Genomic DNA, 122,790 nt, shown 5'->3' with positions numbered 1-122,790 from the left:
AGTATGCTACAAGTACATGGTCCATAGTATACTTGCTATACTAATACTTGTACTCAGGCATACTTAATAAACTTAACTTGAAGTATCTTACTTTTTGCTAAAGGCACTGTTGAAACATCAGACAAAACCGAATATTTCAGCTAGTGTGCAGCATTAGCTTTAGCAGCATAAGCTTTAGCAGCATTAGCTTTAGCAGCATAAGCTTTAGCAGCATTAGCTTTAGCGGCTAACTCAGTCTTTCTGCCTTGGAGACTGATGCCACGTTTCCGCAAAAAATCTTTTAAGGAATCAACGCTGTAGCGGCAAAAAATAATCAAAATTTCTGTCAGACTCGCTTCCTGCACCGTCAGCCATGGCGAGTTTATCCCTCTTGACCTTTGACCTATGGAGGAATTTGGAGAAAAGTAGGATTTGAAACAGGATGGAGAGAGTAGCGTGTGGTGGGAGGGGAATAAATAAAACGAATCCAGCTCAAAGTCGGCCACAAAAGCAGCCATGTGCGCGGGTGCAGCCGTGAAATCAGCCTGATCCAATAGATTCTGTTTACCTGGCATGACTACAAGTGAAAGCAATTGGAAATCTGGGGGAGATTTGAAGAAGGCTGTGGATTCAGAGAGAGAGAGGAATAAAAAAAAAAAAAAAAAAAAAAAGTAGTAATACCGTCGGCTCTGAGTTTGGCAAAGGAAGCGTATTTTAATTTCAGCTTTTAACAAGGTTAATTGTGATTATTTATTTTTTTTACAGTACCAGTCTCACGCTTGCTTGCTTTTCTATCATTTTCAAACATCCTGTCCTTGACTTTCGTCATCTGTTCTTTTGACTGCTCTACCTGTTCTGCATCTTGTTTTGTTTTTTTTCCTTCCCTTTGCCAGACTTCATCATCGTCCACAAACCCCAAAATGCAGCTGTTACAAATTAACTCAAATCAGGGGGAAAAAAAACAACTAAAAAGCACTTTTTGTTTCTTTTGGAGCATCTGCACATCAGTTCTCACATGAAGCATCCAGCACGTACAAAACAAAAATCACAGCACGTCCAAATATCAGTTCAACATTTTTAATAAAATCTTGCAATAATTTTTTTTTTTTTTTTTTTTTTTTTTTTTGCAAACACAAGTATGGCATTATCTGCATTGTGATATGGAGAAGTAACTGCCTTAAAAAAAAAAAAAGTTTTATTTTTTTATGGGGAAAAAAGTTTACCGTATGTACCGATTGCTTAGAAATATTTTACAGAGAGTAAAAAGTCAGTTTTTTGGATACGGGGGAAAGGGTTTATCAATAATAAATGTGCTGCCTTGGCTTTAGAGATATGGCTTTCCTTCTACACTCCTTTTCTTTCCTGTTAAAAAGTAAATAATGTGACTCGACACAGTGACATAAAAGTGTACTGTGGAACAGGAGTAGGACAAATTCTGAGTCATTGGAGCCCAAAAGGGGAAGCTAACACAGAGGCATACAGCTTTGAAAGATAACGCTGCTCCCTTGTGTGAGGGATGATTTTTTTTTTTTTTTTTTTTTGGGGGGGGGGGGGGGGGGGGGGGTTTGGAGCTGCTGATTCAAAACTCTTAATCAAACACTGAACAGTGTGTTTGACATACGAGGAAAGCTGAAACATGGCTGGAAAGTGACATATTTGTCCCTCTGACATCAGCTCATGTCCTAATGCTGGGGTCACTGCATGGTTTTAATGCAATAATGATAATCATATTAAATGGAAATAGCACCTTATTTCTAAGCAGCAAATAAAAGCACTTTAGAGAAAAAAACAAATGCATATTAATTCACACAAGATAAGTTATTGTACATGCTTCTTTGCATCAGTAGGACTTTGAATGATTACCGGTATTGTTATTATTTTTTTGGTTGGTGTGCTAACAGAAGAGCTCTTCCTCTCTTTTCAAATTTGGCCTTGTCTTATATCTGGAAAAGTTTCCCATTTTCAGGAACCGAAACATAATAATCCAAGAGCATGTGTCAAACCCGAGGCTCGGGGGACAAATCTGGCCCTTGAGAGCATCCAATTTGGCCTGCAGGAGAAAGTAAAGATGATGTAGAAAGCAAAAGTCCATGTTTAAATGACCAAATAATTAGATTTAATTTAATGAAATTACATTTTTTCTGCAGTTAATTTTTCACCAACAATCCAACAAATGTTCCCTAAATTAAACTCAAGGAGTTTTCAGTCCTGTAGGGACTGATATCTGTCATCTATTACTTGGATATTGTTGGTTATTGTGCTTTACGTAACTAGGAAACAAACAGTTTTGGAAAAATCTGCGTCCCACTTGAACTTAAACTGGTCCGTATTTGGCCCCTGAGTTTGGCAGCCTCGCCCCAGAGGTTTTTCCTTTGAAAAGAGCTGCAGAAAGCTGTCCTGACTTTGTCTCGCTTGTTTTGTGTTTTGGATGTTCAATCTTGTTTTGTTCAGCCCTCACCAACGCCGCCTCTAGTGAACTGAGTTTCTCTGGGAGAGAATGGAAGTTTACTTGCATGCAAAACGTTACAGCAAGTTTAAAGGATGTAATGAGGTCTTATAATTCTTTGCGATAACTGTCAGATTTTTGCTTTTGGATATGTTGGGGTCCAATTTCTGTTTTTGTCTTTGCATTTCATTACATGCAAAATATGCGATTATTGACCGCTAAGGTGAGCATCGAGGATCCACTACGTCATATGTCTTGTCAGAAAACCTGAAATAGTATTTTTCATTGAGCCATGTGATAAACAGTGATGCTTAAGTACAAACAAAAAAGAAAAAAAAAAAGCAAGATTGAAAAAATCACAATGTTTTACTTCGAAGAAGATAATAAATGTACTCTCTCTAACATTCAGGTATAACTCCATAAATCTCTCACAATGTATTATACATTTAATTCTTTATTTGGCCCTTATGGTGCCAATACTTACTGTAAAGTCTTCTCTGTGAGCCAACACACAAAACATGGTGAGTGGGAAACATGTTGTTCTCTAACAAATGGTCAAAAGTAGAAATGTTTTTGTTTTTTTTATATTATCGCCAACATAAGGACTCGCTGTAATATTTACAATATATACTGTGAAACCGTAAATCAGGTGAGATAAAAAAAGGCACAAGTTTCCCTTTTTTAAATACAATGTAAACATCTGTTCAAAAAGCATGCAATAACATTTCATTTTACAAAAAGGGTCTTGTTTTTTAGACAAAGTACTTAAATATTGTTTTCCAGCAAAATATAATTCTCTCAAAAATACTTTCCCATTCATCCTGTGAACCAGTAGACAGTCTGTTTTTACATGTTCTTTTAAAAAGGACAGAAAAGGGGGGAAAAAAGAGGAAGAAGATCGTAAAATGAGGTCTTTCTGATTAAAGACAGTGCAATAATATTTAGCTCTGAATAGCTGACTATTGATTGCGGGATCTAACAAAAATAATGAAAAAAAAAATTAGAAGCTGCCAAAAAAAGCTTTATTTATCCCACCACCAATGTAATAAATAAACGCAGGCTCTCTATTTACTAGTTCCTTTGATCCTCAAACAGGCACGTATTGATCAAATTGGACATCTAAAGGATATATAAACCATGTGGTGTGATCAGATACCTCATGTAATTTTGTATTCATGCAACTCTTAAAAAAAAAAGCTGGTAAATCTGTTTCCAGTAAGAAATAATAATATTTGCAGAAAATAATCAAAGCTTTTTGAGTCCAAGTCCTTTAAAGCAGTGGTGGGCAAACTTCGGGTCACAGACCAAATCCAGCCTGTTGAATTTTCTAACTGGACCCATCATCTGTGCTAACCAGTTAACCAGTGCAAGGCCAATAATGGGACTGAACGGGTCTTCCTCTGACATTGGCTGTGATACATCTTGTATTCTGGGTGATAGACGGTAAATTAAAACCTGTCTACTGAGTATATTAACATGCTGTCAGAGTCATGAGTCAGCGCTAAAAGCTGCCGGGATTTGCCTTCTGATTCACAACTGAGTTCACCTGGTTTTCATTTCCTTTGAACGGCTTACTTTTCATAACACGGCCTGCACTGACTACTTTTTATAGCTTTAAATAAAACGTGTTTTCTTCATCGATTTATTGTTTAGTACGTCTAATATTAATAGCTTATTATAATTCAACTTTGAATGAAACCAGACACTCTTCTCTGTCCAGCAGATTTTGTGAGTGTCACGTACAAAGCTGCGCTAAAGGACGTTACCTCGTCCTTTCATTAGATCCCCAACAACTAAACGGAATAATGAAATCTTCAAAGGAAGCGTCTGTTAACTCTCGATAAAGGTACATTTTATGACTTTTATTGAACTTTTTGGGTGCTATGGAACAATCATAGCACCCAGGCTGGTAAACTGATGACAATTTGAAATCTTCCCTAAAAAAAAAAAAAAAAGGGCCTGATTTTGGACATCTGACGAATTAAAGAATCAAAGAAGAACTGTTTTCAACAAATTTAAAAAATATGTCAAAACTTTATCTACAATGCATGATTTTGTTCCCTTTTCATCTACTGATGGTCCACCATTCAAGTTTAAAAACCACATGTCATTGAGGAGCGAAAAGTTTGCCCACTCCCACTTACAGTAAGTGTATTTCTACTTTGAAGTGAGATTCATTGACAAGTTTGGTTAATATAATCAAACTGGATCTTTGATTTGAAGCTGCTCAAGGTGCTAATTTAATAATAACAGATAAAACATAGTGTAGGCCTCATAGATCATTACAATGAAGATAATATACTCATAAACCAATGAAGATTGTTGAAATTCCTCCTTGAAAGTCTGCTTTGATCTCCACTGTAAACACTCGGGTCATTGACACGTCGGAAAAGTGTTGCGCATTGCATTGTGGGATGTGGAGTCCCATAAACAAATCCATAGAAGTGTGTTTACTGCATTCTTACAGTTATTTAAAGCTGATATCCAGAGTTTCTGAGAGGACGTCTTGATGTCCCGCCCTCAACAGCTCCACTTCCTCCCCCTGCTTCTGCAATCTACCAGAAGCCACGCCTCTACTTTTCTGCATGTGCATCGCGGAACATAACAAGTCGAAGCCTCGACGATCGTTCCCATTTGTATAGGGGTCTATAGGATGAAAGACGGACTTATATACATTAATGTATATGAATGACCACCGGCAGTAGACCATAGTAAAAGAATAGTTAGGTATTTTTTCACATTTCCAAAGAATGATACATAAACATAGATTTCTCAGAAACTCCGGATATCAGTTTTAATGTTTCCGTCCCCAAAAAACTCTAAGTTATTTCTGGTGTTGTCATCAACTGGAAGTTGTGGCAAAACAATGGAGGATATTTATTTTGCGGTTTGTGAACGAAAAGATCCAACTCTGGCAAAAACTGAATGTCTCGCTGATTGAGAAACAAGAGAAATCATGGTAAGAATGAAGTAAAAACACTTCTATGCATCCGTCTACGGAACTCCACATCCCACAATGCAATGTCAATAACTCATGTTTACAGTGGAGATCAAAGCAGACTTTTGAGCAGAAATGTCAACCTTCTACATTTGTTTGAGCAAAATATGTTTGACATTTTGATCGATGAGGCCTGTAATGTATTATATGTTAAAAAAAAAACTATCATCTCCAGCAGCTCTAACTTGATTGGCGTGAGGAAACTACTTCAGTATAAAGACTCTTGTCTTCTTTAAACAGTTAAAACAACAGGGAGATGTGATGCTGATGTCCAGCACAAAGAAAAGGTCCCAAATTCAGCCCTCTATCCTCATGATGTCACACTCTCTCACTTTTGGCTGGATGACCATTCAGAAAGTCTTACCTCACATCACCATGGGTGCTTATTGAAACAGACAATTCTTGCTTAGCTGCACTAATGCCTCATTTCACATTGTATCTCCTCTGTGCAAATCTAAATGTGGAAATAGGATATGGTTAATCCTATAACAGAAATGCAAAATGCACATGCTGAAAGAGCAGATCAACCGTGCACATGCTTGACGGGGGAAAGAAACAACACGCACTCGCACAAACATAATCCCAAACTCACTTCACACACCCATGTAAATACACACTCAGGGCACAAAAGCACACTGCAAAAACAAACAAACTTAGGTTTTCTTTCCCTCCGTTTTTCAGTAGCATTTGTAAGAAACCAGTGGGGTAGGAGAGACGTTACTGGGTTAGATGGACCGATTGGATCTGTCGTCGTTAAAGCAATACAAGTTTGAACCCTTGATTTTTCACAATTGGGAGCGTAATCGTACCAAAATAAAAATCTGTTCTTAATCAAACAACATTCATCCACATGTACCTCAAAACATGTTCTATACAAGAGCTGAATAAAATGTGTTTAACAAGTTGTTAATACCTGTACATGTTTGCTTGGTTTTGATACATTAGCTGTTAACTGTAACTATCGTAGAGTAATGACCTGTTTTACAGAGGAACCTGTGTTTAAGCTTAGCGTCCACCTTGTGTACTATGTGGACTGTGAATGATCAACTGTACATGTGATGATTTGCCCCTTTTTGAAAAAAAAAACCTACCGTAAGCACCTTAATGTAAAACGGCTGGCTTGCAACACACTTGTAGTAAATGCTTATTATTGTTTGGAGGAAGAGGAGTTAAACGTATTTGACAAAGGGTTGGCTTCGCTTCATTGTGACTGAAAACAGACATTTGGACGGCTGCTTTGGAGATAACACAAATGGCCGCAATTACTATGGCTGCACCTCAGTCAAATCCATTACCCTCAGACCCGACTGAAATTGGTTTTTGTACTGCATTATGTTTTCCAACCTGCAGCACTCCTGTCTTTTTCTGCTCAAAGGGAAAAGAGGGAAATCTCTGATCAGTGCAGTTCTAAATCCACGATGCCTCTAAGGTTTTCTTGGCGAGGTTTCCTTCCTTAAAACACAAACAGCCTCAACTTTGGACATTTGCATAACATTTTTACATTTTTCTGCTTTTAGTTTTATAAAACTCAGTATGTAAATATACTAAATGGCTCTTACGATACCCAAAAAGGTTTCAAACCTAAAGGAACATGTTAGATTGAATGTAAATATTGAGTTTATGATGACGCCTGTATAGCCCTTTAAATATTCAAATTGTCTTTTCTGCATACTGTCTACATGTTCTGTCTTCTCGTGCTGTCCTGTATTGTTGTAGCTATGCTGCAAAGCAAACCTAAGTAATTGGCATTTGTTTCCTATTAGCACTATTACTGGTAACCGACTGCATAAGCTGGAGTAAATATTTGACTGTTTCTATAAATTGGTACGGGTGTGCGTTGAAGTGCATCTTTGTGAAGGCCTGTCGAAAGCAAGTGTTTGATTTTTTTTCCTTTGTGAGTGCAAGGTGAATATGCTCCTATCCTAATAAATGCATATGGCTTCATCTCCATAGAAAATACTGGTCTTCTTGTCTTTGGGCGAGGGAGGGTGCATGAGGGTGCGCTGTCACTTTAGTAGCTAGTCCTTTTCTCCGCGCCACACTTGGTTTACTGAACTATTCACAGCTCAGAAAGCTCTTGTGCCAACAGCAGGTCCAATCCTTCCTGCTCCATTTCTGGTTTTGCCTGTCACACCGTGTCACATAAACGTCCGATCTGAGCCGCTGGACGACAGGGTGCAGGCCGACACGTTGTTGGGCCTCGATTTGCACTTTTCTCCTTGTCCTCTTCCAGTTTTCTTGACTCTGCCTCTGTCACAGATGTGTTGCGAGTCACTTCTTGTGGAAGTAGATTGTGTGAGTAAGGCCTGACTCCACTTTTGGTATCTGGTCGCTGATGATCTCCACCAACATTTCGGGGAACTCCACCTTCAGCGCCTGAGACTCGCGAAAGGTGTAGAAACAGAAGTCCAACAAGTTCCCCACCAGCTAGAAAGATGGAAAAAAACATTTCATATAAGTGGCTCTGATGAAAAACTTCGGAAAAATCATATGGACTTACTGAAAAAAAACCAAGCGTGCTGGCATTTCCTGTGTCATGCCAAAATGTATCAACCCTGTTTCATTTCCAATCCCCACAATCATGAAATTCCTGGAAAAGCTATAGAATTTGAAAAAACAATTTTCCAGTCTTGAAAAGTCGTGGAAAAACTGTTTTGGAAATATAACCTATTTTATTTTAATGTTTAAAATATATTAAACCGCAAAGATGTTAATCATCATTGAGCGGGAATCACGAGATCTCACAAGTTTTTGCAAATTCACTCTTCAGATAAGTTAGTTGGCACGCTGCTGAGACGATCCTGGGAGCGTCAGGGGTCGGAATGTATATCAATATTTAAGAAATGCACGGAAAATGTGCATTCAATGCAACGTGGCTGGCAAATGTGAAATACCAACAATGACTGAAGAGACCCCTAGCCGTGCTGGATGTAATCTAGTACACTGGAAAGTCCCACTCATTTTTGTGCTCTAGTGGTTAGCGTTTCAGAACTAAGTCATGGAAATTTGGTAAATTATTTTTGAAAAATCATTGTGAAAAAAGTGTGGGAACCCTGAAATCAGCCCACCACTTGGGGGCAGCACTGTTTTTTTTTTCTCAAGCCGCACCTCCTTTAATGTGAAGCCATTGTTTAGGTCTAATCTCATTACCCTGGTAATTGGGGTCACTGCAGTCTGCCCATTGGTCTCTTAATATCTGATGGACATCACTTTTGAGGCTTGTCCAACACTATTGTTCTGCCGTGCACTCGTTGCCCCAGGTGCTCAGAAAATGAGTGCGATTGTGTGAGTTTTCCATGATGATCACCATGTATTCTGATCCAATGAACTGCAAGCTGCTATTGATCTCCATCTGTTCCATTTAACAATACAGCTCTGTAACCGCCTCTTCCAAAATAACCTTCGCCTGAGGGATGCAATAACCCCTTATTCAGAGCCCCAGCACCACTAAAGCGCTAAGTAAATGTGTTACCCTAGGTTGTCGTTTTTTCACCATACACTTCCTGTAATATTGAGCCCTCGAGAGGCACCAAACGTCTCGTTTTGAGTGTGAGTGTGAGTGCATAGCATGCCCAGACAAGCCTGTCCTCCACCGTCCACACATGGCAGGCAGAAAGGTGGGTACTTACATCGTGCATGGCATCCAGCAGCTTGGTGAGCTGGAAGAAGCGCTGCCAGGTTTGGCCGGAGTTGTTGGTTGCTTTTCCCACTGAGCGGCGGAGCTCCTTAATGTAATTAACCCTCATCTCCTCGAACGCCGGCTGGTTCTTCAGACCCTCTTTGGGAACTGGGAAATACAAACGCTTTGGTTATGAGGCAGATCCGATGAGCAGCCGATACCAAAAAAAAGGCTCTGAGCTGGTGATAATTGAGGTCATGCAGGACAGATTTATGCCCTCAACCTTGTTTCACCTTCTGACAGATTTACTAAGTACAGCTTGATTAAAGGACTCACACATATTGATCGGTCTGCAATAGCCATAAACTACCGAGGCATCTGATAGCGTCACCATCCTCTGGGAAAAACATCTATAACAACATTTGTTGGTCTCTAAATCTATTTTTTTTCCCATTCAAATGCAACTAGTTTTGACTTATGTCTGAAACTGCAGTGCCATCATTTGAAATGCTTAAATAGTCCCCCATCACAGATGAAAACACAACTTTGCAGCACACACAACAAACAGCAAAGTGAAAAACGCTGAGAAAATTAAATGTACGTAGGATATGGTTCTCCAACAGTTCATATTCACTTTATAATAAAATATTTTTTATAATAATCATTGTGACTGTGATTTAGTCTTGAAAGATTGTGTATATAATTTAATTTTGATTTATCGTTCTATTCCAAATAGATTACAGTGCATTTCATCGCAATTTTAGTAAGAAAATGGGTGTGCCCATACATTTATACCTCCTATCATTATTAATGGGGATATAAAATGTCTTCCAAGCCTTTAAAGTGTGAATGATTCTGGTACGATGAACAGGATTACTGATCCATATAACTGCCAATATCTGACAAAAAGGAGAATTGGCACTTGTTGGAGGTTTGCAGTGCCCTTGTTACATTTTTATTTAGGTACTTAACTTTTTTTTTATTCATCATAGAAAGGTAATATTTTTAAAATCAAGGAAAATGGAACAAATTGTCATTGAAATGAATAATAACTCCTTCACCCCACAGTCCACACAATTCTTAGGTCATTTGAAGTTTGTGACTTTAGCCTTGGTTTAATGCTGTAATTGGAAAACGGACATGATTTATATAGCGCAAGGACACTCCGACACATCGACGGGTAGAGAGTGGGATCGAACCCCCAACCTCTTGATCAGAAGATGACCCCCCCTCTACCGCCTGACCCATGGTCGCCCCAATTGTCTTCCCTGTGATGGACTGGTGTTTTGTTAGGGTGTCTAATATCAGATGTTGTGGGCTAATGAAAAAGACGCTATTTTACTCTTGTTGTTTCTTTCACGTTTCTGCTTCATCTAGAAAATGTGGTCCTGTATGACAAACATATTACAGTAAATTAAGGTTCTCTGAAAACACAGAAAGGGAGATTTATTTATTTATTTAAAAAAAAAAAAAGAGCTTAGTGCAAATTACAAAATCACATTTCCATCCCACAGGTCTCCAATTTGAATTTCCTGCCCTGCTAATCTCTTTGATGTCTTTTTGAAAATAGCTGGCAAATGCACAATAAACATGTTTGCCTTTTAATAGGTCAAGTCTTGCACAGCCATCAGTATGTTCCCCTAGCACACGGATGTGAAACTGTTGAAAGTGTAATTCGATGTGCTTAGTGAATTATCCTCCCACTCCTACACAGCAGTCTTTTTTTGGATATTTTTCCAGTGTTAATGGTCTAAGCCTATTTAGCAATTCATTAAAGGCACTTACAACATTTCAAGTGTAGCCAGTGATTCATTAAAAATGACGGTTATTCTGCAAAGCAACTGATTAAGAGCTATCTCAACGACGGCGTTAAAGGACGTGGAATACTTGAAATGAAAGGTTTATTATTAATTTGGTCATCCAAAGCTCGTTCATCATGTATGTTCATAAATTGGCCTTTTAACAGCTGCAGCATTCCCTTCCATTAAAAGTTAGTCTGTGGTTAAAAAATAAACATTTAGTGAAGATTAAAATACAGTTTTTACATGTTGCACAGTTCACCTATGAAAGCACTGCGATAAGAGTGAGAAATAAACGTGGATTCAAGTCAATCCACTTCTTTTTCAAGGTAATCCAGAATTCCAAACATTAATTAGTACTATTTACTGTAAAGAACAACATATTAGCTTTCAAAAACTTAGATTTTTCAAATTGAGTTGGAATTACCGTCAGGTACTGTTGAAAAAACAAATATTTGTATCAATTTGTAAAATCTCCCCCCCCCCCCCCCGAGCAGGATGTGAAAAGTGGACATGTCCAGTTAAAACCGGTCGTATGGTCACCCTACCTTATGCAATGGAAGATTCCATTACATTTTGGAGGTGATACCAATCAATATACTGATTCTGGTTTAGTTTAAAAAAATAAAAAAATCCCTATCCTAACTACAACATCACATTGTATTCTCACCTTAAAACATTCGACTATTCCCCACCCCTTCCATTTTCTTACCCTGACTCCCTCTTCCCTGTTCCCTTCCCCCTCACCAAGGAGTAATGCTGCGTTCACACCGGATGCGTCACGAAATGTTCGTGCGTCCAGATTACATACAAAGACAATGGATAGACATTGGATAGGCCCAGAGGCTAAATCTTTCCTGTGTGGCGGTGCGGTCCGCTCCCCATTTTTCGTTATTCGCACATTTGCAAGAGTTGAAAATGTTGAACTCCTGCGACTGTTTCGCATGACGAAAGCCAATCAGAGTCTTTACTGACTATGACTTCAGGCCGTCAACACAGACACCGGTCTGTTCACCCATTCAACCATGGAGTAGAAGCTGTGTGTGTCCACCTGGAGCTGTATGACTGCCTTTATAACTGGGACCAGACTAGGAAGGATTAGGCGTGGAGGTGGTAGTAGCAGGTAAAAGTTATCTCTGTAGTTTTCATCTTTGAAAGTCAGCACTGAGCTAGGATAGCATTAGCCGCTAATCAAACAGGCTTTTTTCACTGGTGGTTTATATTTATGAGAGGAGAAAAAGGAGCGTAGCTCCTCGCTTCAGCAGGCATTGAAACTCACCGAGTTGGATGTGTCGCTGGTGGGCGGTGCTTCGCTTCAAACGCGCATGGGGACATTTTTTGATCCTGCAAAACCCTTCGGAACATTTTGTGCGGCAGACGCGTCCAGTGCTGCAGAAGTATGGAATCAGAACAGTATCATAATGAATGAACTCTTGCAGGGTTTTTCACGAATGCACATGCTTTGTTTCACAGTTGTATTTCAGATTCACAAATGCGCAAGATCTGTTTTGCAAATATATATTTTATGCAAACTTGTAATATACATTTTGAAATGCACACGCTCTACTTCACAAATATAATTTTGAGGCCCACGTAATATAAATCCACAGATAATGCAAATTGCTGAATGTGCATTTACAAACTGCTTCTGTGCTGTGAAACCTCTGTGTATTTGTGAGAGAAATGTGTGCGGTGAATTTTGAGACTGCACTGACGTTGCTGGTCAACGGACGTCACCATTGGCTGATAAAAGTGATTGACAGATTCATCAGCCAATCAGACTTCGCCACACTCTTGTTTGAACACTGCGTATGTGCACATATCAGTAGCTCTGCAATTGGTTTAACAGTGCGGCGAAAATGTAAGAAGCCATATAATTGGCTGAAAGCAAACACACCTGATTGGCTGATGAATCTGTCAATGACTTTTATCAGCCAATGGTGACGTTCGTTGACCCGCGACGTCAGTGTGCCTCAAAATAATATTTGTGCAGTAGAGCGTGTGCATTTCAGAATTTATATTACAAGTTTGCATAAAATAAGTATTTGTGAAACAGATCTTGTGCATCTGTGAATGTGAAATACAACTGCGAGACAAAGCATGTGCATTCGTGAAAAACCCTGCAAGAGTTCATTCATTATGATACTGTTCTGATTCCATACAGAAGACGCATTTGGTGTGAACGCAGCATTACACTGCCCTCTCTTTAATGAAGTGGTTTTTACCCTTTCTTAGGGAGGGCTGGTAATGGTCACGCAATAAAATAAATTCATTTATTTAATTTCCATAACAAAACATGCATTGGTGTCATGAAAAGATTGCACTACATGTAGCGTTTGACCTTCGACAGCATGTGCAGACAAGGTGAAAAAAAATACCAATCTCTCATTATTGGCGAAAACATTCCTCTCGTTTCATAATTAATCGATCTTTATGAAACGTGACTCAGTAATGTCTGGTTGGTTCCACAGTAAACCTACTGAGTTTCATCCGGATCAGATCTGGATTGCGCAATTCACCACAATTTCCTGAAAAAATGGGGGTGTCCATACATTTGGACCTACTGTATTGTTATTAATATGGATAGAAAATTCTTCCAAGTCTTTAAAGTGTGAATGATCATGTATCAGGGTCAGGATCACTGTTCCAGATAACTGTGAATATCTGACAAAGTGGAGCTTGGTGGAGGTTTGCGTGAATACTACACTGTAAATACCATCCTTACCATAATTGCAAAAGAACAAACAGTCAACAGGATTGATGATAGTATAGTCAATGTGGTCACTGCACCTGGATAACTGTGACTGTACCATATCCATATGACTCACTTGGATCACCCTGACTAATATTTCTTGAGATGCCATGATGCAAAATGATCAAAGCATGTAAGAGGTTACTGGTCTATTACAGGACAACCTGTAGATTACCTGAACCAAGCTCACATTATAAGATTATTCGTATCTAACGTGAATAAAAGCTTTGGATTCTTAGTCCAGTGGTTCTAGCAGGAAGTTGCTGGGTTTAACTCACAGGATGAACCTGTAAACCTGTTGTCTAGTCCAGTTACCCCAACCACCAACTACAAAAACATTTTTGGCAAGAACATTAGTCAAGGATGACTAATAAGTGATTAAAAATATTTTGTCAGGACAAGAATACAAAAGTCTGCCACTTGATGTGGTCAGTAACACCTTTGAAACATAGCTGTTGATAATTTATTATATAAAAAAACAAAGAAACTAACTCTAAATTATCAAAGCCACACTCAGAATAGATAGACTAAATTTTTTTTTACATTGACAGAAAATGTAAATTTTCCTTGTAGATTGACGTGTTGGATGATCTTCTAATAGTAAAAAAATATATATTCCTATTTTCTATGTATTTGTGTTTATCAAACGCTTCAGATAGCATTAAGTCATTTGCAGGAATATGAGTAAATAATGACTGGTGGGACCTGTTTGAATGCTGCAGGCAAGCCAACTTCTTGTCACTTATGATCCAAGGTTTTCAAGAACTAATTATAGCAAGGCAACAACTTTGAGTGTAGTGTTTGGCTACAATCCCTCTAATGCGCTCTGTTTCTCTGAAATCTGCAATTCTTATCAGCGCGTGATGCACAAACACCTTCAGGCTGGACATATAGGACTCAGAGGAAAGCAGATCTGCAAACAGATTGTACCCGTGTGCAGAGGCTGGGATTTCTGAGCTAGATTTCATGGCTGACATGATGAGAATGTGCTAAAACCCAAGGCAGCGTTTGGACCTTTTGTTTTTCTCCCACTGACCCACATACACCATGATTAGAAAGTGACCTGGCATTCAGGGGCATTACCATGACCAGCCCACAAATAGAGCATTATACCACCAGAATTGGTGTCAAATTGATTTTCACTGCATGGTGCAGGTTTTGTGAAGTAGGCCATGTTCAGGATTGGTCTTTTTTTTAACAATGTATGTATAAAAATACATGTTTTGTACTGCCAGTAGAAGATGGCAACTTTATATTGTTGAAAAGCATGTCCCATCTTGCTTGCTGTAGCTCCTAAATACTTGAATGACAGGATGGACTGCGCGTTTGATTTAGTAACCAATAATTACTATTTCTAAGTTTACAATGTTACTAAAATAATATCCTACTGAGCTGTTAACATGTTATCACAAGTTATCACAATATTTGAAGCAAAAAATCTCGCAGCCCATCTGAGAGTGAAGGATTTTTTTATGGCAGTGTTTCTCAAATGGGGGTATGTGTATCCTTAGGGTTACGCGATGGCACTACAGGGGGTACTTGAGCGAGAGAGAAAGTGAGAAATTAACAAATAAAGTGTCAGTCTTGGTCCCACCCCAGGCGTGAGATGACGGGAAATGATAAAAACTATAGAAATAAATCTATTCAGGAGACACTAAATCAGTGTTTTTCAACCTTGTGGTCAGGACCCCATTTAAACTCAATTTTTGGAATATTTGAAATATTTTTAATTCTTATTCTTTTTTTTTTTTTTTAAGAAAATTTAAAGCAACACACAATCTTTATCAACTGTATAAAATCTTAGCCCAAACATGATCAAAAACTGATCCTAGAAAAAAAACTAATTGGGGTCACCAGTGATGGGGTCACGATCCAAAAAAGGTTGGGAACCACTGAACTAAATATTGTTTCTTTCCACTTATTTACAAAATGAGATTCTTTCAAATGTGTGTTATCACCAGTGTTGGGAACGTGACTTTAAAAAAGTAATTAGTTGTAGTTACTCTAGTAACTGAGTTAGTAACTGAATTACTCTATAATAAAAGTAACTCATTACAAAGGAAAGTAACTATTTGCGTTACTGTTAATAAAAAAAAAAGAAAAAAGTTGCTATATCTCAAATAATTCAGATATTTTAGATGCGTGTGTCGTTGTGAGGTGCTTCATTAAATTTGATTTTTTTTTTTTTTTCATTAAATTTGAGTTGCTTACAACGGATGTCGACAAAGTCTTCACTCCTGGATATAATGAACACTTCACATGTACGTTCTTGTCTTTGACCACAATTCATTTAAAGTAGTGTTTGTATCGTCACCTTAAAAATGACAACTTTTCATCAGACTGCTCCAAGTTCCATCTCTGCTGCTTCATCCAATCTGTAGTGGTTGCGTGTGTGTGTGTGTGTGTGTGTGTGTGTGTGTGTGTGTGTGTGTGTGTGTGTGTGTGTGTGTGTGTGTGTGTGTGTGTGTGTGTGTGTGTGTGTGTGTGTGTGTGTGTGTGTGTGTGTGTGTGTGTGTGCTGGCACATGTGTAAAAACACTGTCTCTGATTGGCTACCATGAAACATGGCGCCGCCTTAGCCAATCATAATCGCTCACCTTGTTTTGAACCCACCTCCTCACTACAGCTGCGTGTGAAGCCTGGGATGCATTCAATCAATACATGTAACGCACACTGCATTTAACGTTCAGTAACGTTAACGGTGTTGTAACGGCGTAAAAAGTAACTAGTTAGATTACCCCGTAAGTGAAAAAAAAAAAAACGCCGTTACCTCCAAACACTGGTTATCACGAGTTAATTCCATCATTATGATCTATAGTTGTTTTTAAATTGTTTTCTAAGCAAAATGTTGTAGTCGGTCAAAGGTGGTACAGAAATAAGAGAAAGGGGGTACTCGAGCCTAAAAAGTTTGAGAACCACTGCTTTATGGGATAAGTTGACGAAAGCAACAAATGAATGAAATCATTCTGCATATTGTCAACCAGAGCTGTTGTTGTGGGTGTAAATAGTTTGCGAGGGCTAATGTTATTACAAACTAGGTCAGGAGACAATGTGGGCTTCAGTGAAACCCAAGCCAAGGTCAGAGAGGAACAGCAGCCCTTGTCTCTTTTCTCTCCACCTTCCTTACTCTATTCTCTTTCTCTTGTTCTTTCTTCATGTAGTGCTCGCTTTTTCTTATTTTTTTTCTCTTCAAACCTGCCTGAAGGTACACACACACACACACACACACACACACACACACACACACACACACACACACACACACACACACACTGTGACTTGCTAACAAGTTCTGACACTGCCTCTGTAAACATTCCCACTGTAACCCTTTCCACAAATCAGCAGCATTATATGTGAATGACTTGGCATCTTTTTGAACTATAGCCATATGAGACACGGAGCAGTGGCTTAGTGCACTCGTACACTTATCCGTCATCGTTTACAAATGTAATCTCCACAGCAGATAGAAGGAAATTAAACTGGCTCCTTTGATTCTGCCACCTTGCTTCCTTTTATCCACACGCTTGCTTCCAAAATTCCAGCCCAGGCTTTGAGGAAGTGGAAGGAAAAATAGCTGGTTTTGGACCCCTGCCCAGTGCTTTACTGGCCTTTATTAAGTACAGCAGGGCTTTCTGGAAGAACTCCAGAGGACCAGTGAGGAGGGAAGAGGGACGCCACGGCAACAGAAGGAACACTCCACCACCCCAACGCTCCTTTTGTTTGCACCTTCTTTCTTCCTATAGCTGTGCACCTGTCTCCTCCTCACTATCACTAGCTCACGCTGTCAACTTTGGGCTCCATTTCACTCTTTAACTTTTCCTGCTTGGATTCTCACTGCCTCTCTGTGTGTTCTTGTTTTTCTCTACCGACATCCAACAGCTGAAGTCCAGCAGGAGCTCACCTGCTTTTAGAGTTTATAGCAGGGAGATATTCACATGTCGCTGCTCCATGGAGGCAAAAAACAATCCACCAGTGCTCAAACAAACAATGTGAGTTTCACAAACCTACCGACTTTCACACTTTTCTGACTTTTCTTTTGTATAATTTATTTTCCATCTCCCCGACAATCGAGGAATAAAATAGGAAAACAATAAGGCCTGGTTGAACCATGCACATTCAGTGGCAAAGAAGGCATTGGCTATTTTAGTAGCAGCGCCATGCACGCATGTCGTTAAAATCACCTGGCTACCATGTGGTGATGGCTTTGTAATGTAGTGTGATCAGGCGTATTTGTTTGGAAAGTGCTAGATTACAATCTGCTCAGATTTGATTTATTGCACGGAATCAAAGCAAACCAATAAGAGCGGTCCAGCTGCTGTTTAAACAACAAAATTTTTGTTTTCTTGTTCCTTAGTTTACCACATCAATTTTTCACAAACGTCAGATCAAATGAGAATTTGATGACTCTTATTGACATTTTGTCAGTAAACGATTACACTTGTAGAGCTCATAGGGGGCAGCTGATTAGCTGTAATAGTCAGTCAGTGGCTGTTTGGTGTCACTCTGTTATTTAACACGTTTTATTCTTCTTCTCATTTCTGCCTGTTTGGGGACCTGTGTCTGCTCTGTCATTAGATACATGTCTTAATTAAGCAGCGTTTTTCCATAGAACCTGTTGGATATAGACAGTGGGACTGCAACGGGGAATCGCACACAAAAGGGAATGAATATACAAACAATGGAAATGGAATACCAGTCATTCTAATTTACAAGTTTCCATCCGTTTACAGAGAACAAACATCAAAAAGATGGACAAAAACAAAAAAACTAAATGCATTTACAGTTGTTTTGATTCTAACGGATACAGTTTTGTAAAGAGTTTGAAGCCTGGCAAATATGCAGACCTAAAATGAAAAATGTGATAATAGTTACTTTGTTATTATTTTCTGTTTAGGTATTAAAATCACTGTTTTCTTTTTTTTTGCTAATAATTTCATGCTTTCTAATAACAGCTAGAAAATATCTATCGTACAGTTCGGTCCAAATATACAGCGGTGTGAAAAAGTGTTCCTGATTTCTTACTTTTTTTTTTTTGCATGTTTTCCACACTTAAATGTTTCAGATCATCAAACAAATTTAAACATTAGTCAAAGATAACCAGGCTTGGGGATCACAAGTAACGGCGTTACGTAATCTGGATACTAAAAAAAATGCAACTGTAATCCGTTACAGTATATTATAAAACATGTAATCAGTAGATTATAGGTATTTAGGAAAAGAAAAAAACAAGGATTACTTAGATGGATGGAATATACATCCATCCAACACACAGTGCGCGTGCACACATTGCGACACTTCATAACAAATGAACAAGTGAGACCAGCCTGCCTGGCTGTGTGTGAGTGTGTGTGTGTGTGTGTGTGTGAGTGTGTATCAGCGTGAACCCGGAGTTTTCGCTGCATGGAAACTCCAACGTCATTTTTCATTTAAATCCGAAAAGGAAACAATATCACAGTACGATGTGAATGATGGCTGCCTGCTGTTAAAATGTTGCCGTCATCCAGAGAGTTGACATCCAATCTGAAGAAACCTCTACAGGTAAAATTAGCCGAAACACACAGAAATACAGTCAGAGAAAGTGAAGCTGTGTTAGCGTGCTAACCCATCAGTACTTCCACTTACTATTAAAACAATATGATGTAACTAGTATCGGGGGGATTGGACTGTAGGTGCTGAAGTTAGTCCTCAAAAAAGTTAAATCACCCTGTTTATATCGTAACATCTGTACGGTCGGGCATTGTAAAGAAACTGGGCCGACTCGTAAAAACAAGGGCGCCGTTATTATCTGGTCACTGTCGACCGTGACCACGCCAAATAAAACAACGGTGAGTTACGAGGATGAATCCTAACTTCTGTGCTCAGACAAACCCTCAACACTAACCACCTCCTCTTGGTCCCCTGCACCCTCGTGCTGCCTTCACTGACTACCAAAGCTGTAGGAATTAGGAACATCTACAAAAAACGCATCCAACAAACAGAAAAGCTCTTACAATATACACTTATTATGGTAACAGCTAACTTACATCATAGTGTGAAGTAACAAAACAGCTGTATATGTGTTTGTTGTGTCTCATACTCTATTATTTTATCTGCAATGTGTTGTAAGTTAGCGAGTCAGAAGATAGATAGATAGATAGATAGATAGATGGATGGATGTGTTGTAAGTTAGCGAGTCAGAAGATAGATAGATAGATAGATAGATAGATAGATAGATAGATAGATAGATGGATAGATAGATGGATGGATGTGTTGTAAGTTAGCGAGTCAGAAGATAGATAGATGGATGGATGGATGGATGTGTTGTAAGTTATAACCATCCAGTCTTTTAAAAGCTCTTCTCAGCGAGGTTTAAAATAAAAACAAATCATGTTTTAGTGAAATATAAATGTTTCTGCCAGAAGGCTGCTTACATGACACATGAAAGACAGGCTGACACCAGTGGAGGAGAATGACTTATAATTTACTCTGGAGCATGTTAATACCTCAAACATCTAATGACAATTATTACTATGTTGTGTCTGTAACCTTTGTAGCTAAAACTATAGAACTTGTTCCAGTTTTTCTCAGTCGCTTTGGGGCTTTTATCACATCACTATTGGGGTTTTCGAACATGAACCGCCTTTTTAAGGTCATGCCACAGAATCTCAACAGGATTGAGGTCAGGACTTAGACTAGGCCACTCCAAAGTCTTCATTTAGTTTTTCTTCAGCCATTCAGAGGTGGACTTCCTGGTGTGCTTTTAATCATTGTCCTGCAGTAGAACCAAGTTTGCTTCAGGTTGAGGTCACGAACAGCTGGCCGGACATTCTCCTTCAGGATTTTTTGATAGACAGCAGATTTCATGCTTCCAATTATCACAGCAAGTCTTCCAGGTGCTGAAGCAGCAAAACAGCCTCAGACCATCACACTGTCACCACCATATTTTACTGTTGGTATGATGTTCATTTTCTGAAATGTTACTTTTAGGCCAGATGTAGTGGGACATAGACCTTCAAAAAAACTTCAACTTTTGTCTCGTTAGTTCATTAAAAATTTTCCCAAAAGCCTTGGGGATCATCAAGATGTTTTCTGGAAAGAATGAGATGAGCCTTAATGGTCTTTTTGCTTAGCAGTGGTTTTGGTCTTGGAACTCTGCCATGCAGGCCATTTTTGCCCAGTTTCTTTCTTATGGTGGAGTCATGAACACTGACCTTAACTGAGGCAAGTGATGCCTGTAGCTCTTTAGATGTTGTTGTGGGGTCTTTTCTCACCTCTTGGATGAGTCGTCACTGCACTCTTGGGGTAATTTTGGTCGGCCGGCCACTCCTGGGAAAGTTCCCCACTGTTCCGTGTTTTTGCCTTTTGTGGATAATGGCTCCCATTGTGGTTCGCTGGAGTCCCAAAGCTTCAGAAATGGCTTTATAACCTTTTGCAGACTAATAGATTTCAATTACTTTTTTGCTCAATTGTTCCTGAATGTCTTTGGATCTCGGAATGATGTCTATAGCTTTTGAGGATCTTTTGGTCTCCTTCACTTTGTCAGGTAGGTCCTATTTAAGTGAAGACTTGGGCCTGCGTGGCTGCTAGAGGCACTGGGTCACTGGTGTTTATTGATGATATGACACAGGACAGAACCAGTCAGATGAATTCTGAGGTGTTCAGGGACATACTGTCTGCTCAAATGAAGCCAAATTGATTGGGCGGCGTTTCATAAAACAGATAGACAATGACCCAAAACATACAGCCAAAGCATCTCATGACTTCATTAAATAAAAAGAAGTGGAATATTATTGAATGGCCAAGTCAGTCACCTGATCAAATCCTGTTAAAGACTAAACTTTAGAAAATAAAGACCCACACACAAACAGCAACTGAAAGCTGCTGCAGTAAAGGCCTGGCAGAGCATTAAAAAGAAAGAAACCCAGCATCTAGTGATGTCCATGAGTTCAAAACTTCAGGCAGTCATTGGCAACAAATGGTTTTCAACCAAGTATTAGAAAATAACATTTTTATTTTGGTTATTTTGTTTGTCTAATTACTTTTGAGCCCCTGAAAAATTGGGATTGTGCTTAAAAACAGCTTTAGTTCCTCAGATTTGTGTGCAATCTTTTTGTTCAACCCACTGAATTAAAGCTGAAAGTCTGCACTTCAACTGCATCCGAGTTGTTTCATGTAAAATTCATTTTGGTTCTGTACGGAACCAAAGTTAGAAACATTTTGTCTCTGTCCAAATATATATATATATACTGTATATGGAGCTAACTGTAGCTTATGAATGCCTCTTGACTGTTACCTATGTTGAGGGTAACACAAATATATATTCCATATATGTACTGGACAATATATAGATGGAAGGATGGTTATATACAGATTGTGTGTAGGACTGCAGAATACTCCAGTGTGCTTTCAAATGTCAGAGCTGCCTTTCTCTGGGATTTTTTGATCCAGCTGCAAAGAGGAAGATTTAAGTGTTACTATTCGACCAACAAAAGCAGCAGCTCACACAGTGTTGAGGTGGTAGAAAAACTGCCTTTAGTTTCCCACTGAGCAACTGTGGCTCGACACATTGTGTGTGTGAGGCTGTGTGTGTGTGTGAGGCTGCAGAGCCTGTGGGCGCCGTTGGCAGAGAGCTGCATCACAGTAGAACCTGCTTTATGTCTGATACAGGTATTCACTTTAAAGAGAAAAGAAATAACCCAGAGAAAAGCAGACTTTATTTACAGCTTTGAAGCAACATCGTCTTAAAAATCCTTATTATTATTTTCACGACACTACGCCAGTTTTTCTTCAACATGTTAGGGATAAACAGCTTAAAGATGGAGAATTTCTTATATTTCTTTAAACCAGGGGTCACCAACCTTTTTGAAACTGTGAGCTACTTCATAGGCACTGAATAATCCAAAGGGCTACCAGTTTGAAAAGCACTTCTTAAATACAACATCTTCATGGTTTGACTTTAATTAGAGGGTAAGATAATAAGGAATGTTAGCACTAACTTAAAAACATGAAATGATCATCTTCTTATTTTACTCGCTACTAACAAAAAACTTTTATCAAATCGTAAAACATGTAACATTTGTAAAATGTTGAAATTATTTCCTATTTTACAAAAATCAACCGTACATTTTTAAAAACATGTCTTACATTCATCATATTACCATATATAGAACATACCAGCACTGACCATACACCAAATCTACAGGAGTTAAAAACATTTCTCACAATTTTTCAGTGAAAATAAACATTTAAAGATGGTTAATTTAATACTAAAACTTTATCAGGTGCAGCAGTATTTAACTTTACTAAGTACTCACTATATCTATCATATGTATTTATGTTTGTGAGTCTGAATCCTGGAAAGTTTCATTGTAACCTTTATTCTTTATCTGCCACATTTCGTTTAAGCATCAGTTAGAACCGGCTTCAAACAAAGTATTTTATGTTTCTTTGTCCTTTTTTCAAACGGAACCATTTGCCAGGTGGGGGTGAGCGGAGCAGCTCACTGCACCATGTGAGCTCACTGCTACACTGCATCCTTTAAGGGATCTAAGCCACTTTACGCACACATTGATTGGAGGTGGCCCTAAGGCAGCCACTGCCAGCTCTGTCAGAGGTGTGTGATGGACCAGAACAAAAGACACACACTGCTTTGCTGAGATGTTTAGTCTTTCAAGATTCAACAGTTAACCTTACAGACATCTCCATCCATTTAAATAACTACACAGATTTATCTAAATGGATGGATACTGCTACAAATACAACTTATTGATCCCATTCCTGTTTTGGTCATACTTAGATCAAATATCCCTAAGAAAACTATTGATAAAAACAAAATGTCACATGAAATAAGGTTTAGGGCAGATGTGTCAGACTCATTTTACTTCAGGGGCCAAATGCATGTGACCTAGTTTGATCTCAAATGGGCCAAACCAAAAAAAGAAATACATATTGTAAGTCACAGATATGAGTAACTCCAGTATCTCATCCTTCAGACGTCTTTGTACTTCAAAACTTGTGGACTATTTTCTTTCCAAACATGTTCATGTAATTTGAGGAATTATTTGGGGAGAAATTGTAGGGTTTTAGAAAAAAACAATTGGTAATTGGGAAATAATTTATGATTAAAAAAAAAATACAGCAATTGTGTAAAGAATAGATAAATTACAAGTCCTTATGTACAGTAGATCACACATTTTGTGAATGTTATGCAACTGACATATCCTAAAAATATCTTTATGGGGATTTACATAATGATTGATTTTAATTTAATAATAAAACAAATATTGCTATTATTGACATGTCTATAAAGTTAACCAGTAGCCAAACTCATTGTCCCACTAAATGGTATTTGAATATAGGATACAGACCTTGTATAAATATTGTTAAGTGTTGGATACAACCCAACTTTTTTTAACACCTATTTGAAGCAAAACCTGTTGGTTTGTGATATTACAGCATGAAAACATGAGAGCGTGTGCAGGTGCGAGGATCATGCTTACCTGTGCTGAGAAGCAGAAGAACCTTCATGGAGAGGAACTCGTCGTACGTTAGCTGCAATCGGACAAACTCCTGGCTCACCTGCCTCATGCCTAAACACAGGTCGTACATCGCTGACTGCTGCATGCGCTCCCTGAGGAAACACACAAATTCATATTACACTTTTTGTATTATCATGTAATAGGGATGCACAATGATTATCAATCCCACACCGTTGGCTGAAAATGGCATATTTCTTATATTCTCTTATTGTTTCCCCCAGTAGGACAATTTGGAGCGATACGTTGACGTACGTAGCTTGGCGCCTTATGTGCTCATCATAGGGATGTAACGATTCACTCAACTCTCGATACGATTCGATTCACGATACTGGGTTCACGATACGATTCTCTCACGATTTATTTTACAAAATGGGACTGTAGACAATTTATTTTTTGGGAAAAAAACTAGAAAATACGATACTATTTTCCTTTTATTTTTCATTGTCAAAAGAATTCCTTGATAAACTATTCAAAACAATGCATATTAACTAAAAATAAATCTTGAATGAAATAAATAAAGGAATAATACAAATGAAAATGAAGCCTATTAATTTAAATTCTGGTTCTATAATAAACAATGCAAAACTGCATAATAGTTATTTTTTCTTTTTAAAAGTGCAACTGAAAATGTATTTTGTGCCTTAACAATTGGACTTTAAAAAAAAAAAAAACCGTGATTGCAATGATTTACGTCATATTTGTTTGGACCAGCAGAGGGCGCTGGTAACCCAGTGGTCGGTTGGCATGCAGATATCTCGCAGTGAAGAAGAGAAGCTATGCTAGCAGACAGAGCTAATAGAAAAACGTGACTTTTACAGATATTCAAGTAATATTACAGATATTCTTTCGGTGCTAAAGGGGTAATGAATCATTTATTAACATATTTAAGAGTAGAAGGCAGCCAGAAAGAAAGTATTAGCAGACTCCGCCCGCCGCCTACACTTGTGGAAAAGTACTGCGATTCAATTTTCAGAAAATCGATATCAACCGTGATACCTATGAATCGATTTTTAACTGCCTTACGATTAATCGTTACATCCCTAGCTCATCATATCAAAACTTGTTGGACTTGTTGCTTATTTATTGAGTTTCTTAACAATTGCAAAGGAAGAGAGCTTATTTACTGTCTTCAATATATGGAATGCAAAGATTCCAAGAGAATGGACAATATCCTGAAAATTTATGCTGTAAAAATGACGCAGATTTTTAAAACACATTGTTTTGGGTTAGGTCATGCACTTGTCTTTAACTCAACTTTGTTATGATTATCATCACAAATGTTGAGATTTTTTTTTTTTTTGCTTGTTGGAAAACTAAGAAAAGCAGTCCTTTAAAAAGGTGCCTTTTGTCGAAACGATTATAAAGGATTCACTTCCTCTTTAAACAATTTAGTAGAAAAAAGGATTTCCAGGAATTGGGAGAAGGTGGTAATTTATAATTGGTTATTAGTCATTAAAGTTCAAAATAATAGGTTATGAAATCATTTGGACAAAATCCATTTCATTGCATCACTGCTGATAGAATAAACGTCTATGGAGAAGAATGCCAAATCCTCAGGGACTGCAGAGGTCTGCACACAGTATCTCAGCACGGATGCACCATTTTCCAGAGCTTTGCCACATCGGATCAATAAAATAATCCTCTGACTACAAGACACCATTTCAAGTATACATGTCAAACTTAGCAAGATACTCATAATCAAACAAACCTGTCCTTACAACGAGCCCTGCTTTTCTTCCATAGACGTATGTATACATATATTGTATTTGTTGATTTTTGTATATATGAATGGTGAGTGGTTATTGATCTTGTGCCCTTTCCAAATAACTCATACATTGGCCATACACACCTTAACTTAAGCACTTTAACTGTAACTCTTATGTTCATGCACTTTGTATTGTTGATTGACTGATTGTATTGTATTTATTAGGGGTGTGTATTCCCTGGCATCTGTCGATACGATTCGTATCCCGATACATAGGTCACAATGAATACGATACCATATATCCCGATATTAAAGAATAAGGCGATTATAGTGATTTTTTTTTTTTTTTTTTTTTTTTTTAATATATGACTTAAATAAACAACTAATCTGTAAATGTGTACACCTTCATGAGAACATTATGTATAAAATATATTTTATTTGCACATTTTACACTCAAAACATTGGCTTTAACATGCCATGTGCCAACAACTTCAAATAAAAAAATAACATACAATCTGCCTGTGGCTTTTAAACCAACTTTGACTTTAGTGCAACATGACTTTAGTGGAACTTAACTGAGGTATATGCCTAGAGCAACAAATGAAAGCACAAAGTTAGTACTTTCTTTTTAGGTTTTATTGAAAAAACACAAGCTGGTCAACCTGCCCAGGTTTCAGCACTTCTTTGTACAGTTACAATGTCTCCTGCAGTGGGAAAGACTTTCCTGATTAAATAAAGGTTAAAAAATATAATTAAATAAAAAAATAAAAAAAATCGATATGGTTGCATTTAGAATGGATCCGAGAATCGCGCGACGTAATATCGCCAAATCAATTTTTTTCAACACTCCTAGTATTTATATACTCTAAGCCTTAATAATAATAATGATAATAATAATGTTTACTTTGTGAAATGCCAAAGGACAACAGATGCAAATTAGCATTTCTGCTAACTCTGGCACATTTACAATATGTCATTTTTAGATTTGTTCATCAATGTGCACTGTCCCTTTAAAAAAAAAACAAAAAAAAAAAAGGTTGAAAAACACTGTGTTAATGTGTTTGGGGAGAAAACCAGAGAACCCAGTAGTGAGGTGTAGGTTTGATCCATAACGCTCTAAGCTGTAATGCTTCATTGCTCTCCTCAGTAACACTGCAGCTCTAAAACATCAAATAACTGTGAGGATATCTGTACAACAGGTAAATGAACACAGCGTCATTAAAGATCCACTCTGCATGCTGACAACATGCACTCACACACGGGTAACTTCCTAGAAACAGAGATCCAGGCTGACCTGAGAGGACAGAGCATGTTACCCACATCCAGGCCACGATGCAAAATCCATTAATAGCTGCACAATTCTTGTGAAACAGGAAAAAATCGTTACTACTTCTTCCAAACTCTGATCAGTCTCTTCTAGGAAATAAAACGTGTGATTAAATCAAACATGATCATTTTGACGGGACACTGAATGGAGGGTTAGAAAACTAACGCTGCGTATTGAGAAAGCTGTAAAACACACACAGTCGGAGCTGGAAGCGCCGTTGCATAATAGCATGAGTGCTGTTTATTGTTTGTATACATCCGAACGGGGACAAACTGACCCACTGACATTGACTTACACAAGCTATTAGTAAAGGCTTTTAAGCCAGAGCCAGTCTGCTCCTCTACAGCAGCCGTGCTTAAAATGCTGGATATTCTCCACTCTGATTAATTCTATAACATTCAATTCATCACCTGCCAAAACGCTACTGCCCACATACAGTACCTCCACTCTCTGCTCTACATCCTGCCCAAGCATATTAACTCAGATCAAGTGGGCTATTGACAGCTCTCGCTTGACTTTGACTGCCTGCCTGCTGCAACAAGGAGCCATCCAAAAATAATAAAGCATTTCCTTGTGAAAATGCAGCAATCAGTTCCAGGATGACAGTTTTATGTTTATAATGGCTTTGATTATGAACATAAAAAAAACATGTAGAGATGTTTTCAATCAGTGAAATACCCATTACTACTGAAATATCTACAGTTAATGTTAACGTTCATGCTAAACTCACATCTCAAGTGTTACTGGGAACCACAGAGGGTAAACCAATTATACCATCCACTAAATATGTAAAATAAAACACCTAAATTATGCTCTTTTATACGGATAACTGTATCGTAAACCAAGGTTTCTCAAATGGGGGCACGTGTACCCCTGGGGTACGTGATGGCACTACAGGGGGTACTTGAGAGAGAGAGGGTAACCTTTACAAATGAAAACATTAAACATATGGGTTTATTTTTAGTTAAAAATGATAATCTTACTAAATATTACCAGCAACTCACAAAACAACAATAAAAACACACAAAATAAGAATTATAAAATATACTGAATAATAAAAACAACAAAAATACACAAAAATGGCACCAAAAACACACTAAATGAGAGATAAATACACAAGATCACTACAAAATACACATAAAAAACAAAGAAACATACCAAACGACATAAGACACAACCAAACAACATCAAACACACACACACACACACACACACACACACACACACACTGAGTGAGAATAATTTAAATAATAATAATAATAATAATAATAATAATAAACAACACACAACAATGACAACAAAAACACACAGATAAGAGAAGAATATACTGAATTATAAAAAAGAACAGACTAAAAACACACAAAATGATGACAAAGGGGGTACTTGCATTAAGAAATAAAAAAGAAAGGGGGTACTTTAGCCAAAAAAAGTTTGAGAACCACTGTCGTAAAACAGAGTTGGGCGTTAACGTGTTACTTGTAATGCGTTACTGCCCCAACGTTACTTTTGACAGTAACTAGTACTCTAACGCAATATTTTTTAAAGAAATAAACTCAGTTACCGTTACAATATGTTGCGTTTGTTTGTTACTTTGCTAGCCGCAATAAACTTCCTGTTTACAGTGGCGCTACATATTTTTGCAGGATGCCGTGCCAACCACCATTAAATAGAAAAAGAAGAAGAAGCATCGTCGAGTGTCTCTGTTTACTATAACGTGCGCGAATCAAGGGCGAGTCAATGCGAGAACAAGACAAGCCTCTCAGAGTGAAAATACGCACATTATTTTACCAATCTGCCTCCAAAACATGCATGCATCAGCGAAGCTAAGCTAACGCTGCGTTGGTGGACTGAAGGGAAGCCTCTGCTGTGACTGTTATCCAGGGACAGATCGGTAAAGCTATTGCGCGGTATGTTGTTGTAAATACGCAGCCTGTCACTGCTGTGGAGTCACTGCTTTCAGCAGCTCATTAGCCTGATACCATGTATCACAGCTTACTTTACATATGTTAAGGTGCAACTCTTAAGTTGTGCTAAGGTTGAAAATTTGCTCAGTTTAACTTTTGGAGCAGTGGTTTTGTGCTTTATATGCACATCATTTATGTTTTTTTTTTTTTATAGCAGTTTTTGCAAAGCAGAGGTGGTCAAAATGTGTTCTGAATGTTGATTCAGATTGCTTTCATTTATGTATTTTAGAAGGTTTTTTGTGCTTTTGTTGTTGCAAGTTTTTGTACTTAAGCTGTAAGAGAACATTCTAAGGGCTAAACACAACTGTTTTATGATGCTGAAGCCACTTTAATTTTTAATATTTGATTCTGGATAATATTCAGGTTGTTTTGTGTCTTTTATTTCAGAATTCCTTTTAACATTTTCAGTTTCTGCTGGTCTCAGGTAAATAAACTGGCATCAAAAGAATACTTAGTGTTTCAGTCCGATTGGTGTTTGTAAAGACTAATACTGAGCAGAGATTAGTGCTGTGAATGCAAATGATTAGAAACTGTAGGGTTGGATACAATATCATTTCATTTATCAGATGCTTTTATCCATAGCAATGTTAATACAGGAGCAGTAGGGGTGGGAGGGATTCAAACCACTGACCCTCTGATTACAAGCCAGCTTCCTTAACCACTATTTCTCCAAAGAGTTGATCAACAGTGATTATTTTCTGATACAGCACTGATATGAAGCTGTACGGACACACATGACTGAAAAACAATATATTCTTCAATTCTAAGTCACTCAAAAGTTACTTTTTCCAGTGATACATTACTTTTTGATGTAAATAATCAAAATAGTAACTAGTTACTTTGTTTCAGCGACTAGCACAGCACTGGTTATAAACAATACAAGAAGCAGAGGTCAGAGTTGCTTGTAAAACCCATTGGATGATGTGTGTGTGTGCGTGTGTGTGCGTGTGTGTACACTTTGCTGCAGATGTGGGGGTGTACACCTACTCGTTAAAGATGAGGTCAGGGGCGAAGTAGAGCATCTGTCCATTAGTGTGTTTGTAGGAGCGCCAGCTGAGGCAAAAGGAGGACAGACACATCCATGAGTACTGGATCAGCGTGATTTGGTCCTCAATGGGCAACCCCTGGAAACCTAGCACAGCAAAACACAGCAGACACAAATAACGGAGATAAGACGACAACAACGCTTCAAACAGACTTATTATTTAGCTCAGCACGAGCTGTGTGTTGATCTGAAAAATGAATTATATCAGTGAGATCAGTTTCATCTTTGATACACAGTGTGGAGAACCAGAATGGAGTTTTCCCCCTTTTTTTCTTCTTTGGATCCCAAAAGGCCTCTAGTAAGTTGCTGTGTTTTCTAGCACCAAAATAGGAAGGAAATGGGAAACCTGCCAAAGACTCAATCAAAGTCTGGCAAGAAATCCCTATTGATGCAAAAACATCAGGCCAACTGACTTACAAGGAATGTGGGACTATTTCCCACTAAACACATGTCAAATAGCAGCGCTGCACATGCACGACCAAAATAACAAAACACGCATTTGCACACCTAAGATTTTGGATGATAGTAAAACAGGGCGATTGGCTCCTGATTGGGAGCTGAGTAGTTTTCTCAACCACACGTGATTGTCTCATAAATACAGCCGCTTTCCTCTCTGTCTGGAAAGGGGCGGGGCCTCTGACATAGCAGCCCCGTGAGCGCAGGGGCAGAAGGAACGGAGAAAAGCAGGAGAGGGAAAAGACACATTTTAAAGTTATGAATATTTCCAGGCTTATATGGATTTATGGATTACACCAAAAGGGAGTACAATATTTAGGATGCGACAAAGCCAGGATATATACAGACAAATAAAAGCAAAACCAATCACATAATAAGAAAATAGAGAAAAATGTCACATTGCATATTAAAAAATACAGCAAATTGCATCTGCAAATATTGTAATTTTTAGTGTAGGGTTTCTCAAATTAAAATCTTATTACATAAGTGATAACATATAATCTGTTCAAAATAATGATCCCCAATATAACCTTGTTTTATCACTATGTAATACTTTTCTCATTCAAAATATATATATATATATATATTTTTTATAATGATGAAAAAACAATATTAAAAATTAGAGATAACTTAAACAAACAAAATTTACTTTTTTTTATTTATTTAAATGTTTTTTGTTTATTGGTTTCTTTGTTTGTTCCCTTCTGTTCTGTTTTATATAAATATATTAAAATGCAGTGTACTTTTGATGACAGTTGTCTGTGAAAATGACTTTTTGTTTGGTAATTATTGCAATAAAGTATAATAATAATAATAATAATAATAGTTTGTTGAAAATAATCATCCCCAATAGAATCTCTTTATTTCACTATGTAATACTTTTCACATTCAAAATAGTTATTTTTTATGATGAAAAAACAATATTAAAAATAAGAGATAACTTGCAAAAAATAAACAAAATTGGCACTGAAATTTCACCTTTTTTATTTTATTTTTTTATTTATATTATTTGTTCATTGGTTTCTTTGTTTGTTCTGTTCTGATCTGATTTTTATATACAGTCAAAAATTCAATTTACATTTCAGGCTTCAAACATAAAGATATAAAACAGTAATTTTTTGTGAAAAATCAACAAGTGGGACACAATCATGAAGTGAAACGAAATTTATTGGATATTTCAAACATATTTAACAAATAAAAAACTGAAAAATTGGGCGTGCAAAATTATTCGTTTGAAGGCTGAAATGTGGAGAAAGGTCGAAAAGTTCAAGGGGGCCGAATACTTTCGCAAGACACTGTATATATATTTTAAATGCAGTGTACCTTTGATGACAGTTGTCTGTGAAAATGACATTTTGTTTGTTGATTAATGCAATAAAGTATGAGAAAAATAATAATAATAATAATAATTTGTTGAAAATAATGATCCCTGATATAATCTCTTTATTTCACTATGTAATACTTTTCACATTCAAAATAGTTAATTTCTTCAGAAATGTACTCAGCAGCTGTTTTCAGACAGAGATACATTGACAAACATTGTTAATAGATGTTGTTTAGAACCAACTGACGTTAGAGCCTGTGCTACGAAAGCTATCAACGCATGGCGCTCATTTAGTGTTTCCAATTGACCAACAGAGAGCTAAATAAACTACATAATAAGTCCATGAATGATCAGCTTCTGTTTTCTCTTTCTTTTTCCTGCTTATTTACCTTTTCCATCCAACAATGTGTCAGTATTTGTTTGACGCGCCTCACACATGACGCAGTCTGCTCTGCAGTGCCAGAAACAACTGGTCGTCCAAAAACTGTCAGAAATTTAACAAAATGTCTCCTAACACCAAAACGCTAAACCTAACCTGGCAACACAACTTCTGCAGCGCTGCACTCTCCTGTCTGCAACGCTCCATATTCATACTTTTCTTACTCACAGTCAAGTCTTAATCCCCCATAAAGGAACATTTATTTACTGTTAATGTTTTGTTTTTTTCTGGCCTGTTTTTTTATTCATTATATACAGTTGGATAGAATAGAAAGTAGTAATGACGAATGAGTGTCTGGCATGAAGCTGGGGCAGAAGACGGCTATTGTAACTTATTATTATACAGCCATATCTTCTGTTTTAGAAATGTAGAAAGAGATGATGAAGTAGCGTAATAATGATAATGATGACATTCTGTATGATAACAGGGCATTCAGTGCTTTAAAATAGAAGCTGTTGTAAGTGCTTGAAAGTAGATATTTGTACATTTAGTTTTCCCTCGTTTCATCAGAAAGCTTCGTTTTCCAAGAGGCTTTAAAGTACAGACATGTTGTTGTGCTGCTTCTATGACATTTCAGTTGAACTTAAAGTCAAATGTCATGTTATTGACGCATCCCTCTGTTCTATTCCTCCTGGGAGCTTGCTAAGATAAACATGGAGTTCAAATAATTGAGCACCGAGCAACAACCTAAGGTTCTCCCCTGGGCACCACACCACTAAAGTTACGTGCACTCCTGTCAAACAATCATGTGTATGAACATATTTGTGTAAAAAGTGAAAAACTTGACTACCTCTAAATGATGTCATTATTGTATTCTTTTTTAAAGTTTTTTTTTTACTGAATATTGGCAGTGATGTTTTAACTAAATTTGGACTTTTTGGACATTTGGACTTCAGTGTCCTTATTAACCATACCTGTCAAGGTTTGGATTTGAAAATAAGGGACATTTTCTGGCGCCTACTACGATCCGTCCCACCCGCTCAACCAAGCTCCAGTATCATTTATATTTTAAGATAGGTGTACAGGAAATCTAAAATACCCACTTGTCAACCACTTACTAAATACAATTATGTGATTAGAATCTGGTAGGTCAACCTTTATTAACATTTAAATGCTGTGAACATTCCTACTAGGGATGGCCAATATGGACCAAAACTCATATCTCAATATATTTTCTCAAAATGGTGATTTATGATATAAATCTAGATAATTTTATCAAATAAAGTCTGACCAGAAAGACAATTCTGGGTTAAATTTGCTGATGCAAAATGCTACACAGGAACATTTATTAACAAACAGCAGCACAATATGTGACACTCATTAATCATCTAACTGAGCTTTACATGTTGTTCTGAGAAGTAAAAGCTGCGACTCCTAAAACTAGTATTTTGTATCACATGATATATGAAATATTATAGTTTTCTATATCGCCAAAATAGAAAACTCGATACATCTTGAATCTCGATATATCGCCCAGCCCTAATTCCTAAATTATAAAACAGCCTAAATAAAAACATAAATGTGTATAGAAGCACATGTGTTTATTTAATATACTTACAGTTTATATACAAGTCAACACGTTGCATATTTGCTGTTAATTTCACATTGCTTGTCTTTAAGTTAGACATTAACATTTTATTTTCATTACATATTGTCTTTTAATTTCTTATGCTGACTCATGTGGTTCTCTGGTATTCACTAATGACTTATTAGACACATTTGTTGCAGACTTTACATTCTTTAACTTTTTTTTAAAGCAGTGTATATTTGTGGCGCTTGTGATTGGCTGATTTTTCATGGTGACTTACGTGGTTCCTTCCGCTGTGGTAGACGTTAAAATCTCAGATATTAATCTAACAGAACGTGTAACTGTGTCCCATCCTGCTGCTCTTTATGAAGATAAACTCTGTCTATTTTATAAGATATTTACACCAGTTCTTTGTTTTTTCGAGGGTATGTCTTCATTCATCATCTCTTTTCTTAGTCGTGTCCAGGCTTGTTTTGCCGCTGTCGGCACTAATCTCGCAAGAACTGCCACTCAGGCCATTTCAGGTGGAAGTTCTCGAAGATGGGAAGATGGTGTGAAAGAGGGGTAAAATACGGGAGTTTCCCGGACAAAACGGGATACTTGACAGGTATGTTATTAACTGCTGGCATTTTTTAGCATGTGAAAATGACTATACATAATTGTAATTGAATAGTATTACATTTATAAAGGTGGGACGATGAATATGTATAGCGCAACAAAAAATAGCGATTAAAAAGGCATAAAAAGTAACACACCACATTGTGATGGTTTGTCTTTAAATTTAGTTTCCCTATTGAGTTGAAAAGTTCATACCCATGAGTAATCAAATAAAAGCAAGCAAAGTCTTTTTTCCTTTCCAAAAATATCATATCGTTATCACAAGCTCAATATTGTCTATATCTATTGTATCGTGAACTCCCTGCTATATACAGTATTGTTTGGGAGACATTTTACTCATAGTTATGAGTACTTTGAAATAATAGGTTTATATTTATATATATTAAGAATATAAACACAGGTTTCAGGGTATGCAACCTTGAAAAAAGTAAAAAAGTATCTCCCTCATTCCTTTTTTCCCTCCCTCATTCCTAAGGGTGCAACTGTAGATTTGAGAGTGCAGAAATACACTTCAGGGCATTGTTTTTCAACTTTGGGGCATTGACACCATGTGGGGTCACCTGGAATTTAAATGAGGTTGTGTATTAATTATCTATTAATTGATTACAAAATGAAAAAAAAAATAACATACAGTCGCAAACAACCGTGTTATATACTTTTACTTTCTTGTTTATAAATGTATTCAAAATAAAATGCAGTAACTATAAAAATATCTAAGCTGGCGCAGCTTGGTACTAATCCTGGCTACTTTGCATTTGTAACACAGATTAACAAACGTGATCAAAAACTAAATCTAGGGGAAAAATGTCTTTGGGTTTGCCAGAAAATTTATGATATCAAAAAAACCAAAACAATGTCAATTCTCTAAGGAAAAACCTGCTGACTACCAAAATAAAACAACAACTCCTTACTTTTGGCAAATTACATTTGGTGAATGCAGCAGAGTTTATCACATAGACGTTGATTATTATCAAATAATATCAGACAATATGAAATGATTAGATTAGTGACTATCGCCGTTTGCTTGTTGTTGTTGCAGCATCTTATTTTAAAGAGAATAGATGAGGCGGGTGCAGGCAGAGCCGAAGGTGCTCATTCTGACCCTTCTGTCTGGCTTCTATTTATATGTCCGGATATGGCAAGCAGACACCGTAGAGGTATCAAATATTCACAAAAACAGCAGCACATTAAAAAGCCTGGAGGCGCTACCTGTGAGCCATGCTTCTGTACGTCCCCCACTGAGTGACATTTTAGGAAAACTTGTTTACCTTTCTTCCTTTGCCATGGCTTTTATGGTATAATTAATGAGATCAACATCAGATCAAAATAACATCTGCCAGCGTCGACGGAAATGAGCTGTTTAAAAATTTCCAACCTTGAATTTTATTTAAATGATAAAACAGGGATTATCTTTAACCGTGTCGAAGCTTTGCAGAATAATTACCTCACCTAATATTTAAATTCTGACAAAACTAGTGATGTTATGTCATAAAAAGATCAAAAGTGAAGGCGTGTTCATTAGTCTCCCACTCGGTAATTACAGAGTGGATCTTTTAAACCCCAGACCATTTTCTCTGACTGATCTATTAGAACAGCATTCATTTCTACTTAAAGATAAAAGCAAATGTATACAAAAAAAGTTTCTATGATTCATGGTCAACCACACGTAGCTACAGTATAAGATATTACAGTATTAAATTAATGACTACTAAAAAATATAACTGTGACCTACTTTTAGACATTTTCATTGAAGGGAAATAATTTGTTCAAATTAGAAAGTCTCCCTAAAAAAAATGAATTAATAATGAATACAATTCTACAGTTGTACTCTTTCAATCCGTGTACCCTTCGTTCTCTGGTTGTTCCGTTTTAAAACCAAATCAAAATAACAAATAAACAGTGTGCTTATTTTGTTTTACTGATTTAAAATTGAAACAGAAATGCAGAAAAACCAAACAAGCAGCATTTTTCTGTTTTAAAATTAAATCTGGTTCTGTTTGTGTGATAATTGGATATTTACGGGTAAACGAGGACGAGAGCTTCATGTTTTAATCTCACCACACAGAACGACCGACAGACGGACTTTTGTTCTGCTGCGTTTGATAAAAAATGATCTCGTATCATGTTGTCCACCTCACACTGATGACAGAGGCATAATTTGTGCGTCGATGACGTTTCGTTAAAGAGTTATTAATGCTGGGACTTTACCAAACAGTGTTACGGTCCAAATAGTATCCAAATAAACTGGTGACTTTTGCTCCCAGACAAAAGAGATGCAACGCATAAGTCACATTACTGGTGAATTGAAACATTATTGATACATAAATAAATCAAAACCAAAAAATGGATGTTATGTAAAACATGCATATGATAAAAGGAACCAGAGGTGGTGTAATGAACCTACTGGTGCTCCTCCTTTCTTGTGATCAAGATTGTGTAAAGTAATTTTTTTTACTGCCCTCAAAAAAGCTGTAATTGTTTTTGCAAAAGTGTCAAATGGTAGAAGTTCTAACATCTATTGTTCCTCACACCAGCCCCACAGTCGATAGTCAGTCACCAGTTTATTTGGATACTATTTGGATTGTAACACTGCGAAAGAAAACATAAACGTGAGCAGCTTTTTATGAACTAAAACATCCACAGAACGCATGAAAACATGAGCAGGACCAGAAAACTGCTGAACTAAATCCTAAATAGTCCTATTGTGTGTGGAGACCTGTGTCACGTACTGAGTTTACCTCCGTACTGAGATTATAACCATACCTGTGAAAGCAACGACTCCTAAAACTAGTATTTTGATACATAATAAGCTATATATATTGATATATATATATATATATATATATATATATATATATTGATATATGAAATATTATAGTTTTCTATATCGCCAAAATACAAAACTCGATACATCTAAATGATAAAACAGCCTAAATTAAAATATAAATGGGTATATGAAGCACATGTGTTTATTTAATATACTTACAGTTCATAAACAAGTCAACACATTGCATATTTACTATTAATTTCACATTGCTTGTCTTTAAGTTAAGGCAGGCATACACTGTGCGATTTTCGGCCCCTTTTGAGCCGACTTTTGACTCGTGCGACTATTTTGTGGGATCGTGTGAGTCTCTGCTAGATCATGTGAGTCTCTGCTAGATCGTGTGAGTCTCTGCTAGATCGTGTGTCGTGCATCGTGTAGTATACATGGGGTCACGAGAAGCGATTAACACCTCACAACCAGCTCCCGATCAGCAATCGTAGGTCGTAAGGATTTCAAACATGTTTGAAATCCGGCCGCTCCTCGTGAGGGTATCGCACAGTTGAAGCAGTGCCACGGACCGGCTTACCGTAAATGCTCACACTGCGCATGCGCGAACACCTTAGGACCGCTGGTAAAATGGCCGACTGTACTGCCCACGTCTGTCCATCCATCTCCTGGTCCATCACGTTGCCATCTTTTCTTTTTTAAAGCTCTTTTTGCTGAGATTTTCGAGTGTCTGCCCACTTCCGTCTTCTTCTTCTTCTTCTTCTTCTTCTTCTTCTTCTTCTTCTTCTTCTTCTTCTTCTTCTTCTTCTCTGTACGTTGCATTTCCGGAAACAACTATTATTACATTAACATACGGGATATTTCTGGGAAAATACAAATACGGGAAGATGGCAGGATAGAGGGGTAAATATGGGAGTTTCCTGGCCAAAACGGGATACTTGACAGGTATGATTATAATCTTGACTTAACCCTAACCTAGTCCAATAAACAAATAAAACATGTTTGTTCAGTCTGAAAACATTGAATTATTATATTTTTTTAGCAAAAATTCCTTTTCCGGTAGTGCGCATGTGCACGCATGCGCTTTTACAATCTCAGTACAATGCGCACTCAGTACATGACACCGGTCCAGGACCTGGGGAGGGAAACAAAACGAGGTGCAGCGGACATCAGTTTTTGCTCTAATTTCCCCGTAAATATCAAAATATCTCACAAGCAGAACAAGTTTAAAAAACAAACAAAAAAAAAAAACGCTACTTATCTGGTGTTTCTGTATTTCTGTTTTGGTTTTAAATCAGTAAAACAAAATAACCACACTGTTTATTTGTTTTTTTGATTTGGTTTTAAAACGGAATAGCCAAAGAGCGAAGGGTGCACGGATTTCTTTCCCCTTGTTATTTTTTATACTTGTGGTTTTACATGTAAATAGAATTAAAGCTGCAGCTCAGCGCTCTCTCCGGTGGTCACTAACCTGGAAGTACTTTGGCCCACTTCACCATTCGTACCATCTGCTTCCCGGCCAGCCGGTTGAGGCTGGATAGCAGGTGGTCAGTGGTGTCCGGCTGCGTGTTGTCGTAGCCAGAGTACACTTCTTCAGGCTCAATCAGCTCCAACACGCTGCAGATGGAGGGCGGCAGAAAAGGCGTGACCACTCCCGGACCGTGAGGCACCAGGGCATTGGCAACGCTCGCATTCTGCTCCTTCTCAGAGGAAAGGAATCCGCCTCCAGCACCACCTGTGGTACTTTGGCTGTCTTTAGACTGCAGGTCCTCACCCACTACCTTCAGCTTTAACTTCTTGGACTTGCGAGCTGTTGGGATACACAAGAGCTGGTTAAAACACAATACCACTTTTTTTAGATTAATGGTTTTCAATTTCTATCTCCAGTCTGAACTTAAAAGTCATCATTTCCATTACATATAATATAATACAAAACATTTCTTTTATCCAAGTGGCCTTGGGCAAGACACTGAACCCTAAGTTACTCCCAATGGTCGACTAGCACCTTGCATGGCAGCTCAGTCCCATTAGTGTGTGAATGTGAGTGTGAATGGTTGAATGAGCTGATATTGTAAAGCGCTTTGAGACTACCTTAGTGTGGGGATAAAGCGCAATATAAATCAAGTCCATTTACTCCATTAAGCCATTCATTTTTTGCTGGGATAACTTCTGATAACCAATGTGATGTCATACATTTTTTTGTTTGTTGGTCAAAAAAAGGATTGAATCCAAAAAGACATTATTTAAAGCAGGAATTTACAGGCTTAATTAATCTCTTTCATTATTTATTTAAGATAATTTGTCATTTTTGTTTTGTATTATTTTGTGTTTTTTACGTTGGCTATTATTTCAGTCATTGCTGCGGTTGTTTCTATTATCATTGTTGCTAAGGTGGTACTTTATTAACATTGTTGTCTTTGTCACCATTGTTGTGATTGTGACTTTTTTTTAGTTTTCTACCTCTATTTACCATCCTTAAATATCATTAATATTATTACAGTAATTATCACTGTTTGTCCATCCTTTGTCCAACAAAAATACATAAATAAACACAATACGACATGACAGGGAGAACAGATTGACATTTACTAATTAAACCATAGTAATTATACTATTACAAAAGTTATGAAATTATAGAATTGGTCAGCAGCCTCTCAATGCAATCGATCAAATTTTATCGACAAAAAGACCGGGCAGGGGTGAGCATGCTTGTCTGGACGGAATGTTTGCAGCTGGATAAACGATGGATTCCTAGAATAAGTGGAAGGTTGTGTGTCTGTCCATGCTTTCCATGGAGAACGTGGAGGACATCTACATGACTGGATTTATGGTCGCAGGGATGCTGCTGATTGGAGCGGGCAGCTTTCTGATCTACGCACGCACGCACGCACGCACACACGCACTTTGAAAGGCTAAGCACTCGTAAGCTCTCCTGTAAACTGTTTGGCTCATTGCTCTAAATCATGTTAATAATTGGTGAGTGCAACTATACTCAAGTCCATTGGAAAAGTTTCAAAGTGGATAGGCTGACAAATGTGTGTGAATGGCAGGGATTTTGAAAGCAACTCACTCATACACACAGCTACAAGGGAGCATGTGAAGCGCCTTTAGAGGCTGCATGCGCGTGCCCCCAGCGGCTGGCAATCCTTCCTTTCTCCACCCTAAACCCCCAACCCCCACCTACCCCTTCCCCTACAAACAATTTGTCAGCAGATTTGTGCATCTTTAGGGAACAATGTGATTAAAACTTAAATAGTTATTTAGATACAGAATTGTTACAGTTTTACTTTTTTTTTCTTCCTTTTTTTCATAGTTTACACAACATATCTTTGCAAATAAAACATTTAATGTCTTTTACTGCTCTAAGGTCACACACACATCTTTCTCCTTTCTTGTAAGGAGGGAGAGAGAAACTCAATTGAGTGACTCCATTGTCTCCTTGGGAGAGAGTAAATATGTACATAGGGAGCAACTTCTCACCTCCCAGGTTCATCCCAGCATGGAGACACTTCCGTACACGGCACGCCGGACAGTTTTTCCTTCGTATCTTGTCAATAATACAGTCGTTCCTCCCAGCGCACAGGTAGTTGTGCTGACCTGCGAGTATAGAAACACCATTAAAATGTCAGTTGGGTAAAAACAAAGGCGTGAAAATCAAGAGTGAAATTAAATATTTCTTTTCTATTTCTTGAATTTTTTATTTTTTTTAATTAATTTCGGCAGTTTTCAGGAAAACAAAACAGAACAAACAACACTCAATTGTCTAATTAAGGGTGTAGGTTGAAGCAAAGTCTATACATACTGTACCTACCCCATCACAACAAAACAAAACAAGGTTATCTAGAGAACATCACAAAAAAAACAACTTATATTACTATTTTTTACATTATACATTCAACATATATTCTGCACAAGTTTTATATATACAGTTAATACATGCACATCAAACATATATACATACGTGCACACATATACATACACACACATGAATGTACGGTACATGACATGTACAAAACATTAATTCATATCTACAACACAAATTTCATCAATTAGATTTAGTGTGGCAATATATAAATGAATAAAAAACATTTCTTATGTTTATTAAGTATTAATATATGCTATACCATAATATACATATCATATATATGTCCTAGGTAAAAGTGTTGCTCTTCTTTCTTATACTTACTAATTATATGTCTTAAAAAGCTTTTTACACTGGTTTTTGTTGGTGCTTAACTTCTGATGACTAGTAGACAGTAGTTGTCAAATTTTTGTCACACTAAAATGTAGGTCAACAAACATTCTTGTACAATCTGCATAGTAACATCAAACAACTCCATTCAGCTGTGTTTCATCTACAGTAAATAGCATTTGGGCATTAGGACTTGTTAAAATCAGGACACTGGCTGCAGCTAGATCTTTCCTGACAGTGATGTTATAGCTAGCATGGTGAGAATCCCTCCTGCCTCGCCCTCGGCTAACCCCAATGATCTCCCGATTCAGAGCGCTTCCTTCCGCTCTACTAGTTCCTCACTGTACACCTCTCCTCCTCCTCCTCCTCCTCCTCCTCCTCCAACACCACCACTCTCCTCTGCGTCTCCATCCCTCCGTTTCCACACGTCCGCCAGGCTCTGAGCACCATACGCCCACACACAGACAGCCTCGTCCACACACTCTAATATGCATGCATGCACACACACACATAACACAAAGGCTGCTCTGGTTTTTTAGACGTCTTTATGTTTCAAAGTGCAAATGTTGTATCTGACTTGGACCAGACACAACAACACAAATAAAAACTCAATGTAACATAGAGAGCGACCTTAATGACCCCAGTTTTTAACTCTTGACTATGGAAGTTTTTGCAAATGACTGCATCATAACAACGTATAGTTTCTTCCATTACCTAAAGAAGTAAGAATGGGATATTTTTTTGGCATGGACTACACCACTTTTTTTTTTTTGTTTTCTTAAATAAATAAAACAATGCCAGTTTACATGTAGTTTCCTGCAAATACATCCCGTGCATTGCCTTTTGTTGCCTCTACAGTACAGTGTTTGTCTACGTATCATGTAAGACTGAGCAGAAGTTGTTTTGTGAGCGAGCAGGAGTAGTGCGCAGTGTGTCTGTCTGGCTGCTGCCAAAAGCCAAGAAACCGAGCTGCAGGAGGAGAGGCAGCAGCTGTAGCCCCACCACTATTTCTGGCTAAATCACATGACCGTTACATAAGCCCATTTTTCTTGCTCTAAAAAACAGTAAACTGCGACACAGGAAATACAACAACCGACAGCCATCCCCTCACCCAACACACACACATGCACGCACACACACACACACACACGCACGCACGCATGCACGCACGCACACACACATACACACACACTTAGACACACACACACTTTGAAAGGCTAAGCACTCGTAAGCTTTCCTGTAAACTGTTTGGCTCATTGCTCTAAATCGTGTTAATAATTGGTGGGTTCAACTATACTCAAGTCCATTGGAAAAGTTTCAAAGTGGATAGGCTGACAAATGTGTGTGAATGGCAGGGATTTTGAAAGCAACTCACTCATACACACATCCACTCACACACCCATGCATTTGCTCATAAGCCCAGAACAGTAGCCTTGATGGAAAAATGCAAAACTATGGGTTAATTAAACTATTTTTTTAATCATATAACTTGTGTTTTCAGGCACGTCCATTAAACCAAAGCAACTCAAATTTCAATATTCTACTAAAAGGTATTTTTCACTATTTGCATTTCATATTTTTGCAGCACACTGAGAGAGCCCAAGCCTCCGCCAAGCACTAGATATTGGCAGTTATCACATCAGTGATGCTGACCATTGTACCAAGATTATTCACACTTTAAAGGCTTGGAAAACATTTATATCCCCATTAATAACGACACAGTAGGTCCAAATGTATGGGCACCCCAATTTAAAAAAAAAAAAAACAACACAATGCACATGATAAGGATTAGAGTTGGCAGTGTAACTGAAGAACCAACTAACTGAGTCAATTTCATAAAGATCAAACTGAGATTTCATTTTTTCACATTTTAGCATATAGAGAATTAGTATATTGATATGGATCCCCTCCATTGATATGGATCCCCTCCATAATTTAATTGGACCCTGTTTCATAAGCTCTATCTTTGGTTAAACTTTTGTCAAAATCAAAAAACAAACAAATAAACCACAGGTGTCATATACTGTAGACATGTAGGTCAATACCCCCTTGTTTAATCCATAAAATGTATCGAATCCTGGCCCAAGTATAAGCTAATCAACAGTTTGTTATTATTTTTTTATGTTGGAGATAATTTTCCTGCAGAGAAATATTGGTTGCTTCTGCTAAACACTAATATTATATATCAATGGGCTGATATAGTCAATGTATCACCCTCATATCTCGTGATTTGGGCTTAATTGCTTTGCAAGACACTGTGTGATGCAAAGCCTTCATTTTTGGTTTGCATGCACAGGGTTGTGAGTTTGATACCAGGTCAAGTGATGAAACAAAGTCTTATCAGAAATACAATTCAGGGTTAAATTAGCACATGTATTAATAAAAGGCTCCACAATATGTGCCACTTTTCTGTAGCGTGGCTTGTTTAGGGGTAGGTTTGGGTTAGGACGCACTCAGCAATCCACTAAACTGTGCTTTTTTATACTTTTCTAAGAAGTAGCACTTTTTTTTTTCTTTTTTACAAAATAAGCTATAAAATAAAAACATATTATAGGCGATATTGTAATTTTCTATATCGCCAAAATAGAAATCTTGATATATCTTGAATCGTGATATATTGCCCAGGCCTACATACAAGTAACATAGGTAAGTTGTAAGTATATAAGTTGTTATAAATGCACCAATTCTCCTCACTACATACTCTTTCTACCGCTAATGCTGTTTCTTTAATATGTTATTAGGACATTTTTCCAACAACAGCTACATAGACCAACATGTCCTAAATCCTTCATTCATTAGGAAAATGACATATCCACTTTCTAAACTTCAGATCTGTTGTGACAACGCACGGTTGAAGAATATACTGTATACTTGCTTTAAAGCTGCAGTGCTGCATCAATAACATCACTGCATCCTTTTGAAAACTCTTTGGTGTTTAACACAAATTACTCGTTTCCTGTAGAAAATGAGATGACAGGAGTAAACGAAAGCACTTGGAAAGATATTGTTTAATTATCTACTCGAAACCCATTTCATCAGTTCTGTGATGATCATTCATTCCTATTTATGCACCGTAAAATTACACAGGAAGAAAACTAACTAACACAAAAAGAAAAAAAAAACAGGCCAGAAACAGAGCTCTCAGAGATGTAATTGTTGTCGCTGCTGGGCCAATAGTAAGCAAATTGCTGCCTTGCAATAGCGCCGCTGCTACTCCAGTCATCTGGACAACACAGAGTGAGAGAACAGCTGTGTTGGATGAGGCTCTGCACCATTAAGTTTTTCTGTTTGGGCTGTTACAAATATAGACTGCAATATTTTAATATTAGGGTAAAATCGGGTTTTGTATTTATTATTGACTCTTTCCGTTTGCATAATTTTTCTACGTGTGTAGGACAAATTTTAGCTTAACTTTTGTGTTTATCAGCCGTAATATAACATTTAGAACTACGTGACGGGGGAAATCAACAGTGTATTGTCATTTTAATGATACAGCTGAATTATAAAATCAAAGGTCATTATTACTTTTTAATGAAACCATGAAATCAATGATATTTCTACAATTACATTTTTCAATCATCCATGTTCAATTACTTCATTATCATTACGGTGATCAGGATTTTTTTTTTCAATTACAAATTACAATTAAAATTATTATTTTTCCCCTGAAAGTCAGATACAATTATGTTCTCAATTACTAAAGTGCAATTAGCCTGAAATGAATAACCCTGTGAAACATATCCTTCCTCTTGTGCTAGCTTTCTGTTAGCATCTCTTAGGACAATGGGTCAGTTTACCTTGTTGGGCTCCCTTGTCCATTAAAATATTAGTATTTATATTGTTAGTATGAGCGTCTGAGCCTGAAATTAAAGTTAAAATGATCGTCAAGAGAGCTGACAGGTGGTGGGAAAACTTGATATGAAACACATTTCAATAATTGTAAACTACGTGTAAGATATAGAACTGAAACATTGATCAAATGTTTTGCATTGAATTCAATTGTAAATGACAGTCTTTAAAGAATTTTCATGTCAATTACAATTAAAAAGTCAGTTATCTGAACTCAATTACAATTCAATTATGATTACAGCAACATGTTTTTTCAAAATAAAGATATGTGCATGATAAAGATAACAAATCAGAAAGAAACGATAGAGCTATTTGCCACTTGGAGATGCAGCCAAAACTTTCACTTTACAAAAGTCAAAATAAATGATTTATTTATAATAATAATGCGTTGGATTTTATATCGCGCCTCCAAGCGCTTTACATTGGCCATGTTTACATGGGAGCTTTAATTCCTTTTTAAAGCAGAATAAAAGTTAATTCCTCTTTAAACTGACATTGTAAACACTTAATTCCTAATGCTAATTTAATTCCAAATTTAATTTAAATCTGGTTAGGTGGCCGGTTTAACTAATTCCAAATTAAAAAACAGTTGTCGTGGCCACTGATGTGCATGCAGTCTTATGTTTGGCCGTATGGGTGTGTTCCGGGATCTGCTTGCCGTTTCCGCGTGCTTACGTGGAAAGCCGGAGGCCGGATGCGCACTTCTCCCTGACCTTCCACGAGCCCTAGCTAAAAGGCTAAAGCAAGGAGAGCGGTTAGCAGAAGCCCCCTGGAACAGAGCACAGCAGATGGTAATGACAACGAAATTACAGCCTGTTGGTTGGATGTTGGTTTGTCATCTACATTGTCTTAGCAAAATACTTCTTAGTAATATGAGTCAAACAGAAAAGTAAGCTGTCCAGATTTGATTTTTGCAGCGACAAAGGGTTTCAAATTGGTTTGTCTCCAGCTGTTATTCAAGCCACACACACACACACACACACACACACACACACACACACACACACACACACACAGACAACACATATTATCCACCGAAAGGAGGTTTTAATTCCCACAGGCTGTACTGGAAAACACAGGATTGGATGGCAGAGCTGCCACTCAAAACAAAGCCCAGGCAAGCCCGTGTCCTCAGACGACCTCTCACAGGGGCGGCAACAAAAAGAAGGTTTTAAGATTTCCAGCAGCACAGTGCAAACCTCGGCCTGGACGCGACGTAAAACAAGACGGCGTTTTACCAAGGTTCACTTGTTCATAAGAGACCAACAAAAAACCCAAAGAGCAGACATGCGGAGCCAATGATGACATGTGAATAATATGCCGGCGCTGAACTCTTGAAATGTGCTCCACATGGAGTCACTTATTGAGTGCAGCTGTCTTGTATCAACAAACTTGTCTCGAGTGGTGCGGCTGCAGGGAAGGAGCACACATGAAGGCAAGCAGCTATTTCCACAGATCATTAGCCATGACACGTATTTATAACGTGTGATTCAATAGAAACCAAAGAATGAATACTTGAATACTGAAGGGTCGACTGCTTCTCTTTTCCTGCCCAACACTCCACTCTTCAATAAACAGCATTTACTATATCTTGCCATTATTATGCACATCATTAAGCTCCAATCTATTATAAGTACAGCACGTGTCAAACTCAAGGCCAGGGGGCAAAATCCGGCCCTTTAAAACAGTGTTTCTCAAATGGGGGTACGTGTTCCCCTAGTGGTACGCGATAGCACTAGAGGGGGTAGTTGAAAGAGAGAGAAAGTGGAAAATGTACAAATAAAGTGTCAGTCTCGGTCCCACCCCAGGCGTGAGATGACCGGAAATGATAACAACTACAGAAACAAATCTATTCAGGAGACTCTAAATCAGTGTTTTTCAACCTTGGGGTCAGGACCCCATGTGCGTTTGCCTGGTGTTTAAAAATAGATTTTTGATGATTATTCTTTTTTTTCTTCTTTTTTTTATTAGAACAACACAATCTTAAACTGTATTTCTATACTTTCACTTTGTGAATCTAGTTCAACTAAAATGCAGTAAAAAATAAATAAATATCTGAGCTCTAATGTGATCAAAAACTAATTCTAGAAAAAAATATCTTTAGGGTCACCAGAAATTCCTGATATCAAAATGGGGTCACAGTCCAAAAGAGGTTGGGCACCACTGCATTAAATAATGTTTCTTTCCACTGATTTACAAAATATGAATGTGTGTTATCACTCGATCATTCCATCATTATGATCGATATTTGTTTTTATTAGTTTACTAAGCAAAATGTTGGACAAATGTTGGATTCAGGAATAAGAGAGAAGGGGAGCTTGAGCCAAAAAAGGTTTAAGAACCACAGCTTTAAAACATCCAGATCGGCTCGCGGGGGAAAAAAGTGACTGAGGATATATGAATCATTGTGTAAATGACCAAATAATTGAGTTGTGGATATTTCAGTCGGGTTGCAAAGGGGTGTAAATAATTTCCATGGGAACTTGAGCTCAGGAATTTTGGCAACATTCAAAAAATCGAAACTTACAGGGGGTTTATTTATTGAAATTGAGCAGAAATTGGGAGTAATTTTAAATCACTGTAATAAAATACACACTTTTTAAAAACTATTCAAGTGGAGTTGGCAGTTTTCCCATTTTTGTATAACATGAAGCCATTTTTACTGTCAAATTGTTGAAAGAAACCTAATCTTTCCAAAATACTGCTCAATCCTCAAATTATTTCACCAATTTTTTTCCAAATTAAATAAATATATTCACTGCCTGTCACCCTATTGCTAGGATATTGCCGGTGCCTTACACTCTACATACTTTTATATCATTTATACATAAAAATGCCAAGTATCACTCATGTTAGAATTGTTTGTATTGTAAAAAAAAAAAAAATTGTTTTTGACCCCTGAACTAAAATGAGTTCAACACCCCTGGTTTACAGCATCTCCATACAGCCTGTAGTAATAATAGAAAAGTCTTACACTGTCTAAGATGAACTGTATGGATGGAGGAAAAGGAAAGCATGGGGCTCTTTCCTTTTATATGTGTGTATATGTGAATGCATGGAGAATAAATGTAGGGTGTTTTGACAAACTTACAGTCAGAGAGTACTCAGCATCGAATTCAATATTTATTCATATTTCACAGGCCCACGGATATACACTTTACAGAGTACAGTTGGCAGTGCCTTCTGGTAGATATAACAAAATTAAGTGGAGCGGAAATTTCTCCTCTCGTGGAGGACTGTAAGCGAACAGATTTGGATAGCGAAGGGCCCATGTGGCCAAAAACGATATACCAAACAGATGGATCCAATATAAACCTACAACAAAGACTTCAAAGGAGAAAGTCCACTGATGGGTGTGTGTAAAAAGTGTATTAGAAGGCTACTTAATGCTGTCAATGGTAAATGGGAAACAGAACCTCAACAACTGCTCATTTGATGGTGTTAAAGAATGCTAACTAGCGCTGTAGTAAAGAGTGATGGGTCTGAAAATACAAACGACCAAAAGGGAAGGTTAAGGCTAAAGAAGAAAGGAATGGGCTAAATGCAAAACTAAAGATACTTTTTCCTCTTTTTTTTGCACACTAGCACAAGAACTGACCTTATTATGTCCCTGATATACAATATACAGGAATAACCTGCTGAGAGAAACAACTCTAAAAAAAAATCTCCACTACTCAGAAACATTGTTTGGGCCACACTGCCAAAGCTGCCTGGAACTTACTGTTAGGGCTGTTCAATTAATCGAAATTTGATTACGATTTTGATTATTACACCCAACGATCACAAAAATAACATAATCGAGAAAAAACGACGAGCGCAAAGACACATCACGTGCAAAAAGTGCTTTGTTTTGTGCAAAAGTGCTTGATTTTAGTGTTTGAATAATTTTATTTATGTTTAAAGAATATATTTAATGTTTTTTTTGTCCAAAAAATAAATAACTTTTTGGTTGACAAAGAATTGTTTGAATAATCATGATTTCAATTATGACTATAACCGAGCAGCCCTACTTACTGTTATCCTGCATGTTCTTCTTCTTCTGAGGAAATCATACTTCTTATGTGTGAACAATCACCAATTTTTTGCACACACATCCAGTCTGATCTCAGATTGCCTCAGCTGCAAAAACAGGCCAATGGGCTGTATGCACAATGAGACGTGACATATTTCCGGTTGAAAATAAGACCTATTAGGTATTTCCTGTTACCGCTTTCGGACAGTCAAAACAGTGGAGAAGTGAGCCGTCACACTTGAAAACGTGTTTTTCACAGTTTCGTTTCATTGTGCCTGTTTGTGTGGTTGTGTTTCTACACAATGACATCCAAAAGGAGGAAGTTTACCTTCCAAACGAGAGGAGATAGCACATAAAGATACCACTGTTGCGTTCCTAGGTGTACAGCTTCAGCTAGATGTAATTCTGCTTTGAGTTTTTTTTACGTTCCCACAAAAAAAGTGGATCATCAACATCCGGAGAGATAAACCCTAACCTTAACACTGACATGAAGGAGCGATCACATGCACTAGGGCGCCGGAGGAGCTGTCCCCGTTCTTTTTAAATGGAATAATTACTCCCTTCCTGCCCCTCGTCCTGGTGTTTGGGAGGGAAGAAAGTGACTAGATTTTCCCTCTGAGGACCCCGAGGAGGAAATGATGTACCATGTCCTGACCACGACTACTGCTCCTGTGCTGAGCCGGGTGCATTGGACTTAGCCCTCAGTGTTACAGAGGAGGTCCGGGCGGAGAACGCTGCGCTCCGGTGACAGATGGAGGAGATGGCCATCAGCAACAAGTTTGGCTTGGAACGGTTTACTACTGCAGATGAGTACATTAGGTTTTATACAAGGTAAGAGATGCTATCAAAACATAGCTGTAGCTACTGTAACAAAGCAGCATTAGCGCTTAGCTAAACACAAAACAAGAGGAGCAACTCTGAATAAACGGGAAAAACTGTTTGTCAATGAAAGGCCAGTGGCTTATGCAAATGTCCGCTGCTATTTACTGCTGTTGTTGAGTTGCGTCAGATTAATATGAAAACTATAGTCATTTGTAATAAAACAGTAGGGCTAGGAACCGGAAGTTCTTTCACAAACTTCGCTCAAAGGCGGAAGTGAAGCGTGCATATAGCCCATCGTCTTAAAGGTGGCACTGCAGCAACAAGCCTCTAAACTTCAGAATTCTTCAAATTCACCACAAATTATGTGCTACGGATTTACAACTTTCGCCAAAATGTAGCCCCAATAACTAAGAAACTTTTGTGCATTTAAACTTATTGTCAAACCCAAATTATGAAGTCCATCATTCAAGTCCAACCACACAAAACTTATTAAACCTATATTTTCCCATAGTTTTTGCTGAACTGACACAATCAACTTGCTACAGCCCAACTCTCGATTGTCCTGACCTACACATACGATTGACACAGATTTTTGATTTATCAAAAACTATACCCACAGTGCATCATGTTTGACTGTAAACTAAACAGTATTGTAAACATATATTTGCAAATTCTTGATAAATACATTTCATTTAAAAAAAATTACAAATAATTGGAGTCATGGTAGATGGTGTTTGGAAAATATCAATTTTGTGTTTTTTTTTTTTCATAGCATTTTGAATTTACTTCTCATACAAACATTTGGAGTCAATGCAAAAATGTTGTTTTTAAACATCAGTTTTTCACTTATGGAGCCAATAGACATCACTTATAAACAATGTTTCATTCAAAATGTTTCCTATTATTCTAACAAATACACAACCTGATGTGGAAATCCACTGGTCTCTTTGTCAGCAGAGTTTCAAATTGCAACAACAGATCATCAGTTGGGTCAAACTAACCTGTCTCACTAGAAACTGAATCTCAATAGTTGGTATTGAATTTGAAAGTAACAACTTGAAGTTGAATTTACTGTTTTGAAACAGAATTAGTAACTTTAAATTGTATTTTTTTTTTGTTGAAAAATAATTATCCTGGTACATTCCAAAAATTCAATATATTTCTACTTCTCAAATTCACTACATGGAGACACAGTTCCGGTCCGCGAGGTTGAGCAATCAATCACTGATTCATGGAACTCCTGTTTACGTCTACAAAAACTAAAAACAAAAAAGGGTACATTAAAGGAAAATAAAAATATTGCAAATCCCCCATATGAGTTGGGCATGCAAAAATATATACATAGGCACATCAGGACGAGATCCGGGTTAAATATACTGTATTTTTAACCATTTGTGGTTGGTGAGTTTGTAAACGAAAACTGATGAATCTGGGGCGATGAGACATTTCAGTTAAAGTGTCGTTGTGAGCTTTGGCTGAGAAAAAAAACAAGATATATGCATATAAACATATCTACATACAAAAATATACATACGTACACTGTTGAACATAAACACACGCTTCAAATTAAAAAAATAAAAACATAATTTCCTTATATTGATATATAATAAAGGCCCCCATTATAGATATCTATTATCACACCGTCAATGCGCTGTAAAGGAGTTTTTGTAGATGTAAATAAGAGATCCATGAATCAGTGATTGATTGCTCAACCTCGCGAATCAGAAGTGTGTCTCCGTCTAGTGAAATTGAATTTGAGAAGCAGAAATATATTGAATTTTTGAAAGGTAATAAGATGATTTTTTTTTTCTTTTTCAACAGGAAAAAATACAATTTCAAGTTACTAATCCAGTTTCAAAACAGTAAATTCAATTGCAAGTTGTTACTTTCAAATTCAATACCAACTATTCAAATGTAGTTTCTAGCGGCACAAATCTCAGCCAATAGGTGTGTGACTGTCTGAGTGAGCTGCTTTGAAGTTGTTTTAGTTACTAAAAGCGCTAAACACATGCTTTAAAAAAAACACTCAAAACTGTTCAACAGATTTTATAAAACCAGCACACAGCATATGCTGAATTCATTGGTTTATGATTTAGCATTTAGCAGGGTAACTTTAATGAATCCCAATCTTTTTTGATTAGGTAATCACCAAAGCAATTTTGATTCCAGACCAATTAATTGTGCAGCACCCTCAGTCATTGCCCTTGTGCTAATGCCCATTTCTGCAGTGCTTTTTTTTTACATCACACACCAATTTAGAGTCTTTAACTTTGAGAGAAGAGAAGAGGCAAAGGAGGAGGAGTAAAACGTCTCCTCACGTCCTAGCTTACACCTCTCCTGCGCTCGCTGCTGACACATCACTTTCCAGCCCTCGCCGTGTTACTCGCTCGCTCTGTCGTCTCCTCCTCTCTTTATCTCTCTGTCTGTCTGACTTTTTCTTTGTCCTTCCTCCCCTCCTCCCTCCCTGTATCCGTTTCGTTGCCCTCTATCTCTCTTCACTTTGCAAAATCCTTCTGCGACTATTTCATCCTTCGCTTGGCTCCACCTTGCCTCTCTGCTTCCACCTCAGCAGCTGCTGCCGAGGGGTCACACGAGGTAACGGCTTACACGTTGCATGCAACCCCCTGATGACATCATGCCGCTGCGAGTTCTGCTGTTATACAGTAGCATTAACAGTTGCAGTAACTTGGAAACTTCTAAACCAAGAGAAAATAGCTTAACATGCTGAAAAGTGAGACACTATTCAAATATTTGTCAATATCTTTATACAAAGTAAGCGAATTAGTCAAAGGTTTTATTGGCGATAGAACTGGCATGAACTTCAGCCAAAAAAAAAAAAACGTTGGAGCCTAATCCGAGATCAGGTGTGTAAATATCTTTTTAAGGCGTGACTTGGAATGGATTCCAACTCCTCTAATGGAGAGAAAAACACCTAAAACACCCCATGGCTGACACAAGGTCTTGTTCACTCTATGTTTTTTTTTTTTTCTCTTTTTGCTGGCACAAGGTCCCCAAGAGTGTATTTTGTATTCAAAGAATCTTCTAAATGAATAGCGCCAAAGCCTGGGGCAACAGGCACAACATGAAAAGCTCATTATGACTACAACGTCAGAATTTCCCCAAACCGAATATAACATAAAGCGTTGCTGCTCGAGAGGGAATATTTTTCCCACGTTATAAAAATTGATGATTATTTAGTCAGCTGTTTACCATCAAATACATGGATTCTTCTCTGACATTTAAAGAAGTACTTATTACATTAAAACAGCACCGTAGGTCTGTTGTGTATAAACAGATTCAAAATCGACCTGTTTCACCTGCAGTTACTATATATTGCCTTCTATCTAAAATGTAATATATGTATATATTAAAAAAAAAAAAAAAAAAAAAAAAACAAATTTAGGTAACTGAATTTGGAAATTTTAGCTTTTGGATAGAATGTCCATGTGGAAAAGCACAAACAACCCTGAAAAGATGGAATTGTCTTACTCCTTATTTGAAGAAAAAAAAGAGCATTTTGTATCTCTTAATAAACATTATTTACCTAATTCTGAAATTGCCACATTTATTCTTTAATATTCTTATTTGTGTAGGATATTAATAACTTTATTGCAAGACTGGTGCAACCATTAAAACCAAACATCTTCAACACAAGCACTGATCAACCTCTTTAAATGTACCCCACACCTAGCTTTAAATGCACCAGAGACCAAAAGTGACAAAAGAGCAATATCAATTGTGGTGCTTTCACACTAGAGGTACTTGCACACTTTTGGCAGATTTAGTGTTAGTGTTGAACTGTCCTTGAATTGACACTGAACTTGATGCCTGTGAGTGTGTGCGCTAATAACCGTGCTGCTAAAGATCGTTTCCTCCTATAGTTCGTTTTCTTTGAGCATTTTGTAGAGTTAATACAAAAGCTACTAAAAGAGCACACAAGTAAACTTGGGTCAAAACTAAAAACATCCAGAACCTTAGGCAGCTTTCAGAGCACCAAGGTTCTAGTTTGCGGAACCAAAGAAGCCAGATAAAGTTCCATACTCAAGTCCACTAGGTGGCAGTAATCCACCCACAGATGAGTGTAAATCACCAATTTTTGCTATCAGTAGAAGAAGACGTGTTGTGGAAGTAAACTTCACAGCCAATTTTTTTTAATTAACATACAGTTGGTTACTGGTAGAACTTTTAAATTATCGACTCACTCAGAGGCAAAGCTAATGTGCTCCCTGTAAAAATGGTCAATATTTCTATAATTGTAAACTGACTTGATTTATAGAGCTCTTTATAACCACCAAGGTCGTCCCAAAGCGCTTCATACTCTCTCATTCACACGCCAATGGGACAGAGCTGCCATGCGAAGCGCTAATCAACCATTGGGAACAACTAGGGGTTCAGTGTCTTGCCCAAGGACATTTCGACCCATAAACAGGTATAGACTGGGATCAAACCCCTAAACTCGGGATCAGAAGACGACCCCTCTACCACCTGAGCCTACTACATGCATCTTTTATCTACTGACTTCAGTAGTTAGTGCTTCTAAACCAACAATCTGTCTTTTAGACTTGATCCCAACACTACTGTTTAAAAAACGTTAACTTTCTTATTAACCGGTAATCTGCCAAAGGCCTTTAAAATGGCAGTAATTCAACTGCTTAAAGCACAAAGTTCGCCTTAGTAAAAGTCTTGGAGTCTTGGATAAAAGATTGACCTCAGTTCTGGTCTTTTTAGATACAGTTGATTAGAATGTATTGCTGCAAACTGGAACATATGGGATTAAAGCAACAGCACTAGGTTAGTTTAAATCTTATTTATCAGACAGAATCCACTTCGTTCAGGTTAAAAATCTCTCCTCAGTGCACGCCAGAGTCAAGGCAGCACTGCAGTGGAATTCACAATTGGAAAAAGAGCTAAATTAAATAAGGGAGTATTATTTCTTAACGTTTCCTGCTCAATAACTTCCCTGTTCCTGGTGTGTGAAAACACCTTTAGAGTTTAAACACAGGTAGGAGTTAGGACACACGCCTTTCATTGTTAGGTCAGTGCAGATTTTATTTCTAACCAATCAACACTCTGTACACAATCTTACAATCAATTTGTCATCACTTCTTAGGTGTTTCTACTTCCCAACAGGAAGTACAAAACTACATTTCTGTCAAAAACTTCACACAGTGTTAATTTGTTGACTTTTCATCCACCAATTACCTCACCATTTTTGAGGTATGACAAGAACAAAAAAAAAAATAACTGAAGTACTGTTTGTAGACAAATACAAGAAAAGATTAAAATGCCCACAACGATCAGAGCCAATATAAAATATACGTCAAAGTAGCAAATTAAAATAGATTTCTGTAAGGTAAGGCAATATAAGTTTAGTACACTACATTGTGTGACAACAGACCATAAACTTGACTATATCCATGTTTTTCAACTGTGGAAACTGGAGATAATCCATGCATGTTCAATTTAAACATGCAAACTCACAAAGTGTGTGCCTATTTACCACATTGAAAAATAATACTAAATGAAAGTTACATTTGTTTTAATCATAATAATAATACAAACTGGGTTTGTTACTTTAACATAAGTATAGAGTATACATGTCGCTTTTCTATTTTAATGTTGTTAGGAAATTAAACAGGTTGAAAGAAGAAGAAGAAGAAGAAGAAGAAGAAGAAGAAGAAGAAGAAGAAGAAGAAGAAGAAGAAGAAGAAGAAGAAGAAGAAGAAGAAGAAGAAGAAGAAGAAGAAGAAGAAGAAGAAGAAGAAGAAGAAGAAAGAAAAAAATTGCGCACTTCTCATTTTTGAACTCCATCAAGGTATTGATACCCTGAAGCCACACACTAAATTTGGTTATCCTATCTTAAACGATTTCTAAGAAAAGCTGTCCCCTTTAACTCGGACGGACGCACGGACGAACACACGGAGCTCAAATCTATATCCTCCTTCACACTTTGTAGCGGGGGATAATAATACTAGAACTACAGGCAGTTATGAAAAGGGGCCATGCCTTATGTTGAAATAAGCCACAACCACTTTGACCAATGGCCTCAGGTCACACCCACCAAATTTGGTAAAAATTGGTCTTGCCATTTAAGAGATCTAAATTTCCCATATTTGTAGTGGCCAACATTATTAAAATTTGGCTCATACCCCCACAGTCACATGCCAACCAAGAATCTCAAATTAGGTGCAAGCATTTATTTTGACCGAGATATGCAACAGTTTGCGTTTTTATGGCTCGCTAGAAAACTGTACTCGTACATAATTTGTGCATATTTTGACTGAAAAAAATTCTTTACTCAACTTTAGATCAGGTCCAGCTGAAGACTCTACGTGCCAAGTTTCACGCAGATTGGACAAAACCCCAAGGAGGAGTTTGAAAAAGTAGGTTTTCCAGTTTTCGCCATTTTGAGCCAATGCAGTTATAGGCAGAAATGGGTGTGGCCCAGCCCAGGTGATTTAGTGCTATTCAGGGAATCTGTGGATATGAGGTTTTTGAATGTGCAACATACGGTGGGAGTTATAGGCCAATACGCACCTGCAGGTAAACTGAGGGGTTTGGACCAATCCTCCAAATTGCACCACCCTCCCTTGCACAGGGTATCAATACCTTGATGGAGCAATTGTCTGCACAAACGCGGTCCCCAGGCCCCTCGGGCTTGGCCCCCTAATAATGAAGATGATATTATAGCTGCCAATGCCACACTACGTCAAATGTACATAGATTGTTTGTAGGGTTTTTTTTTAGTGTTCTCTTCAAGTGCCTTTAGGATTTGTTTGGCATCTTAGGTGGGAGGGTGGTTGGCCAACGTTTAAAAACAGCATGAGAGCAGAATTCACTGTTTTTTTATTTAATATTATGTGTATAAGTTGTAACTACCCTATGGATTCACAATCATATTGTAAAAGTTCTATTAACCCAAGAAAGCAGTTCTTGTTTAATAAGATACCCAACATATCTGTATGTTGAAATTACCCTTACAAATCTAATTGGTCTTAGCCATGTAATTCTTGCCTAAATAACCCCAAGACCTCATGTTGACATAACATCTATCGATATAGTTAACGAAACAAAATTGTTCACCATTAAATCCACATGTTTGCTTTGAATAGAAATGCTTTGTACAATTTTATTTCCTTCATGCAGCAAGTGCTTTTTTCCAGCCTGTGGTCTTTTATTGTGTATGTGCGTAGTCATCCTGGCAAATGTATTTCTGTCTCTGGTATCTTCATAGCTGTAACCTGTCAGAACAGTGACGGTGGTATCTTATTTTGGCTTTGTGTTCTTAGGGTTGGTTTGGGTAATGTGAAGCAACACAGAACATTTTCAGCGAGAGAGGTTTCTGTAATTTAAAGACATTACCATACCTTCTACAGCTCTTTTGAAGAAGACTTTGCAGCTCCCACACGTCACCACACCATAGTGACAGCCAGAAGCCTCATCTCCACAAACCAGGCACACCTTGGCTGTTGAGGATGGTTGTCTCAGTGGTGAACTGAAAATACACACAAGGTGTTTTACTTAACAAATGTTTCATGTCTAACTTACTCTTTAACAGCATCATGGTGTCATGCACTTTGTGGAAAATCACTGACTGTAGCAACAGAACGCGGCTCACCATAAAACATGTCCGTCAATATTCAAGTTTATCACCACAAGGACATAGACAAAATATCAAAGACCATACCCTAATTAGGCAGATTTCACCACTCTGTGGTATGAAATGTTGAATTATCTTTGAATGTGAATCAGAATAAAACCACAACGCAACAAAAAATGATTGAAAAACAAACAAACATTGCTCTTACAAGGGTCTGATATATTAAGATTAATTTTTCTACCTACTGCGTATATAAAAAATCTTCCTTATCAGTAGGTGGCAGTGTATTGTAAAATTACACAGCCATGTGTTATTTAGTAAATTATTTGGAGTGACCCAGGGATTTTCTCAAAGCACAGTTGCACCATGGCTATAAACATGTTAGAAAACATTGGACTATTGTGTTGTTTTCTTACTTTGAACATGCTAGCCAATTGAAATAGATGACAGTCCCCATGATTATTATCAGTCAATATTTACTATCTTATTTGTTTGAGAGCAATAAACGTTGATACTTGTGAAAAAAGTGTGCTAAATTAAATTTTTACTGTAAAATCAGTTGGTCAGATACTGCACAGATGGCTTTTGTCATTGTGGCTATTTTTAGGTCTGCATTAGTGGGAATATAAGGCACTGGTCACTGGTCAGTCTGGAATGTGATCTAGTATACCCTGTTTAACTGCTTTGTGATAAAGATACAGACATTTTATAACAGACATCAGATTGATTTAAACTGTATTTTTAAAGTCTCGTCTTACAATAATAAATTCCTCAAAAATGCCATATGCATGATTCTAAGCTGTATTCACATTATTCACACATTACCAACTTTTACAATCATTTTACAATTCACTAACATTGCGACTCTTGTAGGTGTGCGTATAGATGTGGTATAGACCGCCCTATTTAAATGAACATTTTGCTCGTTTAGCGTGGAAAGGTGAGTTTACAGAAGCACAAAATGACATTTGAAGAAGTGAAATTGGAGGCCGATGGACTTCTCTGTCGGCTGCACAATCCTTTCATAATGTAGAAAACAATAATTCCCCCCCTAATTTAATGTGTCTGCTCTGTCAGGACTGTAACTTGTGCCCTTGTGCCATCGCTGCGTAAATTGCACATCTGACCAGCTGATTCTGGCCTGACATCAAAGAGACACAAGAGTTTGACGGTCAAAACATGGAGAGAAACACACAGGAGCTCACTGGAGCTACACACACCGGACTCCACATGGGTTGCCTCATGTTCAGCTGTTTCTCTCCCTCACACACACTTTACTCTGCATTTTCTCATTCATTGGCTGTTAATATTGCCTATTGTTTTATTTAAATTATTTTCTTATACTAGAAAGGTTAACTGGAGACTTCTTTTCATCTCTGCTGTGTTTTGTGTCAACATTCACTGCAGCTGATCTCTGTGTGTGTGTTTGCACCCGCCTGTGGGATGTAATATTTTCAGCAATTGCATTGCGCCCACTGCATTAATTTATTCGCATTTCCCCTCCCCTTATCAAATCCGCTTGCTTTAAATATTCATCAGAGAGAAACGCACTCAATGAATTATGGGCGCATTGTGACGCTCTCAACATGCGCAGTCCTGATTCCCTGGGGTTTGTACCCCTTATTAGCGCATGGAGTGATGTTTGCACACGTTTTAATACCCATAAAACTTTAGTGAATCCACCCCTGTATGTATACAGAATCAGAATCAACTTTGTTATTACACATGTTACAAAGCAACAAAGCAACATTTCATTTCAGTTTCATCCGGTCCAAGAAAACATCAAAAGACAATCACATATAACATGGGAGGACAGGAGTGGGTGAACTGTGGGTTGCCAAAAGGGCGGCACCCCGTATCTAGATGAAAAGTGAGAGAACAACAGGAGGAGAGGTGAGGGGAAAAGGTTATCAGGTTTTAAACTGAATTCCCTATTGAGGAGAATTGAATATTTTGGGTATTTCTTTGGAAAAGGGATGATGCACACTTTGATAGTACATTTGCATTTGTAAATACAAAAAGGACATGTAGATAAGTACAGCAACAGAACATTTTGTATCAAAACATTCAAAGGCCTCAGCTTCCCCTTCTTTTCTGTGCTAATTACCTCTCTTCCCTCTCAGTCAATAATATCCAAGGTGATTGTCTGGTTAACATTCTCCATACAACCTTCATCAAGCCAGCTGCCAGGCTCTCTCTCCCCTTCCTGTCTTCCCTCCCTCTCTCCTTTCTTTCTCTCTCACACATTTCACACATTTCCTCCAGGGGACTTGCTGGAAAGGGGTACAGCAACAGCACACTCAGATACAATCAGAGCCACTGATCTAATTCCCTCTTGTCCATCTACACACACATTCAATTTGTTAGGACGCCAGGAAGAGTCTCTGGTGAGGTGTTTGATTGTCTCACTTGATCTTTCAGGCAACAGGTCTCATGGTTTTAGCTAATGTGTGTTATTCAGCGTGGTGATGCATGAAATGACTGTCCATAGCTAGATGTGAAAGTGCGTTACAGAAAGACGAGATTGAAAGAAAATCCAAACTCAAAAAATTGTAAGAACGATCAGAGGGATCAATTTAAAAGGCTAGCCTCACACATAAAGTCTGGCCTGCCCGCTGGTTCACCAACAAGGTGACTTCCTCTCATCAAAGAAGTACTGTATACATAGGTCATTGTCGCTCTGTGCTTATGAAACCAAAGCAGAACAGTCAGGCTACAGTGACTGTTCACCAACACAGTAAATCAGAAAGGTGAAAGTAATGGATTACAAGTATTCACATTACTGTAATTGAGTAGCTTTTATAGGTACTTGTACTTTTTTCAGTATATTTCAAAATCAGTAATTTTACTTGTACTTAAGAGTAACTTAACCCCTGCTTTCTCCTGACCTGCCACTAGGAGGGAAATTCAAAAAATGCCTTGATTATGGGCGGGGCTCCTGGAGCAGTTAAGACACGCCCAGTTTATACTACAAAATCTCCACCAAACAATATATGCTATGTTAACTACCTATATTAGTCAATATACCTCTCTATTCACTCTTCTTTCAGTCCAACGTACTCGCCACAGATTGTAGAGCCAACAGGTCCTAGTTTTTATAAAAGGGGCGGGGCTAACAATGTTTGTTTGTGACACAAGATGGTTCCAAAACTTCACATGATCTTGTTCTCAGCCAAGAGCAAAAATCAATTGTAATAGCCAGGTTTTCAATCCATAGAGGGCAGTCACTCTGACATTTTGCAACAAAATATCCCAAATTTAAATACTTTGACTAAAATGTTGAGAGTTAGATCAGGATCAATCAACAGCACTACCAAAAATACGTTTGTATTTTTAGCAGAAAAAATGTGGTTTTAGTTATTCTTTAAGTACGTTTTAAAAAAGTCTCCTCCTGTGCGGCATGTTTTGAAGCTTTTCGCACGGCAAACGGCGTGCGTTTTGAGATTTCTAGCTTTTTACTTGCGTCCGGCGCCTCCAACACGGCCGACGCTGGAGTTGGGATTGTTGAACTTTTTGGGGCATATCGCGGCGCGTCGACCAAGTGCTGAAAGCGACTCTCGTCCAAGAGCAGCTCTGGTGAATCCAGAAACAGCGCCGAGGTAATAAAGCCAAGCCACTTTCTGGATAATGTAGAGCCGATAAACGGGAGTTGGGGCCGGTGTGTTCAGCAAGGAACTCCAAACTTTAATCTCCATTCACTCACACTTCTCTATAGCCCTCTGACATCACAGTGCACACACTGAGTCACACCAAAATACATCTGACCTGAAACACCGCCTTCTCAACACAATGTTCGTCACCACTTCACCGTCACTGGATGAATTATGAACGTAACTGATCGCCACAATATCATCCACTGTACGAACATCACCGGCAACAGAGAAGCCCCTCCCCTCAACGTGCTCAACACACTCTCTTTCCAAATAGTTTTTTTGTTTGTCCAGAGCGTGTTCGATGCTGGTGACAAATACTACACATACTGATTCAATGAGCACAAGCGTCCAACGTCCGAACGCATTTGGTGTGAACGCAGCATCAGACAAACATACTGCCGAGATCAAAGTTCTCATTCTTCCCCATTATTCACCTCCTTTCTACAGAAACTTCAGGGCAGCAATTTCATTGTTTTCAGGGTTATCTTCATCTTTTAGAAACAACACACAAAGCCAACAACTGATTTAGCTACTGTTGCTTTCCCAAACCGGTGCTGCTGAGTGTGAGCATGCAATGCCTCTTTATTCCCACCAACACTGAGACACTCTCCAGGAACTCTAGCTTCCCACTTGTAATAACTATTGGACAGACGTGCTATTAGAAGAACATCTAAGGAAAAATGTAAAAAAGTTAAAATGGTGAGAATTGCTCATTCAGCTGGTAAAAGGAAATGCCTTCATTTTCTTTTCAAGTGTTAAAGTGCACTGGGCAACAGAGGGCTTGGAGCAGCTGTGTTTCTATAGGCATACGAGACGAGTTTGATTGAGTAAATCTAACTGTACAATGCTTTGTATTTTACTGTTCTTTGTGTGATGCCAGGATCAGACTGAATAGTCAGCCTCAGCTGTCGAATTCCAAAAACCAATATTATGGGGAGATTTTAGGAATACAATGTAATATCGGTTGACATCGGTATCAGTTTTTGCACTGATATTGAAAAACTGATATGTGCTGTTTTTTAAGACGAATATGACACTTTTTCCATTATAAAGTTTAATAAATATTCTTATCTAGCACTGATTATGTTTATTTATGGAATACAACCAGTGGGGTGTTACATTAAATGTAGCCGTAACCTGTTATTTCCATTGAGAGATATAAATATATTACGCAACCTAAAATTAGGTGAGGGGAGGGGATCTTTGTCGGTATCGGTAAATTTGTTGTCGTACAATATCGGCACATCGGATATTGGCAAAAATTGAACAGCCCTACAATTTAGTCAACGACCTGTAAGCATATCATAGGGGATGTCGAACACTGAGCAGGAAAATTGGACAAGTCTTAATGTGAGCAGGAGACGGAGAGTGCCAATACATCAACTGATTTTCACTTATGTCATACAACACATGTGACATGCTTGAAAAAAATGAAAATTCCCAAATCCCATCCACAGGACAAATATATCTCAAACTACCACATGTTTTTGTGCAAGTGGTTTGGACAGCACTCTGGAAGCCTGCTGCAGGGGGAATGCACGTTTCATGGCAGTTTAGGATAATTCCGAGATACGAGGACAACAGGAAGAAGTAGAGTGGCTGCAAAAATTCTGGTTTCATTAGAAAACATCATTACGGTGAACAATTGGCCGTTCAATGGCTGCATGCCTGACAACATACAGCTATGAAAAGAACCATGCAACCCATAGGAACATTAGCATGACAGTGTTGGTAATCAAGCAGCTGAACCAAAGACAGAGCACTGCTGTAAACACTGAACAATGTCCCCATTATGTATGTAACATTGTCAGCCACACACATGCACTGTACTTTGTTTACACTGCCGCGGAGCACACTGCTACTGTAAAGATCCATTTGTGTGTACTGGGATAGTTCAGATTAAGTGCCACAGCCTCTCTGAACCTGGCCTCCTTTAGAGAGGAGCATCCTTGAGTCTCCACAGTGAAGTCTGACCTTCCATATTTATGTAAAACATGCTGAAAACCCTTCTTACACCAGTTGAAAAAGTGTTTATGTAACTCATACCTTGTCATGTTGGGAAAGGTAAAGGTAGGTTTGTTCAGAAACGGACCAAACGGCTTACATAACCATGAGCAGACAGTATAAACATTAGGCTGACTCCCACTCACTGCCTTTCAAAGGAAGAGAGGTCTTATGGGGAGAGTTAGTGAGCCACAAGGGATTTATTTTTCCTGGTGAAGGTGACCCTGGCATTTGGCAGAGTACCTGAGCATACAGAAATATGAGATTTCCTCCAGTGAGGGCTAGTGTTACACCTGTGTTAAGGTTACAATGTAATCTACTCAGACAGAATGATGCTTTCACTTTTCAATGTTGTGTGCTTTAATAAAATCAACCTTCAAATGACAAACTTAACACTAGCATGCCCAAGGTTTTCTTACTCCTGCTGCCCTGCCCAGAGGCCGCCAAATGACACTCATTTGCAACTCAGTGGGGCCACCTCTCTTATGTAAATAAAGCCTTTCGATCGGAATGTGCTGCTGGGCAGTGACAAACTTTGGGGGTTGGTGTAAATGATGGCCAGTGTTGAGAAACCAGTTTCTCCCAGGTAGATGTTTGTTAATCCAAATAACATTATATGGAATTATTGGATAAGAATGGCCAAATTAATATGAGCCATGTGTGTTGTGATCAATTAATAAACCACAATAAATAAAATTAGAAAAAGAAAAACAGTAATAAAGCAACCAAGCTCCTGTTTCCTACTCCTGTATTTTCACTATTTACCTTTATTGTTTTTGTGCTTATAAATCAAATGTATTGTTGCTATTTATGGTAAAGCAAGATTTCCGAGTGTGAAAAGGACTGTTTGAGTTTTCACTTTAAAAAGGTAAATTCACGAGGTCCACCATTCACTAACCAGGTCCATGAATTATTTTATTAAGCTATTAATTTACAAATTTGAAGAAAGTGCACAAGATGCACAAATAATCAATGCTTCAACAGGGAAAAACAAAAACCCAGGCAGGCACATCACCATAGATGAGCAACTTTTTCCAACTAAGACTCGCTGCTGTTTCTTGCAATACATTGCAACGAAGCCGGACAAGTTTGGTATCAAGTTCTGGGTGGCATGTGACCTTAAATCCAAGTATGTGTGCAAAATCATCCCATATCTTGGCAAAGACCCCAGTCGTCCACCTGGGGAGAGATTGTCTGAAAATGTGGTGATGAAGCTTATGGAACCGTTTATGGACGAAGGAAGAACTGTTACAACCGACAATTTTTTCACTTCATTGTCACTAGCACGTCGACTGCACAGCCGGAAGACCACCCTCCTTGGCACAGTCAATAAGATTCGCCGGGAGCTTCCAGATTCAGCTAAAAAGAATTTGGCCCGTGAGGAATTCAGCACACAAGTGTTTTCAACCTCTGGTGCCACACTGACTGTTTATGTGCCCAAACGAAAGAAGACTGTCTGCCTCCTCAGTAGCGTGCACAGCGTGGTGGAGACTGAGGCTACTCGGAAAAAAAAGCCGAACACAGTCACCGACTACAACAGCATGAAATGTGGTGTGGACGTCATGGACCAGATGGTTCGAAAGTACACTGTGCGTTCAGGAACACGGCGTTGGCCAGTCGCTGTGTTTTACAACATGATTGACATTGCAGCGCTGAACGCACATGTGCTTTATCAGGCATGCACTGGGGTCAAGGAGAGAAGGGTGGACTTCTTGCTGGAGCTTGCAAATGAGTTTGCCCGGTCTCATATGGCAGCCAAGGAGGTGAATGAGCAAAACCTTCAGCAACAACCACCCACACCTGATGTGGGAAAAAGGGCATTGTGCCAGGTGAAGTGTTGCTGCAGGAAAAACCGTGCCACCAAGCGTTGTATGTATTGTGACAAGTTTGCACGTGGCAAATGCATAAAGGAGGTGTGGCAGTGCCAGAATTGTTCACAAAATCTCTATTAAATAAATTTCACCAAGAATGCAAACAAACTGTTGCCGTCTCACTATTACTACTTACTACTTTCTGTTGCAAAAGTTGAAATATAAGTTGCAACCTCTATGTAGCTGCTGTATGGGAAACACAAAGGAGATTACAAAAGGTCTTTGTGTCCTGAAACCAACCTAGCCACCCCCCCACCCTAGTTGAGGGGGGAGTAGTGGCCTCAGTAACATAACAATGGTCACAAGCTGAGTTGTTCACACCCGCCAAATGACACCAGCTTGGACTTTAAAGGTATAGGTGTCAAATGACACCACTCTGGTCATGCTAGTGTTAAACCCATAAAAATCCCAACGTGCGTCACAACGACAAAAATGATATAAAATTATAGCTCATGCACAGCAATGGTCGGGGCCAGGCAATTTTAGGCAAAAGCTATTAGTGTGTAAAGGCATTGCATTGAGTCCATGTGTTTGCTTAAGAGCAGAATGTAAAATACTGTAAAAAAAAAAAAAAAAAAAAAAGCATTTTTGAGATAAAATTCTGATAATTTCCAAACATCATCTACAATGACTCCAAATTTTGTCTTTTTTATTGAACATTGAAAATGTATTTAGCAAGAATATGCAGTTTTAAAATATGGTTTATAGTCAAACATGTTGATATATTTTTGAGGAAAAAAAAAAAAAAAAAAATTTGACTGTTTTTAAACAGAGTGATGAACATCATCATTTGCAATAGGTTTAAGAGTACACAACTTTTTTTGGTATTGGAGTTAGATTTTGGTGAATTTTCTAAATTTGAAGAAGAAAGAAAGAAAGAAAGAAAGAAAGAAAGAAAGAAAGAAAGAAAGAAGGAAAGAAAGAAAGAAAGTTGTTGTCAAATTGTTAATGTCTCTTGAGGTTTGAACCACATACGTGGGCTAACGGAAACCTCTGATCTACTTATGTCAGAGCTCAAACATCACAATAGAATAAATCCACATATGCTCACTTTGACTAATGATGTATTCTAAGTCAGTATGCATTGTTATTACATCCATCCATCCTTTGAAGAAAGCTTGACCTATTCAAGGTCCTTGAGTGAAGCCTATCTTTGCCTATTCAGTTTGTCAGTTGGTTGCAGGCTTGTGGTTATACCACCATCAAATATAATGTATTTCAGCAGACAGAGGACAGTTGCTGTCTCACAAAGTCTGTCATCCCCGGCTGTGATTGCATTCCTTGTTTTAAATTCCAAGCTGTCATGTTGTCTCTACTCCAAAGCTTCTGCCAACACACTTCAAGTGACCTTCCTCATAACTGCAATTCCCAATTATCTTTCTTCAATAAATCACAGTTATAGACTGTAAACCAAAAAAAAAATGAGGCAAGTCTCACACATAGACGGTTGAAAACACGCAGGCCTACGCGCAAGTTCAATTTTGGTTTACAAAGAAGAAAGTGGGGAGGATTGGGGTAATTATTCTCACACAGTAGGATACACCACTCGGTTTACAATTTCATTCCCATTGAGCACATCTAAAACCTTGCTGCACTAAAGATAAAACCATCAGGAGAACTGATTTTTATTGGACTATAAATCCAAATGCACTGATTTGTCCAACAATGGCTTCACAGTGGATGCAGTAAGTTTAGCAACATGTACTGTAATCAGAGCTGTTGGTTGTTTTAGAGTCACATAAATCACTTTGTCACCGACAATGAATCACAATAAACACCTGATATATTTTGACTTAAGTGGCACAACAGGTATGAGTCTCTAAAAGATTTGACAGGGTGTTACTATAAAGTAGAGAGTATTAATATGTCTAGAATCTACAGTGAGTTATGCCTGTCAAACACAGTCATACAATGCCAGTGCATGCCTAAGAGCTTTGTTCATGCTTTCTCAGTTACACACTTTTAATACGGTCAACCATGGGTTAATACATTTCTAACTGTACTGAAAAGTCTGCTCCGTCTGCATAAAGCAACAGGGGAATAAAAAGCACATCGTTCCTTATACAGTTTATGAGGGCAACACTCCCACACATTAAATGCTTTAAGTATCTACAGATTTACGAGTATCACATAAATTATGAACTGGAACAAAAATTCCCAATACAGTGAGAAACTTAGTTTAAATGGGCCATTTCTGTGTTTTCTGGAGTAATGGATCTGAAAAATGTAATCCAAACACTGAGCCTGGTTATCTTATTGATCTTATTCCTGATAATGGGTTACATTTAAATAGATAAGCTGTAAGAAAATAAGTTTGGGTATTTAAAACAGACAGCTCAACTCTATTTTGCTGTACAGAAACAGATATTGTAACACTATAATAAACAAATAAGAGCATAAATACAAAACAAAGAACTGCAGATGTAAATAATATTAAACAGGAAGTTGAGCACAATCTCTTCCGCCCTAGCGCCTTCAGGAATATGCAGGAAAAGTTCATCTGCATTAACATTAAAGTTGTATTGCCAGATGAAATCATGAAAAACAGCAACCCTTCATAAAAAACACATTATAATACTAAACGTCTGTTAGAGTTTTGTCTTTCTGTCGCCTCAGCTTTGGCTTTGTTATACCTCAAGTCCTGCTTTAATTGACTGTGACGAAAGTGCATCATCCAACTCAAAGAACTCCAGTTCCTCATCTCTTCGGTTTCTGTTTTTAGCATCAACTTTCCCCTACTCTGTAAAAATGGAAAAGCCATGAAACAGCCAAAGACACTCTTTGAGATGCTACAGGTTTAGTTTTTCAGATGTGGGAAAACCGGGAGAGAATTCACACAAAACAATAGTAAATACCAGCAGAATGACGTAACTCACATCTTCCTTTGAACATAAACCTGTGATAACAGCAATAATAAGCACTGGGTTTGGATTAGATTTACCATAATACACTAATATTTTCACTACCTTTGTGAAACCTGACTCGGGATTAGGTTGAACGTAAATCATCACGTCAAAGAAAACCTGAAGTGGGCTGCTTCAAAGCGGCGCAGTTAGAACTAGTTTTATCACAGAATGAAATCCTTCTTTTATTTCAGTAGCATGAATGAACTCTCGACCCGACCTCTCTTGGTGTTCACGTTTCAGCTCCGCTTACTGCTTACACAGCTTTCTTCTAACAAGGGCATTTATTATTTGGCCTTCTACAAATGCAATCTGTGGTCATATTTGGGTTCCTTTGCCAAATCAGGAAATGACCTCTAAACTCAGCTTAGACGCCCTGGGACAAGAGAGAAGAACAAATCCCTAGACAGGTGGATTATCTTTAAGGGATCATCCCTGACCTGAGCCACCTCTATCGCACTCTCTCCTTACCTGTGTTCTTCGCTTTCTAGCAACAGTTGAGTCTTGTTTACACTGATCTTCTTATGTGCAACAAAGGCTGCCAGACAATAGGATTAAGGTATAGAATACAACTACAAACTATCAAATTTTAAGCTAAAGGTTGAATATTAAATGTAAATCCTTAATACACACATGCACTGAGCTTGAGACTCTAGAGATGAAACGTGCCAAGAAATATTTTATTCAAAGATGACCTTCTACTTCCCCCCTGTAATTCAAAAAGGGCCTCATTCTAAATGTAGGTTAATGTACACTGGCGCTAACACATGTTACCATCAACCCTACACATTAGCTGTCACATGTGATCATCCTCATCACCCACAAGCCTTTTGCAATTCTGCCTCGGACAAATGTAGATAAAGAGCAAGCAGAGGGGCCAAGCTGTGCAGAGAAAAATGCACAAACACAACGGGCTGCATTTAGTTATCTATAGATAAGGCTACATTTTGCAATGCCTATCTGCTTGTGGTGGTAATTTTATGTATAGCCAATGGACAAGTGGCTTGTTAAAGCCATTGAGCAGGAAAAAAAAGGCAACAGACTGGTTGATTCTGGAGACTCGTTACAAATTATGCAAGAGAAAAACTATTTGCATTCCCTTCCACACTTAAAGCTGCAGTTTGTAGAATTCTCTACCCACTCCGTTTTGAAACCAAAAACGAAACTTAGCCTCCCTTACGGGTATATTTTGTGAACGGTCTTAGCAACTTCTTTCTTAATAGAGACGAGTGACAAATATCTTTTTTATTTTATCTAAATTAAATTTTTTTATGGTGTTTGTTTTACTGTGTTGCAAATATAGATAAGCCAGAATTACAAGTTGGCAGCCTTGATTTTTTTTTTATAGTGCTTTTTATTTGAAATGTATTCATATTTGAGAAAGTTAAAGTATAGAATACAAGTAAGATCGTGTGTTGTTTTAAATTTAAAAAATATATTTTTAATCAGTATTTTTTTTAAGTCAAGACAATTACTAGGCATTTCAGGTGACCCCATTTAATTTCCAGGCAATCCCACATAGGGTCACAGCCCCAAGGTTGAAAAACACTGATTTATACCCTTTCAAAGTGTAAGATACATTCATAGGTTAAGCTTTGCACTTTGTGTTCTTACACCATTCTTACCAAACGTCACTGAGGAAATTTTTTTTCTCTGGTTTATCAGGTGTCATCCATCATTCAGTGTAAATTTATATTTGGATTCCTATAATAATAATAATAATAATAATAATAATAATAATAATAATAATACATAAATTTTATATAGCGCTTTTTTGGACACTCAAAGTCGCTTTACAGAATTAAGAGATAATTCTTTCACTCCACACACAGTGGCGGTAAGCTACTATTGTAGCCACAGCTGCCCTGGGGCAGACTGATGGAAGCGAGGCTGCCAAAGTGTGCCATTTGGCCCCTCCGACCACCACCAACACTCACTCACACACTACATTCATACTAGGCAATGTGGGTGAAGTGTCTTGCCCAAGGAGAATCCTAAATCGAACAATCCATTGAAAAGATCTGGACACATGTTTGACGTTCTTCTTCTTCAAAGGTCATCTTTACAAAAACAATTAGGTTCCCTTAACGTGTGGTACAAAAGGACCATGAAGGTTAAAGGGCAGAGGCAGGAACATGTGCACACACGTACACAATGATGATGTTCATCTGCAAAGGATTACAGGCCCAGATGGCCATTGGATGAACAATACAACACCTGCTCAGGAACATCTCGCAATTAGCGTCACACTAAAAAAAAGTCTAAATATAATCAACCTTTGGCTAACTGGACACAACTATCTTGACAAACTCATACACTCATCGGTGTTCAACCAGACAAGAATAGGAACCAGTAAAAGATGTCAGTGTTTTCTGCTCTTTTAAACAACAAGCTGTGAATAGCACAACATCCAAATAGCTAGGGCTACACATAGCATGACACATGCGTGACTCAAGCCTTGGTCTATTACCACACAAAGCTTTGTCTTGTCCAAACATCAGAGTTTATTTTACACGTTGGACAAAGAGATGTGTGTTGACTACTTGTGGCGAGATCGAGAAGGAGGGAAAACATCACAGAACAGGACGTCAACAGAAACATTCAGATAAATAGATGGAAGACCATATCCCTAAGCTCCTTAGATCAGTTCCTTATCAACAGTAAGTATGAAACAGAGTTAATAAAGCGTTCAAAATATCATGTCATCACTACTACCATTAGTGCAGCCCACCATGTCATTGTCACGCTCACATCTGCATCGGAAACAAGAGAACGGACCTCCACCAGATATCCTCTTTGCCAGATATTGTCATCAATGATCCTGATCATGGTAAACATTTTAAATTCCCGTTAATAACGACAGTAGGTCCAAATGTTTGGGCAGCCCCATTTAATTTTAAACTTGCAAAGGAATGCAAACCAAATGAAACTCAGTAACTGAGTCAAATTTCATAAAAATCAGTCAATTACGAACCGAGATATGATTTTATTTTTATTTTGCCATTGATTAGAGATAGGGATTTTCCAAATTCCTGAAACTGATCCAAATTCAATATATTGATCCAAATCCCCTTCAAAATTGAACATAATCTTTCATGGCATAAGTTCTATTTTTGGTTAAAATTTTGTCAAAATCCATTAAGCACAAATGAATAAACGCCCCTGAAAATATTAGCTCTTTGGCGGAGGTAACAAAAAAAAAAAAAAAACAAGTTAATGAATTTCCAATTACCCGACAGATGTTAATTTACTTAGTGACTAAAAATTGCCTTTTCTTTTAAATAATGTACATGTTTTTTGTTTATTGGAAATACTGTACATAAATCTATCCTATCCTGATTATGGGCACAACTTCCTGTGTAAGGCAATCACTTTCATTCAACAAAGAACTTTTACACCTGATATATTATTTTACATGTAATAAAAGGTTTTATGTAATTATGCATGACAATCAAAGACATTATTTTTTCTAAAAATTGCGGTGGTTTTTGATTAAATTCCTACATTTTCAACCTGGAGGAATTTGTGCACATAATCATATCAATAGTTGTCAGGAATAAGATGGACATGACATCATATGGTTATACATTAAAACATTTATCACTGTAAGAAAAGATATATTTTTCTACAAACCAAAGCTCCCTTTCAACTACATTACGTTAACCTACTTACACATGCTAATAGATGTAACCTGAATCTATACTACATGTACAGAATGTAAATACTAATATCAATGGTGGAAAATTAAATGCAAATAAAAATCATCTGACTAAACCATTGCCGCTTTTCCCCAGGCAAACAGTCATGCGCTATATAATGAATATATTCATCAATGTACAGTTGCAGGCGCGTTTATGTACCATCTCCCGGCACATTGTAATTCCCCCTACGCTGCACTTTTAATAAACCATTGAATCACGCTTTGCCACAAAGTTGCCCCGTTTAAATACAACATTCGTTTTGACCAAACATTCTCGAAACCCAGAATATCATCCACATTTTTTTATTCCAGGAAAATAGTGTTGATTCAGAGGTTTGTCTGCTTCCTCTCTCCCCCTGCTGCTCGTTCCTTTGCTGTATTGTGTGTTTAGTAAATCTCATTGTTTGAAGTGAATGCAGCAGAGGGTTAGCGTACATCACTGACATCATGGGCGCATTTCTTGAATAGAAATAGAAAATGGTAAAAGGTTCAGATAGAAAGAAAGAAACATATCAAGTCCACTGGAACACCAATAATGTATTGTTCTGTCATGAACAGGAGAACATGAAGCAGAATTTGGCTTGTCGGTTTGATATTATTCTAGAACGAGGAGTTTTTGAGTGAATATTAGCTTTTTCATGGGCAGCAGTTTGGTCTCAAGTGACAAGCTGTGCTCTTAAACAGGAGGCCGTGGGGATTTAAAGAGCAAACAAAGGATTCCCTATTGGAACACATGCTTTGTGCTATAGAAAAGCAGCTTGCAGCTCTACTATTATATCTATTCACGGTTCAGCTTCATGTTTCGAAACCCAGCAACACTATTAAGTGGCTTTAAAGAAGGATATATGTGCGTAATTACTTCCCCACTCCAAAAAGTCACAAAGACAAGATGTCGGTCAATCCACCATATTGCTAATAGTTCCAGCTTCTGAGCTGCTACCTTGGTTGTACATGGGTTCTGTCTCTCCACAAAGGCTTTATATCAGAAAAACCAGTCAAACAACCATATTAGAGGCTGAGACATATCCATTTCACTGGGATCCCGGGTCAAAGCATACAAACTCTGTTTATTGTAAATCCATTGGAGGTGCCATGTTGCTCTGAGGTGATCTGTCAACACCCAACAGCCTCAGGAAACAGATGTCACAATTTCCATTTAGCAACCATCGCTCCCACGTACAGGTGTTATTAAGTTTCCCTGTACAAATATGTATGTTTTACGTTTTATAAGGGAAACACTTAGTATATTAAGACCTTTTTGGAGAAACTGAACTGAACCCTGCGAGCTTCATCAGTGCAGTCACCTAACCCTTCATAATTGGATATATAAAATGTGATTACTTCAAAACATTGGTATATATTTTATGTATATATAAAACTGGACTGAGTAGGACTCTTTATCAGCCCTGGAGCTTCATAACTCAGACCAGCCCATGTTTGGTCACAACGTATTATCATAAAAATCATGTAAATATAACCTTACATAATAAGTCTACAATAGCACACTGTTCTGTAAAGCCTTGCATTTCAGTTTATTTTTCTAAAAGTCTTTGAATTTAGTTCAAGTAAGGGTTTCTTCAAAATGTACGTAGATTTCAACATGAGAGCACAACCCCAATATTAGTCTTTACAACACATCCTTTTCAACAACACCAAAACCTACACTTATCAATGATAAGGTATTTATTTATTTTAAGAGTAACAAAACCCCTGCTTTCTCCTGACCTGCCACTAGGAGGGAAATTCAAAAAAAATGCCTTGATTATGGGCGGGGCTCCTGAAGCTGTTAAGACACGCCCAGTCTATACTATAAAATCTCCAATGAACAATCTATGCTATGCTAACTAGCAACTCGATACTCAATATATTCTCTCTATTCCTCGTCTTTCTGTCCAACCTACTCCCCTCAGAGCAAAACAGGTTTTAATTTTTCTAAAAGAGGCGGGGCTAACAGTGCTTGATTGTGACGCAAGATGGTCCTAAAACATCACATGATCTTATTCTCGGCCAATAGAAAAAATCAATTGTAATTGCTGTGTTTCAACCCATAGAGGGCAGTCACGCTGACATTTTACAATTAAATACGCCAAATTGAAATACTTTGACTAAAATGTTGAGAGTTGCACCAGGATGAATCAACAGCACTACTTCATACCCAAATACATTTGTATTCAGCAGAAAAAAAGTGCTTCTGTGGTTTAGTTCCTGTTTAATGGAAGCATGCAGTTATAACAGAACTAGAATGGATGAACATGGCATCTTTAATGTTCAAAAATTTAAACTTTGAAAAATCCAACTATGATTATTTTCATGCTGCTTGAAGGGAAAACATGTGTCAGATGAGAAACGCAAACCCTCTATTCTTTCAAGTAAAAAGAAAAGCCACACAGCAGCGCTGATTCTGGCTGCACGCTATTCTGGCGATCCACACACTGCAATAATCCTATCAAATCAACCTGTTGCAGTTTTCTTCAACAAACGCCTTTCAAATTAAGAGTCTGCTTTATCATTTTCACAAAATACAATGATATTTATGGGTGTTAGGCAAACTCCATGCTCCGTGATTTCTAGACTGCCCAAAAAAAAAATGGCATCATGGCCCATTCCGCCTCTATGGCTTCAGACCGCCTTCATAGACAGACTTATACGCGTTGAGTCACGCAATGGGCATGTCAGGAGTCGAGATGGGAGAATAAGCGCGTAACTGAAGGCACGTGAAAAAACGCAGACTGGAGAATACGGCCCATTGTCAAATACGGAGGACTTGACCACTACACTAACTTCAGCTGTAATTATTTAACTGCTAGATTTAATAAAAATTAGATGGTATATCATATCAACCACTTAGACGTATTAATTATTTCACTTTCACTGACAGCCAATGAACAAAAGTGGACAAACAATGGCCATCAAAATTTGTTTAGTTTACTCAGTCATCAGATATCCCACAGTCTCACATTTCAAAAGTCAACAGGTTTTTCTTGTATTTAGACAACATTCAACAAAGGTGGATATCTTTCACCTCTTTTAATTAGCATCAATAGTTAACCGCTTCATACTTTATTTACCAACAGATTCATTGAATTCTTCCTCTCCTGGCAACTTTACTAAACTGTGTACACCGCTGTTCACTCCGTACAGCTTCTACGTCATTCCATGCCGTGAACTCTTAGCAGGTTTGACTGAGCTCTTCCCCTCCCTTACCTCCTCTTCTCTGAGACTCACACTGAGTGCATTATCTCTGTATTCTTTGCCTCCTGCTAAACAACTTATTCTCATTTGTGTGGATTAAAGCCATTTGTTGCCGAAAGCAAAGAGTGTTATGAAAAAGCCAAACATCAACATTGACCACATGTTGAAGACTTGCATCTGCTTCTGTATAACAAATGTCTTTTTAAAATTCAAGCTCTATCTTCTTGAACTAAATGACCCGTGAAGCCTTACAGTCTGTTTTGAATGTACAATGTATAGGTATTTGTGAGATTACATCTTTGCATTAGAAAAACCAAAAAAGAACAGATGTTGGGAAATGGTTATTTTAACTTCTTGCCTTTAGCCACCAGTCCGGAGTCATCGAATAACTGCGGGACTTTTAGAATTTGAATGGCTATTACCAAGCAATGCATTAAAGCTGTTTGCTATCTGTTGTTTTTGGGTTTGTCCTCTTATATTCCAACCTTTAAAGCCTGACCTAAAAACAGGCAAAGTGAGAAAAACAAGAAGTAAGTTCACACAACAGACAAAGAAACTATTTCAATAGTCTTCCACCCAAGGGACCCATTTCATTCAAAGTGAATGGCTAATGGTAAACATTGAATGTGTACGTGTATTTCATTTGTCTTTTGGAAAGTTGTATTTCTTCCTTTTTTCCAAACTTATGCAGTTTGTACCTTATGTGTGAACGATGTAGACTAATTCTCCAGGAAAAGAAGACTACTGCAAGATATACGAAGTTGATGTATTTTCGAGGTAACTTCAACTTTTCCTTTCGTTGATGTCCTTTTTTTCACGTGAACACATATAACCTTAAAGTCTCTCTGTTCTTTTCTCCTTTTTCTCTACATGATCAAAATATCTCTCCTTCTGTCTCATTCTCTCTCCCTGCAAAGTCATTGCACATAGCTATCTGGATTCTAACATTTTGTTTTCATCAGTCTTCTTGCTATTCTACTGTACCTTTCCTTCTGCCATTCTTCATCTTTCTCCGCATGCCAAAAAACTGTCTCATTCCACAGATCACAGAGGCTTAGAGAAAATTGTGCTGTAATAATTGGATTATTGAACCATCTCCAAACAAACAGGCATAAAGCTCATGACGCAGAAATCTTGCATCATCAAAAAACTTGCAGTTAACAAACCTATTCCTTCAACTACCAGCTGCTGTGATTTGTTGCATTTAAGAGTAAATTGTGCTATATCTTTTAGTTTCTCAGTTATCGAATTAATCTTTTTTTCCAATGCAAAAACATCCTCACTGGTCCAGTCTGGTGCATTTCGATGAATGTATGTTGCACAGCTTGAAATGTGCCCTGGAGTGAACAACACAAGCTGTCTTTGGCTTGTGGAATTGCTCTGAGCTCTCTATTGTGTATTAATGTCCAGATGGACAGTGGTGGAGTAATCTGCTGCACTTCTGTTTACAGCCAGGTAGAGGTAGAGCTATAAACTAGTTAATATACCAAAGATACTTAAAACGTCCTACGTGTTTACTACATATTATGGCACGTTTTGTTCATAACTTTGATTTAGAATAGAGTAACATTATCAATCTTTATGCTTGTATGTGTAAAGCTGTTATAAAATGGCATTATGTAATATCTTTTTTTATTTTTTCTTCTTCTTCAAGTGCATGGGGAATGGACACCTCTAACCAGATGCCTGAAACAAAATCATTTGGTTGACACCTCAACACCTTTGTGCAAGAATAAAATAAATATAAAAAAACAGCCCTGCAAACTCTCACAGGAGCATTGCTTGGATGTGGGTTGGAATTTCTATGAGGTAATATTTCTAATATTGTTTATTTTTTATTGACAGATTATTTAATGCGTAATAAAAGTATCACCTCTGATTTCCAAGTTTTGTAGTATTTGGTTATATAAATGATTTTGTTAAAAACAAGAAAGAAGAAAGAATCAAACCGTACATAGGATAACTACTTACTGTACTTCTTTACCTATTTTAATGTGTAATTCTATTCAAGGTATAGTGAGCAGAGGTTGGGCTTAGTAGACTCTTTCTGTACAGTAAATCAAAATAAAGTCACTGTCATTGATGAAAAACATTTGTTTTACATCTAATTATCAAGTTTGAGTCTTGAACCTTATTGCACTTCCTGGTAGTGTTGCACTCAACACAGCACTATGTAAGACCAGAATGCACCAAGACCATAAAATCAATTTTAATTTAAAAAAAAAAAACCCATGACGAGGTTGAACAGCTAAAGAGGATTCTCATTGGGCAAAAATAAGGTGTCGGTGTCTGCAACTTATTTTAAGTACAAAAATCTCAAATCTGAACAAATTTGTTCCACTAAATTCTTGCAAAAAAAAAATCTAAATATCTTAAAATAAGATGTTAATTTGTCAGCTGAATGAGGTATTAAAATAAGTGGTCAGAGGTAATTCTGACTAGAAATAACATGGTCTGATGCACCAGTCTCCAGACCAGGACCAGCCTCGAGTACTACAACAATACCAGATACTTCCTGGTAATCTAGATTTACCACTTTAACATCACTTCCATTCCGATTGGCTAGCTCAAGTATGGCAAGGTAGCTAGGAGCATTTATTTCGAAGATGGTATAAAGATCGTATAGCTTTATCCCTTTTTATGTGTTGATTTGATAGTCACACAAATCATATACCCCTAGTGGAAGTTACAAACCATAGTAGAATTAGTTAGATATTCAAAGAAAGCTAAGTCAATATTTGCTAATAGTGCTAAAGAGCCTCTGGGACATCTTTTTTCTGTATCAAGTTAATAAACAGGTAGCAGACGATGCGGACACTCCCAAACAGACTCAGAAACCATGAACTTTAAGGAAAAGGTTGAGCTCGTGTCTACCTGTCAGTTTGCAGTATGGAGGCATTTGATAAAAATGTTACATTGGAATTGACATCCTGTCTTTCAAACAGAAGTAGTGCACAGCATCTTTTCAGATTCGGAGCATGCCATGGCTGTAACACTCTGTGGTTTCGTTTTTTTCTGTCTCATACCCTCTTTTGCCCTCTCTACCTCCTCTTTACACTTTCGTTTCTTGCCGCTTCCAGCGTCCTCTGGATTTAGAATCCTAAATGTCAGTCTTATGATATCAGTGCCGCTCAGATTGGGCATGTTAAATACGATGTCAACCTATAAACGTGGGCCAATGAGTGGGCACCATTCAATCCAATTAGTCGTCATGAAGGCAGTTTTAAAAGCAATTATACCGATTACTTTTTAAAAGAGTTATTGACAACACGTTCAAATTATGCAAAACACTCTGCATGCACGAGTTGTAATGTGTCAGTGAGACTCATTTTCAGCATTATTCAGATTCTGGCTTATTAAAGGCTAGAGTCATACACTAGTTAGGATTTCATCACAAATATATATATATATATATTTTAATTACAACACTAACAATTCCCAGGTCTGACATCATGAGGGTAAATCTGCAACATCTTACCCACTAAACATCCGACGTCCACGGACCTCCAGATCAAGTTCATAACGCGTCGGTAGGTCTGGACCACATCTACACGTCTATATGACGTCCAAAATAGCCATAACCACGACCTCATCTGTACCTTGATATGACGTTGAAGCCATTTCACATATGAAATTTAAACAGCCTTGCAATTCCACACTCAGTCACAGACACATGCATGTGTGTATCTGCTTCTGTTTATTACAAATCATTATTCAGTATTACCCACAGTCACTAAGTCTATATCCAGGTGAACTTCATTAACATTTATGCTCTGTGATCTTTTTAAGAAATAATTATAATCGAGCTCCCATTGAGCAGGTCAACGTTGAAACAGCGTTGAGAAGACGTCTTATTCGGACGTCGTCGGGTCAGGTTAATTTAACGAACACACACACAACAAGAACGTCAAAATTGCATATAAACAATACAATACCCCCAAAATGAATGCTATTGTATGCTCTTACAATGCATACAGTGCGTTACAGTGCGTTATTAAAATGTATTTTAATGCTGTATTTTGTCATAGTGTTTCAGACAATTAATTTGGTAAACGTTTCAAATAACTGCCAATGTACATTTGAAAAATGATGTGGATAGAAAAGTATCTGGCTTTATTCAAAAACCTTGGTCGTTCAAATGTTCATATGCTGTGATCTCACTGTTTTCTTGTGGTTATGGTAGCTGACTAGGTAAAGAAGTGTGCTAGAAAGCATAAAGTCTAGGGATTGAACCCACCTTTCTTATTCCGTCTTTTTGGGATGTCTAGAATACGACATCCAGACGACATCCGAAAAAGACGTTGTGAAAACTTTCACTCTGCACCCGCCAGAGACGTCTTCTCAACTGCAGGCCATCACGTTATTTCAACGTTGTTTCAACGTCAGTCAGCTCAGTGGGTAAATTCAATTAGCAGATAGTGAGTAGCTTAGTTAATACCGTCATGCTTTTTTAACCATCCTAGCAGGACATTTGGTTAGCGAGCTAATTAGTCTGTATCATATCTAGTTCGCCAACCTAAACCTACTTCTTCACTGTCATTACTTTGTGCAGCCCGCAATGCATTATCAATTCAATTCAAACCGTTTGCAGGAATTGTTTTTATAAAAGGTGCAAAAACTGGTCTTTTTAAAGCCATGCCAATGAAAAGAAAATGATGAATACAGCTGATTCTCTCTTGCTAAGATATTCTTTGGCATCTGTTATGCACTAAACCACTCAGCACTGCCACGACCAAACATTTACACACAGTCTGTCAAAGCAAGCCAACAGTTTTGATGGATGGACAGTTGATGAGGTGAACTTTTGTGAACAAGGTTTTATGTAAAAAAAAAAAAAAAAAAGACAGTGGCAGCATGTGGTTCAAACCCCATCCCCATACATTTATCACACCTTATTAAACAAGAGTTACAAGTAACAAGGGGTTGACACTGTTTCACTGGTTTGTTCTGGAAGCATTTCACAAAAAACGGAAAGTATGACACGTGCTTTGTTATTTGTATGACTTTAAACTGTGATTTTCTTTTTCCTTTGATTGTACGACCATGAACCATTGTTCAAAATGTACAAGCATGGACTCATGCATGTGAAAAATGAGTTTGTAATATGCTGCTCAAATGAATAAATAAATGAAATGAAATGAAAAGCTGAAACTTCACAACTATTTCCTCAAAGGTGCACCTGAATATTGTCAGCATCCAACTGCTGAATTTTCCTCAGATTGAATTATCATAAACTATTTACCTACAGATCTATTTGCTGCTATTTCAGTGTGTATTTGTGTAATACATCTGCTAATTGATGACTCTATAATTACAGAATTACACATTAGTAAATTACATTAATTTTGGAACCAATTAAAGGCAAACCTGTGTGAGTTTAATCTTCCTGCCAAGTCTGTCTATCCGACATCTTCGCTCTCACTCGCCAGCCAGTGAAGTCACTTCTCAACTTTCTTCAACGTGTAAAACAGCAGTCGCTCAGCACATACTTTCTCTTCTTTTCTTTATTTTTGTCTCAAGCAGGTAAATTATATGCATGCAACTACTGACTTAGATGCAAATGTTTGTCAAACTGACTGTCCTGTAACAGAAAAAGCAACATATTAGTGAAATTCATTGTTTTTCAAACTGCTTGCTGCAAGCTAATAAGAGATTAAAAACAGGAAGAGCGTTGTCTGCATTACGTTTCTCTTTCCCTGCGGGCGTCCACTGTAAAAGCTAATTTCCCTTAATGCTTAAAATACACAGCAAATACACTCAATGCCTTGTTTTTTTATTTTGCTATCTTTTCTCGTGCACAATAACAAGAGTAGCTTCTATTTAATTCAACCCTCATATCAGTCAAGCGAAGTTAAATGTTAACACTTACATCTTTACCTAAAACCTAATGCTGTGTATCTTTCATTTGGCATTGTATCGCTTTATCCTTTTATCCATCCAATGGTCTTTATTTTATCTTTAGCCATAAGTGTCACATGTTGCTGCTGGAGATGTTGCCAACAGGGGGTAAAAAGGCATGAGATGCTTTGCACGCTAAGCTTGTTGTGATTAAAATGTTGAACATGGGTTCGGTCAGGTGTCCATTGATGTCGAGGGATTATTTTGCGTGATACTTTATTGAAACTTTCCACTACAAAACCGGTCACCTGTTATGAACAACACTGAATATTGAAAGGAAACTCACAGCACGACCTTTTCCATGTGGCCTTTTGTTCCCCCTCATTGTTTATTTCCTATATCCAGTATCTGTATATCCAGTTCTCTCGCTGTTCTCGTTGCCTACGTTCATCTTTTTAAAACCAGTGATTCATGAGAATACATTTATTTTCATTATTTTTGGGCTACTGACAGTAGCACTTATGTAGCGTTATTATAATATATATAAAGATGTATCTTGTCATTGTACTTATCTATAGCCCACTTTGCACAAGTTTAAGTAATTGATGTTTTTTGTTTTGCTTTTTCGAGATGTACAGCTCTTATTTACCATTTTTTTTATTTTATTTTTTTTAACCTCATATACCAGTACATAAAGTCCATTTTATGTTCTCATTTCCATAATCGCATTTTGTGAATAGCAAAAACGAGAAAAACTCGTGGGATGTATTTGGCGGCGCTCATAAAGCATATGGATGTTTAATAGATGCAAAAATAAAATGTGTACTTCCAAAGTAGGATTTAGAAAAAATATAACAGCACAGCATGAAATTATTGAATAACGAATAAAGTTAAAAACATGTGAATAAGTGCGGTTATGTAGATTTTTATTTGACACTGTTTAACACATAGTCCTTTAAATTGTACTACTTCATCTGCGGACAAATGTGGAATAAAAACTAAAGCACCAACAATTATTAACAATTTTAAACAATATATGCATTGTCTTCTTCAAAATAAAAGTAATTACATACTTAATTGAGAGTTGATCATAACGTGGATTTATAAATAAGGGATGAATTTTATGGTAATGTTGATTACATGGATTGTTCAGATACGTTCCTAATCTATGTTTTTTATGGTGGATGTCAACAGCCTAATCTGATTTTTACTGCACTGCGGGGTTAACAGATGCTGACACTAGCATCAGGATATAACTCAGTAAGGGCAGATCAGATCAATAACCGATCCATGAATAGAGGAGTTATAACCCATCTGACTGTGGATTGGCTGATAATATGCTCCTCTAATCAGAGTCATGGCGACCTTTCATCAGTGCCATCTCACCTCTGACCAATGAGGTGTGAAGAAAGAGGAGTTGACAGGTTTGAATGTCCTTCAGTGTCCGCCCTGTATCGTTACTCATCTCTCAAAATAGATTGAAGCTACCTAAAAAAAGATATTCGTTGTCATGCATCTACTGTGTTTAAAGGGACTTGAAGACCTTGGTCAAACTTTAGCTATAGGTTTTTACTCTCACTTATGCGTTTCTGCAACAGGATGTAACTCATGTCTGTGTTTTGTCCTCATGAATAAAGGTTCAAGCATGTCCTTAGAGTCCCTTCATAGGGAACCTTGTAACTCAGCTGTTAACTGGCTGTTATTTTTATCAGGTCTCTTGTGTGCTGTAAATAATACAAGCTCTTTAACTGTTTATTTGGTTTGGGTGTGTTGAAATGGTTTATATTTCACAAAAAACAACTACAATGCTTTTTTTTAATAAAAATCTAGCTTTGACCGAAACAATTTGCACAATTTCTACTAAAAATAGTCGAGAAACGAATGATACAGTAACACGTTCAGGAAGCAGCTGTGCTTGTTTACCAGGGCTCATTTATTTGTTTGTGTGTATGCAATTCCCAAAGGAAGCCACAAGGGGACCAAAACCAAAGGGAAACTACTGACTGGAAACTAACTCATGCAGGCCAGTGCAGCAGATGTTTGGGAAAAATATCGACAAGACCGAGATGATCCAAAGGGTTCAACAACTCACATTGAGTTGTGTGGTTAAAATGGTGTAAATAACGCTCTGTCTGACCACAGCAGCCCTGAGCCTTTCCTTCAGTGTGTGACATGCCTGAGTTTTTAACAACATAGACAGTAATGGAGCTAAATGGTGCTAAACATTGACAACTTTGATTATTCATTAAACTATTGCACACTGTAGAACTGAAATGTGTCGAACTCTAACAAAAACTGCATCAGTAATGATACAATTTCTTACTATTTTTATTATTTTGGTCAAAACACAACATCTTAATGCAGGGGTGTCAAACTCATTTTAGTTCAGGGGCCAAATACAAAGTAGTTCGACCTTAAGTGGGCCGCATTTTTTAGGCGGGAAAATGACCTGTTTCAACATTAATGTGCCCAAGATTGTACTTTACACGACGTATAACTCATACATAAAGAAAGTAGGGCGACAAAAGTATCCAGGCAATCAGTGACATATCACAAACCATATCATACATTTATTTACATTTCACCAATTTTTTATTTAATTTGGAGGAAAAACCTGGGAAAATTGTGATACTCCAAATATTGTGAAGTTTCATTGAATTTACTATATCTGAGATATCTACAACTGAATTATTTGGTAATTTACACAATAATTTTTGTTTTTTTTTCTGTCTTTTTAACTTTCTTCTGCGGGACGAATTAGATGGTCTAAAGCAGCATTTCTCAAATGGGGGTACATGTACTCGGTCTTGGTCCCACCCCAGGCATGAGATGACCGGAAATGATATAAGACTTTTCAGGAGCCACCAATGCTTTTCAACCTTGGGGTCAGGATTCCATGTGGGGTCGCCTGGAGTTTAAATGGGATTGCCTGAAATTTCTTAAAAATTAAAATAGATTTTTTTTTTTTTTTAATTAAAACAACACACAATCTTAAACAACTGTATTTCTATACTTTCACTTTGTATATATATATATATATATATATATATATATATATATATATATATATATGTATATATCTGAGGGGGTTTAGGAAACACTGCACTAATTATTGTTTCTTTAAAATGTGTGTTATCACTCGTTTATTCCATCATTATGCTCTATAGTTTTTTTAGATTGTAGTTGGACAAAGGGGGTACATGGTTTCAGAAATGAGAGAAAGGGGGTACTTGAGCCAAAAAAGTTGGAGAACCACTGGTACAAAGGGCCGGATTTGGCCCCCGAGCCTTGAGTTTGACACATGTGCCTTAATGTATATGTATTACTGGTAGTAATTATCATAGTGTCATTTAATCATCAGATCTCCTATAAATGCCAACCATGATTCGAGTGGTCACTTGTGGGTCACACATTCAGCCAACGATCAACTCCAAGTGCTCAACACATGTTCCAATAAAAGAGCTGAGAGAAAACATATCCACCCGTGCTAATGTGTCCAACAGTTAAAGTTAACACTCACACAACACAATAAAAAAAATATGTAGGGTTACATAACTGCATTTTTCTTTCTCCTTTTTATTTTGGAGAGTTAGAAGTTCTACATGTGTGCATTTTTAATCACATACATGTGACATTTCTCAATGTTCCAGGTAATACATCGTATCATAGACATATAATATTCAGTTGGTTTAAAACGTTCAGCTCCAACTGTTTTTTTTTTTGTTTTTTTTTTAACACGTTTCTTATTTATTTAATTAACATTACTGGCATTACCTTATGCCAAATCACAACTAAAATTGCTCTTTACTGCAATTTCTTTTGTGTCAAACTAACACACAATCAGTGCCATACCCTTTTTTTCTTTTTTACACTACAGTGTGTTCATTTTCCAAGTTCAGCTTTTGGCACCGCACGTGTGTAATCACTGGGAGGATGTCACCCTTTGGAACACTCATTAGTATTTGACGTGTAATTCTTTTTGCGTGCAGATTTGTTAACATATAGAAAAAAAGTCCCAATGTTCAAAACTAATGAGTATAATAAAACAGTAATACACTAGCTAATGGAATAGATAATAATTACCAAACAGGTCCCCATGAAGCCCACAGTCTATCATGCAAATAGTGATAATAACATGTTTATTTTTCTGTCAAAACTGCAAAAGGATCCTCTGAAGTCTTGAAGTTACAGTGATGTCCCGAGAGAAAAGTAGCAGGCTAAAAAATAAAAGTTGCAGACTAAGACTCGAGGCTCGACCCGCGACACCTAAGGGGGTCAGGGAGCATGCCCCCCCCCCCAGAAAATGATGCTATATGGTGGCTTTTGGTGCATTATATTAGTGTATATGTGGATTTCTTAGCATGATGTATTTTCAAGAATTTTCTAGAATTAAGAATAATCCATTTCGTTAGGCAAGTGACCTTTCAATTTAAAAAAAAAAAAAAACCTAAATTATTTTGTCAATAAAATTTTTTTATAAAATGTCTATTTCATTGAGAGAAAGAAATAAAGGCAAAAATAAAATAAAAATAAAAAATGAATTGATCTCGGTTAAAAATATAAAGGAAATAATTTCTAAAAAAAAAATAATAATAATAATAATAATAACAAAGACACTACTGAGGAATTGTTATCATGATGTTGAAAAAAATATCAGTCTGAAATTGTAAAATAAAACTAGGCATCACATCACCTACACTTGTTTTTTTTTTTTTTCTTTCTGTAAACGGTGAAAAAATGTCAGGTCCAAAATTGAGGGAAAAAAATGGGCTGCACCTTCCCTTATATCTGTGATTTTCATAATATTCTTTCTTACCTGTGACTCTTTTCTTTATTACAAAGCCCAGTATTGATGGCTGATTGTGACATTTGGGTGGCATCACTGATTATTCATCTTCTTACTGCCAATATCAGACTTTTCAGTGCTTGAGGAGGTGATTTATCCCCCAGATGAGAGAATCTGAGGTGTGTGCTTGGTGGCATGTGAGATGAACTCTCACAAGACTTTGCGCGAGATTTAGAAAATGGCCGACAAAACAGCATCACAAAACTTCCTTAGTGTTGAAAACTTCAATCTTTCATGGATTTTAACCATTTTTTTCAGTGCAAAATGGGTGTGGAATCATTTATGAACATGTTTAAGAGTAGAAAATGAGAGGAGAAAAAAATATATATATATATATAAAAAATAAAAAATAAGAGTAAACCGGCGCTTCTGGACATCCCTGAAGTTGCATAGATTTTTCTGTTTTGTTTACATATAAGTCTCTTTTTTATGTCTATGTCTATTCTCCATGGGTCTGCTTGAGTTTTCCAGCTACAAATCGAAATGTGCAATCATTGATAATTGATCATGATGAATGTGAGCACTGTAATAGACTGATGACCTGTTCAAGTACACTATATATTTTGTCTTGTGTTGGCTGGGACCCCAGTCTGAATAATATAAACACATCCAATGCTTATTTTAAGCAGGGCATCTATTTTCTCTAATAAAACTACTGCCAAACACTCCTTTGAAAACACTTTGAATAAGAGTTCCCAGCTGCTGATGCTGCTTCTGCTCTGCTTCACATGTACTTAGAGATATACATTTTGAGGCACCAAAACATGGCTGGGACTCTCAATAAAATAATGAAATTTGGCATTTTCTGGGGATGACAAATATATGCATGCGGTGTGTCAATAAAGGTTTGAATCTGTCTTTCCAGCATCTGATTTCTACTTATATAAGCTGCATGGGTGTACAGTAAGTTGCTGGGATACGAGATAGTTGTTCTGATTGATGGTTTTATTATATACAGTATATATATAAAAAAAATAGTTTCTGAGGAGTCCTAAAAATATTAGTTCAGTCAGGATCACTTTAGTTAAATTGTTATTGTTGTTGTTATTAGCTTGCATTTTAGATTTGGCTGTAAGGTTCTGTTCTGGGACCTCTCTGCCATAGCAGCAGCTGCATGGAAAGCCTGAAGCTAAGGGAGCCCCCCCTTGCTCTTCCGTGAGCTAGATGGAGAGGCATAAGCAGAGAGAGCGGTCAGCAGGACCCCCTGGAACAGAAGCACTGACGTTTAGATGGCAACAGGAGACACCGTTTAATAGGACAGAAGATGAGGAGCTAGGGTGGGGGGTGGGTTGCGAGGCGTTTGGGGACAAAGCGTGCAGAAGTAGGCATGTTTAAATACAGCGCAGTGACTAACTCTAACCAATGGGAAGCATGGAACATGATCAGCTGGATGATTAACTGAATTAAGGGATGGCTATACTGACAGCTGATGGGACTGGCTAGCTTGACGTCCGTGCCTGTCTGAACTAATGCAATGCTCAATCATATACAGATGGTATAATACCAATCATAAAGAAAATATATATTAACACTTTACCCCAAGTATTAATGTTGCTTCTTTTTATTAGTGGATAAGTGGGCTATTGCTGCAGTCACAGAATAAAAATTGTGAGGAAGGAGCAGTGTAATGATGTGCTAAATGTTTTTGCCTTAAGGGAATCAAAAGATAAAGCGCTAAATAAATGCACTCATCTACATCTATGTAGTGAGCACCTACCTCCTGCTGCCCTGCAAATGACCTTTACTGCAGCTTTAAATGCTCCGTACACATATCAGCACCGATGCTTTGAAGTATAGTTATGTGTCTCATGTCACAGAATACTGGTGACGAACATGGATTTCCATGCGTACAAAATAAACTTCCTGTAGGACACGTAATTAACTCACTGTACGCTTTTGCTGGCCTAACTATCACCCACAATCAACTTGCATACAGCAGGTCATATATGTATATGAAGTTCTACATGTTAAATTTTCCAAATCAAGCCTGGTTTTCCTGTGCAGAAGGACAGAAGAAACTCCTACTTTTTGCAGCCATTAAAACTCAATCAAAAGCGAAGGCAGAGTATGTAGTATTGGCAGCGTGCCTGCATGCTTAGTCTGAAAGAATGAAGAATGTGTGTGTCACCACCATTGACTGTAAAAAGAATGCACGGGACAAGCTCCCCGGTGGAGTGAAGCTTTGATTTCTAGAGCTCCCCCTGCTGACTGGCAGCAGTATAGGTCATAAACCCCGCCTCCTCAATGACAACAGATGGGATGTGGGTAAAACTGTAAAGTTAAAATACTTGTCACATCATTTTTTTTCCAAACCTAAACTGTGCTGTGATCATTAGTTATTATCACCCTACACTGTGTTCAAGTGCTCATTTTTCAGTGAAGTTTGTTTTAAATAAGTTATTTGAGGTTGAAAAAAGGGATTTTACATCATATATGACGATGATTGACAGTAGGGGATCTTACGTAGCTGTCTTTGTGAATAGCAGTTATGTCGTGAAGGAAAGCGAGAAATAAATGTTTCATTTCTTTAAGAAAAAAATTAGGTTTTTACTGTTGGGTCGGACTCGGACGAGAAAATGCGGCCCGATCCGCACTCCAACACAATTATTTATTTACTCGCCATTCATTGACTGTTTACTGCAAGATCTGTGCACATGCCTCTGCATTCATCTGTGGAACCAAACAGTAGTTTAGTCCACTGTGTTTGTCTTCTTTCAGTTTCCAAGCCTTCTTATTCTCATTCTTCTTTATTTCCGGTTTATTTCCAAGCCGTATATCATATAGGTACCATAATCATGCACACTTTAAAGGCTTGCAAGAAACGTTTATCCCCATTAATAAAGATACAGTAGGTCGAAACAAATGGGCACCCCCATTTTATTAGTTTTCCATCCATTGTGTGTGTTACATGAACGCACTCAAAGACTCCTCAGACTCCTCAGCTTCTACCATTGTAGACGGTGCATCAGTATTATGGGTATACCGGGAACGCGTACAATGGAGAAAGGTTCCACGCTGTTTGCGGTGCAAAAAAAAAAGAACCAATTAATGCAATTGATTTTTTTAGTGCATTAATTTTGCCTGTAATTAATTAATCAATCGCAATTACAGCATTAAAGTCACACCCCTAGTTTGTTTACCTTAGCTAACCTGTGCTGCACAAGTTCATCAAGTTCAACCGTATCTGGGTAAACAGTATTATTAATAGAGCAGGTGATATGAGTAATGTTGAGAAACAGGTTTAGAAAGTATGTTGCTTCAGGAAGAAGCATTAAGCTAATAGCTAATAGTGCATTAACAAAGGATAACAAAGAGTCTGTGCTGCAGTTTCTACACATGAGAACTTTTTTGAATGACCTACGAAAAGTAATTTAAAATAATTAATAGGCCAAACCTTGGCATGAGAACATTATGAATATGTTTTTCCTTGTATAAATTGTAACATTATGTTATAATCAGTGTTGGCGTTACCGCCCCAACGTTACTTTTGACAGTGACTAGTACTGTAACGCAATATTTTTTAAAGAAATAACGCAGTTACCATTACAATATGGTGCGTTTGTCCGTTACTTTGCTAACTGCAGTGTACTTCCTGTTTACATGTTTTTGCGGGATGCTGTACCAACCACGGTAAAACAGAAGAAGAAGAAGCATTGTCAGCGTGTCTCTGTTTACATCACGTGCGCCAATCATGGTGAGTCAATGCGGGAGCAGGACGAGCTTCTCTGTGTGGAAATACACGTATTATTTTACCAATCTGTCTCCAAAAGATGCATCGGTGAAGCTAAGCTAACGCTCCGATGGTGTACGCGATGGAAGCCTCTGTACCAAAACAACAGTGTATGGATTTTAACGGACTGTGAATGTTATCCAGGGACAGATCAGTAAAGCTATTGCACAGTATGTTGTTGTAAATAAGAAGCCTGTCGCTACTGATGAGTCACTGCTAACAGCAGCTCGTTAGCCTGATATGTTTATTGTGTTTATTGTGATATTGTGTAGCTGAGAAAAATGCTGTGAATTAGTTTTTCCATTTCCATTTCCATTTATTTTTATAAGCATTTTCAACAGCAGAATGTGCACCTGAAATACGCACAGCTTACTTTACATTATTGTGCTAAGGCTGAAAAATTACTATTTCAATTTTGGAGCAGCAATGCACATCATTTATGGTTGTTTTATAGCAGTTTTTGTAAAGCAGAGTTGGTCAAAATTTATTCCGAATGTTATTCAGATTGCTTTCATTTATTTATTTTAGAAGGTTTTTTGTGTTTATGTTGAACATTATTGCTAGTTTTAGTACTTAAGATGTAAGAGAACATTCTAAGGCTAAACACAATGATGATTTTATGATGCTGAAGCCACTTTAATTTTTGATCTTTGATTTTGAATAATATTCAGGTTATTTTGTGTTTTATTTATTTCACAATTACGTAAATAAACTGGTATTGAAAGAATACTTAGTGTTTCAGTCAGATTGGTCTTTGTAAAGACTAATACTGAGCAGAGATTAGTTCAGTGAATGTAAATGATTAGAAACTGTAGGGTTGGATACAATAACATTTCATTTGTCAGAGGTTTTTATCCAAAACAATGTTAATACAGGGGTACAGTTGATCATCAGTGGATTATTATATTATTACAGCGCTGATATGAAGCTGTACAGACACAATTGACCCAAAAAAAAAAAATACATTCTTTAATTCTAAGTAATTCAAAAGTTACTTTTTCCAGTAACGCATTACTTTTTGGCGTAAGAAATCAAAATAGTAATAGAGTTACTTTGTGAATGAAGTAACGAGTAACGGTAACTAGTTACTTTTTTCAGTAACTAGCACAACACTGGTTATAAACAACATAAAAAACCTTTAGCCACTTTCATCACACTAGCATGTTTTAAGAAGATGTGGAGTTAACCTGGCTGAACTAGTGCTTAGCATTTATTTTAGGCATGGGGAACTTTTTCTGGATCTTTAGTCCCCATTCATTTCAAAGTGATTTTTTCTTGCTTTAACCATGTCCGTCTGTCTTGCAATCTGTGCTTTGTCCTCCCTCTTTTCAAACTGGGCTGATGTTAAGGTAAAGACACATTTCCTCAAGGTTTTTCCAACTGCACTGTATTATACCTTAGCTGTCAAAAAAACACTACACTGGCATATTAGTGTGGTGTGAAATATGGTTGTCTTGGACATTTTGAGCTTGATATTGAACAAACTCTCTGGAACAGATGGAATTCATACCTAGCAGGGTTCTCATCAGGAATTATTCACAGTGTAGAGGGATCGCGTGGAGCGCAAATAAAAAAAAAAAAATTTTTTTTTTTTTAATTCTCTGAGGGCCAAATTTAGTGAAGTAACGCTAAAGTTGTTTTAAAATAAAAAAAATAAATAAATAACAAATCGTACCCAAAAGCCAAACTAACTAATAAATACGCACACACACTGTATAGACAAGAAATAATAATTTATTGAAATGACTGATTCCGAGATGAGCTTTTCAAATTTAAATGAGGTATTATGTGGGAACCCGCAGTAATATTGGGACTGTTATGCTATTTCTGCACTGTTATTTTGACTAATATCTATCATTAGGGGCTCGTGGCATCGCATCGAGCCACTCACTACACTCCATTACATGGAGTGTAGTGAGTGGTTCTCCCGTGTGTCTCTTTTTATTAGTGAGGATGCATTGGCAAACAGTTGAAAAAGTTTCAACCTTTTCAAACTTTTTCAACCTTTTCAACCTTTTCAAACTTTTTCAAACTTTTTCAACCTCTTCAACCTTTTCAACCTTTTTCAACCTATTTCAAATTTTTCAAACTTTCTCAAATTTTTCAAACTTTTTCAAAATTTTCAAACTTTTTCAACTTTTTTCAACTTTTTCAACCTTTTCAAACTTTTTCAACCTTTTTCAAACTTTTCAACCTTTTCAAACTTTTTCAACCATTTCAAACTTTTTCAAACTCTTAAACACTTTTCAAACTTCTCAAACTTTTCAACCTTTTCAAACTTTTTGAATGCTAAAACAAGGCTATTGCTAACGCTATGCTAATGCCAACGCTATGCCAATGCTAACGCAATGCTAATGCTTGTGCAATACTAATGCTAGCGCAATGCTAATGCGAGCACAATGCTAATGCTAGCACAATACTAATGCTCACGCAATGCTAATGCTAGCGCAATGCTAATGCTAGCACCATGCTAATGCTAGCACAATGCTAATGTTAGCGCAATGCCAACGCAATGCTAATGCTAGCACATTGCTAATGCTAGTGCAATGCTAATGTTAACGCAATACTAATGCTAACGCAATGCTAATGCTAGCACAATGCTAATGTTAGTGCAATGCCAACGCAATTCTAATGCTAGCGCAATGCTAATGCTAGCGCAATGCAAATTCTAGCACAATGCTAATGCTAGCACAATGCTAATGCTAGCACAATGCTAATGCTAGCACAATGCTATTGATAGCGCAATGCTAACGCAATGCTAGTGGTAGCGCAATGCTAATGCTAGCATAATGCTAATGTTAGCGCAATGCCAACGCAATGGTAATGCTAGCACATTGTTAATGCTAGCGCAATACTAATGCTAGCGCAATGCTAATCTTAGTGCAATAGTAACGCAATGTTAATGCCAGCGCAATACTAATGCTAGCTTAATGCTAATGCTAGCGCAATGTTAATGCTAGCGCAATGCTAATGTTAGTGCAATACTAGCGTAATGCTAATGCTAGTGTAGTGTAACAAGGCTATTGCTAATGCTAGGCTATTGCTAATGCTAGGCTATTGCTAATGCTAGGCTATTGCTAATACTAGGCTAATGCTAATGCTAGGACAATGCTAAAGCTAGCACAATACTAATGCTAGTGCAATGCTAATGCTAACGCAATGCCAATATTAGCGCAATGCTAATGCTAACGCAATGCCAATATTAACGCAATGTTAATGCCAGCGCAATGCTAATGCTAGCGCAATACTAATGCTAGCTTAATGCTAATGCTAGCGCAATGTTAATGCTAGCGCAATACTAGCGTAATGCTAATGCTAGCGCAATGCTAATGTTAGCGCAATGCTAATGCTAGCGCAGTGCTAATGCTAGCACAATGCTAATGCTAGCGCAATGCTAATGTTAGCGCAATGATAATGCTAATGCTAGCGCAGTGCTAATGCTAGCACAGTGCTAAAGTTAGCGTAATGCTAATGCTAGCGCAATGCTAATGTTAGCGCAATGCTAATGTTAGCACAATGCTATTGCTTGCGCAATGCTAATGCTAGCGCAATATTAATGCTAGCGGAATGCTAATGCTAACGCAATACTAATGCTAGCACAATGCTAATGCTAGTGCAATGGTAATGTTAGCGTAATGCTAATGCTCGCAAAATATTATTGCTAATGCTAGCGCAATGCTAATGCTAGCACAATGTTAATGCTAACGCAATGCTAAACACATAAAACCTAAAACTTTAACTGTTTGGCCATTTTTGAATGGATTTCCACCTTTCAAACCGGCAACCTTCCACGAGCCCCTCCCACGATTTCTGCGGAAATTGTCTAGTTTATTTTATTTTTTCCCTTAATTTTGTATTGTCTTTGGCTAATGTAATGTGATTATCTATCTGTCTATCTTGTTTCGCTTTTTAAACCAAAAAAAGGCAGACACCGGACTGAATGTGCCAAAGCAAACAATAAAACCAACAATCTCCAGTGTTCTATTACCACAGCTCTTGGTTCTGTGTGGACATTCCAGCTCTACAAGCTGTGCATTATGTGCAACCAACATGAAAAATATTTTAAAACACACACACACACACAGCTATCTCACAGCCGCCATTAGTGAAACTATAGCATCCGCATGACTAGACACTAGGGTTGTCACGATACTAAAATGTTACTCGATACCCATACTCAAGAAGATATTTGGTACTCAAAACCATTTTTGATACCTCAAGGGATGAAAAAAAAAAAAACCTCAAAATTTTATAGAAATATATTTACTACAGTTTTTCTCAGTCACTTCGGTGCTTTTCTCAGATCAGAATGAAAATTATCATAACTACCGGTAATAGTTCAACCTCCACAACATTTAGTCATTTGTGCAGATCATAGTAGCAATTTATCCTTCCTCTGAACAAATTGCAAATGCTTTTGGACATGTATCGGTTGCTTTCATACAATTCTCTGCTGTTTTATAACATTAACATTTGCTTATGTCATGTCAGTCAAAATGAACGATACTTATGGATGCTGAATAGTCGTTCCCAATTAAACTAATACTCTTCATTTCATTGCTTGCGTCATTACATACAAAATTGTTGAACTCGTTATCAAATTCTGTTAAGCACATTTTATACCTTTCTTTATCATTTTTTCCTAGAAATGTCTCCTAAATTGAACAAGGGATGATAACCGTTGCGATGTAGATGAAAATATGTGGCCAGACAGACAGGAACATCTGGATGTTCCAGAATGGTTTACTTGTGTTCAGTTTGTTTTAAATAAGTGACTGTAGTGTGTTTTTCTCTTGCACAATGCTGTAGAATTGAAAAGAGCATATACAGTAAAAATGTGAAACGTACATATTCAGTGTCTTGTACTCACTTTACTCCCCTAACTACAGCAATGTTTAACTTTACTGTAGTTTTCAAATGGCTGTACATGTAGTGTATTGTGCTGTCTGGAGCATTTTCAGATAGTGTCACTGAGTTCTGACCTTTTTTTGTGTTGGAAAACAATGAGAGAGTAAACTGTCATAATGAAAACATGACAAAGCCATTTGACTATCTTGTTCATAAACGATGATGTCAAAACTTCTCATTTTGATGACACTGGCAGTTCCATTGACATGAACACTTGCTTTTGAATGGACTATCCATTTTGAGTGAGTGACGTGCTTTTGCAGGTTATCCACTAGGTTTTGCGGTGTGCACTAATTGTTTTGAGAAATGCACTAACTGCTGAGCAAATGTTAATAGTGATGTGAGAAAAGCACCAAAGCGACTGAGAAAAACTGTAACAAGAAAAATGCAACAACAAAAAAATACCCTCTATTAAAACACAAAACAATTAACAGAACCACAGGTTAAATAATAATAATAATAATAATAATAATCTCTTTCATGGTCATGTTTCACATTTAAACAAACATATTTTACCAAAGTTCAGAAAATACACATTGAATATTGTATCTTTCTGTATATAGAATATTTTATTGTATCATATGGCTAGTTAAGCCTTAAAGGGACCCTTTTACTTTTTGGGTCAGCGTGTCGTACAGCTCTGAGCAGCTGCATAGAAAATTCTGTAGTTGGAGGAACCAAAACCATTTGTTTAATAATTGGCACTGTTAAAACTTGTATTTCATAAAATCACACTTTTACAACTGAGAAGAGGCTAACATCTAGCGCGTAGTTTTTATTGTTTTTCATAGTGTTTGAAATAAATTCGGGATTGCTACTCGGCCCAAATTTGTTGCAAAATATGCTAAATGATGCTAAAATATCCATTCTATAGCATTAAAAAAAATAATTTTACTTGTATCTATTACTGTTGCAGTAAACTATTCCAAACTACTCAGGCTGGTTACACTCTGGATGTGTTAGCACTGAAGTCACAAGCTCGTGAAAGAGAAATATTTTTCAGCGGGAGAGAAGTGAAGTATACCTGTGATAAACATATGCACACTCAAGGAAAGCGTTCAGCGTGCTCCTAATTATCTTCTCGCTGAGAGAAAGTGTTAATAATTAGTAATGCAACACGTCGCTTATTAGAAGGGTATGATGCAGAAAATAAATGTGGATGAAGAAATTCTTGTTGAGCAAGTGTTAAACAATGCTGATTGCTGCAGTGTGACAAAGAAGAGAATGCAATGTGTTAATTTATTTAATAAAATACACTTAGAAACATGACATTTACTGTAACAGGCCATATTTGAGTTATTTTATCAAGACTCAAAGATTTTCTTAAAATGCTAAATATCTTTGTACCAATAACAATTGTGTCATGTCATCACTACCAGGAACATATCATTTTAAATAGTGTTAATAATTTGTAGGCTGTTGCTATTGGTTCGTATCCGAACCTCAGACAATCCTGACTATAGTTCTGAATGCCGGTAGTTCCGTCACTGTCGGACCCGTGTCCTTCTAGCTATAGTTCTGTCAGTTTTATTTCGGCCCTAACCCTAACCCTAACCCTAACCTTATCCCTAACCCTAACAAAGAAAATACCCTAAAATGTTTCTTTTTTTTTCGTATAGGTAGAGTTTGCCGTGTTAAGTATGTTGAAATGAAAAAAAAAATTGTCACTAGTGGGATTCAAACCCACACTAGCGGAAGGAAGAAGCCTTAAGTTTAGCGCCTTACACCATAGGCCGTCCTAACTCATCACATTACGCTGATGTAGAAAAGGTCCAGCAGTGACAGAACTGCACATGCGCACAGGAAGTACCGGAACTATAGTCAGGTTTGTCTGAGATCCGGGTCCGGAACTATAGACACTTTGTAATTTGTATTAGAGTTCTCCTCAAGAAAGCACTTTATGAAATAATACTAACACTACACAGAAGCTAATTTTGAGCAAGGTATAAGTATGAGAGAAGCTGAGACAAGGATATAAAATAATCAAAATAGAAAACATCTCTGGGTCAGAAGCTAGGCAAATCAATGAGGATTTAAATTACAGTCACACCTACGGCCTGGCACACGAATCTAGCTTTGCTTTACTGGCGCCAACTATTCTTGACCTACTTGAGGGATGAAACAATAAATTATCTTTTATTGTCTCTTTTATGACGTTTTTTTTCAGAGACAAGAAGTACTCAAGCGTACACCGAAACGCTTTGGCAGGAATCTGTATACAAATTAATCAAACATATTAGATGCATTGTTTGCTCGTTGAAGTGTATCACGATACAATAAGACAAAAATATGAGGTGTTAAAAGTCAGTTAAGATGGGCTCTTATTGGACAACCACACATTCAAAACATGGGTTTAGGACTGGTCCTTAAACCTATTAAAAAGTGATTTAAAGGGCAATATAAGGTAAACCATGCAACACAGAAAGATCCTATAGGTCAACTCTCGGAGGCAAAGCCAGAACTGGCTGCACGATTATGGCAAAAAAGATTATCACTATTGTTTGGATCAATATTTGAAGCACGATTATTTGTCATTTAAGGGAAAATGTCTGTATTTTTATTTAACCACTTTATAACAAACTCTGGGGCAGATTCAAATCTTGAATGAAATAAATAAAGGAATAATACAAATGAAAATGAAGCCTATTACTTTAAATTCTGGTTCGATAATAAACAATGCAAAACTGCATAATAGTTATTTTTCTTTTTAAAAGTGCAACTTAAAATGTATTTTGCACCTTAACAATTGGACTTTAAAAAAAAAAAAACCGTGATTGCAATGATTTACGTCATATTTGTTTGGACCAGCAGAGGGCGCTGGTAACACAGTGGTCGGTTGGCATGCAGATATCTTTCAGTGAAGAAGAGATGCTATGCTAGCAGACAGAGGTAATAGAAAAACGTGACTTTTACAGATATTCAAGTAATATTACAGATATTCTTTCGGTGCTAAAGGGGTAATGAATCATTTATTAACATATTTAAAAGTAGAAGGCAGCCAGAAAGAAAGTATTAGCAGACTCCGCCCGCCGCCTACACTTGTGGATAGCGCCCTCTGCTGGTTAAAAAAGTACTGCGATTCAATTTTCAGAAAATTGATATCAACCGTGATACCTATGAATCGATTTTTAACTGCCTTACGATTAATCGTTACATTCCTAGTAGGCACAATGCAATTCATCAAATCTGGAACTGTTGGCTGTGATTGTTTTAGCACCGGAAAATATTACGACTGACAAGCAGGTGCAAACACACACGCAGAGATCCACTGCAGTAAATGTTTACACAAAACACAGCTGAGATGGAAAAAAAGGCCCCAGTTAACCTTTCTAGGATAAGAAAATAATTCAAATAAAACATTAGTCAATATTAACAGCCACTGAATGAGAAAATAAACCATGAGTCAAGTGTGTGTGAGGGAGAGAAAAAGCTGCAGGTGGAGAGAGAATGCTGTGCGCGGAGCTCCATGCATGTCGCTATGGACGCACCGCTCCAGTGATCCTTTGACCATCAAACTCTGGTGTTGCGTTGATGGAAGGAGCATCAGGCCAGAATCAGCTGTTTAGATGCTTAATTTACGCAGTGATGGCACAATGTTCACATATGAGAGTAGATCATCTTCAAATGGTGCTGATCGACTGATTGACAGACTGTGTTACTGTATTAACTCAGATCAATGATGTCAACAGATCAATAGCACGGTTTCAGTCCAAATCTGCCTGTTTTTCATGGACTGATAAGAGCAATGTTACAGAACCTGACTGAGCAACCACATTAAATTAGGAGGGAAAAATATCATAAGGCTTTAAAGTTTTTTTTTTTTTTTTTTTTACATTTCTATTTGTTTATTTAGTTTTCTACATTATTAAATTAAATGTTTGTGCAGCAGACAGAGAAGTCCATCTGTCTCCAATTTAACTTCCTCAAATGTCATTGTGTGCTTCTGTGCACTCACGTCCCCACAGTGAACGAGCAAAATGCTCATTTAAATAGGGCGGTCTCCACCACTTCTGCACGTGCACTAATCATTGCTGCAATCTTAGTGAATTCCTCACAGCAGATGAGGAAAGTGTGTCTCCAAAGGACTTAGGGATGCAACTGGTTTACCACCCATTATTTCAGATCTCTAAACTCTAAAAAACTGTCAATATATTGGGGTGAATCCACCCCAATATATTGACAGTTTTAAGAGTGCAAAAGAAAAGCGTGAAACAAGAATATTGATAAATACAAAAATGTACTCGAGAATTTGCCAAAATGTACGGAAGCGTAGAGCTGCCACAGGGAAGAATACATTTTGGATCACTATAATGTATGAACAATATAATGATATTGTACAAACATGATAGTATATTGTACAAACATAATTATATTGTACAAACATGATAGTATGTTGTACAAACAAAATTATATTGTGCAAACAATATTAGCACAAACATGATATTATATTGTACGAACAATGTGTTATATTGTACAAACAATATAGTGTATTGTACAAAAGTGATATAATAATGTTCAGATGGTTGAGGTAGTGGATTTAAGCAAGGAGTAAAAGGAGTAAGACAGTTGGCGTACACATGCACAACCGGTGATAGATGAGTGTCCAAACATGGATTCTCCACTATTGCGGTTTCTGCACAAGCTTTGGCAGTGAGTGAGGGAAGGGGTGGGTGTGTGCGCATTCAGAACTCGCAAAGTGCGAGTGTGAACAGCTTGCTCATTTATGGGTTACGGAGGTTTCTTGGTGCGTATCTCCAGCTGTCATCAGGTTCTAGGCTGGGTGGTGGGGTACACCCTGGATAGCCTCTATGAAGCTTTCTCCTCAGTGTGCTCATACTATTAATAATATCATCCACTGAACAAAGCATCATTGTTTGTACAATACAATTATATTGTTTGTACAATACAATTATATTGTTTGTACAATATATTATCATGTTAGTACAATGAGCGATATTGTTCGTACAATATAATTATATTGTTCATACAATATATTATCAGGTTTGTACAATATAATTATATTGTTCATACAATATAGTGATCCAAAATATATTTTACCCCGTGGCAGCTCTATGCTTCCCTCAAAATGTAGTACGAGCTAACTATAAATACACTGTTACAGAGTGCAACACCTTGAAAACAATTACAGCGTATAATAAATAAAAATTAAGAACGATAGGCTTAAGCCTACCGGTTTTGAGCAAAAAACACCAGCCTGTCAACATTCTTGAGTGTACGCTGGATAAATTAATTAATTAATACTAACTAATTAGGTACTTATGTCAATCAACTCATGGGGGCGTGTCGACATGTTCAACACAAGTGCCCCACTAAAAAAAACCCCGAAAACTCCAGTTTTATATCCATCAGAGGCCGCATTATAAACTTAAAAATTGCCAATGATCAGGTTAATTTAATCATGGAGGTCAAAATCGTAATCACAGTTAAGATTTGATTAATTGTGCAGCCTTAGACAGAAGTGTTAAAAGCTAATGCACCATGCTGCTTGACTAAAAAAAAATAATATTTCTTTTTGGGTAATAAGCAGCTAATGTTCATAATTTGAGACTTCTCTCTCTGGTTCATACAAAGACCACTTGTGACAAAATTCCCACACTTCTTGAATGCCAAGCAAACAGAGTAGTTGGAGCTGAAAGGCTGCCACTCAAGCACTGCATTCTGCACAGCTGTATTTAAAATGAAAAGTGCATTCATCAACTCACAATATGCTTTGTTGGAGATCCGGTATTCATTTTCTTCCTCTTTTATGCCGTTTTTTTTTTTTTTTTTTTTTAATACACCTAACAACAGAAGGGAATGTCAGCAGTAGGTAATAGAGTGTAGATCAACTATAGGCTTATCCTTGTGGATATCTGGCCCTCTGTCACCAGACTGTGTTTCAGGAAAAAAGTTCAAATAAGGACAAGACAAGCATTGAAATCCCAGGAGCCTTGGCCAACAGCAACCACACTTTGATTGGAGTGTAAAGTCCAGACCAGAATGTGTGCTGTTGTTCTAGTTGTTGGCTACGCCACCATGGCGTTTTGTTTGTGTGTGGGAAGAGGCTGAGAAGAAAACTCAAACATGGTCCACAATGGCAAACAGACCCTACATGGTATTTACAACCCTGATGTGTGTCTTATATACAAATGATATTCCATAGCTATACCCCAGAGGTGCACCAGTACAGGAAACAGTTGAGGGACAACAAAATATCCTGCAACAGCAACTGGAAAATGGTCATCCTGCTTGAGTCAACAAAATCATGTAGCACAACCGCATTTGTGTACATTTGCATCTACTGACTTTGAGTTCTGGGAGATGAAAGTATGTGTATTGTGTAAGAAGTTATACACAGGGAACAAAATACATAATAACAATAGAGACTACCTTGAATCAAGATATACTGATCAGATATAACCAAATCAAAGGTCCCAAAAGCAAATTGAGGGGATTATTTTGCACCTGATTCTTTTAAATACTTTAGCCTTCTTCACATTAAAGGGCCTATGTTACACTAAATCAACTTTTCTGTGCTTTAAACATCATAAAAGTGCTATTAGGGTTTCATACACATGCCCATAGTGTTTTTTCATTGATTCCCTCAATCATTAGTTAGAGGGTGATTTGCTCCTTTCTTACTGCAGGGTGAGCCCAAACACCTCGCTCCAATTTGATGACGCGTTCCCACTTTGATGATGAATTTTCACACCTCACTAAGCTGGAGAAGCCGCACCTCCAGGAAGCTCTCTGCCGTGATTGACATGTAACCAGACACACCCACGAAGGTGAGCCTTTCAGCATCCACCGTGCAGTGCTATGTATGTATTTTCTACAGTCTATGTATGTAACGTTGAAGGCCCCGCCCCTACGCTCGGTCTTGTGTTTATAAAGCAGCATGAGCTTAGCTACGGAGTGAGTGGGAGGAGGGCGAGCCATCCTTTGGCCCTACGTCACCGTGCGGGGAGGAGGAAATCAGTGTCCCGGTTATAGACACATCCACCAATGAATATGCATAAGTAGGACTCAAATCAGCCCGTTTGTGTAGAGTTGCTCAGAAAGTGGCTTTTCAGAGGCTAAAACTCTTGAAAACAGGTGAGTTTGTGAAAGTAAACCTCAAATACTATGTTTTTGGAGTTCTTAGAACAAGTATTTACTGAGAAAGATTACTTTTAACCTTTCCAATAACTAATGCCAAACTACAACATTGTCTCAGACAAGCGCTTCATTTCTAAGAAACATAGTCACCGTATGAATGAGCTACATCTTTTCTCGCTTTGCGCTCGGAAATGAATGGACACTGCAAAGTCACCCAGATGTCCATCCACAGATGAGTCACTTTGGCAGATGAGTTTGTGCAGGGGCAGATAAAAAAAAAAAACCTGCTTGTAACGCATTGCATCTGCTTCAGGTTCGTAGAAAGAATCATTAAAAAACATCTGTCTAAACATGTCTATATTGTGTCATAAGTACACTCACTAAATTCCTCTGATAAGACAATTGAGAAAGCCAGAAATATGGTGGTCTGTAAAGGACAAACAGCACCATGTTTATCAAATTAGTACTATTGATTAGCACCTTAGTCTCAAATGCTACTACCGCTAGGTCACAAAATATCCAAACTCATGTGAGTCACAGTATTGACTGCTTGATCTTTGGACCATAGGCTACAGTAATATTGATAACAGTTGTTTTTTTTTTTTTTTTTTTTATTTAATTCAGGCTAAAGACATTACACTACATTACAGGCTAAAGACATTACACTACATTACAGTCTAAAGTCTTCTAGTCTACATTACAGTCTAAAGAAATCTAAGCTCCAAAAAAGACACGTTTACTGACTCTGTACAGGTTTAACTCCTCAGGAAGGGACTCTCAAAGAGATTTTTATCTTCATCAGCCATTAATATATTTGTAGTTTTCAGGGATTGCTGAGATTAAAATATTCTACTTCTTGGACGAAATCTTACTGCACCTACTCTGAATGCTGCCTCCCAACTCCAAGTTTCACACAGCATCCAATCCACCCACACTCACCAGTGTAGAGAGAAGCTGGATAGATCAAAAATAGGTTTTATTTATTTATTTTCACTCAGGTGTTTCATTGATTTATTTTTTTTCCCCTATTCGATCGATGTTTATCTTGATTTTTATTTTATTTTTTGCAACACATGATATTAATGCTGAAACACAAAATAAATTGCACACAGAGGCATAACATTTCTTGATCTAATGTTGTAACTTAAAGGTGCAGTCTGCAACTCTTATAAAAGTAACTTTTTGCTAAAACTGTCACTATGTAAGGACAGCTTTACATGAAACTAGTAGTTTGTGTGGAAAAAAACAGACTCATTGAGCCCCCTGCTGCTCCTGCAGCCTTTGGCAGATTGCCAGAATGCACCGCAACCGAGCAAAAAGAACCAATCAGAGCCAGGATTGTGTTTGATGGGCTGTCTGACAGCTGTTGCTCACAGGCCCCACCCCTTTCCCTGGGCTGTAGTGCTGTCTTTTTTACAGTGTATGGTCTGGAGGAGTAGAAGATGGAATTGGTGACTTTTCCTCTTGAAAGGTGCATGATTTACGTTATGTTTGATTTGTAATTGTTACACTAGAACTCCGTAGTGCATGTGTTGTTCATGTGCGCGCAGCAGCCTCCGTGTGGGCTGCTGTAAATGACACTGTGATGCTGCTGCTGTTGCTGAGGTGTGTGCACATTGAGAGAGAGAAGCGCTGCAGTAATAAGCTTTTAACAGAGCATGTTATATTACTGTGATGTTGCTGTCGGACTAACGTAAGCTTGTTACCTCCTCTGAGGGAGGGACTTTGGAAAGTTTGGAGGCAGGCAAGAGAGCAGCGGGGAGGGAGGGGGAGAGAGGGATCTGAAAGTCACGGACTGCACCTTTAAGCATGCTTATTTCAACTTAATTTTTAAACACAGCTGTCCTTCTTTTAACCTGAGGTATACAGCTTTATGAATACAATCAGAAATACTTAACGTAATTCAAAAAAACCACAAGACTATTTTTTTTTCTACGAGTGGCCACCCAGGTGTGGTTTGTTTTTTTTTTGGGTGGAGGAAATGCGTGCTTTTTATCCTTTGTTACCATATTCGGTGTAACTGCCTGGCTGTTGGACGTATTTATGAATGAATGACTGTGATTAATTGTGACTGTTGAGCAGTAAAATATTATCGTATGAACTCGTCAATTTCGCTTTTGGGATCCTCAAGTGACTCATCGACAGTTGTGTCTACGCACCAAGTCTAGTCTGCATTCTTTTCAAACACACAGTAGTGGATGGTTTTCTTAAATTATGTCAATGCAAACTAGCATGAAGTAAAATTAAATAAAACTATATTTCAAATCATTAAAACTATTGCTTCAGAAATAGGAACTGTCAATATCACTACTTAATAACATCTATTTAACACAATTTCCCTAAACACTAACATTAAATATTTGATCACACACAGATGATTACATATAAATATAGAAAAACAAGCAACAATAAAATAAATGTATCTTGTATATAACCATCCCCAGCACCTTCATCTATAACATTCTTCTCACAACCCAACGTAGCAGCTGTCAGCTATAGAGTCGGGAACCCATAATGGACCGGGAGCCACTGTGCATGCCTGGTGCTGGGATTTAATTGGATATTAGTATCCAGCAGTGTCTGCATTAATCAAATCATTTCCATCCATTAATTTAGTGGAGGAACATACAATTAAATCCTTATTAATGCGCTCTCAGGGGTATGCCTTTTCATCTCTCTGCAGAACATTGATAGTTGGCCAGAGTCCAGTGTAAAGATTTTTCTCAGCTTAAATCTGGTGCTTCCACTCGACAGCCTCTCTGTCCATCTACAGGAACAGGCTGGAAGCTTTCGATCATTGAAACAAAATAAACACACCCATTAGTCATCATGCTACTATGGACTAAAGGAGAATAAACAGCTTCAATCTGTGATATACAGTACTACTGATTGTCATATATTAGATACACTATTGTCTAAAAGCTAACTGTAAGATAAACGATGTAAAAACCACTGTATAAAAGGGACTGGGAGATTTAGGGCAAACATAATCCAGAGCTTTAATGTGGGTCATCTTTGATGGAAAAAAGTCTAGCTTGGTATTTTTTAAACATCTCCAAAACAAATTAAATGATAATAAATTAAATGCTTGTGTCATACAAGTTTAAACCTTCAAAAAATAACACTTAACTTTCACTAACACCTATTTTGCTATTCTGGTTCACATCCACCACATAAGCAGAGGGGGCTAGGGGGATTCATTTAGTCTCTTCAAATATTTCCACATAGTAATCCAGTATGCACAGATGAGTAGCAATGTTTAGTTTAATTAAAACCATACAGAGGAAGCCACATAGAGGGAAAAAAGAGAGCCATAGGGTTTAGTCCTGTCATCCAACCCTTCAGTAGATCAAAGTGTTTTTAGCTGTCATTTTAATGGTTACGTAACATTTTTTGCCTGTGAAGTATTGGATCTGGATGCCATGCAGTCAGTCCAAAGCTGGACCACATATTCTTTTCTGCTGTGCACTTGTAAAATTCATGCAAGATGCGGTTTTCCTATTCTTATTTCTCGATATTGCAGTCAATCAATGCAATACTATACGTGAAAGTAGAAACTTAAAGTAGATGGCAGCAACCTCCAAGAATAAGTTTCCCAGTCCACCAAGGACATTTTTTCTGTGTATTTACACAGCCTAACTCGTGGGCCTGTGCACTTGATGCATGCATATTTGTGTTTGGGTCTGTCTGCCTCCTTGGTTGTCTGGCTGGCTGCCACCTCTTACTGTCATCCCGCCTGACATGAGGGCTAAGCTGGATCTCATTAGGACCAAGGTGGCAGTGAACCCGTCAACATAGCTTTGGCTCCTGCCATATGCATCGCCTCCAAGGTAACGGGACTGTATCAGTCTCCACAGAGCTGCAAGCCTTGTTATAACTACACACAAACACACACACAGGCGACTTATCTACTCTCGAGACAAGTGTGTGCTCTACAAATAAAGCTAAACACACATGTCAGACAGAGAAGAGAAGGAAATAATGATAAAACAATCAGGTCAAACCTCTGGTGTGATGAAAGCAATGATCCACGTATAATGTTTGGAACAAGCAACAAGTGCAATCAATGAAATATGGTTCAGGTGGAAAGATAAAAAGAAAATAAACCAGTGCAGTTAATGTGACAGAGGGATGAAACCTCACTTCTGAAAGTTCTGGTTATTATACAATCAGTTAAAGACGAAACCAAAGTTAACAGATCATAGATTTAATTTAGGAATGCCAAGATTTATGTATATCTAATCAGAATATGAAGCACATGGTTTACGCACACTAGTACCAGCTATTGATCTAAAAAAATTAACATGCAGTGATTGAACAAGGTGTTTTATACCACAGAATAGGGGCAAATAATGTGCTCTCTAACAATAGAGAGTACATTATGGTTTCAAATAATACAGGAGATCTTGAAAATTGTTTCCTTAATTTTCCTTTAAAAAGTTTCATTCCCACCCTTTTTTATGTAATTATGGGATTGTTTTCAATTGTGCAAAGTGTCATAGCTTAAACTTAGTTTACACTTGTCATCTTTAATGTTAAAAACATTGTAGAAACATAAAAATCCCATCATGCCCTCAGATATGAACCTGGCATCTTTACAGAATGCGGTTTATGTACAGCTGTCATCGAAGCAGGTAGAGATGTTATAGCTGTGTTTACTACTTCTTTGCTTAGGCTTGTAAATCTGTAAATCAGTGACACAAAAATATGTGCTAAATAAAACACAAACATAAATCAAACAAATATTAAAATTTAGCTGTGAACAAATTCCTTACACTGTAAACCACAAATGCTTTGTTAATTTTCAGTAAATAAGAAACGTCATATTTCACTATTTAAGAATGTACTCCATTGTTAACATTGTAATGGTGGGTTTTAACATTTAGATCCAGGCTGTGAAATTGACTTTTTTCAACAATGCTGATAATGGGCTTCCTTCACAAGAAACTAGGACACCAGATTACACTGAAAGCAAAACAACTGTGTCAAAGTTCCAGTTTGCCAGATTGGCAACCATACATTTCTCCCCCTTTGGTCTGTTTGTTTTGACTCAACACCAAAACTAACTAAATCAGCTGTTTATTTTATTGGGTTTGCTACAAAAGCATGCCATCAGTAATTTTAATCAAGGTATAAAAGGCTCAGGGCCAAGAAAGGAAGATATTTGCATAGCAACAAAAGGTGTTATCAATACGCCCAGATAACGCACTGATAAATGTTGTTGTTCGTATACAAAAACCACTGATAAGAGCTAAACTTTGCCTCTAAGTGAAACTAAACAGAGCAGGGCTAGAAAAAATATTATTGTTACATCTTCAATTATGCCCTGAATCCTGTTCTTTTAAATTGGTTCACTACGTCTTTATCCCAGTAACTTTAGCAAACTCTTCCCTAAAGAGACTTTGTGTCACACACACAGGTACACAGAACAAACAAGAAAACATCATTCAGGAAATTACCTAACTCTAGAAATACAGATTCATACAGTCAATCACACTTTACAACCAACAGATATCATCATTCTTCTTACCTTGACACGCTGTCCTTAATGCAGTTCGGACCCAGGTATCCCTCCCCTCTGGATGACAGCGACCCATGGGAGAGGCCGGGCCGAGATTTCCACGACTCCATTAATGCTGTAACTGGTGAAATTAGACTCAACAAAGGATTGGCCTGGTCCCTTACATCATGCCGCGTGAAAGACATTGTTCCTTGGGCTCCGATCTGGTAATGAAATGAGTGTCCACCGGAATTAACTCCGACAATGGCGGATGTAGACATGCTATTATTTTCTTGGTAATAGCTGTCATCAGTGGACTCCTGCTTAACCCCTTTAGACAGGATATTGTTGGAGAAAATGTCAGCCTCATAGCTTCCATTGATAGAGGCGACAGGTGGTCCTAAGATACCAGAAAGACTGTATTCATCAATGTTGTTTCTCAGGGATAGATAGGTGGTCTCAGAGGAAGGGAAGAGTCCGAGAGAGGGGGATTGTTCCACATAGGGCTGTTGATTCATACATCCTTCACTTTTGTTTGGCTCACTCTTAATCTGAGTGATAAAGGGTGTGCTGCTCATGTTACACTTGGAGCTTCCTAAACACATGCTCCTGATGTCAGTTCCTGGCTCATTCTTAATGTATTTAATCATGCCCATCTGGTCTAAGCCAACGTTGAACATCTCTCCATCTACCATCTCTACTTTGGGAAACTCAAACTTCTTAAATTCCATGTCTGCGGTTAGTCCTGATGCATCTGGGCTGTTTGAGTCATTTTGCGCCAATCCAAGTCCAACAACAGAGCTGGACACGGGAAATCCAATAGTGGAGGGGTTTTGTGGGCTGCTGACGGTCAATGAGCCCCCTGTTGCTGGACTAGACATGGAAGGTCTTACTGTGCTACAGTTGTTGGGGATGCCAACACAGCTGCCACCTGTGGGGCTAGAGACGGAGGATCTAATATTACATGTTGTGCTGCAGGACGGAGGGGATCTCACACTGCTCATACTCTGGGGGCTGGACATAGGGGACCTCATTACATTTATTGGGCTGGTGAGTGGCGGGGAGCCTACAGTGCTAGACTCCACGGGACTACATGTGACTGAATCTCGACACTTAATGTTGGCTGGGGTTCCTGCACATGAGGTCTGGCTGACAGGACTGCTGACAGATGAACACAGGGGTCCAAAGCACGTAGGAGGACTAGTGGTAGATGACACAATGTTGTTACTGCCTCCTGGACTGGAAATGGAGCTAGATGTCTGGGGACTGCAGGAGAGAGAAGACGCCAGTATTGATGCTGAGCTAACTGGAGTACCAGTTGCACATTCTCTTGGTGTGGTGCTTGGCAGCTGGAAACCAATTGGTTTTAGGTTTGGACTCTTTGTAGAACCATTGTGGGTTTCCTCTAGGGGTCGTCCACAAACCGGATACAGCTTTCCAGGACTGCCACTGCCCCCATGCTGGCTAAAAGCAAAGTCTGCTTCTCTGGCAGCGTTCATATACAGGCCCATGGACTCAGCCACTGTCTTAGAAAGCTCCTTTGAGTCCATTTCCTGTCTATGGCCATGGTGAGAGTTGTTGAAGTGTGGGAGAATGAATGGTTGGTTCTGGGTGAGCCGAAGTACTGGCTGCCCCAGCTTCTTTGTATTGTTGTCTTTGCAGTCCGTGTTTGGGCTTCCAGCAGGGTAGGCCACATTGACCATGTCCATTAGGATATCACCGCTAGTCAGACCTGAATCCTCTGTGCTGCAGCAGAACTCCATGCTTCCTTGGACCTGGGACCATTTGTTCTCTGTCTCATTTCCATCAAAGAAGCTTTGTTGCCGTTTGGTCTCCATGGCTGGCTCATCGATTCACCTAAGTGGGGAAAAAACATTTAGAGCTGTAAGCCTTTACAGAAAATTATAGAGTAACAAAAAGAAACACAATTTTTGCTATTTGTATAAAAATTGGATAAGACTGGCAGATGGTGTCCTTTAAAAATAATACTAATAATGATGCATTTGAATGATCAGAATCAGACTCAGATACACTTTATTTATCCGAGGGGGAAATTGCTTTTTTTTTACAGATACTCCAGAATATTGAATAAAAAGAACACACACTAAAACATAAAAAGAAAGAAAGAAAAGAAAGGAAAACTTACATAATTAAATAAAAGACTGTTAATTAAGTAACTAGTAAATAGATTAGTAGACTAATTAGGAGTATATATTTCAACTAAAATAATACAGTTGTAAAAGAAAGCCAATAATTGTAATCATACTGGTCTGGCTCACTTAAAAATCAAAGTTGTCTAACATTTTGGTCTTGGAAGCAAAAAATAAATAAATAAAAAACAAAAAATGTGTAACACAATTCCTATTGTTAAAAAAAAAATAGAATGTTTGTTTAGTTTTTAAAATACCAGTAGTTTACTCTGACACTGTTGTCAGATGTTCCTAGCCGATGTGAAGTGTAAAGTTTGAAGAAAAGAGCTGTTAAATGGTTAATTTATCTACGTGACGTTGCCTTGGGCTTTCGTTTAAAGTCCCGCCCTTGCTTCGCCCTGATTGGACAGTTCTCCCAGAAAGCCAGCAGCTTCCCCAGGCCACTCACTGATTGGTTAAAAAGCTGTCACTCAATAGTTATTGCTCATGCAGTCACAACATTGCTGCGACATAACTTAAACTGTAGTTTTTGGGCGCCGAGGCTGCCTCATTCTGGTCACAAGTATCTAAGATAATGTCAATAAGCATTTCTAAATATAAATAAAGCAGATAGTGAGTACAATAAGGCGCTATCTGTGTTGAGGGCAGTATTTATCTAACATGCTGCGGTGTGACTCCCTGGACGCGCTCACTTCTCTGAAACAACCTAATTATGGGAGTTAATGTTGGCCAGGGTGCACACAGAGTCCCGTGCACCTGTGGCACCTCTGAAATATTCAGATGAATCAATAAAAGCAATGACTGGGTGGATATATGCTGTTTATCCTTTAACTCGCTGCTGCTGCTGCTGCTCTCTTCTGTATGGCACACTTCGCATCTCTCCATTTTGCGGGTGCGCAGAATACAAATTGAGGGAACGAGAAGAAGCTTTTTGCCCCACCGATGCCACATAAAGTACAATTTTGGACATCAAAGTCATAGTAAATGCGTCATTAATCATGCAAAGTATGAAAACAGTCAATCTGAATTCCCAGACTAGTCCGTTTTGAAAGCATCACGTCTAAAAAAAAGTAAGAAATTTAACATTCATTTGATAAGATGACAATTTTATGGCGACTTTAGATGGCATTTTACGCATAAAAACTTTTGACACTTATTTTGCGTACCAGACTTGGTCCGGAGATGTATACCCAACACATATACATCCAACAAAGATGCGGGTTTAAAAAAAAAAAAAGTGACTGTGAGTATTTTTGCTGTATTTGTGAAGTTTAAATGAAAAATGTAAAGTGAAACCCTGTCAGCTCTGCGCTTCCTTACCTTAATACCGACATCCAGAGTTGTCAGGTGTTACTGCGCACTAATAATCCAGAGGACACGCAAAGGAAAGCCGGTGAATGAACAGACTAATGTTTCCCAAACATAGCTGTCAGTTTGACAGCTACAGACGCGCTGAGGAAGTGTAGTCTGTTCTTTCTACTGCGTATATGATCAGGAGTAATGATCCTCCTCAGCAGGACGAGCTGCAGCGATGGGTCGGACGGCAGCAGCAGCAGCAGCAGCAGCAGCAGCAGCCGAGAACCTCACATTCTGACCAGACTTTCTCAGACGCAGGGATCCGGACGCGGGATGAGAAAGACTAATTTAAAAAAAAAAAAAAAATGAAAAAAAAAAAAAAAAAAAAAGAAAGAAACAAGGAGTCGGTCAGGACTTGCAGCCGAAGCGACGTCATTCAGTGCACCCTCCTACTGCAACGAGTGCAACACAAAGTCAGAGGAGGAGGAGGGGGAGGGGGAGGGGGAGGGGCCGGGTGTGCAGGTACGGACGCTGTCTGAAAATAGGGCATCGAGCTCTGCTGCAGGACTCCCTCACTGTATAGTCTGACCGAGTCACATCCTCTGACCTCTGCATGCTTTGTTTACCTTGTAAATTCTTATGAGAAATGTGTTTTCAAACTGTAAATACACTTGTTTGGTTTAATGGGTGTGGGCATAGTTCATGGGCAGGGGTGATCATATCCTTTTCCCATGTCTGTACTGATCAGAATGGCAACCATTTGAGTAATTCAGACAAAAAAATGGCTACTTTAACAGAATAACAACACCTTTTCTTAAACTTTATACAAAACAAAATGCACTGAAGATGCTCTCACTCCAAGAACAGATCACTTCAAGTCGACTAGGATTTATAACAGCTGTGTCCACTAGGTGGAGTAACATTTCTCTTTGCTTTTATGGGAAAAAAAACATGTCTGTTCAAAATGTCAATACCTTTAACCACACACACGCGCGCGCGCACACACACATCATCTATACCAGTGGTTCCCAAACTTTTCACAGTCCCGTACCCCTTCAGACATTTAACTTAAAGCCATGTACCCCCTACTGCTGCACACTTAAAATATAATAATGTAAAGCAGGGTTTTTCAACCTTGGGGTCGTGACCCCATGTGAGGTCACCTGGAATTGAAATGGGGTCCCATGAAATTAAGATTAAAGATTAAATCAAGGCTTTCGCCTGTATTGGTCACATACAGCATGTTATTACATTTTTTAAATTTGTCCTCTGCATTAAACCCATCCCTGAGGAGCAGTGTTTAATAATCTATAATTTAAAAAAATATACTGATTAAAAATGTATTTTTAAAATGTTTTAATTATAATTACTTTTTTAAATTCACAACACCACACACAAAATCTTAAACTGCATTCTATACTTTCACTTTATCAAATATAAATGTAGTTTAAAAAAAATGCAGTATAAAATATCTGAGCTAAAGTGATCATATTATCACTTTGTGTACTAATCCTGGCAACATGAACAAACACTATCAAAAGATAATTCTAAAATAAAAATAAAAAAGTCTCTGGAGACACCAAAAATGTGTGATATTAAAATGGGGTCACGACACAAAAAAAGTGGAAACCACTGATGTAATGTCACATACAATGTAGCCCTACAGTAAAACTTTTTACCTATCCTGTTGAGGAACAATACATAATATTACGAAATATGAATAATCTGTAAGGGGCTGTTTTACATCGGCTAAAGTGCAATTTGTGGCAATGCATGGATGCTCCTGACTGCTGGTCGATTTATATTCTAATTTCCAATTTATATTTTTTATTCATGTACCCCCTATGACAATTTGCGTACCTCTGGGGGTACCCCACTTTGGGAACCTAGGATCTATACACAAATTTACGAGTATGATTCATTTGTAAAGGCAGGTGTACCTGACAATAGCTATTTTTAGTTGCTTATTGAATCTTTATTATTATTATTATTATTTTATTATCATTTATTTTTTTAATCTCCGGGCAAAACCAAACTAGCATGTGACTGCAAGATTTCTAATATCTGAACTAAATTTTAAACCTAAAAATGAATTTCTAAATCCACAATTGCTATGGGAAATGGACTTGATTTATGCAGCACTTTTAAAACCGTCGCAATAGTTCCAAATAATTTTACAATATCAGCTCATTCACCCATTCACACTAACATTCACACACACATTCATTCACCAAGAAGACAGAGCTTCCAGGCCAGGCGCTATCGTCGTACATTGGGAGCAACATAAGGTTCAGCGTCTTGCCCGAGGACACTTTGACGCAGTGACAGCCAGGTATAGCCCTGGGATCGAACGCCCAACCTTAAGATTAGAAAACGACCCCTCTAATACCTGACCAGTGCTAGGGTAACGACCAAAGCTAAAAATGTCTAAAACAGTAAATAAAACATTTAGGACCAAAGTTTTACAAATGCAATGTTGTACTTTACTTTCACTTCTTGCTAAATATTTGTAGAAAAAACTGCTGTTGTTTTCCTCACATGCTAATATTGCTGCTCATAGATGATGTAACAAATATTCAGATTTACATATGATATAATCTGCACTAGTCTGAACTCTCAGACATTAAAAAATGCAGCTCTTTTCCCTGAGCTTCATTGTTTTCTCCAGTTGTGGCTGAGGACAATTCTTAATATATACAAAACCTTTTTTTAAATGTTTTTGTCCTTCAAGTGTTTGCGTGAAGTGTGACATACTTCCCTAGGAAAAGCAATGCTTGTCCTAGAAAATTAGACAGACATGAGTGGAAATAAAAAGGGATTTCACCAAGAAGTCACAGTGCTGATTTCCTGCTCATCCAATCCACTGTTCACTCCATGGCACACACAGAATGGACTGGGAGCAACTTTTTTTTCGCTGACATAAAATTTGTCCAGATCCGCTCTGTGTACGATGTCAGCAGACGGGATTTATTAGTCCCGCATCAAGTCTGCAGCGATCCTGGTCATATCAAAAAGTTTTGTTATTCCAGGACTGATTTTGGATGGTCCCGGACTGATTGTGCCTGTTTGCTGTGGCGTAGGACCACTTTGAACAGATTCAAGTCAAAGAGTAGCTCACTGGCCAATAGGATCAATGCATAGAACCACAGGACTGAACCACGGTACTGTTGATTTAAAACGTTATGAATACATAAATAAAACGTGGAGATTAATACAAACACTTGAACATATCTGAATAAAGTAACCAGAGTTTCACAGACTTCTGTGTTGACATTCAAACATTTTTTATTTTATTTCCTTCACAAAAACGTTATAAGTGTTTCTTATCTTACATTTTCTAATACCTGTTGTTTGCCTCGCACCAGCCTGGGGAATGAAAAAGGGTGAAGTGGACTTCCCAGGATTTTTAGTCCAGTCCGGTCCGACAGAATCTGCTCTGTGTTTAAGCCCTTAAAAATGTTCACTATTTGCCAGGAAGCCAAGAAGAACACTCTTTGCCAGACTGTTACCGCAGCTTGCCTGACTGCAGCACTTTCTCGCAATTTGGTTCCCTGGTTATGATTTTCTGACCAAACCTTTATTTCAACCCTAGTAAACTAAACTGCCTTCTACCTCATCTCGTCTCTACCTACCTATGTCTCTTCGTCCTGTCCCTGGTAACTCGGTTGCTTACTCAGCTTCCTCAGCCACAGCTCTGCAACAACAGTCTAGTTTCACTGTCTCTGCTAGCCGTCAGTCATATTTTCAAGTGTAGACTAACTCCCAGTCCAGCCAGTGCCAGTTGCTCCCATTCTGGCTCTATTGTGACCAACAGTTCCCAGTCTAACTCCCTAGTTCCCACGGGCTCCCAATTTAGTTCTGTAGTATTACACCAGCACACTGCACCAAGTTACCAATGTCACTAAACCGGACTCTGGTGGTCCCTAAGCACCAGGTGTCTTTTCCCCTGCATCAGGCACACTCGGCCGCCGTCATTGCCACCTGTGCTGTCGCGGTATTTGTGTCTGACCTGCCTGTTGTCGATGCATCCTCACCTGTTTAGCTTCACCAAAGGCCTGCAGTCTTCCTTTGTTAGCTTTGCTAGCCTCTTACACTATAGTCCCCCTGAACTCTGCCTGTCCTGCTGCATGGAAAACCCCTGAACTCTGCACCCCTGGCCTTTATAGGCAACTGCACGGCCATGCAATTGAACACTGCCTGATTTGACTCTGCAGCACATTCTCTCAGTTCAGTTCCCTGGTTCTTTATGACCTCGTCCTCATCTCCGTCCTATCCTGAACTTTGACTCTGCGTTTTCATCTCAGCCTTAGTAATTGGACTGATTTCTGTCCCTGGCCACGTCTCCTTTTCTCTGCCCTAGAAACTTTACTGCTTCCTACCTCTGAACATGGACGTTGAGTTTTTATGTTTGCCTTTTGGAATTTCTCCTGCATGGCATACAGGAGCTCTGGGTTCAAACCCTACTCAGAGCACTATGTGCTCTATTTGTGACTACAAATCAAGTCTTAGATTTTGTAGGAAAAAGGGAGAAACTTTTAGAAAAACATTTAATCTGCAAAAATCAAATCTAGAACATTTTATTCTGATGTATTTTAGCTCATCATACCACCATGACACCTGTCACTGAATTCATTTGTTGCAACTATAATTGAATGTTTTGTTTTACATTCTTTTTAAAAGAATGAGAAAAAAGATAGTATTCCACATTCATTCAATCAAAATCTGTTCAAGTATCATCCAGAGTAGCATCTAAAACATGCTGGATATGTTCTCTCCAGGACTAGACTTGGGCATCACTTGTTTAAATGTTAATTTCCAGATGATGTGATTGATACTATGTATGATGAGAGAGAAATTCATGACTAAAGAAAAGAAAGGTGAGATCAAAATGTGTGGCCTCGCTTTGTTTAAAAAAAACCATCCCTGCTTTAGTGAACATTCTGTTGCTCATATTAAGTCTCTACAGCACAGTGATAAATAGCAATGTGGCTGTGAATATGGGTGATAGTGACATCACCAAAGATGCTTGTGAACTTATTGATGGGATTGCAGGATTATTTACATTTTACATCCCAAATCTAACAGCAGTGATGTGTTGTCGACTTGGCAGCAACAGTTAACAATCAGTTTAATCCCTAAACTTGTCACTCACAATTGCAGTGTTTTGTGTGACTACATAACAGTGTGCATGTAATATTTAGGCAGTGAGAGTGGAGCTCTGAAAAGCAGCGTAATACTTCTCTCAATGCTCATTTGGATTCTCCAAGCCTGAAGTAGTTAGATTAGTCAAAGCCAACCAAGCATCTCTGTACAGCTTCTCCATTTGCCTGTTAATCAGCCTGGGATAGGTGACCTGCTTCATTGAACGTGGGAGATTTTAGATATAACCAACTTTTTTCACAACTTATATGTGCACCCTCTATTTGTCTATAGCACATGATGGGTGGCCATCAAATGTATTATGAGCAAATTTAATGTTGTTGTTGCGTTACAGATTTTTCCACAGGGACTTAAGTAGAGTCTGCAGACAGTAGAACATGGCTGATTTGAAATTGGCCATAATAATTGGCGTATTCACTGATAAAAACAAATAAAAATAAATTTAAAAAATGACGGTGGTTCTCTTAAATGTCTGTCTCTCAGCTTTAAGGAACTCATCCTTTTAGAAGAAGTCAATGGTGATTCCACTGACCAGAAAACACTGTACAAACATTGCAGTTAAAAATAGCTCTGTTTGCAGTGAACGGGGATCCTTTCAGAGCAGTGATTACTATGATTAGGAGTGGGCTTCATGGACCAGTATAGACCCACAACAGTACTCTACTCACATTAATCACACTTAAATCTACATTTTTCACAAATTTAACTGAACAGGTCTAAATTTTTAGTATATTGATTTAAAGCAGAACCAAGTAACTTATTCACCTTAATAAAACCTTCTCGTAGTCCCTGTGAGGGTAATACAAGTGTTTATGGGGTGATTGGGGGTCTTTCATCTCTCCCTGCTGTCTCTGGCCAGAAAACAGCACTTGCAACTTTCCTGCCTCAGACCTGGTGGCAAAACTATTTTGCTTCACCAAAACTGGCAAAAATATTGCTAGATTATGACGGTTATCTATAAATTCACTTTTCTCAAACTTATAACATGGTGGAGCCAGCAAAAAAAGGCAGAGAAGACCTTTGTCCGAGGAACTCCATGCAGTGACAGCTTAGCAACAACACACAGCAATCACACATACTGTCGTCACGGCAACAGGCACACACACACACACACACACACACACACACACACACACTCGCAGCCCAGCGCTCCATCAGGCAGCACACACACAAATATCTATCCATCCATTCATCTTCAGAGCTGCTTTGTCAGCACACAAACAAACACATCACACACATTTCCACACTCCCTTCCGTATTACTCCCACATCATTCATTTATATTTTCTTGTTTCTCTTCCTCATACTGTTCACATGGTCACATGGGACTATATGTGTGACAGCATCCTTATTGTCACTGTTGTATTAGAATTTTTCAGTGATCGGTTGCTACTGTCTTGGGAGAGCAAAGGTGCGCATGTAGCTGTGAGGTGGGGCAGGCGGCGGGGGGTGCGGAGTGTTTACAACAGTGACATAACCAAAAGGAACCTTTAGGGGGAGCGCTTAGTGCAAGTTGCTTAGTACTGCTGTAATGCCTGGTGAGTAACTCTAACAAAACATTTAATTTTACTGTGGTGGCCACTGTAAGTAGCAGACGTGAAAGTAATGGATTACAACTACTCACATTGCCGTAATTGAGTTGCTTTTATGGGTACTTGTATTTTTTGAGTACATTTCTAAATCAGTCATTTTACTTGCACTTAAGTACATTTTAAAATAAGTAAAGTAATTTGTTCTATTTCTACACCCAACCGTTAAAAGTAATTTCTAATTTTTTTGTTTGTTTGTTTGTTGTTCATAGCCGACCAACTTGATTAAATGAAATACACTGCGCCAAAACAGCATTGAATGCCGATTATTTTCTCAGTTTTAGAGTTCATAAATTTGGCTTTAATTAGAGCCGGAGAATTTTTTTATTTTTGAATTAAATTAATTGGTGTTATTTAAAAAAAAAAAAAAAAAATAAATAAATAAAGTTCGAATTGTGCAATATTTTGTCTCTTCCTTTTTAAGTTTATACATGAGATGTTTACTGTATACAAGAGAACCGTGGCAAGACCTGTTGGTGCACACTTCATTTTAACAGGATTTCTGGCAACAAACAATTGATTCGAAGTTATGCAACAGACTTGCAAGATTTTAATTAGTTCACCCAACGGTTTGAATACAAGAATCATCCAAGTGTGAGAGAAGCACTGTAAAAGTTTACACTTCGTGCAATTTGAGAAAAAAAACACACACAACATAATCATTCCATTGCTAGATAGATAGATAGATAGATAGATAGATAGATAGATAGATAGATAGATAGATAGATAGATAGATAGATAGATAGATAGACAGACAGATATAATGCATTATTGAAAGTCTCTAGGCAAAATTATTGTATTTCTCATAAGACAGCATATTAAAAGCCTTCCTCCAGTCCCAGTTTTGACACAGATTATTTACTGCTCACCTTAAAGGGGAGGTATGATGAAAAAATCACTTTATAATGGTTTTGCTACAGTGATATACATCCCTTTAGCCTCATTCAGAGGGCCAAAGTTGAAAAAGTTCTGTTTCCTCCCTCCCTCCCTTGTTATTCCACATTTTGTTTAAAAAAAAAAAAAAATCAGCTCAAAACGGGCGAGTTGGATTTTGCCTGGCAGGTGACGTCACCTACTGGAAAGTCCTCCTCCTGACAATCCTCTCTCCTGAACATAATACACGCCTCCTAGAATGTGAGCTCCTCCCTTTCCAACTATCTAACAGCTAAAACACTGCGGTTTAATATAGAATATATATTATACTTTATTGCCATATATGTAAATGCAAACTGCACTACTTTTTCTACTGCCGATTGTGTTGGGAGTCGCTGCTTGGAGCCACGGCCATTGTTCACTCACATCAGGTGTTAGCACTCCGTGCTAATGCTACACCAGCCTATGCAGCGAGACTCGACATCGCTTGTGAACTGAGGAGGAAACAATGGCGATGTTTGTGGATTTGTGGCTCACAGCGCTAACAACGGACTCGGATGGAAATGGACGAGCGGTAAGAGGAAAGGAGAGAGTCTGGCTGTGTTTGTGTGCGTAAAGTAGGAGCTGCTGCTCCTCCTGCGGCTCTGGTTCTGCAGCAACGTGCACACACTTTTCTGACTCACAATCACAATAGCTGCTTAAATAGCCATGTGCTTTATTGTAATGTGCAGTTTTTTGGCAGAAAACAATAAGTGTATGCATAGCAAAAGATAATCGCTAGTGAAGTGGTCATGTGTACCTGGTCACATGACCACTTCTATCCTAGAAAACATGGCGCGGTACGTGTAGTCAGAAGAGGAGACCTAGACATTTCTAAGCATTACACTTTAAAAATATTACTGCCACATTTGACGTGAAACAACAAAGGGATACGTATTGTTATAAGGAAGTTCTGAGCTTCCGTCTTCCTGCAGTGAAGTCTTGCGGGATGAGATTTCACGGGAGTTACAAGGCTCCAGCCCAAAACAATCTTCAATAGAAACATGTTCAAAGTGCAATTATACTTTGTTGACATGGAAAGCTATAGAGGAGCACATATACACAAGAGTTTCTTTGTAATGTCTATATACATGTATAGCCTACATATAATGTGTTCTAGGCAATTAACTATAGGTGGGTCGATATATCATGCAATAAGATATTGCAATAATAAAACAGAAGATGTATTGTTATGGTTATATAGCCCTTTCATTTGAAAAGGTCATACTCAGAGTAAGTATGTAAGTATGTTCAGAGTTAAAGTCAAATAAAAAAGCATAGTTGTTCTTCTACCTGCACATTTTTTTGGGAGGTCTTTGACTTGAGCCACCACTGATGACGCTACATACGTGTACTTCGGTTAACGTACCAATAGCACCGGGGGTTGTCCGTATGGCAACCGTACAAATAGACACTTTCAATATTTATTAACTTATCTACTATATTGTATTTTGCTGTCACAAAGATTCAGGAAAATTAGTACTTTTTGAGTATGCCGAGGTCAGCCAAAGTCCTCTTTTTCGGAAATGTAATTATGGTCACCCTAGTTATGAGATTAAGAGAAAAACAAACTGTCAAAGCTGTAGCTAAAGAAACACTAAAAGGCTCAATGTGGGATGTAGTGATACAGTAATAGTGAAGAGTGACCAGATAAAAAGAGAGAAGAGGACTAGATAAGCTACTTTCATACTTGTTCCTCTCTCGAGCTGTTTTTGTGTCATTTGTAAAGGTTATCCCTTGCTCCTCTGTCTGCTACATGCAGCTCACACATCTACGCATTACTGTACCTACTATGGAGGATGAATACATTTAACAACGAAATCAGGCAGTGAGGTGTGAGAGAAGTTGTCAAAAACCTGTTAATCTATGGTTGTGAAAATTAAGAGTGCTAAAAACAGCTAAAATGTTTGTGACAGCAGTCATGACTATACGTGTATTTCACAACATGAACACTGGAGATATTTTTGATTAGATTAGAATAAAAACATGCAAACTTTATTAAATATACACAGAAAGGAAGTTAATTTGTCACTTTGAACAGAAATTAGGTTAAATGTTCTCTGTTTCAAACTTCCATAAAGATTGTTTAGGAAATTACGTCAGTTTCTCGAACTAAAAGGATAATGAATGGATTTGTCAAAGCTTGTTTATGTCTTATATTAGAAAAAAAATTAGTTTCACCAGCTTGGTGTTGATCTTATTAAATCTGTATTATTATTATTATTATTATTATTATTATTATTATTATTATTATTATTATTGTTATTGTTATTATTATTATTATTATTATTATTATTATTATTATTATTATTATTATTATTATTATGTTATTTATCCTATTAACAGTTTTTTACTTAATTATGTATGTTTTTCATTCTTTCTCTTTCTTTAGTTCTTTCTTTGTTTAGTGTTTATTCTTTTTTATTTGTTATATTTCTTGAGCCTCTGTAACGAAAGTAATTTCCCTCTGGGATAAATAAAGTATTTCTCATTCTGATTCTGAAATCACCATTAAAACAAACAAAAATAAAACAAACAAAATACATTTATGTATTTTTATCACATGAATAATACAACAATAATTTTAAGTTAAATATTTATATTTACTGTACATTCAATTCATTTCAACTTTATTTGTATAGCACAATTTACAACAAAGTCATCTCAATGTGCTTATCAAAATATAAAACTCATGATAAGAAACAATATATAGATAACTGAAAAGGCAAACAACCCAGACTTTCCTTTATGTCTCTCTGTGGACATGTTCTTTGTCAAAGAACATGTAAGTGCAATATTCTTTAAAACTCTTATTCAAATGTAATATTGTCATACAGTATATTGCACTTTGGTAAAAAAAAACAAAATAAAAATAAAAAAAGTAAAGGATCAAGCTAAATATAGAAACATGTTTGAGAAAGGCTGCAGAGAGTGGTAAATATAGCAAAAAGTGAGATGTCAAATCAATTAGCCTTGGTCTCATCCAGGCTAAGCTAGCTTGTAATCATTCACTACTGAAGCAGGAAAAACCTCTAAACAAGACGCTCATGTCAAGGTTTCTGCTCTGATGAGCTGCATGTCACATTCATTATGTCAGATATGGTTTCTCTGTGGTTATGAAGTCTCACTTCATCTATTTGTAATATTAAAGTCAACTAACAGCTAGGTTTTTCCTATTACATGTGAAGTAAAAAGCAAATGTTAGTGTTATGCATGACTGGGAATACTGTAAGCGCTTTCCAGTAGAGCCATACAATTTAAAAATAGCTTTGTGTTTCAGGCTAGTGTGGACTGCTTGTATGAAATACAGCGCATGTGTAACACATGTTACAGAATTATCCTAAAACTGATTTGAGCTGAGTTTTCTTCTAAGTCGCCTAAAAAAAACATAGCCCATAAGGATAAGGTGACTTGTATGATGCGTATGACTGAAGTCTTATATTTGGATAAGGAAAATAAGGAAACTAAAACCACGTAATGAATGTTTGACCGACTGACTGAGTTGAGATGTGTGTTTTTGTTTTTTTTTTATATTAATTAAAATTGTGATAATTGTCCAACTGCAATACTTAATAAATCATAATCACAATATAATTCCAATCTGCAACCAGGTATTGTGATAAAATCAAATTGTGATAAAAAAAAAAGCATGTCATCCAAGCTCTAGTATACTAGGTCTCATACTGTGGACACTGCATGACAGGACAAAACTCTGAGATATTTCCTTAAAGGTCTCATATCATGCTGTTTTTCACCCATCTCCATTTGTTCTAAGAACCCCAAAAACATAGTATTTGAGATTTATTTTCCCAATTTCACCTATTTTCCAGAGTTTTAGCCTCTGAAAAGTCACTTTCTGAGCAACTCCACACAAACAGGCTGATTTGTGGCCGACTTGTGCATATTCATGAGCGGGCGTGTCTATAGACGAGACACTGACTTCCTCCTCCCCGCACGGTGATGTAGGGCCAGAGGACGGCCCACCCTCCTCCCACCCACTCCGTAGCCGAGCTCATGCTGCTTTATAAATACGAGACAGAGCGTGGGGGCGGGGCGTTCACCAGTACATACATAGACTGTAGAAAATACATACATAGCACTGCATGAAGGACGCTGAAATGTTCACCTTCGTGGGGGCGTCTGTTTACATGTCAATCACAGCAGAGAGCTTCCTGGAGGCGCGGCTTCACCAGCTCAGTGCCGCGTCAAATTCATCATCAAAGTGGGAACGCGTCATCAAATTGGAGCGAGGTGTTTGTGCTCACCCTGCAGTAAGAAAGGAGCAAATCACCCTCTAACTAACGATTGAGGGAATCAATGAAAAAACACTTTGGGCATGTGTATGAAGCCCTAATAGCACTTTATCATGTTTAAAGCACAGAAAAGTTGATTGAGTTTAACATGGGCCCTTTAATGGTAAAATCTAATATAAGCAATGGGTTTGCATGTTCTCTTCATGTTGCATGGGTTTTTTTTGGAGGACTTCAGCTTCTTCCCACAATCCAAAAACATGACTGTTTGATTGATCTGAGTCTCTAAAATAGCCTGTAGGAATGAATGTGAGTGTAAGTGGTTGTTTTTCTGTGTATTGCCCTGTGATGGATGGATGTATTTATATTCAAATAATAATTAGCTCCAACTTCCACTAACTTTCTCCCTGACTGCACAAACATCTCTG

General features: G+C 37.7%; 1 protein-coding gene across 2 annotated transcripts; it reads right to left on the bottom strand.

The window, feature by feature from the left end:
- Positions 1-1,530: 1,530 nt before the first annotated feature.
- On the bottom strand, positions 1,531-110,736 carry nr3c2 (nuclear receptor subfamily 3, group C, member 2). Of its 2 annotated transcripts, XM_028448332.1 has the most exons (9): positions 110,477-110,736; positions 107,037-108,863; positions 57,531-57,658; positions 40,769-40,885; positions 38,760-39,098; positions 30,093-30,237; positions 24,071-24,201; positions 9,053-9,210; positions 1,531-7,850 (listed from the first exon to the last, which is right to left on the bottom strand). In XM_028448332.1, the coding sequence occupies exons 2-9, from the start codon at positions 108,842-108,844 to the stop codon at positions 7,695-7,697; spliced, it is 2,982 nt and encodes a 993-aa protein (XP_028304133.1). In that variant the 5' UTR covers positions 108,845-108,863; positions 110,477-110,736; the 3' UTR covers positions 1,531-7,694. The 2 variants fall into 2 exon arrangements, with proteins under 2 accessions (XP_028304133.1, XP_028304204.1); XM_028448403.1 differs by lacking the exons at positions 1,531-7,850; positions 9,053-9,210 and adding an exon at positions 12,121-12,230.
- Between the last annotated feature and the right edge of the window lie 12,054 nt (positions 110,737-122,790).

This window comes from Gouania willdenowi, chromosome 1 (assembly GCF_900634775.1).
Source record: "Gouania willdenowi chromosome 1, fGouWil2.1, whole genome shotgun sequence".
Lineage (NCBI taxonomy): Eukaryota > Metazoa > Chordata > Actinopteri > Blenniiformes > Gobiesocidae > Gouania > Gouania willdenowi.
The sequence above is the reverse complement of the archived record's forward strand: the minus strand, read 5'-3'. Positions and strand labels throughout refer to the sequence as shown.

Excerpts from the sequence above, each read along its gene's own strand:
- nr3c2 (XM_028448332.1), bottom strand. The coding sequence starts at position 108,844 with ATGGAGACCAAACGGCAACAAAGCTTCTTTGATGGAAATGAGACAGAG. Across the intron at positions 30,238-38,759 it reads GTGGGCCAAAGTACTTCCAG|GTTTCCAGGGGTTGCCCATT; the intron begins GTTAGTGACCAC and ends TTGCTGTGCTAG. Across the intron at positions 9,211-24,070 it reads TCTTCTGCTTCTCAGCACAG|TTCCCAAAGAGGGTCTGAAG; the intron begins GTAAGCATGATC and ends TGTATTTCCCAG.